The sequence below is a fragment of the Saccopteryx bilineata genome, chromosome 1 (assembly GCF_036850765.1).
Source record: "Saccopteryx bilineata isolate mSacBil1 chromosome 1, mSacBil1_pri_phased_curated, whole genome shotgun sequence".
In the NCBI taxonomy this organism is placed as follows: domain Eukaryota; kingdom Metazoa; phylum Chordata; class Mammalia; order Chiroptera; family Emballonuridae; genus Saccopteryx; species Saccopteryx bilineata.
In genome coordinates this window covers 108,278,262-108,408,324 of record NC_089490.1, presented here as the reverse complement: position 1 = coordinate 108,408,324, position 130,063 = coordinate 108,278,262, and the positions used below count along the sequence as shown (strand labels likewise).

At 40.1% G+C, this 130,063-nt stretch overlaps 2 protein-coding genes and 1 non-coding gene across 8 annotated transcripts; 2 read left to right on the top strand and 1 right to left on the bottom strand.

Moving 5' to 3' along the window:
• Nucleotides 1–13,278: 13,278 nt before the first annotated feature.
• On the bottom strand, nucleotides 13,279–25,264 carry LOC136327078 (microfibrillar-associated protein 5-like). The gene is made up of 10 exons (XM_066263876.1): nucleotides 25,053–25,264; nucleotides 24,457–24,516; nucleotides 23,465–23,500; nucleotides 20,334–20,378; nucleotides 19,569–19,601; nucleotides 19,092–19,127; nucleotides 16,779–16,808; nucleotides 15,600–15,687; nucleotides 14,979–15,052; nucleotides 13,279–13,731 (listed from the first exon to the last, which is right to left on the bottom strand). The coding sequence occupies exons 2-10, from the start codon at nucleotides 24,512–24,514 to the stop codon at nucleotides 13,619–13,621; spliced, it is 513 nt and encodes a 170-aa protein (XP_066119973.1). The 5' UTR covers nucleotides 24,515–24,516; nucleotides 25,053–25,264; the 3' UTR covers nucleotides 13,279–13,618.
• On the top strand, nucleotides 22,359–22,463 carry LOC136321699 (U6 spliceosomal RNA). Its single transcript, XR_010728828.1, has one exon. It is a non-coding gene; the product is annotated as a U6 spliceosomal RNA (small nuclear RNA).
• A 5,339-nt stretch (nucleotides 25,265–30,603) lies between the features above and the next one.
• Nucleotides 30,604–113,653, top strand: RIMKLB (ribosomal modification protein rimK like family member B). Of its 6 annotated transcripts, XM_066263864.1 has the most exons (10): nucleotides 59,473–59,865; nucleotides 76,511–76,742; nucleotides 92,657–92,887; nucleotides 95,483–95,569; nucleotides 97,652–97,855; nucleotides 100,794–100,939; nucleotides 105,119–105,330; nucleotides 106,823–107,557; nucleotides 108,000–108,151; nucleotides 113,496–113,653. In XM_066263864.1, exons 2-7 carry the CDS (start codon nucleotides 76,568–76,570, stop codon nucleotides 105,206–105,208), a joined length of 933 nt encoding a protein of 310 aa, XP_066119961.1. In that variant the 5' UTR covers nucleotides 59,473–59,865; nucleotides 76,511–76,567; the 3' UTR covers nucleotides 105,209–105,330; nucleotides 106,823–107,557; nucleotides 108,000–108,151; nucleotides 113,496–113,653. The 6 variants fall into 6 exon arrangements, with proteins under 6 accessions (XP_066119953.1, XP_066119961.1, XP_066119943.1 ...); XM_066263856.1 differs by lacking the exon at nucleotides 59,473–59,865 and adding exons at nucleotides 30,604–30,688; nucleotides 39,591–39,639 and having other exon boundaries at nucleotides 100,794–107,557; XM_066263846.1 differs by having other exon boundaries at nucleotides 100,794–105,330; nucleotides 107,479–107,557; nucleotides 108,003–108,151.
• The last annotated feature ends 16,410 nt before the right edge of the window (nucleotides 113,654–130,063 follow it).

The window sequence follows — 130,063 nt, the reverse complement described above, 5'->3', positions numbered from 1 at the left end:
ATAATAGCTAATCTAACAGTTGTGAGGTGGTATCTCATTGTAGTTTTGATTTGCATTCTCTAATAGCTAGTGATATCCTGGACATTTTAAACATGCCTAAAACTGAGTACCTGTTCTCTTTCCCAACAAGTAACCTGCTCCTCTTGCCATCTTCCCTACTGCAACAGCAGTGTCAGTCTTCCCATTGCTCAGGCCAACCTGGCAGTTTTCCTTGATTGCTTTCCTCCTTTTAAATCCCATACCCAATCCAAGTCCCAATTAGCATCTCATGCCCAATTAGCAAGTTCTGTTAACTCTGCTTACAAAGTGAATCCAGGAACTGGACCACTTTTCAGCATCTCTAGATTCAAGCAATCTGAATTACTGCATTTAGCCTACCATTTGGTCTTCCTACTTCCAATCTTCTTCAATTACAGACTACTCTTCTCACAGCAATCAGAGTAATCCTTTCAAAACATTGACTGCACATATCAGGCAAACTCAATAAATGGCTTATGCAATATAACTTTTCTCTGCCCTGGCCAGGTGGCTTATTGGATAAAACATCATCTTAGCCTACCAAGGTTGAAGGTTCAATCCAAGTAAGTAGAACAGGAAATTGATGCTTCTCTTTCTCTCCCTTCCCCTTCTCTCAAATCAATGGAAAAAAATTTAAAAAGATATAGCTTTTCTCCCGCATAAAATAATTTAGACAATTGATCTAGCAAGTAATTAAATCTAAATTTAATTGAAACATGGACTTTGAGCTCTTTATTTTGTCAAAAAAGTAGCTGTTGGCGATGTTTTTAACAGATGTTTTAACATCTCAGTTCAATGATGAGCCTCGTGAGCCTCAGCCAAAAAGAAATAAAATGCATATTGGGAAACATACAAGACCAAGCAGTGTGGGAAAGAATACAGAAAGGTGGTTATTGAGTAAATTCCTCCAAATTGGTTTCTGAAGCAGATCATCTGGATATTTGTTTATCCCATTTAATAAAGTAGATTTGATAGAGTTGGCGGGTTTTTTTTGTTTGTTTGTTTGTTTGTTTGTTTTAGTGAGAGTGAGAGAGACAGACAGACACAAGAAGCATCAACTCATAGTTGTAGCACTCTTAGTTATTCATTGATTAGTTCTCATATGTGCTTTGACCAGGGGGCTCCAGCTGTGCCAGTGACCCCTTGCTCAAGCCAGCGACCTAGGGCTTAAACAAGAGACCTTAGGCTTTAAGCCAGTGACCTTTGAGCTCAAGCCAGCAAGCATGAGGTCATGTCTATGATCCCATGCCCAAGCCAGTGACTTCAGGGTTTCTTTTTCTTTTTTAAGACTTTATTCATTTTAGAGAAAGGGGAAGGAGCTGGAAGCATCAACTCTCATATGTGCCTGGCTCACCAGCTTAAGTGCAGGGTTGCTATCTTGAGCATGGGATTATAGATATGACCGCATGGCCACTGGCTTGAACCCAAAGGTCACTAGCTTGAACCCCAAGGTTGCTGGCCTAAGAAAGGAGTCACTGGTTCGGCCAGAGCCCCCAGTCAAGGCACATATGAGAAAGCAATCAATGAACAACTAAGGTGCCACAACTATGAATTGATGCTTCTCATCTGTCTCTCTTCTTATCTGCCTGTCCCTGTCTGTTTCTCTCTCGCTCACTAAAAATAAATAAATAAAAAATAAGATAAATGACTTTTGAACACCTTCTTTGAAAACTGAAATTTATTCATTTACTATTTCTTAAAGGCCTATTGTGAGAAAGCATAATAAGACTAAACTTTGAAGGGGAACAATGATGTATATTAAAGTTCTTAAAAGAAGTAGTAACTTTGTTACATGCTTTAAAATAGACAATGCTTAAATGACAATATAAAAGAATTAAATGTTAATAAAAGGCAAATCTAAAAATTACAGAATCATAATATCCCAAAGTTGAAGGAACCTTAGTGTTCATCTAGCCCTATTCTCTAAATATGCATGTCTGGGGATAGGCAATATGGCAAGCAGTAAGTCAAAACCAGGATAAAAAATGCCATGCTATCTTAGAACATAAAACTTATCCAAAGATTAGCATAAACCAGTATTTTTAATTTAAAAATGAAAAGAGTAGAATAAAATATGCACATTAGTTTTCCTTACACTTACCAGTTTCCCCTTTAACCTCTCCCACCCTCATGTAAAAAATAAAAGACCTCATGACATGGAAGAGCTCAACAATTTCAATTCTCCCCTGTATGTAGAGTAATTCTACAGTGTGGTTGCTGGTGTAGCACACGTGAATATTGAAGATAAAACATGGATCCCAGGGCCATTCAGCCTAACATGGGTTGTTTAGGATTATATCCTCAGATATTTTACAGTTAACGGAGAAAAAGCTTGGGAAACGATGATTCAGTAATTCTCCATAGAAAGCATGAGTCCTTGGTAAAGCATCCTGAACAGCTGTTTCCTGCCCTCTGGTATAAAATCCCAGGAACAGGACATGTGTCACCACTTAGTGTCATGAGTTCAGGGGGAAAGAATTCTATCCTCATAGAGTCATTCCAAGGATCTGCCTAGCTCCTGCGTGTGAATGGGAAAGCACGGTATCTGAAATATGTGGAATCTGCTTGATAAGATGTCTCATCCTCTTTCCAGGTGACGCACAACAGAAGCAAGGGCAGGACTGCCTGCATGTGCATTTTATGTTTTAGTTTGGTTTGCGTGATGGCTCATCACAAAACAATGATGACATAAAATTGAGATGTTATTCATATTTCATACAAGCTTCTTACGGTAAACTTTCTAACAAAATTGAGAGTTCAATAACTTACATAAAGACCGTAAAAAAAATGTTATTAAAGAAGTACGGTTTGTCCAGCATAAGAAAACAACTCTATTTCTCCAAAAGCTGTATTTCCTGTTTACCTTTCTTCTTTTAACAGAAGGAAAAGTACATTATTTATCATCATCATAATATTTTTCATTCCTGGAGATTTGAAGTTAGTGAGATTAAAAAAAACACAATTTTGTGGGGTTATATTCAGCTATTTTTAAAAGTTATTTTTTTCACTAACTACATTTTCCCCTTACCAACTTCTCTTGAAAAACCCCAGGACAGCCTGGTTCATTTATTTTTAACAAAAACAACATGACTTGGAAATTGTGCCTCTGTTGGCTATATTGTATTGGACACCTGGACCTCACCACTGTTCATCTTCATGACAAGAAGCACCAGGTGAGGTTTCATTATGGCCGGTATGTGAGTCCAGAAGGCCCCCTGGGACTCCTCCATGGTACACATTCCTGCGGCTAAAAGCCAAGATACTCAGCCATGGACTCCCCCGGCCACTATTTTTGAATACCAGGTAGATTGTTCAATGTGATACTTTGTTGTTTTTGAAAGAGCCCAAAAATGGGGTCTGCGTGGGTGAAGTGTGGTCTTTGGAGTGCTTCAACTTCTGCTTTTCCTGATTTTTGTTTTTCTCAGTTACTGCCACCCATTTTACTTTATTTCTCTAGGGTATGAGGTTGAGGGAAAGGTCTTTAAACACATACAGGAATTACTCACTCAGCTTCTGCTGTGCAGCTGCCTAGCACTTACTGAGGTTGAGAGAGCACCTAAGCAAGCATTCATCAAAAGCCGAGGGCTGGGCAACGGGCTAAAGAAAGAGGGTTACTCTGAGTGGCAAAATGAACTAAAGAAGCTCCATCGACCATGCACGTACAAGATATAGTAGAGGGTGGTGGGAAAAGTTTGGTTTTGTAATCAAGCACATAAAGGCTTGAATTCTATCTCCACCAAAGGATCTTTGAGTATGTTGCCTCATACCTTATGATTTATTTTTCTCATGTGTGAAACGTGAACAAATAATTATAACAGCTAACCTTTTCTGTGCATTTATTTTATATCAGGTTCTGTGCTAAGCACGTTGCATATATTATCTCATTTTTAAGTCTAACAGGTAGGGATTATCATTCTAATTTTCAGGCACTGAGGCTTAGAGAGTTGAGACAACTATCATTTAGAATTTTTAAAATTACACAAGGTCTTCAGGTTATGACAGTCTTGACATACGATGTTTCAAGTTTATGGCGTCCACTCCGATAAAAATTTAAATTTAGAGGTGAGTGTTTCAGCTTACTCCATTAGTGTGGTACTTACAGACTACGTGGGTGAACTAGTTTGGCTCTGTGCGGAGGAAGAATACGCAGTAACACAGCATTCGAGCAAGGAAGTTGCACCCACACACACACACACTTACCTACGCCACTTTGGACTGATAAAAGCACAAGTGTTCCACCTGTGTTAGGCTAGCATGCGTTTCGACTTACATCAAAATTTGGGTTATGTTACTGTCGTTGGAATGGAACTGTGTCGTAACCCGAGGACCCTCTGTAATGCAAACAAGTTCCTGGCCAGATAGCTCAGTTGCTTAGAGCGTCATCCTGATACGCAAAGGTTGCAGCTTCAATCTCCAGTCAGGTCACATACAGATCAATATTTCTCTCTCCATCCCTTTATTTCTCTCTCTTTCCCTTCCTCTCCTCTAAAATCAATAAATAATTTTTTTGAAGTAAGGCAAACAAGTGACTCAACATGTTGTCTAGTGCATGAAAGATATTCTATAAAGAACAACTGTTTTTATAAGATCTTATCGTACAACAGCTGATATATATATATATTTAGAAGACCAGACATTTCAAAAACAAATTGTGATCACCAGTAAGTTTTCTGTTCCTATGGTTCAAAGTTTTGTGGTTAGTAACAAAATGTGAGTGAGTAGTTTTGAGGTTCTCACACTATATTTCTGTCTAAATAATCCCTAGCAGTCATTGGAATCAGATCTCCCACCTCCCAACCTCTGCTGTAGAAAGTCCTGGCATTATATTGACAAATTCTTCCTCCTTATTTCTCTGATAATGATTAATTACTGTTACTGGTTTATGTATTTGCTATACTACACTTCTTCTTGTTATTTTATTTCTTATCATTGTCTTATTTTTTCTAATTTTTTAAATTTATTGATTTTTAGAGAGAGTGGAAAGGAGGGAGAGAGAGAGAGAGGAAAAACACTGATTTGTTGTTCCACTTATTTATGCATTCATTGGTTGACTCTTCTATGTGCCCTGACCAGGGATCAAACGCACAACCTTGGCATATTGGGATGAGCTCTAACCAACTAACTACACACTACATGGCCAGGGCTATTCTTATTTTAGTGTACTTTTTCTACTTATAGAAAAAAGTTAACCTGACCTATGGTGGCACAGTGGATAAAGCATTGACCTGGAACACTGAGGTCACCAGTTCAAAATCCTGGGCTTGCCTGATCAAGGCACATATGGGAAATGATGCTCCCTGTTTCTCCCCCCTATTCTCTCTCACCCCAAAAGTGAATAAATAAAATTAAAAAAAAAAGCAAAATTTGGCCCTGGCCATGACTTAGTGGTAGAGCATCAGCCTGATGTGTGGAAGTCCCTGGTTTGATTCCTGGTCAGGGCACACAGGAGAAGTGACCATCTGCTTCTCCACCCCTCCTTCCCTCTTTCTTCCCCTCCCACAGCCATGGGTTGAATGGTTCAGGCAAAAGTTGGCCCCAGGTGCTGAGGATGGCTCCATGGCCTCACCTCAGGCACTAAAATAGCTTAGTTGCCAAGCAATGGAGCTGTGGCCCAGCTGGACAGAGCATCACCTGGTAGGGGCTTTCCAGGTGGATCCTGGTTGGGCATATGTGGGAGTCTGTCTCTGCCTCCCTGCCTCTCACTTAAAAAAAAAAAAGAAAAAGAAAAAAGTTTGCCATTAACAGTGTGCTCTGTTACGCAGCAGCAGCCTCACACCATCTCATGTTTACTATCTTGATTGCATCATTCTTTCTCTTGTATTATACTTCACTGAATCTCACATTGTTTTGTATAGTAACATGCTATACAGGCTCTGAAATCACCTACAACATATTTGTCTGAACGAATCTCCATCATTAAGAGGTCTCTGGCTGTATCAGCAGCTCCAAATTCTTTAGTACACAATTAGTCTGGGTTTGCTCCTCCTTCCCCTTGATACCCACATCCTTCTCTGGCCCCCTATCCATCCACACATTGGCTAACAGTACCAGTGAATATCTCTTCACTTTATTAGCAGAGGCAGACAGGAAGAGTGAATTAATTACCTCAGCACAATTAGACCCTAACCCATCCAGTACACTCAACACTTTGGTTAATTTATTCAGCATGACCCTGCCTCTCATGCATGGTGGTTACTTTAGACCTTCCACAGGTTCCTTAAAGGAAGTATGGCTATAGCATAAAAGAGGTAAAGTCAAAGTTCTCCCTATTGAGACAATTATCCTGGATATGCTCTGTAGTTAGTAATAAATTAGTAATTTAAGCTCCTACAGACAATCTTAAAATTTTTGTTATGGCAAACAAAAGGTCACAAAGTATATGATCCCATTTATATGAAATATCCAGAATAGATAAATTCAGAAAGGCAGAAAGCAGACTGCTGGTTTCTCAGGGACTGGTGAGAGAGGGGAATAGGGAGTGACTGTCTACAGCAGTGATAGTCAACCTGGTCCCTACCGCCCACTAGTGGGCGTTCCAGCTTTCATGGTGGGCAGTAGCGGAGCAACCAAAGTATAAATAAAAAGATAGATTTAACTATAGTAAGTTGTTTTATAAAGGTTTATTCTGCCAAACTTAGCAAAAATTCTATATAAAGTACTTGGTAAGTAATTATTATTATATGCTTTAACTTGCTGTAACTCTGCTTTATAAATTTTATAAAGTAAAGTTATTTCCCTACTTTATAAATCACCATTACTGTGGAACCAGTGGGCGGTTAGAAAATTTTACTACTAACAGAGATACAAAAGTGGGCAGTAGGTATAAAAAAGTTGACTACTCCTGGTTTACAGGATAAGGATTTTCTTTTGGAGTAATAAAGTTTTAGAAGTAAATAGAGGTGGTAGTTATACAACAATGTATGTTCTAAAGGTTACTGAATTGTACACTTTAAAATGGTTAGTTCATATTATGTGAATTTCATCTCAATTTTTTAAAAAATTTCCTGATTAATTCAGAGACTTCAAGAGACTGAACTCTGTTGGCCCTCCAAAGGCTGCAAGTTCAAGCACGCAAGGCCGCCATGCTAGCTGCACCTAAAAAACTAAACCCGGATCTTCCCCTGTTACTAAAAATATTTCAGATACTAAAAAACTATTCAATTTAAATGGGAAATCTCAAATTGTAGAGAAACTAGCAGTCATGATATTGTCCACACATTTTAGGTTGCCAAACCCGCCAATTCACTGATTAACCAGCAAGAGTCACTTTGCTTTGTTATGAGAGAAAGAATAGATGAGTCATCCTACTCCAGAACAGTTAAAGAGAAACCAATTACCTTAAGTGGGAAAAAAATGTTCTATAGTTTTATTAAATATTTAATATTGCAGATGTAAAACCTTTGAAAACATGATCTTGTTAATTCTCAGAACCACAGATGTAATGCTCAACTTAGAGTTGAGCAGTTGTTCAGTGAATGTCATATAATCAGTGAGTGTTTTGACAGGGATGAGGGAGAAATAAACAACAATTATTTTATATTAAGATAAACAGGATGATAAAAACATAGGTTTGATTATAACTAGAACTGTGTCAATTTGAGGTCTAGATGTTCTGTGCATAAACGATAATATTTTTTAGTTTCTATGTGGTAAGAGAGAAATTTTCCCTGCTCTATGTCATTAGAACATAGAGTGATTCTTATGAATTACACTTTAATTATGAATTAAATTTATAATTTAATTTATGAATTATTGTACTTTAATGATCAATTATTATACTATGTCAGATCTTTCTCAGCTTCTCTAAGATAATGGCAACATAAGAGAGCATATTTGTTTAACTTTATAAAGTTAGAGATTACTTTTTGAAACAAAGAAATTGGTTTCTCTCGCCTGACCAGGTGGTGGTGCAGTGGATAGAGCATTGGACTGGGACATAGAGGACCCAAGTTCAAAACCCCGAGGTCGCCAGCTTGAGCCTGGGCTCATCTGGTTTGAGCAAGGCTCACCAGCTTGAGCCCAAGGTTGCTGGCTTGAGCAAGGGGTCACTTGGTCTGCTGTAGCCCCCAGGTCAAGGCACATATGAGAAAGCAATCAATGAACAACTAAGGTGCCTCAATGAAAAACTAATGCTTCTCATCTCTCTCCTTTCCTGTCTGTCTCTATCTGTTCTTCTCTCTGTCTCTTTCTGTCTCTGTCACAAAAAAAATTGGTTTCTCTTAATCAATTAAGCAGCTGTCATTCATGATTTTATATAAATACTTTTATATATTTTTATTTTTAATACATATGGTTTTGATATTAATATTACATATTTCATAAGCTTATTTGTATTAATATTATTTTATCTCTCTTCTCCCAAAAATCTCATCCATTTTCAAGAATGGATGGATACACATATGGATGTAATTTTACAGAAATGAAAACAATGTTTTTTGTGGGGAGGGAGGTTATTGTTGTTGTTGTTTTAGCAGTGAGAGAGGAAGGCAAAGAGATGAGAAGCATCAACTTGTAATTGCAGCACTTTAGTTGTTCACTGATTGCTTCTCATATGTGCCTTGACTAGGGGCTTCAAGCCGAGCCAGTGACCTTAGGCTCAAACCATGGGATCCATGGGATCATGTCAATGATCCTGTGCTCAAGCTGGTGAGCCTGTGTTCAAGCCATATGAGCTCATGCTCAAGCCGGCAACCTCAGAGTTTCTAACCTGGGACCTCGGCATTCCCGGTCAATGTTCTATTCACTACGTCACCACTGGTAAGGCTGGAGACAATGTTTTTCTGTGCAGTTCTAATTTATCCTATTTGTAACTCCTGGGTTTGACCATTTGGGACAGAACAACATGTTAGGAAACAGTATATAATGACACAGTAAATGCCTCAATGACCATCAACCCTTTAAATACAATTCAGGTTGTTTTCCATGATAATATTTCCATATACTTGCTCAAAGCTAATCTGTTACCTTTTACTAGGGTTTTAGGAGAGGAGATGAACCCCACACAAATTTATGAGATCATTCTGAACTCAGTCTTTATGGATTGTTTTTTAAATTTAATAAAATACTCTATAAAGCTATATAGTATAGATGTATGGCTAAGTACACACAAAACAAAGAAAAAAGGAAAGGAAAGAGAAAAACACTAGAGATAGAGGGAAAAAAAACTGCAGGAAAATACTAGGTTAGAAAAATACTAGACTAGGTTAGAAAAATACTAGACTCTTATTGAAAGTGATTGGACACATTGAAAAAAAAAAGCCATTATCAACCTTTTTTTTTTTAATTTGAGGGTGTGAAGTGAAGTGAAGCTTGATTTGTCAACAGGAAGATATGGGCTTTGCACCTCTATTTATATAAACATTTGGTTTTTCAGCTTAGGTTCTGCCCAGAAGTTGTCATTTGACTGATGCTTCTGGCTTTGCTTGACTGGCTTTTAGAAAAGAAACAACTGCGGCCACCCATTTCTCCACCACCGAGAAACTAGACAAGTCACTTTCGCTGATGCTTGGTTGGTGAAAATGCTAAAAGCTATAAGGATTTTGGGTTTTATTAGAGTGTTGTGTTTTAAACCAAATCTTTGCCTCCTTGCGTTGACAGAACTGTGAGGACAGTCCTGCCTCTCTTCCATGGTGCTCCTGATAGCCTCCAATTCGACCCTGTGGGGTTCCAGATTGCTCAGACTCTCTCCACCACACTTTCCACGTTCTCTTCTCCCATACAGCTTTGTGAATTCCCATCACCTTGTCTCCTGGTTCTCCTGCCCTGATGTCAGCCTATCATCACCCTCCAAGCTGCTTATCCCTCTTGCCTGGTGCTCTTCTGGCTTCTTTTCTGTTTCTTTCCAGATTGCTTTCATCCCTGTGTGACAGTTGCTTCAGTACAGAGGAAGGGGGACACTTAGAGGTTGCAAGTTGCTTGCACCTTCTGACCAGGTATAAAGCATTTGGTTAAACATTCCACTTTTGCCACAGCAACCCAAAGCAGAGGCAGGTGGGGTTTGTGACTAGCAACAAGTAGTGCTTTATGTCATCAAAAGTAAGGCCCAGAGTGGGGAGACCAGTGGAGGTTTGCACCAGCAACCCATAAATTCAAAAGAATACTTGGAGAAAGTGTGCATGGAACTATAGTTAGAGAGTTCAGTACACACTTGAACTTCCAGAGCTTGTTCATTCAAGGAGAAAGGAGAATTTTCTTCAGTCATAAGTGTGAAATACAGGTATGGGAAAAGTTAGGCTCAAAAGATGATCAACTCAATTTTGGAAGAAAAAAAAGGGTGAACCTTATGGGTAGGCAGATGAGCCTGCTATCTAATATCAATACCTTAAAGAGCAAAAGGTTTTCAAATCTTTTCATGGGAGGAGCGAGGAAAGAAAATTGGAATATCAAGGTCAAGGGTGAAAAGAAAAACCCACAATGAAAAGGAGGTGAGTGGGATTCTGCCAATGGGGAAGAGAGCACAGTGGGAAAGAACTGGGGCCAAAAACAACCCAGAGAAAATTTCCCCTGGGACCATTCTTAGGGGAAAGCTATAAGGGGAAATGAGGCTTTAAAGAATAAGTAAAGAAAGGCTGGGAAGTGAGTTAGAAGTGTTGTTTTAAATATCAAGAAGAGCCTGACCAGGCAGTGGCTCAGTGGATAGAGTGTCGGACTGGGATGCGGAAAGACCCAGGTTCGAGACCCCAAGGTCACCAGTTTGAGCGTGGGCTCATCTGGTTTGAGCAAAAGCTTACCAGCGTAGACCCAAGATCGCTGGCTTGAGCAGGGGGTTACTCGGTCTGCTGAAGGCCCACGGTCAAGGCACATATGAGAAAGCAATCAATGAACAACTAAGGCGTTGCAATAAAAAACTGATGATTGATGCTTCTCATCTCCCTCCATTCCTGTCTATGTATCCCTTTCTCTGACTCTCTCTGTCTCTGAAAAAATAAATAAATAAATAAATAAATACCATTAAATATCAAGAAGAGTAAAAGAGGCAGAGAACCTAAGAACAGTGAGAAAATGGCAAAGCACAGGAATCTGATCCTGCAAAGGAGGAGTGAAAATAAAGCATGAACCTTTACTTTGCAAGACAGTTGGTCCTGAAGGGGCAGAAAAGAGAAAGAATTTCTGGTAAACTGAGGAGGGATCGTATCTGAAGGAGAATAAATAAATTTGGAATGTTGGAGAACCAACGGTAAAGTTACAGAGTGAAGAAAGATACAATAGAGAATAGCAGAATAAAGAAATTTGAGCAATATTGGTATATTCAAAGTGAGTATATTCAGGTCTTCTTTCTAAATAGAAAATAAAATAGAAATAACCAGACACAACACTTCTCTCTTCTGAGAAGGAAATTGGGAAAATAATTATTTTAAAATGTTTAATTTGTAATATATACAATACTGGGATTGAGGTGCTTTCTGGTGGGAATGCTACCTCTCGTTCAACATACAGTAGGAGGGTCAAGTTCATGAAGACATTCTGACATGATTCTTGGAAACTCTGTGCCTATGAGATTTCTCTACAGTGGCTACAATATGCATCTAATATGTCTGTCTATATATGAGTATATTTACTTCTAGAGACTGTGGAGCAGTCTCTAGACTGCTTTGATTATATGCTTTGGGGTTTTTTATAACATTTTTTTAATCTGTTGTGCAAATCCCATTAACTAAACTGCTTCCTCACAGCAAGAATCCAGTCCTCATTAGGTGGTTTTCTTAGCAATGTGAAATTCACTTCCTACCAAGTAGCATTCTGTCATATGTAACTGATTGTTTCAAAGACTCCTAGTTCCTACTTGAATTCCATTGGCTTTATAAAAAGCTTACTAAGTTATTCAGATGGAAGGCCCATAATACATAATGTGTCATTTATAGTGAGATTTTTTTTCTTTTTTTTTTTTTTATTGTGAACTGCTATCCATTAAATATAGGCTATTTCCCCCTTTATAAAAGCAGATGTGTTTGTTGTGAATTAGACTACATCTCTAAGCTTCAAGAAATATGAACAGTGCATTTAAATCTTGAGAATCATAGAATTAAAAGAAATGTTAGAGCTAATGTAAATTAGATCTCCTTATGTTAAAGATGGGGAAATTAAACCAGGGCCTAATGAGGAATCCTCACTTTTCTGAGGCTACCTGTTTACTGCTAGACCCAGGATAAGATGTGAATTGTCTAAATATTGTGCTTCTTTTACTGTTTTCTATAAGCCACTATTAGAGCTCAGGTCTAAATGCCCTTCTTAGGCCCCCAATCAGGCTATTCCAGAATCTATTTACTTAATCATCTCTACAGATCTTGGTAAGTGGTGAGAATGGAAGAAGTAGCACAGAAACTCAGACCAGTGATATGGTTTGACATTAGTTGTCTAGTTAACCTGTGGAGGTGAACTAACCCCGATACTATCATAAATGAGTAAGAAAGTGAAACTTACTTTCCAACCCTACTTGCCGATTGGACAACTGCATCAAAAATTGAATAGGGGCCCTGTCCGGGTGGCTCAATGGATAGACCGTCTCAGGCCAAAGATGCGGGTTCAATCCCTGGTGAGGGCATACATGAGAAGCAACCAATGAGTGTACAACTAAATGGAACAACTAAGGGGAATAATAGTTAATGCTTCTCTCTCTCTTTCTCTCCCTCCCTCCCTCTGACTCAAATCAATGGAAAAAAAATTTTTAATTGAATAAGGAATCATGAGTCCAAGTTCCATACCTGGCATGCTCCTCTCTCTTTACCTCAGCCTCTGAGCTTAGCAGAAGACAACACTGTAGGTCTTTATATATTCTTAGTAGGGTTCTATAACTCTTGGCTCTAGAGAATTTTCTAGGACTACAAAAATTATCACAATCTTTTTTATAAAGAGGACCTACTAGGCCAATGTTATGACAATCATCAAAATACTTAAAAGAAAAAGGACTATAATTTTGTAGATAAATGGAGAGTTATTCTAAGAAAATCTTGAACGGAAAGTAAATGAAGCTCTATGGCTAGCCAAAATAGTAATAGTTTCTTTCACCTTAAGATCTAGCTTGGACAGATTCGGTAGTAAATATTAACTTTTTTTTTAATTTATTTTTTAAAGATTTTATTTATTCATTATATAGAGGGGGGAAAGAGAAAGAGAGAGAGAGAGAGAGAGAGAGAAGGGGGGAGGAGCAGGAAGCATCAACTCCTGTATGTGCCTTGACCAGGCAAGCCCAGGGTTTTGAACCGGCGACCTCAGCATTTCCAGGTTGACGCTTTATCCACTGCGCCACCACAGGTCAGGCAGTAAATATTAACTTTTAGTTTATTTTCCTTTGAAGTTGTATATAGCATGTTTGTATATAAGCCACCTGGTCACCATTTATCTACTACGTGTACGATATTGGGAAGCCATAAAACCATGCAATAATATAGACTTTGTATTGTACGTACTGAAAATGAGATGAATGTTTCAGTCTGGGTGAAAAATCAGGGAGTAGGGGCAAAAGTTAAACATTGCAGAGTTTAGTTTAAAAAATACTTATGTGTATGGGTTAGCTGACAATGGTTACAAGGAGTTTCCCCTTCCTAGAACATTCTCTTCCTCCCACCCACACAGTTTTTTCTTTTTTCCTTTCCCTTGATGATCACAGACCACTCAGTCTCTGCAAATGTACATTTTCACAGGGAGGAAGTCGGAAGTAGTTGGACCGTCTGAGTCGCCTTGGGGGCAGACCGGCCATCTGCCGGCAAAGTTCATCTAGAGGAGAAGCAGAGCATGATGGGATGAGAATGCAGGAAAATAACCAGGGCTCATGTTTTAAGGGAAAGAGAAGACGACAGTGTGGTGGAGTGAAAAGGTTGTAGAAACAGATCTGAGTTAGAATCCCGGCACTGCCACTTACTAGTTATTTACCACTTACTAGGAACTTTCTTAATTTTTTGAACTTCACTATTCTTTTCTATAAAATAAGCATTAAAATACCTCCCTCAACAGTTTAGTCGTGAGTACTAAAATGAAACAATGTATGCACAGTACCTAGCACAGTTGTCAGTAAGTGTTAGTTTCCTTTATACACCTAGCTCCCACTTTCCTAATAGCCAAAAAATGAGTTTCAGTCGCTCAAGATATATTTAAGTGTTTACTATGTGCAAAGAGCTAAGTTGGCTAGGTCCCCAGAGACCCTTGAAAGTGCCTAGAGTTCCAAATACTCATCCTCAATCTCAAGGTGCTTCCCTTGCAGGTGGCTTGTGCAGAGCAAGCGGCAGGTTTCCTCCTGCGAAGTCAAGTACGGCTCTGACTCAGGAGCCCCCGCCAGGCGGCCGCTGAGTCAGAAGCCGCTGGTCTGTGGTGCCCGCTCCAACCACAGCCACCGCTGGGGGCTGGTGATGGGGAAGGTGAGAAATATCTTTGTTCCCACCACACATGGTTCCACACTTTTGACACTTTTAATTGTTTTCATAGTCTTTCTACCTTTCTCTACCTCTGAAACTTCACAATAAGCGATATAAAGGGTGCTTGGAAGTGGTGGACTCTTTATAACGTAGCCAGTTTCAAAATGTCCAGTCTATTTCTAATTTGATTAACAGCCCTATCCAAACATTATTGTCTCCAAATTAATGTGCTTTTTCAGAGTTGCAAACATGGCTGCCGACTAGCAGAGTCTATTATTTGTGATGGCTGAAAGCCTTTTTCCCTGAACCCCAGCAATGATCTTCAAAGCAGCCAGAGCTTCTGATAGCTCTACATTCAAGAGAGCATGGGAGTTACAGTCTAGTTGGAGAGAGATCTAGGGGCACTTTGGTAGGGTTATGATTACATATTAAATATGCTGCTTTACTTAGGCTACTGATTTGGATGAACTTGGTGGAACAGGGACTGATGGGAGTGAAGGGGTGGCCTAAAGCCCTCCTCCAAAGCCAGACCGTGGGTCCATTAGCATTGTGCCCTATCTACCTCTCTCATACCTGTCCCTTCCCCCACTAAAAACACAGACATTATCTTACCTTTCATAGCTTCGTGCTCTTTACAGACAAGGCGGGAGCAGATCTCATTGTTGATGATGTACATGCGTCGTAAGCTGCCAGAGTCCCAAAGTCATGGTTAAGGAGGGAGACAGAAAAAAAGCATTGAGAGAGAGAGAAGTAGCTAGGCCTAAGATGCCTATTCAATTCCTGTATTCCTTATTCTTTCTTATCTAAATTTCCTTGAGTATTTCAGAAAATGGTATTAATTACTCTTCTTAGTGACACTTTGCACACTCTACCTAGAATCAAGCTTAATACTTACCCCTCCCCACCATTTTCTACCTTAGGCTTGGGTCTTTTATTCTAGCCATTTGCTATGAGGTACTAAATTCAACGTACCCGTGTTTCCCCCATGACTATCCTTCCTCCAGCCCATGCCTTTATTTGCCCTCCAGCATCAGAACTTGTTAGCTTGTTCTCAGTATATCTCCATCCAGACTCCAGGTTCTGTCTGGCCCCTTCAGGAATAGCTAGAAGGGTTATGCTGAAATCTTCTGCCCCTCCAAAGACTGAAATGCCATAGTGGGTACTCAGTAAATAGTTGTTGGCATGAAAACACTATCATGGGAGATGTTCTCTGGGTAGTCCGGGCTCCCTTACCTGGTAAAGCATAACTGATGAATGCATTGCTTGACTGGCCGATGCACAGAGTAGAGTCTTGTGCAAGCAAATTTCTCATCCCGGCACTCTAAAGAAGCCCAACACAATAATATAGGGAAAGCCATAGCAAAGGAAAAGATATAAACAAAAGTTTAGCAGTGGTAGTCAACCTTGTCCCTACCACCCACTAGTGGGCATTCCAGCTTTCATGGTGGGCGGTAGCGGAGCAACCAAAGTATAAATAAAAAGATAGATTTAACTATAGTAAGTTGTTTTATAAAGATTTATTCTGCCAAACTTAGCAAAAATCTGACATAAAGTACTTGGTAAGTAATTATTATTATATGCTTTAACTTGCTGTAACTCTGCTTTATAAATTTTATAAAGTAAAGTTACTTCCCTACTTTATAAATCACCATTACTGTGGAACTGGTGGGCGGTTAGGAAATTTTACTACTAACAGAGATACAAAAGTGGGCAGTAGGTATAAAAAGGTTGACTACCTCTGGTTTAAAGGGATGGAAGAGGAAAGATAAAATGGGGAAAACACACGAAGTAGTTAGTCTCAACAGAGAATCACTGTAAACTGGGGCACCTCCTTCCTGCTCACCAAAACCAAATAGTATTAAGAATTTGAGTAAACTGAAATTTAGGTGCTTCCCTACCTGGAAATTGAAGTGGCTATAATAATCTCTGAGGGCTCTTCTAAGAAAAAGTCTTTCTAGTGTTATCCAGGTGAAATAGTAAACTGAAATGCTGATACCCCATTCTGAAGAATGAGAGTTCTAAAATGGGTAACTATTTTTCTGTTGAAATAGTTTTCAACCTTTGCTGCATATCTGAATTTTCAATACATTAGAGAAAGCAATTTTAGCCTTGACATTATTAATAATATGTAGTCCTTGCAGTCAGTTCCTAACACCTGAACCAGATGAAATCCAAAGGATTGTTTTGGAATCATGCAACAGTGGTCTAATCTTTAGACCATAACTTTTAGGACAGAAGCTCATATAACAAGGTAGCGGTGGTGGTAGGAGAGGGAGAATAAAAAATACTAAAAATATTCTTTGAGAAAGAATTGGAAGTAAACTAGAAGGACTCTCCAAAGAACAAGGAGGTAAGGAATCCTAGGGAGGAAAAAAAAAGCTTAAGAGAAAGACATACAAAAGACAATCATACCTGTGGAGGTATTTTTATCACTGGGCAAGGCTGGAAGGCAGAAATTTTATTCAATTATTGTTAGTTCTAGAAAGCACTACCTCTGAAACTGTCATGTTACCTCACTCGAGACCCATCTGGTTACCTATATATAACAGGCAGCAAATGAGTTTATAACTCTTTAGCAGCTTCTAAAAGAAAAGCCATAATGGTTTGTTTGGATTCCCACAATTGAAGAGATTTAGAAGTTAAGATAAAAATACAATTTTGCCTTTCTCTCCTAGAAAGTTGAAAAATGTATTATATTGAGAGCATCTTTATGCTGTTGATAACAAGCAAATTTAGCAGGAGCACAAACAAAGGGCCATATGCTTCAAAGAGCTTCATCTTAGAGTTAAAAAGAGAAAAGATTTTTGTCCTGTGGAAGCTCTTCTTCAAAAGAAGTTTTCTCCTGTATATGAGATACACCATCATGTGTTCTTTGATAAAATTTATTCATAAAGAATAGCAGGGGTCATAGCCATAGCCAAACCTAACCTAAGTGCAGGTTGTATATGTGCCTAGTTTGTAGAATGGAGCAAACCAAAGAGCACAATGAATCTTAAGGATATAGACTAACCATGGGAGCTACCTATAAAAATGTGATTGGGAGAGTTGCTAATAGAATACTACAGTAAGTGTGCTAGGTGATCTCATCCATCCCATGGTTTCAGCTGCAAGTTTACATGCTGAGAATTCTCAAATTTATACTTCTAATCCAGATCCCACTTCTAAGCTCTATACCTATAAAACTAGCTGCCATGTTATGAAAGAGTTTATGGATTTTTCAAAGATCCTTCAAATCCAACAATATCTCAAACTGTCTTACAACTTTTTCCCCTTTACCAATAAGGGATGATGATGTTAAAGGAGGCAAGAAAGATTGAGGTGAAAGACTGGATGGTGATCGATACTATCATTCACCCAGTAGCCAGCATCTACCTGATAAAAAGTTGAAGTCTCCTCTTTCTTAACAGCTCACATTCAATTCTCACTATGTCTACCTTACTTCAAGCTACCATCTTTATTGGGATGACTGCAAAAATCATTCTCCTTGGTTTTCCAATTCACAAATCTGATTTGAACCTCCTTTGCATAAACTATACTCTGGTTTTTATTTCCATCTTGAGCCTCTGCCAACATTTTTTTTTTACCTAAAAGCTCCTCCCCCTTCTCTCCACTTGGTTCACTTCTACTTGATTTTCAAGAAGCAACTTAGTCAATGTGCCCTCCAGAAAAGCTTTTCCTAATCTCCAACATTGAATAATGTCAAGGACTCTATTCACTTGTCTATCTTATCTATCAGACAAAAAGAAAAAACACCAAAAATAACCTAGTAAAAAATTAGTTTTGTTTACTTTTACATCTTTATATCCCTGACACATAAGTAACAGGTTTTTGGTAAACATTTGTTTAAAAATATTCTAGTTTCTATCTCCTTTTCTCATGTCCTACCACTTGTTCCTTGCGGTTTTGACTCTAATCATTCAAAAAACTCAGTTCCTCCATACACCAAGCTCTGCTTTCACATGTTTGAAAGCTATTCTCCTTGGTTGGAATGCACATCTTTTTCCTGATTGCCTGGCTTGCTCCAATTCTTCTTTCAAGATTCAGTTTGCCTGACCAGGCAGTGGCGCAGTGGATAGAGCGTCAGACTGGGACGCAAAAGACCCAGGTTCAAGACCCCGAGGTCACCAGCTTGAGCGTGGGCTCATCTGCTTTGAACAAAGCTCACCAGCTTGGACCCAAGGTCACTGGCTTAAACAATGGGTTACTCAGTCTGCTGAAGGCCTGCAGTCAAGGCACATATGAGAAAGCAATCAATGAACAACTAAGGTGTCGCAATGAAAAACTGATGATTGATGCTTCTCATCTCTCTTCGTTCCTGTCTGTCTGTTCCTATCTATCCCTCTCTCTGACTCTCTCTCTGTCTGTAAAAAAAAAAAAAAAAAAAAAAAAAAAAGATTCAGTTCAACCATTACTTCTTCTAGAAAATTTTCCTTTATCTCCTCATACATTTCTTTGTTTATATGTCTTGTCTTTACCCATTTACTCTTAGGACCTTAGAAAGATCATGCATTGGTATTTTGTATATCAAATACATAGCACAATTTCTGCTTGTTAGGGGATCAAAAATGTCATTAATTTAAATTGATTCTGTTGGAAAAAAAAGTGTTGACTAAACTGTAACCCTGTCTACTTAGGATCTTTCACCAGCTCTACTGCCTTCCATAATGGGGTCTAGGGAAACCCAAAATGGCCCCAGTGGCTCTGGGATCCAAGATCTGAACTCACCCAGCTCATCTGTGGAAGGCACGATATCAGCCAGAACTGAAAGGCACAAAACAGCAGGTGTGAGGAGGGCTTTGAATGGTCAATGGAGAAGGTAAAATAAAAAAAGGGAGAATGGCGTTATTAGGGCAGGGTCAAGGCTACGGCTGGGTTTGTGTAATATGTCCAATGAAATAGAGTTAATTGAAGTAATTGTGAATATTTTTTGAAGAATATTTGTCCTATTGACATTATACTAATTTTTGGGAGCCTTTATCATTCGTGCCTTATTTTAGCTATTAACCTACTTTGTCTCCTCTTTATAGAGGACTAAAGGAGCTCTTTTTCTTTTTATCCCACTGTCACTGAGAATGACATGCCCACAATCCTGCTATGCCTTTCCCAGAGATAAAAACATAAGATTAAATAAAGTGCTAGAATAAATATTGTGAATAGTAATGAGAATAATGCCATTTTTTAAAGAACTGTAGTAAAACATACCTGTTTCATCTGTAGAGGGTTCATTTACCAGATCTGCAAAGATACAGTACAGAGAATAAAAATGCAAGTGGGAAAAGTAGAAAGGGAAGCAGAATAAGGAGAGATGATGATGTCAAAAGAGGCAAGAAAGATTGAGATGAAAGATTGTGGATGGTGGGGCAAAAGTCAAGGACTATGGCCCTGGCCGGTTGGCTCAGTGGTAGAGCATCGGCCCAGCATGTCGAAGTCCTGGGTTTGATTCCCGACCAGGGCACACAGGAGAGGTGCCCATCTGCTTCTCCACCCTTCCCCCCTCTCCTTTCTCTCTGTCTCTCTCTTCTCCTCCAGCAGCCAATGCTCCATGGGAGCAAAGTTGGCCCGGGCACTGAGGATGGCTCTGTGGCCTCCAACTCAGGCACTAGAATGTCTCCAGTTGCCACAGAGCAATGCCCCAGATGGGCCAAGTATCGCCCCCTGGTGGGCATGCCAGATGGATCCCAACCGGGCGCTTGCGAGAGTCTGTCTGCTGCCTGCCTCTCACTTCAGAAAAATACAAAAAAAAAAAGTCAGTGACTCCCACAGAAGTAAATGGAGGAGAGGAAATGATGAGCATGCTTATAGCATCAGTGGCAACTGAGATAGACAGTAGAGCTCTGCATGAGTTTAGAGGGTCCACCAACCTCTTTTCTAGTCTTCATTTATCTTTGTACAGATATCATCATCATCCTCAATCCCTCTATCCCCAGTATGAAAGCAAAAAAATAAACAAACAAAAGGGTAGCTTACTAGGATCTTCCGTATATGTTTCTGGAGGCACTGGAGTCACATCAGCTAAATAAAAAAATCAGAAAATATTTTCTGAGGATTCTCTTTACCCAACCTACCCTTGCACTCCCAGTAAGTGAAATTGTCTAGCACAGTAGCCAACACAGAATAACTATCCCACAACTGTTTTTGCTTTGTTTGCTTCCCAGCCTAAGTCTTTTCTCCTTATAACCCAAACAAATGTCACACTTTCCTACTTCCACGAATATACCCATGCAGTCCTTGGCCTAGAATATCCTTTTTCCTTTGTATTATTGAGAGGAATGAATAAACTAAACTGCATGCCCATCAGATAATCCTCCACAGGCACCCCTTTCTCAATTAGGCTTTAAGCATTAGATTTTATTGTCCTAACAGGTGATAACACATTTAGCTAATCTCTGTTAACTATGTGCCAGCCACTATTAAATTTCTGTTTTTTAAAGATGATAAAACTGAGCACCAGAAAAATAAATAATTTACCCAAGGTCATAGACCTTGTTAAATAAGTATAATGGATTGATGGCCTTTTTTCAATGCTTACTCAAAATGGAAGTTATCTTTATCAAAGACACTGATTTTGATCATTTATCACTTTGATGTCATTGGCTTTCTGTCTGCTGATATGCTTATTACATACACAAGTGTTCACAAATATTGGTAATTTTATGACTCTGTGAGAAGTGAGGTGAAGAGAGGGGAGGGGAAATGCCTGTGTTAGTAGACAATGCCTTGTAGTTGATCATCGGAAAGTAAAGGCAGGAGATGAAGGAATAAAAATTGTCCAATTCTTAAGGTGTAATCTATTGGGACAAACTAAGAAAACTATTTAAAACTTTAAAACCACAAATAATAGCACTTTCTCGAACAACTTGGGTTTTTTAAAATAATTATTTATTTATTTTAGTGAGGAAAGAGAGAAAGAGAGAGAAGGAGGGGAAGAGCAGGAAACATCCTCTCCCATATGTCCCATATGTGCCTTGACCAGGCAAGCGTGGGGTTTGGAATGGTGAGTGTTCTAGGTCAGAGCTTTACCCACTGCGCCACCACAGGTCAGGCTGGAACAACTTGTTTTGACTTTAAAAAACAAAATAACAAAGCATTGTTGACATCTAAATAGTAAACATCCCACCTATAATGATCATTCATTGTAGAAAGCTTATAGTCATACTCTATTTTACTCACTAGAGGTCAGCAAATTCATATAGTTTGGTTTGACTTTTTTTTTTTTTTTTTTTTACTTTAGAATCTATGTCAGATTCAAATTTGATGAGAACAGCATTTTAATAAAGCATGTCAGAGTTACTGACCATTGTAGTAGAGGCAAACCACAAACAGAACATTATGAAGACTTTCCCCATTTACTGCTTACTTCACCCTTTAAAAAGAAAAAAAATTCCAGACAGAAAAATCATCAGATCTGACAACAGAGTATTTTTTATCTTTAATGCTCAGTATCAACTTTCTTCTTTCAGAACAAATTTTGATGAAAGGAATCCAGGTCTGTTTCAATCCAACAGGATATTTATAAAACCACGGACCTGAATCCGTCCTGAGACTGACAGGGGAGTGAAGCCTCCCGGGGTGTAGCCCGACCTGGCCCCGTTTCCCTCGCTCTCCAGCCGCCACATTCCTGGCCAGCCTCTCCCAGCAGCAGAGGAGAAGCAGAGAGGAGCCAAGAGGGCGAGGGTGCATCCCAGCCGCCCCGGATCCCAGCCACCTCAGGATTCCAGGGCAGAGTACTGCATGGCCACATAGTCCTCAGTTTACCCACACTTTCAACAAGCTCCCACCATACAAACACTTCACAAGAATTTCTGTTCTCCGAAAAGAAATCTTAAGGAGACATTTTCATTTTATCTTATAACATTTCTGATGTTTTTTTTAAAAAGGCATCACAAAGTCTCATAAAACAGGACTGGACCTTAACCAGCCCAGAGAAATGAATTCAGATTTTTAGTTCTGTTCGTGCAGAAATCTGATTTGGTTCAGAAGTTTTGGGATTGCGTCCTCACCTTGGCAGCACATACACTGAAATTGGAACAGTACGAGAAGATTAATGTGGCCCCTGCGTAAGGATGATAACAAATTTGTGAAGCATTCTATTTTTTTTTAAAAAAAAAAAAAGGAAAAAAATATATATTTAGGGATTCATACTTCTTTGCTCACAACAGAGAAAAAAGATAATTCTCTGTTTTTACCTTCTGTTCCAGAACTCATATGATATAAGAAATTATACCATGCCCCAATGTACACATAAAACTGAAACAATTCTTGACTCTTGCAATGGACTTGCGCGTCTCTGTTTCAGTTTTAGTTTATCTTAATTCTTTGAAAAAAATGCCAGTTGTGCCCTGGCCAGTTAGCTCAGTTGGCTAGAGTGTCATCCCAATATGCGAAGGTTGTAGGGTCAATCCCTGGTAAGGGCACAGACAGAAACAGATTGATATTTCTGTCTGCCTCTCTGTCTTTCTCCCTTCCCCTCTCTCTGAAATCAATAAATAAATTGAAATAAATAAAATTAAATTAAAATTTTAAAAAAACCAGTTGTGACCCACTAATTTGATTTTATGGCCTGTTTATGGGTTCCATATTGCTGCGCTCACCAGGGTTGGGAAAAGTCAGAGATAGATTATAATTATGTTGAATGTCTGGAGGCAGAGTGGAGATGTTGACTGGAGTTTCCTTCGTTAAGCTGAAGGAAGTAGTCCTTTGGAAGCCCAAACTTGCAAGTTCCGCCCAGTGGTACCACAGTTTCATTGTTGTACTGAGATGACTTCCTGTCCTGTCTTTGCATTTTAGTTTCTCCACTGTTACATGGATGCAAAATGCTTTGTTTAGATTAATGGGCATTTTCTGACCAGGATAAGAGTTGTAATAGAAGAGAATGGAAGCAAAAAGATGGGCATAGAGGAAGTTTTGATGAAAAGTATTTTAATATATAGAGAAAAACACACATAAGGTTTTATGAATGGGATAATAGGATTGTGGGAACTGGTGAATTAGACGCTATTTCCCACATCTTGTTGTATTACCATTCTTTAACTCTGACCATTCATTTACATCACACTGATAAGAACTGCAACAGAGCCCAGATCCGAGGGTTCACCTACCTTCTCCTTGACCACTGACCCCTAGAGGTGTCCAATCTGTACCAAAGGAGGAAAAAAAGGAATGTGAGTGACTCCAGCCCTGTATTCAAAAAAGCTGTTATGAGATGAACCAGAAAATGATGGAGAAATTGTTCTACTTTGTCTTTCTGTGCTTTATTTTTATGTGGTTCCATACAAAATGACTCAGATCACGCAAATGTGGAAACACTCAAGAAGGACAATGAATTCCTGAGAACAATCTCTGTTATGCCCTGACTCAGCACGCCTCTGTCCTCCTTCCCAACCAGAAGGAATGGGGGCCTGTTGCACAGAGACGGCCAGCAGCCTTTCTCAGGTGCCCTGTCCTTCCATGCCCACAGCTGAGCCTTTAGCTACACTACTGAACAAGGCAAAAAGCATTTTCTCACAGTCTGTATCTGGCAGAATAAGAACAAATAAAATAGGTTTTCTTTCTTTCTTTTATTCTTTCTTTTTGTTTTAAATCCAAAGTTCATCTTCTGCAGCTAACTTTCTAGCTAGTTTCTCTGAAATCTGTGAGGATTTGCTGGTACTAGTGTTTGGTACCTATTCTTCTTTTTCTACAGAATTTACATTTGATCTGGTGTCTTATGAGTTGATCTCTAATGTGTTTGTGTATGCATTTGTGTGTCAGCTCCATTTCCCTTTGGTATTTGTCTACTTGGGCATTTAATTGTGCGACCCTCTCTTTTGGTTAATATCATTTGTGTGTCTCTTCATTTCACCTCAATTTCATAACTCTCAGGATACCCTTTCCCAAGGCTGGAGGTCATCTCTTTCCATGTCTCTGCCCTTTTTTCTTTAACACAAATCTGTTTCTTCTCTTTCATAGCAATTCTAGAACTCAAGAGCAAGCAGCTCTCTCCCAATTCCCCTTCAACCTGCTTCTATTCCACCCTAACACACACCTCCAGACACATGTATAGCCAAGGAGCTGGCATTGCAGGGAGAAAAGAATAAAGGTAGGGACTCACCCGAGGGAATGATGAGTGCAGTGAGAAACAGCAGCACCTTGGGTCCCAAAAGCAGCATACCTAACAGGGATGGTGGGGAGAGTACAGATGGTAATGCTCAGGACACATCAGCATTCCAGTTCCAGGGAAGGATGTCTGTGGCCTCTGTCTCTTTGTCTTCTCAAGAGCTTTCCTGGTCCTCCATAAGACTCTCACCCTTTCTCTCTTATCTGTCACCCAACATTTATTTCTCAGTTCAAATTCTATTCTTTGACCACTTATCATTATTCTCACTCTCATTACTCTTCTCTACCAAGTCAGAGGAAATTTCATATTCTAAATAATCCAGGTTTGCCCCTATCATGTAGTCTCTTTCAATCCTATGGTCTGATCTTCTTCTCTTTTGATATCTCTGACTGGTTTATATGACCTGCTCATCACGGTGTCTTTTTTCATTCGAATTTCATGGATAACTGGGATGTCTGCTCAATTTTAAGTTCAGTGACATTTCCCATTGCCCCCCTCCAGCCCTTCAATGCATCCATCCATACACACACATATGCATACACACACACTCCCTCTGTTTGTTTAGGGTTTTGTACAATCAAACAACTCACTGTCTATGGTCTTCTGCTCTTTCCACCGAGTCCTTTGGATGCTGACTGTGTCTCTCTCCTTCTCACGCTATTCTACTTTGGCTGGAGAATAAGATGAACAGGACCACTCCCTGGGAAGGACTTCAAATTTGGCCTCCTGAAACAATGAGATGAGGGAGAGCAAGAGAGAGAGAGAGAAGGAGAGAGAGCCAGGCTAAAGGAGTACAATGAGGCTGAAATGAGAAGGGGGGTGAGAATCTGCATCACTCACACCCTCATTCCAAAGGTTATGACCACATCAGTGAGAGATACTGCTGCTAACGAGAAGGGCTGGCCCAAGCTCATGTATGCCTTCTTCCATGAACCTGCTTTCCCCTCTCGCAATCTGACCCCAGCACTCCCCTTTCCCTGGGGTTCCTTCTCACCTAATTGGTTCTGTCTCACCCTTAGAATGCTTTACTGCTCATCACCAGGTTCTGTTTCTTTTTTTCTATTTTAGGTTTTATTAATAGATAAGGATTTTTATGATCTTTAACAAGGATGAGCTTCATTCCAGGTATCTGTTCTGAGACTCAGACAAAAGAGGGCCAGGGCGAATCCATTTACTTTGTTTTTACAAGACCGCTGGTGGACACATGACTGTATTTCTTGCATAACATCATGTAGGAGATTCTGTTTCTATCTCTGACTATCTTCCATGTCTAAAGCATTTTGCACCTTCCTTTCTCACTTTTGTCCTTTTTGGACATTCATCTCTTCAATACCAACAAATTCTTTTGTATCCTTGTTATTTCTCTTCTTTCTTTGCCTCTTTCTTGACCCACACATGCAGACTCTCGTTGTTGTTCTTTCCTTCCTCTGAGTATCCCCTTTGTTCCCACATCCAAGGAAAAACAGATACCACATGCTTTTTGTCCAAGAGGAGGGCCGGCTGTCTGAGAGTTTGAAAACGTTGAGGAACACAGTACCCTCTAAGTCCCTGTGAAGTGTGGAGGAGCTCTGTGAGAGCAGATGCCAGCTGCACTCTGTCTTTTGGCTTTAAGTTTGTGCTAAGAATCTTGGTTTCTGGAATTTTAAGGACAAAATGCCATCAGAAGCCCAAAGAATTTGAAAGCTGAGTTTGTGTTTGTTCTGCCTGGCTTATTTTTCACCAATGTTTCGCCTCAAATCACATAATATCACCTTCTCAGATCCAGGAATTTTAAAGATTTTGTATTTGTTGTTTTCATTCAAGGAAATGTTAGTCGTTAGATCATTAAAATAGTTCTACTTTGGAGAGAATCAACTGCCATTTTATTTTATTTTATTTCATTTCATTTTATTTTTTATTCAGTGAGAGGAGAGGAGGCAGATAGACAGACTTCTGTATGTGCCCCAACCAGTATTTACCCAGCAAGCCCATGAGGGGTTGATGCTCTGCCCATCTGAGCATTGCTTCATTGCTCAGCAACCAAGCTCTTCTTAGCACCAGAGGCAGAGTCCATAGAGCCAGGCTGAATGCCCTGGGCCAACTCACTCCACTGATCCATGGATGCAGGAGGAGAAGAGAGAGACAGAAGTGAGAGAGGAAGGGGTGGAGAAGCAGATGGGTGCTTTTCCTATGTGCCCTGACCGGGAATCAAATCCAGGACGTCCACATGCCGGGCCAATGCTCTACCATTGAGCCAACTGGCCAAGGCCATCAACTGACATTTTAGAAACTCAGATATGAGAAGTGGTTGACTTTCTGTGTCCTAGAAGTGTGTGTAAAAGTGTCTGTTAACTCCTATAGTCTACATTGTGTACATCCCTGGTGAGCTAACTTAGAGAGGAATACAGGTGGACACAGAGGGTAGATAGAGTTAATAAGTTACAAACTAGAGAAAAGGAGGGTGAATGATGAAGAAAGGATGAAAGAAAGGGAGGAGGATGAGAGGAAAGAAGAAAGCTAACCAGCTGTGAAGCTAGAAAGAAGGGAAAGAAATGGACATAATGAGACATAAGCAAATAGCACCTCTGATTCCTCTGAGGGAGCACCCAGTGTTCCATTTCTGACATATGTGGCAATTCTGGTGAGTTCCTAGAACAAGTCTGAGTACAGACCCAGCTCTTTCCTGGTCTGCTTGGCCCAGAACTTGCTCTTCTCCCATCTGCTCTACAGTGAGAGTACAGAGACTGGAAAACAGATGTGACTCTAGTCTGGGGAGAGTTAGAGAAAGAAAAGGCAGGGGGTAGAGGTGCGGGTGGGGGAAAAACCAAAATGCAGATGCAAAGCAGACCTAAGGCAGGACATATAATAAAGAGCCTAGAGCAACAATCATGTTTTCCATGAAGCTCAGACAGATGGAGAAACTGAACTAAGGCCAGTCATTTGGCAGGGAGAGCAATGACCTCAATGTGCTGGCCTCGCTAGAGACTGCAGTCAGGAAAGCCTCCCTAGGCAGTAGGAGGGGCTGCTCTCCTGGGGTCCTGAGAGGGAGTCTGCAGTTAGGGCAGTGAGAATGGAACAGAATGTTTAGGGCAAGGCAGAGGCAGAAGGCAGGCAGGGAGCAAAGGAAAGGGAAGAAGCAAGGCAAGAACTGGCAGAAGAGCAGAAACCACCATCTATTCTCGGGTTTAATCAATATGCAGGAATGCAGTTTGTTTTAAAGTAGTTTGATTAATTTTTTTCCCTTCATGACAGCTATGGCAACTCCCTGTTTGTTTTATTATTTCTATAAAATATTTTATTATTTTTAAAATTATTTATTGACTTTAGAGAAAGAAAGAGACAGAAACATTGATCTGTTCTTGCATGTGCCCTGACCAGGGAACGAACCCACAACTTTTGTGTATCAGGACAATGCTCTAACCAACTGAACTACCTGGCCAGAGCAGCTCCCCATTTGTTTTAGAGCCCAGACTTGGATCCCCAGGTTTAGAAAACCTCAGATATATTTTGCCTAAGATGATATGGTCAGATCTGTTAATTACTTTATCAGTTTATCATTAAATCACATGAAGTCAAAATCAGCCTCAGTGGTAAAAAATGAGCAACTGTCATCCACAGATGTGAGCCTATAATTTCTGAGGTTCTCACTGACACAGGGAAGAGCTCCCTGGGCAGCAGAACTCCCAGTAGACACAGGAGGGATCTCTTAGGCATAGAGAACACATTTTCCGGCAACATTCTCCTCCATGGAAATGGCTGGCAGGTGCAGAAGTGACTTACTGAAGGCAACCTAATGTTTGAGTTACCTAGGAAATTTTTAGTTTTCAAAAAAGGTCTCCAAGCAATGGAAGATAGGCAAAGTACAAAGGAAGAGAAGGGAAGCAGAGAAACAAGACAGCACACTGGATTTATTCATCTGTTTACTGGCCTGTAAAGAATACACCCATTAGCTGAAGGCCTCTGGGCAAATGTACAGAAACATTATTACTGCAGCCCAATCCAACTAAATTAAACCCAGGGCCTAAACACACACACACACAAATTTCCATAAAAGGAAGGAAAGGAAGGGAGGAGGGTTATATGAAGTGGGGGAGGGTGAGGGAGGGAAGAGAGAGCAGTGTGTGTAGAGGAATGAAGCAATAACGTAGAGGCAGCCAAACATAAAAGACAGACTCAGTGCGCAATTTAGGAGGCTGCCAACATATGTGCTCAGAAAGAGCTAGGGAGAACTTCCCACGTCTTAGTACCCCGTCCCTGCTGTAACACTCTGTTCTCCATGCCTCTGCACATTGCACTTTTTGTTCCTTTCTCTCTGTGATAACCTCTTCCCAACTCCAGTAACTTATCTGTGCATGGAAACCTAGTTTAGATGCTGCCTCTTCCCAGAAACCTTTCCTGGTCCCCTTTGAAAGTGTCTGAAGAATTCACCATCCCCTCTCCTGAGCAGCCTCTTTGTTTTTATAACTATGTCATCCACTTTATTATAGTCCTTCTTTTACATATTCACATTTCAGATTAGACAGAGTTCTTCGATAGCAGACAGTAAATTTTAGCAGACGGTAAATTTTACTCATCACTAGCTGACATAATTAGCACATAACTCAAAATTTTGTCGTTTGAATTGAGATGAAGACTTGAAATAGTAACTTTCTGTTTTGAAATAGAAACATTCAAAAACTGAGTCAAATGCAAAGAAGTAGGGGATAAATGTTCTAAAGAGGAAAGTAGTTTGAGAGGACAGCAAGTGGAACAGCCAGCCAGTGCACTGAGGTGGATAGGAGGGGACAGAACTAAAGGGCAAAGGCAGAGGAAGTGAGCAACAGTCACTCCAGAAACAGAAATCTTAGCACAAAGGCTGTCATTAAAATCAGTGCATGTAGTCCTTCAATAAAACTCTTCAAAATTAAAAAAAAAAAAAATCAGTGCATGTAAAACATGTGTGCCTTATGTCTACCACAGTTAGTGCTTTTGTCTCATTCTGCTTCATGTGAATTTTCTGATGGCCTAGTGGTCTTGCATTGTTACTCCCACAATCCCTTGACCGTGCAAATGTAAAATGCTTGTTCCAAGTTCAGGATTCTGTTAAGGATTCTGAAATAAAACCCACAACAAAAATTTTGAATAAATGGCCTGACCAGGTGATGGCACAGTGGATAGAGCGTCAGACTGGGATGCAGAGGACCCAGGTTCAAGACCCCGAGGCCGCCAGCTTGAGCACGGGCTCATCTGGTTTGAGCAAAAAAGCCCACCAACTTGAACCCAAGGTCGCTGGCTCCAGCAAGGGGTTACTCGGTCTACTGAAGGCCCGCGGTAAAGGCACATATGAGAAAGCAATCAATGAACAACTAAGGTGTTGCAACGCGCAATGAAAAACTAATGATTGATGCTTCTCATCTCTCTTCGTTCCTGTCTGTCTGTCCCTGTCTATCCCTCTCTCTGACTTACTCTCTGTTTCTGTAAAAAATAAATAAAATTAAACAATTCAACCTTTAAAAAAATTTGAATAAATGAACACTGGCTACACACAAAATAGAACAGATACTGGAAATTCATTAACAGGTAGGAAATCTCCATCTTATCAAGCAACCAAAATCAAAGAAAGCCTGAAATTTGCAAACATGAAAAGAACCCGGGAAGGTTTGTGTTTACATGATTATTAACAAATGTGTATAATTATTAATATAATAATAGCTAATATAATTATTTGATTTAGTGCATTTATATGATTAATATATATTTATACTTTTTATAGATAATATGTGCTGGGAAGCCTGCAAGATTGCAAAGCCCCCAATGATTCTTACTTCCTTTTACCCCCTTGTATTATCCTTACTCTTTGGGTACAGGATGAATTTGGGGACCACTGGCAAATAGAATGTAGCAAAGACAATGGGATGTATCTTTTCAGATTAAGTAACGAAGAGACTCTGACTTCTAATTCTGGGCTTCTCTCCTGATCTCTTGCTTGCTTGTTTGCTCTGAACAAAGTCAGCTGCCACAATGTGAGCTACACTATAGAAATGCCCATGTGGCAGGAATGATTGTCTCTAGCCAACTGCCAGCAACCTAAGGCCTGCCAAAGCCATGTGAATAAACTTGGAAGTGAATCCTCTCTGTTGGGCCTTGAGAAGAAGACTGGGGGGACTGGATGAAAAGGTGAAGGAATTAAGCAAAAAATACAAAAACAAAAATAAAAACACCTTCAGAGACACAAACAACAGTATGGTGATTACCAGAGAGAAAGGAGGTAAGAGAAGAAGAGGGTAAGAGGGGTTAAACGGTGATGGAAGGAACCTTGACTTGGGTGGTGAACATACAATACAATATAGCAATGATGTATTATAGAATTGTACACTGGAAACCTATATTATTTTATTAACCAATGTCACCCCAATAAATTCAATAGAAAAAAGAACACCACAGCCCCAGCCAACACCTTGACTATATAGTCTTAAGAGATACCCAGAGTCAGAGGTATGCAGCTGAACTGTGCTTAGATTTTTTTTTTTTTTTTCATTTTTCTGAAGCTGGAAACAGGGAGAGACAGTCAGACAGACTCCCGCATGCGCCCGACTGGGATCCACCCGGCACGCCCACCAGGGGCGAAGCTCTGCCCACCAGGGGGCGATGCTCTGCCCATCCTGGGCGTCGCCATGTTGCGACCAGAGCCACTCTAGCGCCTGAGGCAGAGGCCACAGAGCCATCCCCAGCGCCCGGGCCATCTTTGCTCCAGTGGAGCCTTGGCTGCGGGAGGGGAAGAGAGAGACAGAGAGGAAAGTGCGGCGGAGGGGTGGAGAAGCAAATGGGCGCTTCTCATGTGTGCCCTGGCCGGGAATGTGCTTAGATTCTTAATCAACAGACACTTTGGGAAAATAAATGTTTTCCTAAAACTCCTAGGCCCTGTACGAAAAAGTATGATTATACTTCTTTTCAGCATATTCAGAGGAAAGGAGAGAGAAAAAGAGAGATTAAAAGATAGAAGAGATAGAGGAGAAGGAACAAGGAGAAGGGAGAGACATGGACACTAAGAAGGGGAAAAGGAGGGAGGGGAAACAGGAGATGGTAGAGTTTGAGAACTCCTGTGGAAACCACAAAATTATCATTTAATATTCACTGTGAATCAAATTTTGAAATAATTTTGTACTGCAACCTACTTGAAATGTAGAAAATCTGATGAGGGGCAATAGAATTGAACAGTTAGAAAATCTAGTTTGTAAGAAAGAGCTAAAGGAATTTATTTTGCCTGGAGAAGAAAATCTGAAGGAGAAATTTAATAATTTTTAAATGTATACTATTTTGAAGATTTTGGTAACTTTATATTTACTGCTTCCACAAAAATTAAGATAAAAAACAAATTTAGTACAGTGCAGCACAAGAAATATAGTCAATAGTATTCTAATACCTATGTATAGTGTCAGATGGGTATGAGATTTATTGGGATAATCAGTAAGTTATGCAATGTCTAATCACTGGGGTGCACACCTGAAACTAATGTAATTTTGTACATTAACTGTAATTTAAAGATAAAAGTGATTAAAAAGTAAATTTATTTTAGAGCTTAGTTTAAATTATATTCTTGTGACTTTCTGAATAATCATTAGTTATCTATTTATTCAAAAAACGTGAAAAAATTTTCTATGCTCCAGCCTTTCTGTTATAAGCATTTCTGTTGTAGCAGAAATGAAACAGACAGTATTTTGCTTTTATATTGCTCTCATTTGCTAAGGAAAGTTACAGAAATTAGTTCTTTGGAGATAGATATTTTTCTCCAGTGACTTGGCATTGATATATTTCTAGAAACAGAATGATGGATTGGATAATTAATAAAGATTAAAACTAAATGTCATCACAGGGAAATTAGAATTTGCTTGTTGTTCAGTGGGGTCACCCACACCTTAAAAATTTTTTGGTCTAAGAATGAAGGAGGCTATGAGAGCTGTCCCTAGACAGTGATGGGCAGAAGTACAGGCTACTTCTTCACGCACTATATACCATCTGGTTGTTATGAACCTTTGATACCTTTCCCCTTGAAGAGCCTTCTCCCCGGTTCCCTTAATAGTGTTAACAAACCACACCAAAACTCAGTGATTTACAAAAAGAATGTATTCTTTTCCATGATTCTGTATGCTGATCAAGCAATAATTCTACTTTTCATGGTGTTCGCTGAAAGATCCAAAATGGCCCTCATTCAGATGACCAGTTGGTGCTCCTTGCCATCAGCTCTCTGATGGGAGTGCTGGCGAGAGTTGGTGTCCAGGCAGTATCTAGACCTGACTCACCTAGGCTGCTGACCGCATGGTGGTGGGTTGAGAGAGGGAGCATTCCAAGAAACAAGGGAAGAAGCGCAGATATCTTAAAATTCAGCCTCAGAAGTTATCCAGCATTACTCCCACTTCTTTTGTTCAAAAATAAGTCAACACAGTCAGTTCCAATTTAAGGTCAGGATGCCTCCTCTTGATGGGAGGGATGGAAAAAAATATGTAGTCATCTTCAGTCTACCACGCTGCCTCTGACGTTAAACCGAATCTTCAGTGGACTAGATAAGTGCCAAACAAGGAACATTTGTAGCTTGTCCTTTCTCTGAAACCTAATTCACTTCTCTGGACAATTCTAAAAGGAGCTGACACACCAAGGACTTCTTTGAGACTCGATATTATAGATCAATTTCAGTATTATTTCCTTGGTTTTTTACAGTATTAATAAGCAATATTGACCAATCCCTCCTTTGTGAAATGTTCTCTTCCCTTGATATCTATGGCATCACATTCTTTGTTTTTTTTTCCTCTTAGCTCCACTCAGTGTTCTTTTACATTCTTTTTTTTTCTGTTTACACTTGAATGTGGATAGTGTTCAAGGTTCATGCCCTGATCACCTCTCTCTTGACCAGATTTTTCTTATTAATCACACCCACTCCCATCTATTGGTTTACGCCCCAGATCTATACCAGTCTAATCTACTACTATCTCCTGAGTTCTCTGTCAGAATGTGCAAGAGCACATCTCTACTTGGATGTCTCATAGGCACCTTGGCTCAGTCAGGCCTTAATTACAGAAAGCAGGATCATTAAACCAGGAAAAAGCTAATGAACAGACTCTAGGCTGAGCTTTCAAGAGTGACTCCCAAGAGACTCTATTGCCCCTCTGAGCACCTAAAGGCCACCTTCCAGAGTGAGATGTCACTACTCACAATCTAGATCCAACCTGGCTCTGCTACAATTCACACCAGCAACATAGATCCTCACTCCCCACTTAACTTAGTTTTGAATTAAGTCTTCTGCTGGTGCTTGTGACATTAAAACTCCAGCTGTAGTAGAGTCTAGAGCAGCGGTATAGAGCTTTAGTTTTCTACTCTCTGTAAGGCAGGAAGATTGACAAGAAGGAAGTCTGAATAAATGTTGAACAAACTAAATTACAATATCTTAGCACGTCTAAAAGTGAGTCATCCTTTTCCCACACAGCCCACTCTCCCTAAGACTGGGTACCACTGTCTACCCAGTTACCCAATTGAAATATCTGAGTCATCTTCAGTTTCCTCAATTTCTCTTTTTCCTCACCTTAGGTCCCAACACACACACATGCACACACATCTTTGTCATCAAAATTCTGTTGATCTTAACTCCTTAAGATCTTTTAAATTCATCCATCTCTTCATTATTTCCATCACCACTTTAGTTCAGTCTAATCATTACTGAAACAAGAGTCATTTCTAGTGTCCCAGCTCCCGTGTTTCCTCACCCTTACTTATAATACAAAGCATCAAGAGTAAGATTTCTAGCACTAATATGATTAAGTCACTCTCTGGCTTAAAAACCTTAAAGACTAATTTTTAGTATATGGGTAGAACTTCTTCATATTGCACACGTGACTATTTTTAATATTTTTATCTCTCGTCATCAGTGCTCCACCCTACCCCACACATTTGCACCTTAATTTCCAGCCATACTGAATTACTTACAGTTCTGCAAAAGCTCCAAGTTCTTTATTGCTTCTAAGCCATTGGACATGCTGCATTTTATTCATAACACCTCGCATAATTCTTATTTTCCCATAATCCTTACTTTTCAGCTGCCTAATTTCTACTCATCCATTATAACCCAGGTTGGGTAATATCCCCTTTGGATTACTTTCCAAAGGGTCCCTACTCCAATGAGTGGTTTACTGTGGAAAGATGCTTTGTTTACTGTTGTATGCCCAAAAGCAAGCACAGGGTCTTATTCTCCGAATGGGAAGATGTGTTGAGTGTGAAGGGGAGTGGCTGTATTTCCCAAAAGTGGACACAAGAGGGCAACAAATAGCTTCTCTAGACCAGTTTTGCAGTTACGGTTGCCTTTTTCTACATTTCATTTTCTTTATTCATTTTAGAGAGGAGGGGGAGAGACAGAGTCAGAGAGAGACAGAGAGAGACAGAGAGAGAGAGGAGAGACAGAGAGAGAGAAGGCGGGGAGGAGCTGGAAGCATCAACTCCCACATGTGCCTTGACCAGGCAAGCCCAGGGTTTCGAGCCGGCAACCTCAGCATTTCCAGGTCAATGCTTTATCTACTGCGCCACCACAGGTCAGTCTACATTTCATTTTCTATTCCACTGACTGTTGATGTAGTTCCTGCAGCATGACTCTTGAGCTACATCTAACAGGCTAGAAGATTCCTAGCGACTCAGATCTGTATTTCATTTGTATTGTAGTTGCCTTCTCTATGCAAGGGACTTCAATAAGTATTAGTAATTTTTTTTAAAAAAGATGAAATAATTTGTACATTCAAGAAATCAAGAATTTAATGGAAGCCTGACCTGTGGTGGTGCAGTGGGTAAAGCATCGACCTGGAATGCTGAGATCACCAGTTCAAAACCCCGGGCTTGCCTGGTCAAGGCACATATGGGAGTTGATGCTTCCTGTTCCTCCCCCTTTCTCTCTCTCTCTCTCTCTCTCTCTCTCTCTCTCTCATCTCTCTAAAATTAATAAATAGAAAATTAAAAATAAAGAAAAAGAATTTAATGGGAAAGGGAAGTGGTTCTGAATTTTTTTTATCCCCTGACATACAAGGAAACAAGTGATTTAACTCATTTCATCAGTAACAATGGCTGCTTAAGAAGATGGAAATGTTGGCTTACTGGGTACAAGTAAAATGAAATTTAGGGTCTCCTAAATGGTTGACATGTTTGAAAAGCACAATCACCACCAACACAGCAAATTCTATCCCCAGTAATTCTGTGGTGGTAGAGAAGCATGCTCCTTCATAAACCCATGGCTGTTTTTTTCCTTTCATTTTAAATAGGCTTTATTTTATAGCAGTTATACTTTCACAGCAAAAGTGGAGTGGAAAGTACAGAGAATGCCCATATGCCCCGTGCTGCACATCCCCACATTCCTTTCCCTCAAAGCCGTGACAATGACTGAGCTTCCCCCTCCCCCATTTGGTTCAGTGTAGTAAATGCATTTTTTGCTTACACGGTTTTCAACTTACAATAGATTTATAGGACTAGGACCCCCTCACAAGTTGAGGAGCATCTGTACTCAGTAAGTTTCTAAAATCTGGACGGATTAGGTAGGCAGAAAAAGTAAATGTTTCAATTCTGTTTACAAAGATATACATTCACAACATTGGTGGAAGTCATATCTTAAGAGAAAAAAAAGATTTCCTTAAATTTGGTAAACAAAATATTAAAGAATCATCAATATTTCTAAGAATGTATTGAAAAAATAATAGTCATCCCCATTAGCTCATTCAATCTTATGTTATTAATTCAGTTTTTTCTTGAATCCAGTTTTTCCATTTGTTCTGCAAATTCTTACCCAACTTAGTGATATGCTTAAAGTTATCAGAAATTTGTATTCTAGAAGACTTGTCAGAGTCCTTTCCATGAATCTCTCTGAATACAAAGCTTTTTGCAAAAGCATCACAGTGAAACAATAACTGTCTGCAAGTGACAAAAAGACTGAAACAACAACCAACAAAAAAGGCCATAGTTAAAGATCTGTTGAGAGCTCATTTGATAATGAAATGTAATTATTTCTGTGACATACAACAATTTAAGATCATAATTAGACAATGAGAGCTCTAACAAATTCCTATGATCTTCAAATAATTTCTGGAATACCTATATTGGTGATGTATACCCACACACATACAAACTAAGAAAGTTCACCATCACATATTGGACAATGCTTCACATTTAATTTATAAACCAATTAGACCTAATTAGTTTAACATCTCTCCTGTACAACATGAGAGACAAACCCCCTGAGATATCCTGGGGGGGCTTGGATATTTCCATGTTAATTTTAGGGCAAAATTACTTCATTCAGAATTTAATTCTGGGAATTTATCTAAAATATCAAAAGGTTTGCACATTTGGTTAACTAAAATCACAAATCATTATAAGATAAAACTTTTAACTAGATCTCTGTAACCAAAGCAGTAGTATAAGCTTTTAAAGACAAATAAAGACGTTCAAATGGTTGTGACCAAAACTTCGCTCTTCTAATATTAAGAAGATTCAGTTCTCCCAAGTAATCAGACCTCTAAAAAAGACATAAAGCCTTTGCTTTCTAGCCAAATTACTAAAAGGTAAGGTTTCTTTCAAAATCTCTTATCAAGAGCACACCAACAGTCAAAAAATATTTTTTCTTCTTAACAGAGAGAAAATCACACTCTAATTTTTTATTAGTGTACTTTTGATATGAAGAATTACTCCTTAAAAACATAGATTTATTCCAATTTTAGCCAGCTTGATCACATATAAAATTTCTTTCTTATTCTAATGAACAAACAAAATAGAAACAGAGACTCATCGGACTCATAGATAAGAACAGACTGACAATTGTCAGAAGGGAGGGGCGGGGGAGGCTGGATAAAAAAGGTGAAAGGATTAAGCAAAAAAAAGAAAAAAAGAAAAAAAACTAATAGACTCAGACAACGGTATGGCGATTACCAGAGGGAAAGGTGCGTGGAGGTAGGCAGAAAAGGGTAAAGGAAGATTAACGGTGGCAGAAAGAGACTTTGGGTGGTGAACACACAATACAGTATACAGATGATGTATTGTAGAATTGTGCACTTGAAACCCATATAATTTTATTCACCAGTGTCACCCAATAAATTCAATAAATATATATTTTTTTATTTAGTTTGACAAATCTTATACAACTTTTTTATATCCATTCAGTTTTTGTCCTATACTCTTCCTCTTTCCCATTCTGGAACAATCAGTCATTCAAATTATAGACAAGGGAATTACGGTACTCTTTTTCTTAACAAAAAGATGTTCTTTATACTTTTCTTTATTTAAAAAAGAAGAAGAAAATGGCCACATTTTACTTTTCTTACCTGTTTTTGTTTTTCTTTTAGTCGTATTAGTTGTAGTGGTTTTAATTACATATATTGATTATAATTCTTAACCTTTAGAAATTAAGGTATTTCTAATAAAAACTAAGAAGTAAGCAATTGTAGGATGTTTGTTAACACTAACGTTCTGTGGATCAGATACATTTCATAATTTCTACAGGTATATTTTTCCTTCTAGGGAATTTTTCAATGTGGCGCAAGACTGTTTACTGATAGACCCAAATATCTTTAGTTCCTTTGTAATAAGAAGCCAAAAGTAGATAAACTTGTATTCAATAATTGTTTTAGTATTTTATCTTATTTGAAATGACCTAGATATTCAATGAATATCTATAATTTAACTTAACTTAGTATAATTTTAAGTTTTCAAGTTACCAAAAATACTTCGGAAGCTATTTTTTAAGTACACATGCCATAAAACGTTTAGTGTTGATAACTATGAAGGCATTGTTATTGGACTAAAGGGGTCTGTTTGCCTGCGTGCATCAAAGTGATTGCTCAGCTGAGACCCTTTTTCTTCAGGGCACCTCAAAAATGGATCCAGGTTAAAAGCTTCCCACTGTAGCACTGTAATGCAAGACTATCTTTTGTAAGGTTAACCTACTTGTTCAGCATTAAAACAATATTTTATTCACCTGATGCCTCACACTGGACTCAATCCAGTTTGAGTCAGACCCAGTCTGACCTCCAACCTAGCTGAGTTTCTAAGTTGGATGCTCTCCAACTCTGCCTGGGTTTCTGGACCCAGTCTGCAAAAAGAAATGCTCAAATAAAGTCAGCCAGCTCGTAACACAAAAGCTAGGGAGCTCAGATCTGAGAGGGATGTAGCCATGACCCTGGACAGCTCAATGGGCTCAGTGGGACCTACCCCTGGGTGATCGTTGCTTTTAGGGGTGTTTGGGGGTCTTCTTTGGTTCCTTCTTCTGATACCAGAACTGTACAAGGATAAGCTGAGGCATGTTAAAATTTTTAAGAGTTTATTTGAACAAAAATTGATTTGAATTGGCAGCAACAAACTGGAAGTTGTTAAGAGCCCTCCACCCACAGGAGCTCTGAGAGACTTTTATAGAGAAAAGATGAAAGCAAGGACATTATTGACTGGCTAGGGCTTAAGCCTAGTTGGCCATTTGTGACTGGTTGTCTGTAGCTTTTGATGTCCTCACCCTGAGGCACTTACAGGCTTAGATTTTTGGCTTGCTTACATAAGCTACCATGGCATTATAGCCATCTCAGTCTAATGGCACTCCATGTATAATTAACATTTCTTTATGCAGATGTAGGGAGGGTTCCATGGAAAAATTGTGAGGAAGACAGTGGTCATCAAAACGATCCACTGTACATCAAATGCAGATTTTTGACCTCCTTCTTTGGGGATTTCAATTTGGTATGTCTGCAGTGGAGGGAGACCTCCCCTTCACAACCACCTCCAGGTGGTCTTACTAAATGTGGACTTTCTAACTTTATCGCAGTATTTCTAAAACTTAAGCATGTGTCAGAATCTCCTGAGGACATGATTACCAGATAAAATACAGAACGTCCAAATAAATAAGAATTTCAGAGAAAGAACAGATAAATTTTTAGTACATTTCAAATATTTGGGCCAAATCATCTGTGGTTCTAACTGAAAGTCAAATGTGTTTTCTCTCCAAGCATCACAAGATACAAATCAGTAGTTGAAATCTTCCTTGTGGCAGACATTTGATATAGTTGTCAATTTTGTCTTTTTTTAAAATTTTCAAAATATACAACTATCAATCTACTCTATCACTGATTCTCCCATTAACCTCTAAGAATATTTTGTCCTACTTCTAGGGTCACCTCAGAAACTTACTGGATAACATCAAGTTCAAGAAATGGCTATGTAAGTAACTTTTTATACTTTTGTTTCTTGTTTTACTTTGACACCTATTGCTCTGTTTCCTCTCTCCTCCTCTGCTTTCTACTGTTTCCTTCTGAGGTCTGCTACTCTGCTTTAGTCCAAACTGTCTCCATTGACATTTTTACCAGAGTTTTCTGTCTTCCCCTTTCTTCTCTCTTTTTAAAAATGTTTTTCTTTTTTCTTTTTCCTGTCTCCCTGCCTTCTTCCCAAACCTCCATGTCAAAATTATAATCTGCAGAATCAAGTTAGGGCACTAGGGAACTGCCTCCAGCATTGTGTTCCAGAAGGAGATTTTGTTCTGACAGTCCTTTGGCAAGTTCTCAGCCAGGGGAAAAGAGAGCTTCAAGAAACAATTGCTTTGCCTGAGGATCTGTTGGGAGGGTGATGGATGGCATTGCAGTTACTTCAAGAGCTGCAGGAAAAGGAGGGGAGTCATTGCCAGGCAGCGTGAGGGGAGGAGGTCGCTAGGAGAAAGAACCAGTCAAGAAGAGTTTATAAAAAGGGTGGAGAATGCAGTCTGTGTATGCTGCCTGCAAGACCTTTCTGCAGATAGTGTGTCTTTGTGGGCTGACTGCAGAGGCCCTGTGCATGCAGAATGTATGTGAATGTGTGTGTTGCTGATTTCAGGTCATGGGACTGGGTGAACTGCTGACTGCAAGAAATGGGAATGTATTGTGGAAAGGATTTTGAAGTCAGAGTGCTTGTTTGTGGTTGTGTGGAATGTGTGACTGACTTTTTGCCGATTCCAGCCCTGAAAGTTTAGTGGGAGTCTGGCTTGGCTAACTAAGCCAAGATACAACAAAGTCAGAAGAAAATAAAGAGGGAAGCCATTGCAACAAGAGAAAAGAAAAGGGAAATTTGGAGAAAGGGGGAGTGAGAAAACAGAAAATAAACAGTAGAAATCCCTTCCTTAGAAAAGGAACACATTTGCGAGGAGGAAAGGAAAAGCAATCTTCTTCCAGGAATAACCACTCTGTATCCTAGTTCTTCTGATGCCTTGAGATAAGATAGACCCTAGTTTTTCTCCCTTATTTCCTTCTGGACATGGTTTATCCTGACCTGTGTGTTACAGGTACATTTTGGTTACACAAGGGATATTTAAAAGCTTAACAATTATTCAGAAAGGAGCAATAACAGTTCTTATATGAGGAAAAAAGAGGGTTTTTTGTTGTTGCTGTTGTTAGGCAAGACAGCTATTAGACGTAATAGATAGATACTGAGATTTAATCAGAGATTAAACAGAATTTGAATTTTTTGTGTGTGTGTGATTAAAATAATATGTAAGGCTTGGCCTATGGTGGTCCAGTGTATAAAGCATCGACCTGGAATGCTGAGGTCGCCGGTTCAAAACCCTGGGCTTGCCTGGTCAAGGCACATGTGGAAGTTGATGCTTCCTGCTCCTCCCCCTTTCTCTCTCTCTCTCTCCTCTCTAAAATGAATAAAGTCTTTAAAAAAATAACATATGAAATGCACATTTCATTTTGAAAGCAAAGGTGTGGAAATATACTCTATCTCCACATTCCAAGGCTGGTTGGTTATTGTTATTACTATAATTATAAACAAAATATAACATGGCCTGTCTATACCTGGAATGAAGATTTAACTTAGTGGATTTCTGGTCAAGATGGTGGCATATGTAAACATGGTAATTGCCTCCTCCTACAATCACATTGAAATTACAACTACAGCACAACCATCATTCAGAACCACATGAAATCTGGCTGAATATTAATTAGTCTTAGAACTAAGGAATTGAAGAAGAAGCCACACTGAGACTGGTAGGAGTGGCAGAGATGTGGATTGAGCTGGCCCCACACTCACGTGTTCCAATAAGAATTGGGAGGGATAGCTCAGCTGCAGAGGTTTCCTTTGAGGAGTGAGGGGTACTAGCCCCAGATCAAAGAGAAGTCCCCATAACTTCTGGCTTATAAAAACCAGTAGGGATTGTAGTTGAATGAGATAGGGCTGCTGGAGTTCCAGGCAGTTCTTGGACTTACTCTTTCTGAGCTCCAGCCCTGGGACAGCAGCTTGAAAATTACCAGAAACACATGGCGAGGAACTGAATTCCCATGTGGAAGGCACACTTTGAATGCCCAGCTTGAGTGATAAGGGATGCTGCATAATGGATCCTATAGAACCTGTAACTCATACATTAGGCCAGTGGTCGGCAAACCATGGCTTGCGAGCCACATGCAGCTCTTTGGCCCCTTGAGTGTGGTTCTTCCACAAAATACCACATGCGGGCACTACCTTGATAAGGAATGTACCTACCTATATAGTTTAAGTTTAAAAAATTTGGCTCTCAAAAGAAATTTCAATCATTGTACTGCTGCTATTTGGCTCTGTTGACTAATGAGTTTGCAACCACTGCATTAGGCCATTCTACCAAGCCTGGGAGATGTAGCAGCTCTACTTAATACCTAGAAACAAGCACAGGGGAGTTGCCAAAATGAGGAGACAAACAAACATGTCCCTAGTGAAAGAACAGAATAATCCAAAAAAAAAAAAAAAAAAGAGAGAGAGACTAAACAAAATGGAGACAAGTAATCTACTAGATGCAGAGTTCAGAACCCTGGTTATAAGAATGCTCAGTAAATTTAATGAGAACTTCAACAGCACAAAAAAGGGCCAGTCAGAAATGAAGGGCACACTAACTGAAATGAAGAACAATTTATAGTGAATCAACAATAGAGTAATGAAGCCAAGAATCAAATCAGTGATTTAGAATATACAAAAGTGAAAAACACTCAATTAGAACAGCAAAAAGAATCCAAAAAATGATGACAGTGTAAGGCTTCTCTGGGACAACTTCAAACATACGAACATTCTCATCATGTGGGATGCTAGAAGGAGAAGAGAGAGAACAGGAAGTTGAAAACTTATTTGAAAAAATAATGACAGCCTGACCAGGCGGCGGCGCAGTGAATAGAGCATCGAACTGGGATGCGGAAGACCCAGGTTCAAGACCCCGAGGTCGCCAGCTTGAGCGCAGGCTCATCTGTTTTGAGCAAAAGCCCACCAGCTTGAGCCCAAGGTCGCTGGCTCAAGCAAGGGGTTACTCGGTCTGCTGAAGGCCCGCGGTAAAGGCACATATGAGAAAGCAATCAATGAACAACTCAGGGGTTACAATGCGCAACGAAAAACTAATGATTGATGCTTCTCATCTCTTCGTTCCTGTCTGTCTGTCCCTGTCTATCCCTCTCTCTGACTCTCTCTGTCTCTGTAAAAAAATTAAAAAAATAAAAATTTGGCAAGTTTATTAAAAAAATAATAATAATGACAGAAAAGTTTCTTAATGTGATTAAGGAAATAGAAATACAGGTTTAGGAAGCACAGAGTCCCAAACAAGATGAACACAAGAAGGCCCACATCAAGACACATCATAATTGCCTGACCAGTCATGGCTCAGTGGACAGAACTTCGACCTGAGATGCTGAAGTCCCAGGTTTGAAACCCCAAGGTCACTGGCATGAGCACAGGTTTACCAGCTTGAGGGCAAGGTCATGAGCTTAAGCATGGGATCATTGACATGACCCAATGGTCGCTAGCTTGAGCTCCTACCTCAACTTGGTCAAGGCATATATAAGAAGCAATCAATGAACAACTAAAGTGCCACAACTACAAATTGATGCTTTTCATCTATCTCCCTTCCTGTCCCTATCTTTCCACATAAAAAAAGACACATAATTAAAATGCAAAAATTTAAAAACAGAGACTCCTAAAAGTAGTAAGAAAAAAGCAGTTAGTTACCTACAAGGGAACTCCCATAAGACTGTCAGTTGATTTGTTAACACCAATCTTGCAGGCCAGAAGTGACTGGCCAGAAATACTCTAAGTGATGAAAAGCAAGGACCTACAGCCTCACCAGACAGTGTCACAGTGGATAGAGTGTCAGACTGGGATGTAGAAGACCCAGGTTTAAAACCCCGAGGTCGCTGGCTTGAGCGCAGGCTCATCGGCTTGAGCATGGGCTCACCAGCTTGAGCACAAATCATAGACACAACCCCATGGTCACTAGCTTGAGCCCAAAGGTCGCTGGCTTGAAACCCAAGGTTACTGGCTTGAGCAAGGAGTTACTTGCTCTGCTGGAGCCCCCCAATCAAGGCACATATGAGAAAGCAATCAATGAACGAGTAAGGAACCACAACAAAGAATTGGTGCTTCTCATCTCTCCCTTCCTGTCAGTTTGTCCCTAGCTGTCCCTCTCTCTCTCTCTCTCTCTCTCTCTCTCTCTCTCTCTCTGTCAAAAAGAAAAAAAGAAAAGCAAGAACCTACAACCAAGATTGCTCTACCTATCAAAGCTATCATTTAGAATCGAAGGACAGATAAAAAGCTTCCCAGACAAGAAGTTGTTAAAGGAGTTCATTACCACCAAACCAGTATTACATGAAATGTTAAAGGGTCTTCTTTAAGAAGAAGAAAAAATAAATAAAAATATGAGTAAAATGGCAGTAAATGCATATCTATCAACAATTAAATCTAAGAAGCAAAATAAATGAACAAACAGAACAGAAACAGACTCATAGATACAGAGAACGTTTTGACGGTTGCCAGAGGGGAGAGGGACTGGGAAGATGGGTGGGAAGGGTGAAGGGATTAGGAAGCAAAAATTGGTTGGTACAGCATAGTCATGAGGCTGTAAGGTACAGCATAGGGAAGATAGTCAATCATATTCTACTAAGTATGTGTGTTTTCAGGTGGGTGTGAGATTTAGCAGATGATCATTTAGTAAATTATGTAATGTCTAATCACTGGGGTGTACAACTGAAAATAATATAATAATGTATGTCAACTGTAATTGAAAAACAAAAAGTGATTTAAAAGAAAAAGAAAAATAGAAGAGCAATAAGCTAGAAAGAGGAACAGTATTTCTACTTCAAACTCTACTACCTGCAGGCTTCCCCTTTGAAGGCCATACAGCCCTGTAGAACCTCACCCCACCCAGCTCTAGAATTCCAGTTATCTTCTGGTACTACTCTGGTTACTTGACATCTTTGTTAGGAAGAGCCCCTCAGGCCACTAGCTGCTATGGACAGTTCAAACACAGTTTGTTGTAGATCTTGGAACACACTTCATATTTAATACAAAAATCCACATGAAGGCTGTGTTCATATCGACATACGTTTTCTGGCACCTTTTGATTTATTTAGCACTTTAGTCTCATTTTGATCCTCATTTAAGGTACCACAAGGCATAGGGCAAGGCAGTATTTTTAAGCACTTTTTTTTTATTAAATTTAATGCAGTGACATTGATAAATCAGGGTACATATGTTGAGAGAAAACATCTCCAGGTTATTTTGACATTTGATTATGCTGTATACCCCTCACCCAAAGTCAAATTGTCTTCCATCACCTTCTATCTGGTTTTCTTTGTGCCCCTCCCCTCTTTAAGTATTTTTTTTAAGCAGAGGAAAGGGAGACCCAGAGGGACAGAAGTCCCACAATAAAGGGAATTCTTTCCTGGAATACAGATCTTCTGATTATAGGGCTCTGTAAGGCCAGGAGCCGTCATCGTGACCATTCACATGCAGGTTCGCATTGGATTCGGACAGTCGGCAAAGAAACAGCGGAGCCAAAAACTGGTGGGCCATAGTCTTTAATTCTAGCTTTGCACCCGGCGGGCAAGTAAAAATACACACTGGGCTCCAAAACCCAGTCACATTCAGTGCTCACAAAGCTACTGACTTATCCGAGTTTCCTAGAATCAAAGGTTTCTAGCTCACCAGACTTATTCACTTCTGTTCCCCATCTCCTTTCCTTATCCCAGATACAAACTCTACACAAACTGGCATCTCACTCAGCACTCCGCCATCTTGGCTGCTTCTCCTGGCCTCCTCCACGTGGCCTTACTCTGCTCTCCTCTGCTCTCTCTTCTAATCTCAGGAACCAAGAGCCAAACTCCCGCTCCGTTCCCATTTTATAGTGTAGAAATCCAAACTCTTAATCCAATATACAAAACAGGGAAGTCTCTAATACAAAGTCACTTCTCTGAGGCATGATTGGATTGTACCGCCCTACATCAAAAAGGGTAGGAAAGGCTTAATCCCAAAACCAAGCCCCAGGCTACAAGGATTCTCCCTGCCTTTAGCCCACCCCAACACACATTAATATCACCTGGGCAATGGCCTCTTTAACAAAGTGAGCATAATACATTTTATCTGCCCAACAGGCTCCATTCTTTGCCCTATATGGACTTCATAGAGCTAGAGCAGGGGTCTCCAAACAACATCCCGCGGGCTGCATGCAGCACCCTGAGGCATTTATCCGGCCCCCACCACACTTCCCGAAGGGGCACCTCTTTCATTGGTGATCAGTGAGAGGAGCATAGTTTCCATTGAAATACTGGTCAGTTTGTTGATTTAAATTCACTTCTTTATTTTAAATATTGTATCTGTTCCCATTTTGTTTTTTTACTTTAAAATAAGATATGTGCAGTTTGCATAGTGTTGGGCAGATAAAATGTATTATGCTCACTTTGTTAAAGAGGCCGTTGCCCAGGTGATATTAATGTATGTTGAGAATTGTAGCATGAGGCTTGGTTTTGGGATTAAGCCTTTCCCACCCTTTTTGATGAGGGGTGGTACAATCCAATCATGCCTCAGAGAAGTGACTTTGTATTAGAGACTTCCCTATTTTGTATATTGGATTAGAGGTTGTGAAGCTACACTATAAAATAGGGGTAGAACGGGAATTTGCCGCTTGGTTCCTGAGGTTAGCATGAGAGAGCAGAGAGAATAGAGCCAGCAGCGGGAGGAGGCCACGTGGAGGAGGCCAGGAAAAGCAGCCAAGATGGCGGAGTGCTGAGTGAGATGCCAGTTTGTACAGAGTTTGTATCTGGGATAAGGAAGGAGATGGGGAACTGAGGAGAATAAGTCTGGTGAGCTAGAAACCTTTGATTCTAGGAAACTCGGATAAATCAGTAGCTTTGTGAGCACTGAATGTGACTGGGTTTTGGAGCCCAGTGTGTATTTTTACTTGCCCGCCGGGTGCAAGGTAGGATTAAAGGCTATGGCCCACCAGTTTTTGGCTCCATGGTTTCTTTACCGACTGTCCGAATCCAATGCGAACCTGCAAGGGCCGGGCTGCTCTGATGGTGGCCCTGGCCCTGGCTCCTGGCTTTACACATAGGGATTTGTTCATAGTTTTTTTTTGTAGTTCAGCCCTCCAACGGTCTGAGGGACAGTGAACTGGCCCCCTGTGTAAAAAGTTTGGGGACCCCTGAGCTAGAGGCACATTTTTGTAAACCCCTTGGAAAAAGTTGTCCCTGAAATTATCCCCCTGAGCTCTTGCCTCATTCTCCAGAAAAGATAGGATAGAACACAGAGAGAACTCCCACCAACAAACTACTCAACATTTCAAGATAATGCAAAATGCTGCAGGCAGTGGTGGGATTCAGCTGGATCACACCGGTTTGGCAGAACTGATACCTAGTTTTTGGTTGAGTTTGGGGAACCAGTTATTAAAATGGCACTAGTAATCAGGATTCTCTCTAAAGTGGTGCCTGGGGTGCCCCCAATGTGGAAATCACAGATTTACATTCCTCACCCTTTTTTTTTTTTTTTTTTCATTTTTCTGAAGCTGGAAACAGGGAGAGACAGTCAGACAGACTCCCGCATGCGCCCGACCGGGATCCACCCGGCACGCCCACCATGGGCGACGCTCTGCCCACCAGGGGGCGATGCTCTGCCCATCCTGGGCGTCGCCATGTTGTGACCAGAGCCACTCTAGCGCCTGGGGCAGAGGCCACAGAGCCATCCCCAGCGCCCGGGCCATCTTTGCTCCAATGGAGCCTTGGCTGCGGGAGGGGACGAGAGAGACAGAGAGGAAAGCGCGGCGGAGGGGTGGAGAAGCAAATGGGCGCTTCTCCTGTGTGCCCTGGCCGGGAATCGAACCCGGGTCCTCCGCACGCTAGGCAGATGCTCTACCGCTGAGCCAACGGGCCAGGGCCTCCTCACCCTTTTTAACATTCATCTGCACAACAGTGTATTTTCTAAGCACCCGTAGTAATGTTCATTCCGTCCATAGGTGAGAAACATTTGACAGAACTATGTTTGTAATATTTATTTATTCATTTCATAAAACTCATTATGCCTTTGATGAAATACTACATTTTAATTCTCTCGCTTTTGTAACTTCAGTAAACAAGTGTTGGGCAGATAAAATGTATTACGCTCACTTTGTAAAAGATGACGCTGCCCACGTAGAGGCCGTTGCCCAGGTGATATTAATGTGTGTTGGGGGCAGGCAGGATCGTTGTAGCCTTGGGCTTGGTTTTGGGATTAAGCCTTTCCCACCCTTTTTGATGTGGGGCAGTACAATCCAATCATGCCTCAGAGAAGTGACTTTGTATTAGAGACTTCCCTATTTTGTATATTGGATTAAAGGTTTGGATTTCTACACTATAAAATGGGGGCAGAACAGGAGCTTGCGCTCTTGGTTCCTGGGATGATTAGCATGAGAGAGCAGAGGGAGCAGAGCAGAAAGCAGAAAGAGGCCATGTGGCCAGGAGAAGCAGCCAAGATGGCGGAGTGCTGAGTGAGATGCCAGTTTGTGCAGAGTTTGTATCTGGGATAAGGAAGGAGATGGGGAACTGAGGAGAATAAGGCTGGTGAGCTAGAAACCTTTGATTCTAGGAAACTCGGATAAGTCAGTGGCTTTGTGAGCACTGAATGTGAGTGGGTTTTAGAGCCCAGTGTGTGTTTTTACTTGCCCGCTGGGTGCAAGCTAGAATTAAAGAAAATGGCCCACCAGTTTTTGGCTCCATTGTTTCTTTACCAACTGTCCGAATCCAATGCGAACCTGCATGAGCCGGGCTGCTGTGATAGTGGCCCCGGCTTCTGGCTTTACAACAAGCATATAACCTAAAGAGAAAAAGTGCCAAACAACCAGGGGGTGATAAACTGTTATTGGAAATATCTTAAATGACAGTTTTATTGTTTTTTGTCAGGTATTATTAATATTTTTTATTAATATTTAAAAACCCTTTCTTATAACATAATCTAGTTTTATGTACCTCTTTTGTTGTTCTTATTTGAGTATTAAATACAATAAATAATAAACTACCTTTGGTATATCTTTTCTTTATACTTAAAACAGTCATTAGGGCAGGGAACCAGTTGTTAAATTATTTGAATCCCACCACTGGCTGCAGGAAAACTGAACTTTCTGCTTCCTTCTAGCAGTAAACTGAAAAGGGTACTGAAAGTGTGAGAGGGGCTGACACCAACTGTTAGTGCCATGGACTTACCCTCATTGCCTGAATGTTAAAACATAAAGGGATTTGGACTTTGAAGTCTGATAAATATGATATTGTCAACAACTCTCTTGTGGAAGATATCAAACACTGTTTTCTTAAAGTAAGTCCAGAAGGACACACATGGAACTAAAATCTCTGACCCTGTGTGATTAAAACAGAATTGTAAAGTCAAAAAAAGAAGAGAGAGAGAGAGATTTAACTTAGTCACAGGACTTCTAGCTAGATGGATAAACACCAAGGCAAAATAACTTTGACCTTGGGTGTGGGCTGAGGTGGGAAGTTGTAGTTGGGAGCGTCCCAGTTTTGCTTCATTGCCACAACTTTACATAGTTTTGATTATTTCAAACTGCAACCATTATGATGTCTTTCTCAGCTCTGCTCACTTCATTTTTTAAATTTAAGTAATTAGGAATGATTAGAATTAAATATTTTTAATACTACTTTTGCTCCATTCATGCATGTCTTTTGTTTCATTTAGCTATCTTCTCCTTTTCTTTCTACTGTTTTTAAAAGTTTATTGAGTTAGTAAAATTATATAGTTTTCAGGTGTACAATTCTATAATGTATCATCTGTTTATTTTGTGTTCTCCGCTTTTAAGTTCTTTCTACTGGTTTTTTTTTTTTAATCTACCTTCCTCCTTTGTTATTTCTTCCTCTCCATCATGCTTTCCTGGATTTTATTAAAATTCTTTTTCATTTCTTTCCTCACCACTTTTCAAAATAATTATTTTCCAGGCTTGTTTTTCTCCTCATTCCTTTCTAGGGTGTCTTAGTCTCCAGCAGAGGGGGTCTGATGGTGATACCAAGGTAGGGAAGGAACCCTGGGAGAACCGGGAGGGGTAGGAGAAAATGGTGCTTCAGCTGTTTCCGCAATCAGCCTATAAAAGGCTGAATTAAACCTGCCTCTGTAAATTCCTTCTCTGGGTGTCTCTTACCTCACCTTAAATTCCACTTCCCCTGCCCCCGACCCCATTTCTCAGTAACATCACTCTCTACCAGCTGTTACTGCCAGGGGACACTGGCCTTCTTTTGCCCAATTAGGCACCCAGCCTTGTTCTTTCTGCTAAACCCTCTTTGTCCTGCATGTCAGTGGATCCCTTTTTAAACCTGAAAACATTTAATAGTCTCCCACAAGGCTATTGGTTGTATTGTTAGAATCTGAAGTGTGAATAAAAAGCATAATGTTTAATTATAGTTTCCATGACTCTAGCCAATGCACTTATGATTTAACCAGATTTGTACTTTGTTAATCAAAAAAATATTGTCTGTATTTGCGGAATATAAATATTAGTGATATTTTTTTTTGTTGACTTATTATAAGTATATTTGGTTAATGAGCTCTTAGATCCTTTGTGACAAATTCTAATATATATGTACCATTTTTTTTTAATGGTTGTAATATGATACTGGAGACATAAGCAAAAACAAGCAGGCATTGATCTCTAAACAAAACTTTACATACTAAGAAGTGGGGGGGGAACTACAGACAAAATCAATTTTATAGTCTTTAGAGGGATTGTAAGATATGGTGAAGAGCATGTACTTTTTTAATTAAAAATTTTTTTATTGTTGTTCCACTTATTTTTATGCATTGATTAGTTGATTTTTATTTTTTTTGTGACAGAGACTGAGAGAGTCAGAGAGAGGGACAAATAGGAACAGACAGACAGGAAGGGAGAGAGATGAGAAGCATTAATTCTTCATTGCAGCACCTTAGTTGTTCATTGATTGCTTTCTCATATGTGCCTTGACTGGGGGCTACAGCACACCGAGTGACCCCTTGCTCAAACCAGATGAGCCTGCGCTCAAGCTGGTGACCTTAGGGTCTCGAAATGGGTCCTCTGCATCCCAGTGCTACGCTCTATCCACTGCGCCACCGCCTGGTCAGGCTAGTTAATTTTTATATATGCCCACAACCTTGGTGTATTGGGACGAAACTAACCAACTAAGCTACCTAGCCAGGGCCAGGCATGTAATTTCATGCTTAGATTCAAATCATGGTTTTGCCACTTGCTTGCTGTGAGGTTGAACAAGTTACTCAATGTCTCTGTGCTTCAGTTTGCTCCTTTGTAAATAGAAGATACTCAAACCCAATGGGATCATTAGGAGTATTAAATTGTTTAATATATGATCTAAAATCTCTGAGAATATTTTATATTCTAAGACATATTAGCTTTATTGTAAGACTGAAGACAGATGTATAACTATACACCCTTCAGATATTTCTGTGGCAATTTTCTCATTCGCTATTTATTTACTAAACAAGCCATTATTACAGATCCTCTATCTTGGTCTAAATTGTCTGGCCTAAGTTGTCTGGAAAAATTCTTGGAAACAACAAGGAAGGACTGAAAGAAATATATTAGAGATTTGAATAGTAATTCCATTGTGTCATTCAACATAGATCTTCATTTTTTTTCTTTCTTTTTCTTTACTGTCTCCTTTGATTTTATATCATGCTGTTAGGATGAAACCCAAACTGAGAGGCACTGAAGGAGGGAAGAAAAAAACAAGGAAAGAGTCTGGGGATTCAGGTGGAATTGCTAGAAGAAAGGTTAAATAGGAAAAGCAAGGAGATTTTTAAAAATTTCTAGCTTAGTGACCAATATGGATTTGAAAAACAACAGAGCAAAAATAATTTGAAAACAAAGTGAAAAAATAAGGAATATAAGAATTGAGCAGAATAGCCTGACCTATGGTGGTGCATTGAATAAAGCATCGACCTGGAACACTGAGGTCGCCAGTTCGAAACCCTGGGCTGGCCTGGTCAAGTCACATACAGGAAGCCACTATGAGTTGATGCTTCCTGCTTCTCCTCTCCTTTCTTTCTCTCTCTCCTCTCTCTAAAAATCAATAAATAAAATCTAAAAAAAAATTGAAAAGAATAGATATAAATTGCACTGTTTCTTTGCACTGAAGATAACTAAATGAACTTGGACTAATGAACAATGCTCCCTAGTCTAACTTATCAACATGCAAAAGATGTCAAAGGGAACTAGGAAAATCATAGGGGTCATTAGGATGCTCCCAGAATTCTTTCATTCATTCAGTCAATCTGTAAATGTTGTTAATCATTCAGGGTGCTGCTGGTGACATAGATGTGCGACAGGTCTTCACAGCCCTGTGTGATTTAAATATTATCATTTCTGTCATTGAAATGTCTAATTCAGTCACGTTTCCCTGAACCAAGTGGGGGTTCTTGTTTTCCTTATTACTTGATGGTTCCTCTGATCTTTAGGGAGAACACACTACCTTTCCACATTTACTATTCCATTCTCTTCTTCCAGACTTCCTGTTGATATAGATGAGAAATCAGGAGCTAGGAAATTACCACCAATAATTTTCTCTTATAGCCTCAATTTTCTCTTCTGTCAGAGGGAACTAACAATATTTGCTCAACTTTACAAGGTTGCTTGAAGCTAAAATGAGTTTGTAAATTATGAGTGCTTTAGATCAAGAACATTTTACAAAAGGTTATTTGTCTGTTTAAGACATTAATCTCTACAGTATATAGGGAATATAGTCAATAATATTGTAATAACTATATGTGGTGCCAGGTAGGTACTAGACTTATTGCAGGATTACTTCATTAGTTATATAAATGTCTAACCTCTATACTGTACACTTGAAACTAACATAATGTTAAATACCAACTGTAATTGAAAAATTAAAAATTTTAAAAGACACTACTGTTAAATTTTTATGTATGTAAAAATCACTTGGTATCCTTATTAAAAATGCAGAGTTATGGCTGATTCCATAAGCTTTCACTTAGGCTAAAAAATTCAAATATACAAGTTGATTCAGAAGGTCATGGGTAAGGGCCAACAAATCTAAATTTTAAACTAGCATCCCAGGCTATTCCCATGTAAGTAGAGAAAAAGAAATATTACTAACAACCAAGTACAACTAAAGAAGGAGGACAAAAACCTACATCACTCCTCTTTCTTTTTTTTCTTTACATCCTTTCCTTCTTTGAGTCAGTCAATATACAGCCTTTCCTCCCTTTCCTCCCCCTATCCTCCTTTGTGGCTGACATTGGCATTTTCTTAGCGTATTTAGAGAGGCGCTCAGTTTAATGTACAGACATGGAGTGGAGGAAAAGGAGGAGGGACGTGGGTGGAGAAAGGCTAGATCAGTGTTTAGCTATTCTATGAATACTGTTGTCCGGCTGGTTCTAGCCGGCTGGCTCTGGGAGAGGAAGCAGTGGGGTGAGCTAGATCTATTGCAGCTGCCCATTCTGTCCCTTATTTGCTAGTATAGGATCTGATATAAGACACCCACTACCATTTCTCCAGCCACATAAATTTTACAGTAATCACATTAGATACCCCATAAACAATACTATTTTAAGTACTGATAACAATCCTGGATTCATTCTTGTTTATAATTCTTCTCTTTACTACTTTTAGTTTTGAACAATTCCCGGCTTGTTTTCTTGTCTTTAAATCCAGGAGAAAAAGATTTGCACCAGATGGTGTCTAGGGGGTACTTAGAGATTTTTGCTTGACATGCAATCTAGACAATAGGTGAATGCTTTTCTGGCTGATGTAGTATATACATCAATGCAGCACAAACAAAATCAGACACATGGGGTTGGTTGGACCTGGGCAACTTTGTTAGGGGTGATTTTGTTTTCATCAGATCTTTGCTTTTCCCCAAGTATATTCATATTGTTTACTAATAAATTTTAAAAATGCTTCTTGCCACAAACCTAGCTATCATATTCTAATGAGGTGATCTGATTGCTTAACTGAAATGTCTAGAATCACCTGTATATTTCAATATAGTCATATACAGTTCATTCTAATATCTGTGTCTAAACCTTGATCTTCAGTTTGACTGCACATTAGAATTCTCTAGAGATCTTTAGTTGTTTTTTTTTTTATTTATTATATTTATTGATTGATTTTAGAGAAAAGAAGGGGACCCTGGACGGTTGACTCAGTGGTAGAGTGTCGGCACGGCATGTGAACGTCCTAGGTTCGATTCCCGGTTGGGGCACACAGGAGAAGCGACCATCTGCTTCTCTACACTTCCCCCTTCTCTCTCTATCTCTCACCTCTCCTTCAGCCATGGCTTGATTGGTTTGAGCAGGTTGGCCTCAGGCACTGAGTATGGCTCCATGGCCTCCACCTCAGATATTAAAAAAAAATTGCTTGGTTGCTGAGCAAAGGAGCAATGGCCCAGAGTATTGCCCCCTAGTGGGCTTGCCGGGTGGACCCCAGTTCGGGGGTATGCGGAGTCTGTCTCTCTGACTCCCCTCCTCTAAAACAAAAATTAAAATTAAAAAAAGAGAAGTAGAGAGAAAAAGGAGAGAGAGAGAGATACTAGCTTATTCCACTTATTTATGCTCCCACTGGTTGACTCTTGTATGTGCCCTGACTGGGGATTGAACCTGCAACCTTGGCATATCGGGAGGACACTATAACCAACGCAGCTACCAGCCCGGGGCTCTGGAGTGTTTTTAAAACTATTGGTGTCTGGCCTGACGGGTGGTGGTGCAGTGGATAGTGTGTTGACCTATGATGCTGAGGTCCACGGTTCAAAATCCGAGGTCGTTGACTTGAGTGCAGGCTTGCCAGCTTGAGCATTGGATCATGGGCATGATCCCAAGGTTGCTGGCTTGAGCAAGGGGTCACTGACTCTGCTAGAGTCCCCACACCCCTCAAGGCATGTATGAGAAGCAATCAGTGAACAACTAAAGTGATGTAACTACGAGATGATGCTTCTCATCTCTCTCCTCTCTCCCTTCCTCTCTCTCTTGCTCTCCCCAAAATACAAAAATATATATATTATTGCCTGGATCCCAATTCCAGATATTCTGATCTAATCAGGTTGAAAAGCTCTCCCTTGATTCTAATGTGTCTAGGGATAAGAGAAAAACTTTATAGGTGTTTTGAATTAGGCAATGAATGCACTTCAATCTTAGCTCAAAGATATTAAATTTTAGCCTGACCTGTGGTGGTGCAGTGGATAAAGCATCGACCTGGAAATGCTGAGGTTGCTGGTTCGAAATCCTGGGCTTGCCTGGCCAAGGCACATATGGGAGTTGATGCTTCCGGCTCCTCCCCCCTTCTCTCTCTCTGTCTTTCTCTCCTCTCTCTCGGTCTCTCTCTCTCCTCTCTAAAAATGAAAAAATTAAAAAATAAATAAATAAAAATTTAAAGATATTAAATTTTAGCTCACCCTTGGGTTGGTCTCACACTCATAGGGACATGCAGTAAATATTTATGACTGTGCTATTGCCACACATATTTAAACATTGATATTTGACTATTTTGCATTATAATAGCCAATATTTATTGGGCCCTTACTATGTAGTGCATTGTATGGGAGCTACCTCATTAATCCTTGCTATTTAAGGAAGTACTTAATGTCCATTTTATTGACAAGAACACTGAGGCCTAGAGAGGTTAAGCATTAATCCTATGCCACTAGAAAATAAAGCTGTTATTTTAAATCAGATTCATCTGACTCCAGAGATCTAGGTTACTCGTGTCTTCTCAAGGGATTCAACTAACCCCAAAGCCTCCTACGGAATTTTAATTTATTGGTTAAAATCAAGTGATGCAGGGAGGCAGGTGAAGGAGGTTATAAAGGAGATAAATGTTGATGGTTGAAGACTTGGCGAGGGGGGGGTGAACATACAAAACGGTGTACAGAGATGCATTGTAAAATTGGGCACCTGAAGCCTGTGTAATTATGTTAACCAGGGTCACCCCAATAAATTCAATTTTAAAAATGAGTGGTGCATGATTAGACCAAGATACACTACTTAAAATATTTATTTTTTATTTTTTTGTATTTTTCTGAAGCTGGAAACGGGGAGAGACAGTCAGACAGACTCCCGCATGCGCCCTACCGGGATCTACCCTGCACGCCCACCAGGGGCGACGCTCTACCCACCAGGGGGCGATGCTCTGCCCCTCTGGGGGCGTCGCTCTGTTGCGACCAGAGCCACTCCAGTGCCTGGGGCAGAGGCCAAGGAGCCATCCCCAGCGCCCGGGCCATCTTTGCTCCAATGGAGCCTTGGCTGCGGGAGGGGAAGAGAGAGACAGAGAGGAAGGAGAGGGGGAGGGGTGGAGAAGCAGGTGGGTGCTTCTCCTGTGTGCCCTGGCCGGGAATCAAACCCAGGACTTCTGCACGCCAGGCCAACGCTCTACCACTGAGCCAACCGGCCAGGGCCTCTTAAAATATTTTTGAGTACACATTGCGATACAAAGGAGATGTGCATCCATTCTTATCTAAACTTATCAACCTTGAAAGCACAAAGATTATGACTGGCTCTAAGAAACTTACTCTTTGGAACTTGCTTTCCCATTATGGAGGTGCTAAAAATAATTTCTGCTTCCTCATACAAAAATATGAAGTACAAATTTGATCATTATTCATGTAATTATCTTACATAATAATCTGTTCAAACCATATTATTGGCTTTGTTCTTTATTTATTTATTTATTTATTTTTATTAAGTAAGAGGCAGGATGGCAGAAAGACAGACTCTTATATGCTTCCCGACAGGGATCCATTGGTCAAGCCCCCTACCAGGTGATGTTCTGCCCATCTATCACCATTGCTCTGTTGCTCAGCAATAGCACCATTTTTAGTGCTTGAGGCGAGGCCATGGAGCCATCCTCAGTGCCGAGTCATCCTTGGGCCTAACTTGCTCAAAGCAATTGAGCCATGGCTGTGAGAGAGGAAGAGAGAGAGAAAGAGAGAGAGAAGGGGGAGGGTGGAGAAGCAGATGGTCGCATCTCCTGTGTGCCCTGACCAAGAATTGACTGGGGACTTCCACATGCCGGCTGACATTCTACCACTGAGCCAACTGGCAAGGACCTGGCTTTGTTTTTTAAAATATAGTTTTTACTCTGGCTGGGTAGTTCAGTTGGTTAAGAGTATCATCCTGAAATGCCAAGGTTGTGGGTTCAATCCCCAGTCAGGGCACATGCAGAAAACAACCAGTAAGCATAGATGAAACAGCACATTGGTGTTTTTCTCTTATTCTCTCTCTCTAAAATCAATTTTAAAAAATAGGTTTTTTTTTTATCTCAAATGCAATGTTGTTTATACATAATTTATTTTTTAGGATATTAGATGGCACACAGTGACAGTATATTGAGTTGAATATTAGCATTTTATTTGATTTTTCTTAATTGAATTTATTGGGGTGAACACTGATTAACAAAATTATACAGGTTTCAGGTGCACAATTCTATAACACATCATCTATACATTGTATTGTGTATTCACGACCCCACATCAAGCTTTGTCCATCATCATTTTTAAAAGGCAAGTGGCCAATGAGTTAATGGTCTAACACTCTCTATCCACAGTTTTACCAAAACAACATGCTTTTTCTGATGCATGGTTATCATGAATTGGGGTCCTTAACAGTGAGTTGGGATTAAAGGATAGATTAGATCAGGGGTCCTCAAACTTTTTACACAGGGGGCCAATTCACTATCCCTCAGACTGTTGGAGGGCCGGACTTAACTATGAACAAATCCCTATGCACACTGCACATATCTTACTTTAAAGTAAAAAACCAAAACGAGAACAAATACAATATTTAAAATAAAGAACAAGTAAATTTAAATCAACAAACTGACCAGTATTTCAATGGGAACTATGGGCCTGCTTTTGGCTAATGAGAGGGTCAATGTCCGGTTCCATATTTGTCACTGCTAGCCATAACAAGTGATATGATGCGCTTCTGGAGCTGTGACGCATGCGTCACTGGAAATACCTCTCACTGACCACCAATGAAAGAGGTGCCCCTTCTGGAAGTGCCGGATAAATGGCCTCAGGGGGCCGTATGTGGCCAGCCGACCATAGTTTGGGGTCCCCTGGATTAGATATTACTAGTCCTCTGCTGGGCAAGTCATATAACGTTTTTCCTGTGTCAATTTCCCTATAACTTTTTTTGCCAGATTTTCAAAGTGTTAATATCTCTGTAAGCAAGCTTCCCTTGATCAAAAAATGCTTATTTTTTGTCTTCAGTTTGGATATATTGTACTTTATGTTCCAGGAGACTGAATATCAGAGTGGAAGTAAATAGCAACATTTTAGTTTTGTACACTTTCCCCCCTTTCTTCTGAAGATGGTATATTGGCACATTTGTTCCTCTAAACATGTCCTTTATGAAAATAATTCACTCTCCTGTTACTTTCAGTGCCGTAACAGCAGTGAACACATAATAGTACCAAGCATGAAGTCTTACATGATATATTATATGTCGCTCACCCCTTATAACAACTCAGTGAAGCAGGTAACTATTTTTAGTTTTTATAAAATGTTTTTATAGTTAACTTTTATAGTTGAGCAGGTTAAGATATGGAAAAGTCACTTCAGGAGATCCAGATAGGTTATGTAGAACTTGACATCCATCCAGTCCAGAAGTTTCATCTTAGGTTTCGTGAAGGAAATCAGCAGAAAAAGTAGACCCAAATGACTTGGAAAGGAGCGCTGAGAATTTATTGGCTATGGTGACTGAGAAGGGAGATGTGACCTGCAAGAAGGCAAACTGGTTAGGGCATTATTAATCTCATATCTCGGATCTCTGGCGGTAATAAAGGGCAGGTTATTTGGAATGAATCTTCCCTGTGAAGTAGCACAGGTCTCTGTTGCCTTTGGTTTTAGTCATGAAAATTTTGTTAACGTAGTAATAGAGTTGAACACATATTCTTAACATTTTATTTTTATATAGTTTGAGCATTTACACAATGCTGTTAAATATATAGTCTCATTTCATTCTCACAGCAACCTGGAAATATACTCTTCTCTTCGAGGCTCGGAAGAAGTTGAGTAACTAATTAGCCCAAGCCTTCTGCTGGTTTCCAAGCTGGCTGTACCACACTACCCTGCCTATATATCTTTAAAACCCTCTGTCTGGAAAGGTCTGAGAATATATGCGGTAGTTTAAATTTTTGCCTCACAATATACAGAGGCATCGTATTTACTCCATAGAAGGAAAAGGATATTAGAGATATTAACGATCTTTGTCCCCAAATCTTTGCCTCCGGAATTGCAGGCGGAGGCCGTCAGAAATGCTGCGCGGGAGGGGGCCGGGCTGGGCGGGAGGCAGGGGCGTGGACACTGCGTCCAGGAGACTTGGTGGGCTCGCGTCAGCGTTCAGTGTGGATGAACGTGGCCGGGAAGGGAATGCGAAGGCGGGGAGAGTGTACAACGGAACGGATTAATCTCGCGGTTTCGAGTCGGGAACAAACCTTGCTACCCCACCCGTTTCCCTTCCTAAGTGAGGACGGTTTGGGGGCGGGTGGGGAAAGCGCGTCCTCGAAACGCTCTCGCGCTCCCGTTGCCCTCGCAGCGCGCGCGCGCTCCATCGCCTCTCCGCAACCCGGGAGGCTGGCGATGGCCGCCTGCGGGGTCCCGAGGCCTGGAGGGCGGGTCCTGGCGCAGGTGTTAGACCCGCTGGGGCGGGTCCGGCTCACCGCCCCGGCCCGTCGCCCCGCCGGCCGCCGCCACTCGCGCCACCGGCCGCGCAGCCGCGCCTGGAGGGCGGGGCCGGGGCGCGCGCAGGGGCGCTGCACGCGGCTGGGGCTGGGGCAGCGCGGGGCAGCCTCCGCCGGCGTCGCGCGCGCGCGCGCGCATGCCAAGCGAGTGAGGGAGCGCGGAGCGGCTGGGTGTGAGTGTGTGTCTGTGTGTGGGGGTGTGGATGTGGGGACGCGTGTGTGTGGGAACGAGTGTGTGCGAGTGTGGGTGAGGGCGAGCCGGAGCGTCCGCGAGGCTGTGAGAAAGTAGGCGAGTGTGCGAGGGCGCCCGGCCTGGCTGCGGGAGCCGCGGTGGCGAAGGAGAAAAGAGGCGGCTCCCGGCATCCCGACCCCCTCCCCCTTCTCGGACCTTCTGCCCGCCCGGCAGCCCGCGCTTCTCTCGGAGGCCCCAGCCCGGCTCTGCTGGCCGAGGTCGAAGGAGGAGCCACCCGAGCCAGGTGAGTGGTCCCAGCGTTCCCGTCCCCGGGTGTGGGGGGCGAGGCGGGGGCGCCTTCGCCCCGAGTCCCTCTGCCTCAGTGGGCGAGTTCGGCCGAATGGACTCGGCGACGAGCGGGGGTGGGGGGCTCGGCCCGCGTGGGGAGCGGGGCTGTGCGTGCTCGCCCTGCGCGGGTCGCTTCAGAGCCCGGGGCGGTGGGGAGCGGGGCCGAGCCTGGGCTCGGGTGTGCCGGGAGGGGGCCGCGCAGCTGTGTGCGTGTGCTGGGACGGCCGCGCTGGGGAGGCTGCGACCTCGGGCGTGGAGGACGGCTTCCCTGCTGCGAGGGGGTGTGGTGGCCCTGGGAATGCGCTTGCGAACCTGTCCCCCCGTGTGCTCATCTCTGCTGCCTCGGCTGCCATCAGACAGGTTTCTGTGGTGTGACCCAAGGACGAGGATGTGGTGTTCCTCCTGCAGTCCTGATGTTTTTAATTCCTTGATTTCTTTCTTATGTGTAAATTTTACAGAGTGCGCCAGTCATTCCTCTTTCCATTGATGGCTCTCTGAATGAGAATGGAGTGACAAAGTAATTACTTGTTTTGGTTGATTTTTCTTAAGCATTTGACTACGTTGTAATTCTTACCTCCCCCTGCTCCCCTTTAAAAATAGCCAAAACAATAATAACAGTAATAGCCAAAATAGGGGATAATTTCTAATTTACTTTCCTAAGTCTGTACTTTACTCTCAGTATTTTATCCAGTTTGCGTTTCTGAAGAGAGATGGGATGTTAATATATTCTACGAATGGGGTTATCATATTAACCGTGTTGAATGTAACTTCCATGTAAATTCTTTAAGTGTGCTGTTATTTTCCCATTATGAAATTGTTCCCACATCTTTGTGGAGTTGGGTTAATCTCCAAATCTATATGGAATGTATATGGACATATTAGTATGGAAGATATACTTTTTTGTGGCCCTGACATGTTTATTGTATTTACTGATGTTTTTAATAACTGTAACCATTAAAATTTAAATATTATTAAATCTCACTTTAATTCTTTCACAACATTGAGTAGTTTAAAGGTCATTTTTTTAAAAAACAGTTTATTGTCAAAATAAAGATATGCCAAGATACTAATTTGGAATAAAAACACTGAAATTCCAGTCATGAAGATCTAACATTTATTTTATAACTTTTAGATAGAAAACCTCTGATTTAAAAAAAAAATAAGTCATAAAAGTTTTTATTTTTCCTAATAGTTGCTATGTATTTGGTTAGTGTGTCAAAGGGCCGGAGACCTATTTTGTTTTGAGGTAATCTTTTTATTGCTTTTCTATCTTGGTTATTGTTATTAATTTCCTTCTTTCATGTCGTAGATTTGTTAGTTTGGCAGCATGGCTGTTGATGTTTTTATCGTTTTTTCTGTCTCCCTTTTCTTTCTCTTTTGTCTTCTCTTACCCTCACTAGGTGCTGGAGTCTGCTTTGTCAGGGAGGGGGGCTTCTCTGTTCTCAGAGAGCCAAGAAGGAGAACAGCAAATTTAGTTACATACAATCCTCCACTCAGTCAAAAGCACTTTTTCTTCCCGCCTCTCTCCTTGCAGGGGGGAAAGAGTTGCATATCTAACCTTTAGACTTCTGGCTACCAGCTAAAATTTCACTTATCTTAGTTTCTGTGGGATAGCTTTTACATTTTTTCTCATGTTTCCTTAGAGTCCCAATTGATAGCGTCTGGGGGTGTGAACTCAACTATCCTTTATTTTTTCTTTCCCCTTCTCATTCAGTTTCTTTTTCCTCTCCAGAGAGAAATTACCATCAGCATCTTATAAATGCACTACCCTTTCTCGAAAAGCCATACTGTGAAGAAACACACTAAAAGAACATTTTTTTTCCTCTTACCAATGCACATCAACCAAGCTTCAGGGATTAGTTTGTTGGGGCACAGGATAGACCAAATGTCTTAAAATTATCTCCTAATTCTTCCTTTCCCTAATTTATATCCACTTGGGGTTTGCTACGGGGTAAGTCACTAGACTGATTTTTCAAAACTTCTCCTGTCGCTGTGAGCTGAAAGACTGAACACCATGAACCCTGGAAGGGGTTGGGGCAAAGGAGACAGAGCAGTGAGTTCCACACTTTAGAAGAAGTAGCTTCTATCATCTTCCCTTGGGGAACAGGCGTAGCGACCTAAACTGAGTGAAAATCGGTAGAGGAAGAACTTCTATACCCTCGAACAACATGTGAAGAGGGAGAGAAAATAAAGTAAGGAGAGTGAGCTTTCTTGTCTGTTGCTTACTGACAACTGCTATGGGGCACTTGAGTGATGTGGATCTGTGGAGAATTTGTGGCAGGTTAGTTTAAAAAGAGTATTCTCTGCAAGTGGGATTATGAGGAATGGGCCTTTAGAAATTGTAATTATGTGATTTTAAAATCTGCCGTAGTAGATTGTGATAGGAACAATGAAAAAAGTATTATCTTTAAATGTTAGCTGTTCTGGCATGTGCAGTTGTTTCAAGAGAGGTTGAATTGGGGAGATTAGGTACAGATGTTGGGGAAATTGTCTTTCATTACTTGGGAATTTTCCTGCTTGTCATATTAAGGGTTGTTAAGAAATAATAGAGTACTTCCAAAAATATCTGTACGTAATATATTTTAGATTTATGTGCCATATGTATCTGTGTACATGTTAGGTTTGCAGAAAAGAAGGATTGACTTTCTGGCTTCAAAATAACGAATACTGTGGTGGTGTTTTCATTTCCAGTGTTTTTTCTCTTTTTCCTTTTAAAATTGGCTTAGAGGACAAAAGCCATAGAGCTCTCTAGCTCTACTCCCTTAGAACCTGGGACTGTATAGAACCCATCTATCTGCTTATATCTTTTTTCCTTCTCTTACTAAAATTGCTCCCCCCCCAACTTTAATTGGTAACAAAGCTAATTATTTAATTATCAGTTGTATAATGATGATGGAAAGTAGAATTAGGCTTGAGTTGTTTTATTTTGAAAAATAACAATTTTCGACAGCTATGTTTAGAACGTATACGGTATACATTTGCCTGGTACTCAATATTGAAAATACCTATATGGTTTTTTGATACCCCTTTATGTTTCACTATAGTAGACTCCTTTAAAATAACTCCTAACCTTTAGCTTTTGCCTGTCAGATGAGGGTCTGTGTTGCCCCCTGGGGATAACAGCAGAAAATAAAACAGGGATTCTGTCTTTATGGAGTTTACAGTCCAATCCCATTGATCCCTGTACTTTTCATCTGCCCCTCAGTTCCCTAGCAATGTCTGGAGGAGTCTCTACATTCTTATATAAAATATGTACCAATTTGTGAATTGATGGATTAGCAAAATAAATTGGCATAAACTTTGATATGCCCAATTCATTTTTCTACCTTTCTTTTCAAAGTGGCAACACATTACCAAGTTGTGACCAAAAAAGAAAAGAAAAAACAAATCCAAACTGACCCTGTACTTAAATGTTTTTAATAATATTTAGTCCCTTATGTATTTTATTCTTCTCCCCCTTTCCCTTCCCTCTTCCTCTTTTGGATACTAGTTCTTGGCTTCATGATCTTAGTAATAATGTCTTTAAAAAAGAATATGGATTTGCTGTATAAGATGAGACCAGTTCTGTGTACTGTTCTGCTGTTCCCTGTCTGATAACATTGTAGACTTTTTGATACATCTTGAAAACTACATCTTTAAAATACAAGCAGGTTTGCCCCAATAGTTTTAGAAATCCCTGATGCTTTGGAGTTATCAGTCAGCCATATCTATAAAGCCTTCAGCTTAAGTATATTAATAGCTTTCCAACTCCTTTTTCCAAGTAATGTTCAAATGTTCAAAGAAAATTTGGCTCAACATCTGATATGTCAAATGTAATGAATTTGAAGCTGTACTGTGCATTGTGTCTCGAGGACATTTTTCAAATCTTGTGCCATGTTCCAGAGATATTTTACTATAACATTCCTCTGTTAAATAAAATCATGAGGAATTTTTTTAAAAAGAATTTTATTTGCATTCCAGAAAAAAAATTTTTTTTTAAATATACCACAGACTGTATTAAGAGTTTTAGTAACTAAGCTACAGGTAATTTAAGTAATATTTTTCTCACCCTTTAGTAGGAAATATGTATACATTTGCTTGTTAATTTGCTCATGACATTTTATAAAATTTTCTTTCTCAGTTTTCCTTTTATTAGGTAAAATACACATAAGATAACATTTACCATCTTAACGCTTTTTAAGTACACAGGTTAGTGGTTAAGTACATTTGTATTGTTGTACAGCCATCACCACATGCATCTCTGGAACTCATTTGTTTTGAAAAACTAAAATTCTATACCTCTAAAACATTAACACCCCACTCTCCAAACACCCAGACCCTGGCAACTACCATTCTATTTTTTGTGTCTTATGAGTTTGACTCCTTTAGATACCAGACCATAATGTCTTTAGGGTTCATCATGTTGTAGCGTGTATCAGAATTTAATTTCTTTTTAAGGCATAGAGTATGTATACTGCATTTTGCTTATTTATTCATCTGTTGATGGGCATATGGGTTGTTTCTACCTTTTAGCTGTTGTGAATAAATGTTGCTATGAACATGTGTACAAATACCTCTTTGAGACTCTGTCTTCAGTTCTTTTGGGTATATACTTAAACGTCAACTTGCCACATCATTTAGTAATTTTATTTTTAAGTTTTTGAGAAACTTCCATACTGTTTTCTATAGCAGCTGCACCATTTTATTACATTCCCACCACAGTTTGCAAGGCTTCCAGTTTCTCCTCATCATTCCCAACACTTATTTTTTTAATTTATTTATTTTTGATGGTCGCCATCCTGGTATTGGAGTATTATAGTTTCATGATTTTGATTTGCATTTTTCTAATGTTTAGTGACATTGAACATCTTTTCTTGCTCATGACTTGTTTATTAAAGATTTTATTCATTTTAGAGAGAAGCGAGGAGAGGTGAGGAGAGGAATAGGGAACATTAACTCCCACAGTGCCTTGACCAGATAAGCCTGGGATTTTGAACTGGCAGCCTCAGTATTCCAGGTTGATACTTTATCCACTGCACCACCACAGATCAGGCACTCGTGATCTTGTAGGAATCAAAGGAAGACAAAAACGCCCAGACAACTTGATGAAATAGGATTTTAATTGCCGGCGGAGCAGTGTGACCTCCTAAAGAAGCAAGTCAAACACACGCTCCCCAAAGTAAGATTTTTTACATTTTATATTCCCTTTACAGAACACAGGTTTACATGCAAAGGGCTCGTGATCCCTTTGTCTAGAGCAGTGGGTTCTCAAAGTGTGCGCCAGGGCACACTGGTGCACCCTAGAAGATTTCCAGAGAAATATGTGCCTGTTGGGGACCAAAAAACCAACAGGATTTTTGGAGTTTAGATGTTTGGGGGACAGAGGTGTGGGGAATTGGCTGTAAGCTGACAGTCTGCCCAACCCTCCACTTCACTGGCCTGATTAGGTTACAAAAGGCTGTTAAGCTGTGGTGCTGGATTGTTTACACTACCCCCCATGTTCCCCAGAAAGACTGGAGGCAAGTTTCTTCTATCCTTTGTTTGGTGTCAAGTTAAGATATGTATGGTGGGAGTTTTCTGCACTCAACACAAGAGTAAAAAGAGAGGAATTCTTCAATGTATTGATGAGGAAATGAGAGTTTGCCTTTCAAATATATGCCCAAACATTGAAGAAATCGCTAGGACACTTCAGGCTCATGTTTCTCATAAACACAGAATGAAAAACTTAACACATTCGTGCAGGGACCTGCCAAATTTACTAAATCTTACTAAGAATGTATCTATCTATATATATATAAAAAGATAATTTCTTGTCGTTTTTTTCAACCCCTCTTTTTTATGAATTCTAAAAAGCATAACAAAAAATGTAACATAAAAATTTTTTTTAATGTCAGAATTTAATTTTGTCATATTTATTTCATTTGATTACCATAAAAACACTCTAGGACTTTATACAGTGTGTCTGTAAAGTCATGGTGCACTTTTGACCGGTCACAGGAAAGCAACAAAAGACGATAGAAATGTGAAATCTGCACCAAATAAAAGGAAAACCCTCCCAGTTTCTGTAGGATGATGTGGCAGCATGTGCGCATGCACAGATGATGATGTAACACCGTGTATACAGAGGAGCAGCCCACGGCCATGCCAGTTGAGATTGTGGACGGTAGAGGAAAGTTCAGTGTGTTCTGTGGCTTGCTAAATTCGAATCTGTGACCAAAGTGCAACGTGAATATCAGCACGTTTATAACGAAGCACCACCACATAGGAATAACATTACTCGGTGGGATAAGCAGTTGAAGGAAACCGGCAGTTTGGTGGAGAAACCCCATTCTGGTAGGCCATCAGTCAGTGACGAGTCTGTAGAGGCTATATGGGATAGGTACCTAAGGAACCCTAAGAAATCTGCATGAGCCCACATCAAACAGCACTGAATAGGATGAAACTGGGAGGGTTTTCCTTTTATTTGGTGCAGATTTCACATTTCTATCGTCTTTTGTTGCTTTCCTGTGACTGGTCAAAAGTACACCATAACTTAACGGACACACTGTATTTTTTTCTTAATATTTGACCTAATTATTATAATATATTTCTCAGAAATTTGTATATAGTGTGCCTACAATTATTTTTAGGATTTTATTTTTGTTTTTTTTTGTTTTTTTGTTTTTGTTTTACAGAGGCAGAGATAGACAGAGACAGACAGACAGGAACAGAGAGAGATGAGAAGCATCAATCATCAGTTTCTCGTTGCGCGTTGCGACTTCTTAGTTGTTCATTGATTGCTTTCTCACATGTGCCTTGACCGTGGGCCTTCAGCAGACCGAGTAACCCCTTGCTGGAGCCAGCGACCTTGGGTCCAAGCTGGCGAGCTCTTTGCTCAAGCCAGATGAGCCCGCGCGCGACCTCGGAGTCTCGAACCTGGGTACTTCTGCATCCCAGTCCGACGCTCTATCCACTGCGCCACTGCCTGGTCAGGCATTTTTAGGATTTTAAATGCACCCCAACTTCAAAAATTTTGAGAACCACTGGTCTAGAGGTACACACTTCAATCTCACAACTTCAGGATGGGAGGAGGTTTAGGTGAGGTCAGAGAATAAGCATTGGAAATGGCCCATTAAGGTCTTAAAAACTTTTAAGAAAAGGAGAGAGGAAGGGGTTATTCAGATAATCTTCTGTGGGCTCCCTTCCCCACTGTGTTCCTTATTGCTTCTCTTCCTCCTCAGTGAATGAGGAGGAGGATCTGATTTTTCCTCCCTTCTTTCTTTCAAACTTTCTAGTACGGAAAACCTCTCCATTAGCAAAATAATAGCCCTTTCCAAGCAGGAAGGCAGTCTGTAACTTCACTGACCATTTTTAGCTGGTGTTGCCTAGCCCTCATTATAAATCACACACAAGTATAAAAATCATATTTTACAAATTTATTTGGCCACCATTCTACCCCTTTTGCTTGCTTTGCTATCTACACCACAAGCATTCCAATGTAGGAAATGAAGTACATTACAGTAACAGTACAATTTCAACAATTACAAAGGTATCCTTTACAAAAATCTCTCTGAACACTTGACCTAAAACATAAGATGTCCTTGAAGCTTCTTTGTTCAGGGGGGCTTCCTTCCTTAATGACATTATAACATCAGATTATTTTTAGCTCTGTTAGGGTTGGAATTATGTCTATTTTGTTTACCATGGTAATTTCAGGTAGAGTGCATTGTAGGCACTCAAAAGATTTAAACAATGGATAACTTAATTGAATGTTTAGATTTATGTGATTATCCCTGGCTAGGTAGTTCAATTGGTTAGAGCATTGTCCAGATATGCCACGGTTGTGGGTTCTTTCCAGTCAGGGCACATACAAAAACCAATCAATGAATTCATAAATAAGTGGAAAACCTGTTTGCGGTTTCTATCCCTCTCCCTATCTCTACCTCCCACCTTCTTTCACTCCTTTACTTCTCTCCTTCCTGTCTCAAATCAGTTAATAAAAATAAAAAAGATTATTGCCTGTCTGGTGGTTGCACAGAGCGTCGACCTGGTATGCTGAGGTCCCAGGTTTCAAACCCAGAGGTCTTGGCCTGAGTGTGGGATCATCAACATGGTCCCATGGTTGTTAGCTTGAAGCCCAAGGTCACTGGCTCGGCTAGAGCACACCCCCACCCCGCCCTCATCAAGGCACATATGAGAAGCAATCAATGAACAACTAAAGTGCCACAACTACGAGTTGATTTTTCTCATTTCTCTCCCTTCCTATCTTTCTCTTGCTAAAAAAAATTAAAAAAATTTTTTTAATGTAAAATGATCTTGTATAAAAAGAAAGGCCCAGTGTTTACATTGCTTACTGACTGACACACAAACCTTGATGGCAAAGGAATAATTTTCTTTAGCTTTTGAGCAAGGTATGATAGAGTATATTTGTTAAGGTAAGATTCAGTGGCGTATAATAAAGAATTCCCAGATATCATTGACATAAACAGGATGATAGCGTTTATTTCTTTCTCATGCAAAAGAGGAAGTAGGCCCATCCAAGACCATGACACTACAAAATTTTTAGGGATTTAGATTCTTCTAACATACAGCTGTGCTTTTCCGAGGGTTGCCTCCTGCCCTCATAGTCCAGATGGTGGTTAGAGCTGTAGCCGTACCATCCACATGCTAGGTAGCAGGATGGTGAAAGGGCGAAGGAAGAGCAGCCCTCGTAAGTAGGCTTTCTGGAAGTCGCAGTGCAGTGCTTTCACTCAGCTGTCCTTGCCAAAACTTAGTTAGTGTGACCACATCTAGTTGCAGGAAAGCCTAGGGAATAGGCTTTAGTTACATGGCATTGCACTCAGCTTAATATCAGATATCTTATTACTAAGGGAAGTAGAAAATGGATATTGTGAGGCAAGTGGGAATCTCTGCCATAGGGTGTATGGGATTTGAAGCGCTCTGGGCTTTACCACTTTTTATTGTGTGAATTTAGACATGTTAACTAACCTCTCTGCTAGAACAGGTTCACCTACTAAATAACAATAATGGATCAAGGGGATGGTTGTGAGGATTAAATGAGAAGATACTGCCTGACCTGTGGTGGTGCAGTGGATAGAGCGTCGACCTGGAAATGCTGAGGTCACCGTTTAGAAGCCCTGGGCTTGCCTGGTCAAGGCACATATGGGATTTGATGCTTCCTGCTCCTCCCTCCCCTTTTCTTTTTCCTCTCTCTAAAACTGAATAAATAAAAAATTTTAAAGAAAAAGATACAAATCAACTGCCTAACAGTATGAATAGTGAGTATGAACATATACTCACTCAAGATATCAATTTATTTTCTTTATCCAAATTCCATTTGATGTCTTTAGATATAGTAGAAAAGTGTACAAAAAGATTATGACAACCAAAACCTGACTCCCCGTTCTGCCTCTATCTTACTATTGTGCTGTCTTGGGCAGTTCATTTCCTTAAAACGGGATGATATATGTCTGTGTTCCTCACAGAGTTATATGAGATTAAATGAGAAAATATACGTGGAAAGTATTTTGTGAACCATTAATGGAGAATGTATCTAACCTTACCTTTATGCATTGTTTTGCCTTTGCCTGCACGTAGTTTTTTGTATGAAGAAAGGGAATTTATAGGCACTTGTCTATATATATAATCCAGTGTTGCCTCTCTTTACCTTCATTACTTTTCCTATTTCTGTGTAAACATTCAAGTTTTACCATTATTTTTCTTAATTTTTTTGATAAGGGGCCATATTGAGTTTGGTTAGGAAAATGATTATTATCTCATTTTTTATCTGTAATAATGTATACAGCTTTTTAAAAAGGGTATCCTGGGTGATAGAGCTATAAGAAAGAAAGAAAATAGAAGTGAATATGTCATGTAACTTTTGGGAAATTAGATGTTTGCTCCGTTTTTCAGATAATGCTCTTACGAGTATAAGGAGGATAGCATGGGGACTGTCATACGTTTCTTTTCTGTCACTGATACAGTCCATTTTGTTTAATATCTAGCCTCCTGCTCCTACTTTCACAGCATTCTAGTCTACCTTCAAGTTAATGTAGTAAAGAAAGTAACATTTTATGAACTCAGAACACCTGAACAGTGATATTATAATAAGTGGCATCTTAGCTAAAGGATATGATTACATAGGAAATACCTAAGTTTCAAAGGGACATTCTTTTGTGATCATTTATTGATGAACATTTTTTGTGGGTAATAGGGATAACTGGACTAACACTATTGGTTGGGTGTTGCTGAGACTTCTGAGCTTTTTTTTTCTGTCTTATTTATTTATTTATTTATTTATTTATTAGTAAGGTGGGGAGGGGAGAGAGACAGAGAGACAGAGATGAGAAGCATCAACTCCTTTGTTGCAGCGCCTTAGTTGTTCATTGATTGCTTTCTCATATGTGCCTTGACAGGTGGGAGAGGGGCTCTAGCTGAGTGAGTGACCCCTTGCTCAAGCCAGTGGTCATGGGATCATGTATGTGATCCCATGCTCAAGCCAGTGGCCCCTTGCTCAAGCTGGATGAAGCAGGCGACCTTGGGGTTTCAAACCTGGGACTTTAGCCTTGGAGTTTCAAACCTGGGTCCTCAGCATCCCAGGCTGATGCTCTATGCACTGCACCACCACCCAGGGAGGCCATTTATTTCTTTTCTGTACCTTTAGTATCTATAAAAATCATCCCCTTCCCCACACGGAGTGGTTCCCTTTTCCCCATCTTTCTTCTTAATGCTTTTGTCTTTATTACTTATTCCCATTCTTTCTCATTTCTAAGATTATTTCAGATTTATTTCTGACGAACTGTTGGCTATAGTAAAGGAAAAGAAAGAGTGTAAATTATATATATAAATCTCCCAAATTGTGTTTTGTTTTTCAGGTCAGGGAATGGTTTGTAAAGAATTGGAGACATTAGAAGTCACTGAGAGAAAAAGCCTTGATTGATAAAAAGATCCTGGTTAAAACCTGAGGCATCATAAATTTGGCATTAAAATATAGATACTGCACACAAAAATTAGAGGATATTTCAAAATGAATATGCAGCAATAAAAAGAAGCATTTGATTTTTTAAAATTAAACAAGAACATCAGAAAAACAAGCAACAAGTCAAAGAAAGTTGTTTGATTATGCAAATGAGATGCAAAACCAACTTTCATTTCATTGGTGAAAATGCACTGTACAAAAGACTGGAAGGACTGGAGTATCTACACGTTCCCTGATCCCCTGATTTTTGTGAGCAGTGTACTTTTAGGACCGGCTGGGTATCCCAGTTAAGCATTGTCCTGATACACCAAGATTTATGGGTTCAATCCCTGGTCAGGTCACGTATAAGAATCAACCACTGAATGAGTGCTTGGATGAGTGGAACAACAAATTAACCCCCCCATCAATAAATTTAAGTACTGTTTTAAGTTTTATGACAGAAAAAGAGAGAGAGAGATTAATATTAAGGAATTGGCTTGTGTGATTGTGGGGCTGGCAAATCACAATGTGTAGAGCTGGCCAGTCGGCTGGAAACTCAGGCCGGATTTTGATGTTACAGTCTTGATTCAGAATGTCTCTGGGACACTCTTTTGCTTTTTAGTTCTTAAACTGATTGGATTAGGTCTACTCACATTACAGAGGGTAATGTCCTTTACTCAAAGTCAACTGACTGTAGATCAGTTACAAAGTACTTGGATGGCAACATGTAGTCTACTCTTTGACCAGACAGTTGGGCACTATTGCCTGGTTGGAGAGAGAGATTTAGTAAGTAAGAGATCAATGATGTATTCAGATTTTAATGCTAATAGTTGAAACCTGGCTGAGGATGACATTTCTAGAGAAAGGAGAGAAAGATTTAAGAATGAAGCGCTGAGAGTTATATACAGAAGAAGAGCTGTCAGGAAAAACTAGTCACAGAAAAGGAGACTGTGAAAAAGTGCCTACAATTCAAGATACACGTATTTTTCTCTGCAAACCTGACTCAATTTCACATTCACGATAGAGTGATGTCATTGAAAGCACATCTGTAGTAATAGCCAAATGGAGTAAATTTTAGTTTGTGTATTAGTATTTATTTTTTTCTTCTCTGACTTTATTCTTTTCCAGTCTTCTGATTCTGGATTCATATGCTTTCTAATCTAGAATAAAGAATTTTCCTAATAATAGTAAGAGGTACCCTAATGTCTTCAAATGGTAAATTGTAATTTTGCTTTTTTTCCCTACCAGAATGACTACCATTGGGTAGGGGCCTCACAAGAAAAATGAATGAATCCCTTTATGATTCCCATTTAATTAGCTTTGTGTAGACTATTTGAAGATGATAGTGACTTTTTAAAAATGGTGTGTCTATCCAAAAGTTTGCATGAGAAAACTAATATAAAAGTAAATTCTCTTTTGATTTCAAAACTATTTTAACAGTTTATCAGCATTTATTTGAGATCTGATATTTCTATGTACATTGTTTTTCTTGATACTGGGGCAAATCAATAAATAGAGGATGGAGGCCCTGGCCGGTTGGCTCAGTGGTAGAGCATCGGCCTGGCGTGCAGGAGTCCCGGGTTCGATTCCCAGCCAGGGCACACAGGAGAAGCGCCCATCTGCTTCTCCACCCCTCCCCCTCTCCTTCCTCTCTGTCTCTCTCTTCCCCTCACGCAGCCAAGGCTCCATTGGAGCAAAGTTGGCCCGGGCGCTGAGGATGGCTCTGTGGCCTCTGCCTCAGGTACTAGAATGGCTCTGGTCACAACAGAGCAACGCCCCGGATGGGCAGAGCATTGCCCCCTGGTGGGCATGCCTGGTGAATCCCAGTCAGGCGCATGCGGGAGTCTGTCTGACTGCCTCCCTGTTTATAACTTCAGAAAAATACAAAAAAATCAAAATAAAAATAGAGGATGGAAATTAGTTGATCTGGTTTATATTCTAAGAAAGATATGTGTATATGTGAACATGTGCAAAGGCTGTATTTATCATGTATTGTTCGAGGGTACTCTTCTTATTGGATAACCAAACATTTCTTCAGATGTCAGAGGAAAAAATAAAACCCATTTTACTGTATAGGCTACTTTCTGTACTTTAAAGTAGTGAATATAATTTGGACTTTTTTTTTTAAAGACTCAGGAATATTTTTTTTTTTTTTTTTTACAGAGACAGAGAGAGAGGGATAGATAGGGACAGACAGACAGGAATGGAGAGAGATGAGAAGCATCAATCATTAGTTTTTCGTTGAGACACCTTAGTTGTTCATTGTTTGCTTTCTCATATGTGCCTTGACCATGGGCCTTCAGCAGACCAAATAACCCCTTGCTCAAGCCAGCGACCTTGGGTCCAAGCTGGTGAGCCTTGCTCAAACCAGATGAGCCTGCGCTCAAGCTGGCAACCTCAGGGTCTTGAACCTAGGTCCTCCGCATCCCAGTCCGACGCTCTATCCACTGTCCCACTGCCTGGTCAGACAGGTATATCATTTTTTGGCTCCAGGACTGTGTAAATCTACTTTTATGATTTTGACATCTTACAAACTTTTTAATTCTTTTTTTTGACGTTAATGGATGGGAAAAATAGAAAAGTAGATGCTTTAAAATAATAGGAAGAGGAAGAGACCATTGGAGGAGGTGCCAATTCTCTCGTCCCTTCCTGGCCCACAGGAAGGCATTGGCCATAGCACAGGGGTTGGGGGTGAAGATGGTTATGGGGGTGATGTGCCTCTGCCTTTGGGGTTGGAAAGTCTTCACCTGATCATTTCTTGGGTATGGTTAGATGTGAACCCCAGTGGAGCAGCCTTAAAAAGGCGAGCAGTAGCCCTGGGCCCAAGGATGGCCAGCTGTTCATCCTGTGGAAACAAGAGGGGGCCATTGGGCAGAGGAGGTATTGTGCCCTTTCATTCCCCGGCAATAAAGTGGCCTCTGGAAATCACTAAAATTATAGTGTATAACAAGTCTGGACAGATGTCAGTTGATACCAGCACCAGTGGAACTGTACTTATTAAGCTAAAAGTTGTTAAGTAGATCTGACCTTCATAAACTGGGATGTCAACTACTTGGTGTACAGGAATGATGAGTTGGAACACAACATGGTATACCTCTACATATCTTGACATGAAAAGCAAAGCATAACACAGGAAACTTTTGAAGCTGATAAAATTATTCCACATGACCAAAGATAACCTCCAGGGGCATATGTGGAAGTGTGTCTCTCTGCCTCCCCTCCTCTCACTAAACTAAAAACAGACAAACAAATAAATAAGTAAATAAAACCACAGAGTTCAGGCGTCCTTTCTGAAAGGATGTGGTACAGTTGTGGCAGATGATATCTTTAGTTTTGGCCCTGGCCGGTGGGCTCAGCGGTAGAGCGTCGGCCTGGCGTGCAGGAGTCCCGGGTTTGATTCCCGGTCAGGGCACACAGGAGAAGTGCCCATTTGCTTCTCTACCCCTCCCCCTCTCCTTCCTCTCTGTCTCTCTCTTCCCCTCCAGCAGCCAAGGCTCCATTGGAGCAGAGATGGCCCGGGCACTGGGGATGGCTCTGTGGCCTCTGCCTCAGTTGCTAGAATGGCTCTGGACGCAACAAAGCGACACCCCAGAGGGGCAGGGCATCGCCCCCTGGTGAGCATGCCAGGTGGATCCCGGTCGGGCGCATGCGGGAGTCTGTCTGACTGCCTCCCTGTTTCCAGCTTCGGAAAAATGAAAAAAATAAAATTAAAAAAAAAATAAATAAATAGATATCTTTAGTTTTGCTTCAACTCTCCTAGACAGCGAGGGAATATCATTTTCTGTTAGAATCCCAGGATCAAGAGAATTTGAGCCCATTAAGAAAAAAGTGAAGGGAAATGGGAGCCTAATCCAAACCTACAGTTTGTTGCATACCAGTAGAAAAACACCCAAGCTTTATGTGGCTGTGCAGCCAGGCGAGATGGGATGCTCATGTACATCATCTGTCAGGAGTTGCTGCATGACTGTATAAGATTGCAGCCATGGAGAGTTTATTGTCTGAATGCAGAATCACCACATTGTATTACCATTGCATTTTGTGCCATTTCTGAGAGCTGACTTACCAGTATCGGCAGAATGTTCCTGCTTTCCAGTTGCCCATGGCTTTAACATCCCATCCTGATTTCTCTTGGGCTCACAAGTGCTCTGCAGTTTTATACAATAAAATTCAGTCATATTGGTGAACAGATGATGTTCAAGAACTAAATGCCAGTGGAGGCACAGAGATATAGCATTGTAGTTTTGGGGGTCAAGGACAGGATGTTTCAAAAATTACCCAATAAAAACATCTTAAGGGCATTTTTATAATTTGCCTTTCAAGGGAAATGAGGATCTCTATATTAGGTACTCTGGTGTGACTTCTGTGGAGCTTTTCCTTCTGAGTGAGACCCTTCTAGTGGCCTGAGAGGCTCTGGGTATGAGGCATCTCCTTTGCTGGTTACTTGGGTCTTGGCCTGATGCATCACCACAGCTGAGAGTTCCTCCCTCCCTTTTCCACAGCTACAAGCCCCTTTCTCTTGCGTATCTCTCATATTTTATTCCTTTCCTGCTTTCCAGTGACTGATGTCTTTGAGGCCATGGGTCTTGGGGCAGGCATGACAGCCCAAGGTTGGTGTGTGTGTGTGTGTGTGTGTGTGTGTGTGAGAGAGAGAGAGAGAGAGAGAGAGAGAGAGAGAGAGAGAGAGAGAGAGAGAGAGAGAGAGAGAGAGATGTCCTATGATGTTCTGATCTTAACCACATGTGCATCTGTGGAGCAGGCTCTTCTGACTGGGACTCTGGAGAGCTCATAAATGGTGCTTAAGGGACCAGTTCCAGCTTCTGGGATGCTGGAAGCCATCTGTCTGTATGGCCAATTGCTTCCTTTAGTTCTTACTAGAACTTTATTTTTAAAAAGTTTTTTTTTATTGAAATCAACCAGTTATGTTTGTTAGTGAAACTTAGAACTTTTTGTTTCTCAGGAAACCAATTTTTAACTGTTGTCTTGTTCATGATATTAACTCTGAGAAGCAAAATTTTATTTGTAAAAGAAAGTCTTTTCTTACATTCTAGTTGACAAGCTGTTTATTTTTAAAAAGTGTATTTAAAGAATAAAAACACAGTAATAGCATGCTGTCCTGATTGAGATAAACAACCTTTAGTGAATGGACTTTGGCATTTATTTTGGCTTTAAAATATTTTTTTCTCATTCTCAAATTATTTGATTAAGGGTGCTGTGTAAATGACTTCAGTGTTGATGCTCATCCAATAATGTTGCTGTCTCATTTTTTACATGCCTATAAATAAATGTATAATAAAATATGTACATAACAACATAAGGAAAGAAAAATAACAACTACACCTACCTGAAAATACATGATGACAGTAGTGATCAGATTCAAGTATATCCTAGAGACAGTATATAACATAGGGAATGGCACTGAAAATTTCTAATAAGTGACCTGCTGTAATTATAAAACCGCAGGGCTGGTTTCCTCGGTGGAAAATGGGAAATTTTATCTTAGGGGAGGTTGTCAGTTTCCTATTTCTAGTGGCATAAAATTTTTTTATTTGAATGAAAGGGGAAAAGTCATAATATTACCCTGTTATCCCATTTCTTCAGTTAATACGTAATCACAGCATTTACTTGTGTGAAAGCCAGAAATTAAGTAGATTTCTTGATTTGTATGTGTATTTTCTCTTCCATCTAGAAAGAGTTTATACTCAGAAGGAAATAATCCAGGAAAAAGAGGAATAAGGAGATCAAGATGTGTAGCTCTGCAGCTGCCAAGTTGTGGTTTTTGACAGATCGTCGAATCAGGGAAGACTATCCCCAAAAAGAGATCTTACGAGCATTAAAGGCCAAGTGTTGTGAGGAGGAAGTGGACTTCAGGGCTGTGGTGATGGATGAAGTAGTGCTGACAATAGAGCAAGGAAACCTGGGTAAGTCTGTATTAAGTGATTTTTTTGTATTTTTACTTAGAATATGGTGACTCTGCATGATTCAGGAATAATTAGGACAAAGACATTGTTAATAGCTTAGCACATTAAGTATTATTGGATCTTAAAATGTATATTTTCTGGAAGAGATGGAAAAACTGGTATTTATTACACTTACGTATTATTTAAGAAATAGGTGGGAGGGAAATTAAAGATAACTTGTTTTGTTCTATTATTACTATCATTTATTTATTTTTAGAGAGACAGAGATAGTGAGTCACATAGGAAGAGAGAAATATAAGAAGCATCAACTCAATGGTTGCGGCACTTTAGTTCATTGATTACTTTCTCATACATTCATTGACCAGTGGGCTCCAACTGAACCAGTGACCCCTTGCTCAAGCCAGCAACCTTGAGCTTCAAGCTGGCAACCTTGGACTCAAGCCAGCAACCATGGCATAATGTCTATGACCCCATGCTCAAACTGGCAATCTAGTGCTCAAACCGGTGACCTTGGGGTTTTGAACCTTAGTCCTCAGCATCCCAGGTCAATGTTCTATCTACTGCGCCACCATCTGGTCAGGCTGTTATTACTATCTTTTAGTTTTTTGTTTGTTTGTTTGTTTTTTTGTATTTTTCTAAAGCTGGAAACAGGGAGAGACAGTCAGACAGACTCCCACATGCGCCCGACCGGGATCCACCCGGCACGCCCACCAGGGGCGATGCTCTGCCCACCAGGGGGCGATGCTCTGCCCCTCCGGGGCGTCACTCTGCCGCGACCAGAGCCACTCTAGTGCCTGGGGCAGAGGCCAAGGAGCCATCCCCAGCGCCCGGGCCATCTTTGCTCCAATGGAGCCTTGGCTGCGGGAGGGGAAGAGAGAGACAGAGAGGAAGGAGGGGGTGGGGGTGGAGAAGCAAATGGGCGCTTCTCCTATGTGCCCTGGCTGGGAATCAAACCAGGTCCCCCGCACGCCAGGCCGACGCTCTACCGCTGAGCCAACCGGCCAGGGCACCTTTTAGTTTTAAAATACCGTGTAATCCATTGGAGGGGACTTTTAGTATATGAATCAAAAGCCATGTGTGATTGTTTTGTTTTTTACAAATTACTTGATACATATGGGTATAAAATACTAATACAGTTCTTTTAATGTACAAGGGTCCTAGTGATTTGACTCAAACTATGTCTAGTATTTCTAATATTTCATATTTGTTTTAGGATTACAGGGGAAGATATCTTGTAAATGTGTAGAAATTCTTTAAGACTTTCAGGAATTTTAACCTCTTTGACTTGGAAAGTTATGACTTGGTATATAGTTCAGTTGGTCATTTCTGTTAGGGAATATATTATATGGTAGCATATAAAGGGTATTTTTATTAGCTTTCAAAAATACTTTATGATTTTGTTGTAGTATTGGGTAAGGATATAAGACTTAAGTACATTTAAGATCATTTTCTTGTTTTGTTACTGGAATGATAATGAGGCTGTGTATTTTAATTTCCTCCTCAGTGAAATGGAGAGAGATGATTATTGTAAGAATTAATAATATGCAAAATACAAATCTGCTATTGTGGGTTAATTTCATTCAGAGGTTAGTTAATAGATCCAGATTCTTGTCTGATTAATAATGTGATTCCATATATTTAAATAAGTAAAATCTCTTAGGAAATAGTCACTCTTTGTTTTCTGCCCTCTTAACATTGACTTCATTCTCAGTACCTTTAGATTTATTTTTTATTTATTTTTTTTATTTATTTTTTTTTTTTTTAGAGAGAGACAGAGACAAGACAGACAGGAAGGGAGAGAGATAAGAAGCATCTACTTGTAGTTGTGGCACTTTAGTTCATTGATTGCTTCTCATACATGCCTTGACTGGCAGGCACCCGCTGAGCCAGCAACCTTGGGCTTCAAGCCAGCAACCATAGGATCATATGATCCCATGCTCAAGCTGGTGACCTCTTGCAGGATGAGCCCACGCTCAAGCCTGATGAGTGTGCATTCAAGCTAGTGACTTCGGGGTTTTGAACCCGGGACCTTAGCGTCCCAGGTCAGTGCTATACCCACTGGGCCATCATGGTCAGGGTAGAAACTATTTTAGAAATGTTTCTGAGTAGTTTCACTTGAGGGCACTATTTATTTTCAATCCAGTTTTTCTTTTTAACATGTGCCTACAACCAACATATATATCAGCACATACATCCTAGGATATTTTTTCTATTTCTACAAAAACTCATTGTGAATTTGCTAGGGATTGCATTGAACTTGTAGATCAATTTGGATCCAATTCATGAACATGAACATTATTTATTTTTAATTTCATTCAGCAATATTTTGTAGTTTTCATTGTATAAATCTTTCATATCCTTGACTAGGTAATTCCTAAGTATTTATTCTTTTTGTTGCTATTGAAAATAGAATTGTTTTTGTAAATTCATTTTTAGGTTGTTTATTGTTTGTGTACGGAATCAAATTGTTTTTGTGTGTTTACTTTTTTTTTTTTTTTTTTGTATTTTTCCGAAGCTGGAAACGGGGAGAGACAGTCAGACAGACTCCGCATGCGCCCACCCGGCACGCCCACCAGGGGGCGACGCTCTGCCCCTCCGGGGCATCGCTCTGTTGCGACCAGAGCCACTCTAGCGCCTGGGCAGAGGCCAAGGAGCTATCCCAGCGCTGGGGTTATCTTTGCTCCAATGGAGCCTCGGCTGCGGGAGGGGAAGAGAGTGACAGAGAGGAAGGAGAGGGGGAGGGGTGGAGAAGCAGGTGGGCGCTTCTCCTGTGTGCCCTGGCCGGGAATTGAACCCGGGACCCCTGCAAGCCAGGCCAACGCTCTACCACTGAGCCAACCGGCCAGGGCTGTGTGTTTACTTTTTATCTGCTACCTAGCTGAATTTTTTAGTTTTGAGTTTTTTTTGTGGAATCTAGTGTCTTCTTCATATATGAGCATATTATCTGCAAAAAGAGATAAGATTAGTTCTTTCTTCCTTTCCAGCTTGGGTGCCTTTCATTTCTCTTTCTTACCTAATTGCTCCGGCAAGACCTCCAATAGTATGTTAAATAGAAGTGGTGAAAGTGGGCATCCTTGACTTGTTCCTGATGTAGAGAAAAAACTTCCCGTCTTTTCACCATAGAGTATGATCTTTGCTATGGGATTTTTATATATGGCTTTTATTATGTGAAGGTAGTTTTCCTAGTTTGTTAAGAGTTGTTATTACTAAAGGGTATTGATTTTTTTTTTTTTTTTTACAGAGACAGAGAGAGAGTCAGAGAGAGGGACAGATAGGGACAGACAGACAGGAACGGAGAGAGATGAGAAGCATCAATCATCAGTTTTTTTCGTTGCGACACCTTAGTTGTTCATTGATTGCTTTCTCATATGTGCCTTGACTGTGGGCCTTCAGCAGACCGAGGAACCCCTTGCTGGAGCCAGCGACCTTGGGTCCAAGCTGGTGAGCTAGATGAGCCTGCACTCAAGCTGGCGACCTCAGGGTCTCGATCCTGGGTCCTTCCGCATCCCAGTCCAACACTCTATCCACTGCGCCACCACCTGGTCAGGCGGGTGTTGAATTTTATTAGATGCTTTCTCTGCATCATTTAAGATGTTGTAACAGTTCATTCTGTTGATGTGGATTACATTGACTTACATATGTTGAATTATCCTTGCATTCTAGGAATAAATTTCACTTGATTATGGTGTATAATCCTTTTAATCTGCTGCTGAATTCTGTTTATTAGCATTTTGTTGAGGATTTTTGCATTAATGTTCATATGAGACTATTTGTGTTCAGTTTTCTTATACTGCTTTTGGTATTAGGGTTATGCTGGCCTCACAGAATGAGTTAGGAACTGTGTTCCCTCTTCAGTTAAGCAGTGAAACCATCAAATCTGCTGGTCCTAATTCATTGGGCTGATTCTCGCTCTTTGGCACTTTTTCATTGTTGCATTAGTAGATATACTTATCCCCAAATAACAGTTATTTCATATAATTAAAACATTTAAATTTATTCTAGATATTTTTTCTTAAGTATTCCCCTGGAAGTGTTCATTGCAAAGGCAAGAGAAGAGAACAGTTTGAGAGTACCTATTATATGCAAAGGATAGTGCTAGGCACCCTAGGCTTATATCTTTGTTTTTCTCTTTTTTAAAGCAACTAGTAGCTTTATTTATATTTCTTTATTATACAAATAACACAGACAGTACCAAAATATAAAGTTTAGAGTATATATCATCAGAAAGTTTGCCACCCATAGATTGATCACACATAGACATATAGATTGGTAACATACACACTCTTCTCAGAGGCGGATTTAATAGCGGGTGCCCTAGGCGCTGACTTCTGAAGGGCCCTGCAAAACCCCAACTTTATATTTTTTTCTAGTGACAAGTTTGGTTTTGTTTGTGCAATTTTAACATTAATAGTAATATTTTATTTATTTAAAAATATAGTTAACATATTTTTATTTTCCCTGTCTCTCTCTTTTTTTTTAAGGAGCCCAATATTTTCTTCTGCCCCAGGGCCTCAACTGACCTTAATCTGCCTCTGGCTATTCTTTAAATCAGTGGTTTTCAAACGCTGGCCTGCCCAATATTTTGAGTCCGTTGGTCTGCAAAAGAGTTAACTGTCCTAATGTTGTCTTCATATAACATCAGGGTGGTTAACTTTTTGCTTATCAGCACAGAAGTCTGTGGGCTGGTGGTTGAAAACCATTGCTTTAAATGTTTTTCACTTGTCAGGTGAGTGTCGTCTATGTGCCAAGATACTGTACTAGGCATTGGAAATGTGGAGTTTAGCAAAATATAATAGTCCATTGGTTTGTATCTTATTTAAGCAAAATGGGAGGCATAGACATTTTGCAAAAGTCAAAGAAATAGTTACACACTAAGTGTTATAAAAGGAAAGTGCAGTGTGATATGAGAGAGTATACCAATGGATCTCTTGTTAGATTGCGAGGTCGGAGAAGGCCTCTTTAGAGAAGTGACACTAAAAGCTGAAGGATGAGTAGCTGTTATACAAGGGTAGAGTGAAAGGAAAAGTATACCTCTTGCCCTTAGGTAGGATTCCTTTGCCATAAATCTCTAGAATTCACTGTTCATTGCCAAATTATGTTCCAGAAAGGTACTAATTTCCCCTTTTCCAATGGTCTTTCCTGTGTGATTTCATTTTAATATTAATTAGACAAAGAATGGCCCAGGTTGAGCCATTTTCTTCTTAATCTTTTGGTAACTTGGAACTGTCATTCCCAACCCAGCTGGACAGTGGGACATACAGTTGGGTATTTCCTTAAGTCAGAAGATAAGCTGTTGAGTATTCAAAGGAAAGACATTTGTAGTCTTTAATCATCAGGGAGAAATTTCTTTTAGGAACTTATCTTTTTCCCCCTACTCCTATTAAAGTAGTAGGTAGCTTTGATTATATTTAGTCTGCTTGCTAAATGTGTCTACCTTTTCATTATTGATTCTTCAGTGAGATACTTGAGTGAAATTTTACCTTCTGTGCCAGCAACAAGTGATTATATCTGTTTTATCAGAGTGGTTGCCTGTCCCTGTCCAAAGTAGTTCAGAAAAGTATATAGAATCGAATTAGTTATACCTCTAATGCTTTAAACTCACATTTAGGGAACAAATTGCTCTTGGAAATGGCTATAGTTTTATATGTGATGTTGAATAGTATTAATTAGAATATAGCTATATAAATAAAAATTACTATGATAAATTATGGACAGTTGAAGTGAAGTAAACTAGGAGATGTGACATTCTTGCAAATACAGTATGGGGCAAAAGTAGGTGTACAGTTCATATGGAAAATAATACAATAATAATAATACAAGAATAAACTCTGTTTCGTGTACTCACAACTACACCAACTTTTGCCCCACTCAGTAAATGAGCAGACCTTTATTTATAAATGCCATGTCAAAATAATTCCCTTGGTTATGGTGTGGGATGCGATAATAGTGAAGTGTATAAAGTATCCTGGTCCCTGCCCCCAACTGCTGTTATTAAAGTTAACCAAAATTGTCCTACAAAATGTTATTAAATTGTAAGGACTATAATGAAAAGTTGCCAGTTCAGTTTCTTGCCTGTGGTACATTCTTCCTTCAGAATTTATTCCTTACTCCCCTAATTTTTTTTTCCTGTATTTTTCTGAAGCCGGAAACAGGGAGAGACAGACAGACTCCCGCATGCACCCGACCGGGATCCACCCGGCACACCCACTCTGTCAAGACCAGAGCCACTCCCCAGTGCCGGAGCCATCTTTGCGTCCAGTGGAGCCTCGGCTGCGGGAGGGGAAGAGAGAGACAGAGAGGAAGGAGAGGGGGAGGGGTGGAGAAGCAGATGGGCGCTTCTCCTGTGTGCCCTGGCCGGGAATCGAACCCCGGGCCTTCTGCATGCCAGGCCGACGCTCTACCACTGAGCCAACCGGCCAGGGCCCTTACTCCCCTAATTTTTGTTTGTTTTCTGCTAACAGCACATGAATTTATTTTGAGAAATTCATTCTCTCATATTGGGCAGACTTGGTGGGTCTGTTGAGGATGGTGTTCAGTCTCATTATGGTCAAGCTAGGTCTTGAATCTGAGTAGTTTAACTTAAGAATAGAAGGAGACAGTTTGGAATTGGATCATTTTGGTGTGGCACCTTGGTGAGACTGCCAGTTGTTTTTTGCTTCCTAAACTTCCAGAATTGCCCTGGTGTTTTTTTTTTCTGAACCTGGTTTTGTCAGCATTCTTTTTATTTAGTTCTGTGCACAATCTTATATCTATATATTAATTTTTTTTCTTGTTCAAGTTAGCTAGAGATATTTTAGTTGCCTACACATCAAATAACCTTAAACAATACGGAAATTAATTCCAGGAATCAGATTGCTGATAGTAGACCTTCATGGATTTGGTTATTTGGCAGAGAGAGGGCAGAAATCAATTAGGACTACTTTTCTTATTACAGAAAGTGAGTCTAATAACCCATAGTACACAGTGGTGAAACTGGTAATTAAATAATTACCTTTATTCACTTGGAAGCATAGTCTTGTTGGGGATAAAGCTTGGAAGAATCTGGTATGTATTGCTACAGAACACTTTAAAAGCGTATGAGGGATTTGGAAGCAGGAGATGAGGCTGGTCTCCAGAGGTGCTAGGGAACTTAAAGCAAAGAAATGAATCGGTAGCTCAAACCTCCAAATTCTTTCTTCAAGGCAAATAATGGAATTCTGGGGTTTTGGGGACTATAGCTCCAACCTAACCATTGGAATATATTCCTGCTGAAAGGAGTCTTCCAGCTATCATGCTGCTTAGGAAATTAGCACAGCTAGGAATTTGGAGGAAAGTCCTTTGACATAATGAAAGAACGTGGGCTTTAGAACTAGTTTGATCAAGTTGTCCTGGCTGACCCAGTTATTAAATCAAACCTTTTGCAGTTGGTCAGACTGGTTGTCTTGTTTTATTTAATTACTACTAAATTAAATCTCTTGGTAAATTCTGTTAAAAGTGGGAATAAAAATAAAAAGCCGTCTTTATAATGTGATCAGGATTACTCAAGATGTATGTGCTTGCCATGGTTTGGTAGCTGACACATAGTAAATATTCATTAAATGATGCTATTATTAATTGGAATGTTAATATTATTCTGTTTATGCACAGTACGTTTGACAGTTGTGAAATTGAATGATTTGATTCTTTAAAAAAATTTTATTTAAAAATTGAACTTAATGGGGTGACATTGATCAATAAGAGTACATAGGTTTCAGGTAAACATTTCTGTAGCATTTGAAGTGTTGTGTGCCCATCACCCAAAGTCAAATTATTTTTTGTCATCATCTATTTGTCCCTCTTGACTCCCTGCCACTCCATAACCACTTCACTTTTATCTATATTTGTGAGTCTAAGTTTTATATTTCACCAATCATATAGTTCTTAACTTTTTCGAATTTATTTACTTCACTTAGTATAATGTTCTCAAGGTCCATTTATATTGTCATGAAGGCCAACATGTCTTTACCATTTCTTGTGGCTAAGTAGTATTCCATGGTATACATGTACCATGTCTTCTTTATCCAATCCTCTATTGAGAGACACTTTAGTTGTTTCCATGTCTTGGCCACTGTGAACAATGCTGTGATGAATATGGGGGTGCATGTGTATTTGTGTACTGGTGTTTATGAGTTTTTTTGGTAGATACCTAGTAGAGGGATTGCTGGGTCATATGGTAGTTCTATTCTCAATTTTTTGAGGCACTGCCATGCTGGCTATACCAGTTACATTCCCACTAGCAGTGAATGAGGGTACCTTTTTCTCCACAGCCTCTCCAACACTAGTTATTACCTGTCTTGTTGATAACAACTAGTCTAACAGGTGTGAGGTGGTATCTCATTGTAGTTTGGATTTGCATTTCTCTAATAGCTAGTAAAGATGAGCATCTTTTCATATATCTGTTGGCCATTTGTGTGTCTTCTTGGGAGAAGGATCTGATTCTGTAAGACTGGTCTCTGAGAGATACACAAGTGAGAAGCCATGAAAGAACCTAGAGTTAGTGTAGTTACTAAGATGAGTTAGGAAAAGCTCAGGAAAATTTGTCTCAGTTTTTAGAATTCAGGTTTTAAAATTACATTTCTTTTGCAAACAATAGCAATATGCAAAGCTTTTTTACAAATAACTCATTTAATTCTGGTAATAATCCTCTTTCCCCTCTTCTATAGCAGTTTGTTGCTAGAAGACCATAAATTTTTATGTCTGGCTTTAACAGTGACTATATAATTATATAATTATATATTTGCCCGCTTATCTTTTATATAGCTTTTCTTTACTGTTTCAGTAAATATTACTATTTTATGGATGAAGAAAACATAATAATTAGGTTGGATATAGTATTTCAACTTTCAATTTTCAAGTCACATTAGGATAATAGTAAGGAAAGGAACTTCTTAAAAAACAGTTTTTATATAAATTAGCAAAACAGAAGTGGGGCCAGGATTTTATCCCAAGTTTCAGAGTAGGTACTCAGCAAATTTTTGAATGAATTGATTAATGGATAAGTCCCTTAAGGGTATCTTGTCATCTTGTTTGTCAATTTCATGAGGTATTTCTCTTGCACCAATTTTTTTTTTTTTTTTTACTATCTGTAGAAAAGCTAGAGAGAATATACCCAAATATGGAGAGCTTGAATGTCAGCATTTGTAAAATATAAGGAGGTGAACCCTGGCCAGTTGGCTCAGTGGTAGTGCGTCAGCCTGGCGTACAGGAGTCCCAGGTTCGATTCCCAGCCAGGGCACACAGGAGAGGCACCCATCTACTTCTCCACCCCTCCCCCTCTCCTTCCTCTCTGTCTCTCTCTTCCCCTCATGCAGCCAAGGCTTCATTGGAGCAAAGTTGGCCAAGCGCTGGGGATGGCTCTGTGGCATCTGCCTCAGGTGCTAGAGTGGCTCTGGTTGCAATAGAGTGATGCCCTAGATAGGCAGAGCATCACCCCCTGGTGGGCATGCCGGGTGGATCCCGGTCGGGCGCATGTGGGAGTCTGCCTGACTGCCTCCCTGTTTCCAACTTCAGAAAAATACAAAAAAATAAAATAAATAATAAATAAAATATAAGGAGGTAAATTACCATAGTTAGTGACATCATGGGTCTCTAAATTTGATATCTTATCTCCTTTTGCCAATGTTTGTGATAGAGTTGGCTGTCTTGACCTCAGATTTTAGATTTTTTGAAGATACTTAGAGAAAAAGCCAGATAGTCATTACCTTCAATAAAAAATGCTTTAAAAAAAAAAAAGGCCTGACCTGTGGTGGCACAGTGGATAAAGCGTCGACCTGAAAATGCTGAGGTCGCCGGTTCGAAACCCTGGTCAAGGCACATATGGGAGTTGATACTTCCAGCTCCTCTCTCTCTCTCTCTCTCTCTCTCTCCTCTCTAAAATGAATAAATAAAATTTAAAAATGAAGAGCTATGATTGCTTGTTTGCTTGCTTTCTATTTTTTCTTTTAAAAAAATTATATCCATTTTATTTGAACTAAAAAAAGAAAGCAGTTCACCCATTTTCTCTTTTTTAAAACACATGACCATCAGCAACAATGAGGAAATAAATCCTCAGTGATAATGAGGCACAGTGTTATAGTAGTCTTGCATTTGTTTCTTTATGTACCGCTGATGAGAAAGGAATTTTTATTGATTCTTCATCATTCCCAAAAAACTTACTTTTTAAGAAGAAAAATTTCTCTCTCCTTGGGATTAATAGCTAGATAAGACTTGGAAACAAATCGGAGGAGAACAGGATAACTGAGGAAGTTGAAGAGGGTTAGAAACACAACCCTTGTCTATCATGGGAGTTAGGCCCCAGAACCCCCCACGATAGGGGAAAATCCACAAAGTAGCGACCTTATATTTATTTTATTATTTTTATATATATATATTTTAAAACTTTATAAACCCTCCCCACACTCTTACAAACCTTTCCCACACTTTCTATGCTTATTTTACCACAAAAATAATTAAAGTAATAAATATATAAAATACCTATATACTGCAAAATCCCATGATATACCGCAAAATCTGCAATACAAAATAGATATATACAATTTAAAAATTCGTAATACAGTGAGACCATGAAAAGTGAACCGCATATATCTTCTTAGGAAGTTTCAAAGCAGCTAGAAAAGGCCATATACATTATATTCTTATAAGAATGGATTCTTCATTTGCTCAGAGTGCCCAAAGATCAATAGCAGTCGTAAGAGATGTCACTTTGCCTATTTTGGCTCTATCTGTACTTGCCCTCCTTTCCAGCCCTGGATCACCTTTTGCTTACCTAGAATAACAAAGTGTGTGTTTCCGTTACTGGAGGCATTGGATTTCTTTCCATCCTCAATAATACCCACATAGTGTACTATGCAGATCTAACTGTGCCTCATTCCCATACTCCCATTTTCTGATGCAACAGATAGGTGGTCCCTGCTGGTGGTGTGGCCTGAGTGTGGAATAGTTTCATTGCTTTCTTTATCCCATTTCTTAAAAAGAGCAAAAACTGTCTCCAGTTTAGGGAAATGAGAAAGTAATGTAGTAAATTTTTTCTTGACATTTGACAGTATCTCTTTCTAATCACTCAAACCTTTCTCAGTACTGTCTTTTTGTTACCTGTGTTTTACTTAATGAATTTGATTATTTACCCCTGATAGTGCTGACTTATCTTTCACAATGATACTTGACACACTAGATTTCCCTAGTTTTTTTACTGCTTTCTTTCCTCAGGTTTTATTGCTTTCTTAATGAGATCCACCGAATCTTGGTTCCTAGTTTTCTCTGTTTTTTTATTTTGTCTTTCAGCCTTTATATCCTGATTTTGTTAGATATTACAGCTTGGGCTGGTTCCCACAAATAAGTAAACACAGTCCATACTACCATTATGAATTATATTTATAATAGTTCTAGTTTGATATTATCACTAAAATATTTTATATCTAGATCCTCCAAATTCAGCATCTTCTGTCCTAAACTGGCTTTCATTTTCAACTTTTCCATTTTTTTTTACCTAGTCTCAAACTTTTTACACTTCTAATCTGGTCACTAGGGTGTTTTTTTTTCCTATTAAAAAACTCTTTAGCCTGACCAGGTGGTGGCGCAGTGGATAGAGCATCGGACTGGGATGTGGAAGGACCCAGGTTCGAGACCCCGAGGTCGCCAGCTTGAGCGCGGGCTCATCTGGCTTGAGCAAAGAGCTCACCAGCTTGGACCCAAGGTCGCTGGCTCCAGCAGGGGGTTACTCGGTCTGCTGAAGGCCCACGGTCAAGGCACATGTGAGAAAGCAATCAATGAACAACTAAGAAGTCGCAATGCGCACAACGAGAAACTGATGATTGATGCTTCTCATCTCTCTCCGTTCCTGTCTGTCTGTCCCTGTCTATCTCTGCCTCTGTAAAAAAAAAAAAAAAAAAAACTCTTTAGAGTGATTGTTGAGGCAGTTCACTGCAAAAGTCTTAAGAAATGAGAAGTACAGGATAACAAATCTGCTGCGGCTGATCTCAAGATGCTTATAGCAGCACAGTAAATGATGGTGAGGAGAATAACTAAAACATTGGCAAAACCTCACATATGTTCATGACCACATCCCTCCCCATAACTGCTTCTGGAGCAGAATGACTTCTGCTTCGCTTTCACCTTTAAATTTTTATGTAATTATCTCTCATTGATGGCTTCTCATCAATGAGAATGGAATCCTGTTGGCAGGGGAGCATGGGAAATGTTTCTAGCCCCTGGCACAGGGAGGGATTAAAAAATGGGGTGGAGGGATTTGTGTGAAGTATTAGTAGGCAGTATTCCATACACACCCTCAGTTCCCTTAATCACAACAGATATATAAACTCTTTAGCTCAGAATTTGTGGATCCAGCAACTCCACTTTTGAGTATTTACCTGAAGGAAATGAAATCACTGTCTTGAAGATATATCTGCACCTTCATATTTATTGCACCATTATTTATAATAGCAAAGACATGGAAATAATCAATGTGTCAATGGATGAATGGGTAAAGAAAATGTATGTGTGTGTGTTTGTATAATGGAATATTATGTAGCTCAGTTGGTTAGTGCCATCTCAATAAGCCAACGTTGTGGGTTCAATCCCCAATCAGGGTAAATACAGGAGTTAACCAGTGAATGCATAAATAAGTGGAGCAACAAATTGATGTTTTCTTTCTTTCTCCCTTCTCCTCTCTCTAGAAATCATTAAATAAAAAAATGAAAAAATTGTTAATTATACGAATTGATAGATGTCAACTAAACTTACTGTGGTGATAATTTGGCAATATATACAAATATTGAATCATTATGTTACACACCTAAAACCAATGCATTTATTGTATGTCAGTTATATCTCAGTGAACATTTGTGACTTTGCATATTTGACACCTTCACCTTAACCTGAATAACCTTATTTTTTACACATTGCATGAATACAAGTTACAGTTGAGGCAGGCATTGTTCTTATTGCTATTTTTGCCCTATGATTTCTGCTATTCCCTGATTTGTGAAGTGTCATTTCTCTTTGCTTTACACAGCTCAAGCTTACATTCTTAACTCAGCTGTTACTTCTCACCAGTTTCTCCTGTATTAGAATTTCTACTATATTTAAAAGCTAATATGTACGTACTTGCCTGACCTGTGGTAAATAAAGTGTTGACCTGGAATACTGAGATTGCCAGTTCGAAACCCTGGACTTGCCTGGTCAAGGCACATATGAGAAGCAACTACTACGAGCTGATGCTTCCCACTCCTCCCCACCTTTCTCTCTCTCCCCTCTCTCAAACAAAGGCTAATATCATAAAAATTAATATGTAGGGCCTTCTCCACTAGACTGAAAGCTTCATGAGTGTAATTAGCTGTTAGATAAAATTTCCCAGGGCCTAGCTACTAGAGAAAGAAGCTGACAACTCTAGTATTATACTGAGTTTATAAGGGAACTCATATATGAGATGTGTCATGGCAGACACTACCGGGTTATATAGGACAGGGCAGGATGGATAGAAGTGTTGAGGAATGACCTGCCTCAGAAAAGGGGAAATGCCTTACATACCTGACCTGGGAGGTCAAAACCTCTTGCAGGAACCAGCACATGTGGGGCACAAGGGTGAGGTTGGACAGTCTTTGAGGGGCTTTACGGGAAGCAATCTCTGTTCTGGGCTAGATTTGGCATAGCACAGGGGTCCCACAGGCAGCTATAATGTCATGGAACACTCTCTCCTTCACAGGACAGTACCTTACTGCCTTCCGTAGCAATCTATTCCCAACTTTTAGAAAAGCATCTGATGCATAGTAACTGCTTAATATGTATTGAATCAATGTCCACGATTAAAGGATTGATCATATGGCGTATTTATAAAATATAATTCTATTCAGCCCTCCCCTCAAAAAGGAGGAAATAAAGCTGTCCATGCACTGACATGGGATGATGTGGTGTAATTTTTAAGTTATGAAAGAAAGTAACATAAATAATTTAAAATACTTCATTTTTCTAAAAATTATGTATTATTCTATGCTAAGATTAACAGTGGAGCCTACTGGGTCTCCAGCTTGACTGTGGGATCATGGACATGACCCCATGGTTGCTGGTTTGAGCAAGGATCACTGCTTCAAGCAGACCCCCCCCCCCCCCCGTCAAGGTGCACATATGAGAAAACAATCAGTGAACAACTAAAGTGCCACAACTATGAGATGATTCTTCTCATCTCCCTTCCTGTCTATTCCTGTCTGTTCCTCTCTCCCTCTCACTTGCTTGTTCACTCATTCAAAAAAGAAAAGATTAACAGTGGAGAAAAGACATACTATTAACACTAAGTAATGACGATGTTGGATGGAAAGTGAATATATTATATGATATATTATATACAGAGGTGGGCAAAAGTAGGGTAACAGTTGTGAGTACACAACGAAAGTTTATTTTTGTATTATTATATTATTTTTCATACAAACAACTCTAAACTTTTGCTCACCCTGTATTTTTGTATTTAAACATTTGAAACAAGTGTATATACTGTTTTTTTGTTTTGTTTTTTAATGAAAATAGGCTGTAAGAAGAAACTCATGAGTTTTATTATTATAGGATCTCTTTAAATAGAATGGTATTAGATAAAATTAAAGAAACGTCTCTTTTTAAAATATTTTTTATTATAAAAGCATGCATCCTCACTTAAAAGAGAACATAAAGAATTACGTGGAGCAAATGTTGAAGTTTCTTAATCTACCTCCTTCCTGCCTGCCATCCACTCACACTCAGAGAAAACTGTTTATATCATTTATCCTTTCATACATTTTCTGTGTATATGCAGACAGATAAAAGTTATTCTCAGATTTACTTTTTTTAAAAAAGTTCAACATCTAGATCTTTTTCCATTTTGAAAATGGCTATGACTTTTTTTTTCCCCCCCAAAGTGAGAAGTGGGGAGGCAGACAGACAGACCCGACCGGGATCCACCCAGCATTCCCACTAAGGGGCCATGCTCTGCTGCAACCAGAGCCATTCTAGCACCTGAGGCAGAGGCCATGGAGCCATCCTCAGCACCAACTTTGTTCCAATGGAGCCTTAGCTGCGGGAGGGGAAGAGAGAGACAGAGAGGAAGGAGAGGGGGAGGAGTGGAGAAGCAGATGGGCGCTTCTCCTGTGTGCCCTGGCCGGGAATCGAACCTGGGACTTCCATATGCCAGGCTGACGCTCTACCACTGAACCAACCGGCCAGGGCTGGCTATGACATTTTTGTTTGTTTGTTTGTTTGTTTGTTTTTTTATTTTATTTTATTTTTTTCATTTTTCTGAAGCTGGAAACGGGGAGAGACAGTCAGACAGACTCCTGCATGCGCCCGACCGGGATCCACCCAGCACTCCCACCATGGGGCGACGCTCTGCCCACCAGGGGGCAATGCTCTGCCCCTCTGGGGCGTCGCCATGTTGCGACCAGAGCTACTCTAGCGCCTGAGGCAGAGGCCACAGAGCCATCCCCAGCGCCCGGGCCATCTTTGCTCCAATGGAGCCTTAGCTGCGGGAGGGGAAGAGAGAGACAGAGAGGAAAGCGCGGCGGAGGGGTGGAGAAGCAAATGGGCGCTTCTCCTGTGTGCCCTGGCCGGGAATCGAACCCGGGTCCTCCGCACGCTAGGCCGACGCTCTACCACTGAACCAACCGGCCAGGGCTGGCTATGACATTTTTTTTTAATGGCTATTTTGTATTTCTTTGTATTGACTCACTTATACAAGTATTTACTTAACTAGTGCAGAAGTTTTTCTCATTTTTCTTTTTTTTACAAAGAAATGTACTATAATTTAAGGAGAGATGTCCCAGTGAAGTGTTAACAACAGTACACTTAGTTTTGTAACTCAAACTTTGGTGTATTTCTGCTTCTTTATTTTATTGTATATTTCATTTAACGGTTTTGGCTTTCGCTCCTTTATATTTCAGGTTTGCGGATCAATGGAGAACTAATTACTGCCTACCCCCAGGTGGTGGTAGTGAGAGTACCAACCCCTTGGGTACAAAGTGATAGTGACATCACTGTTTTGCGCCATCTAGAGAAGATGGGATGCCGGTTGATGAATCGACCTCAGGCCATCCTGAACTGTGTTAATAAATTTTGGACGTTTCAAGAGTTGGCTGGCCATGGTGTTCCTCTGCCAGATACTTTCTCTTATGGTGAGTCCACTAATAAGAATTTATAGCTTAAGTTTTAGAGAACTTATAGTTTTGAAAACCATACTAAACAAATAGGATTATGTTATATAAGGAAATTTGTGAACATGAAAGAACTTCTTAATAAAAGTAATTTTCAGTTTTAACAAACTGGGCAGGAGAATTATGAATCATGTCTTAAGATTTAGTTCCATGGTGCCTGACCAGGCAGTGGCACAGTGGATAGAGTGTCAGCCTGGGATGCAAAGGACCCAGATTCAAAACCCTAAGGTCGCCAGCTTGAATGCAGGCTCAAGCGCAGGTTCACCGATTTGAGCATGGGATCATAGACATGACTCCATGGTCACTAGCTTGAGCCCAAAAGTTGCTGGCTTGAATCCCAAAGTTGCTGGCTTGAGCAAGGGGTCACTGGCTCAGTGAGAACTCACCTGTCAAGGCACATGAGAAAGCAATCAATAAACAACTAAGGTGCCACAGCAAAGAATTGATGCTTCTCATATCTCTCCCTGTCTGTCCTTGCCTGCCCCCCCCCCTTGCTTAAAAAAAAAAAATTTTTAGTTCCATGGTATGGGTTGAACAGACTTAGCCAATTTTTCCTATAAAGGGCCAAATAGTTAAGTATTTTGGGCTTTCCAGGCTATACGTTCTTTTTTGTGACCATCACTAATGCTGTTGTAGTGTGAAAGGAGCACTGCTACAGAAAATGCTTAAACAAATCAGTGTAGCTATGTTCCAATAAAACTTTATCACAGAAAAAGTCAGTGGGCCAAGTCTGTTCTACAGGCCTTACTTAGTTTGCCAGTCTCTGTGGTAAAAGATAATAGAATTTAATGACATCTCTGTGTATCTTTATTACCATTTTCATGATAATTCTTCATAAGTTTTTTTTTTTTTTTTTTTAGCGAGAGAGAGAGAGAGAGAGGAACAGACATGGACATATAAGGCAGAAAGGGAGAGAGATGAGAAGCATCAGTTGTTCATTGCAGCACCTTAGTTGTTCATTGATTGCTTTCTCATATGTGCCATGCCGGGGGCGGGGGGGAGGGGGGTTACAACAGAGAACAGAGCGAGTGACACTTGCTCAAGCCAGCGACCATGGGGTCATGTCTATGATCCCACACTCAAGCCAGCGACCCCCATGCTCAAACTGGTGAGCCCCCACTCAAGCAGGAGACCTCGAGGTTTCTAACTTGGTTCCTCTGCATCTCAGGCCAATGCTCTATCCACTGCACCACCGCCTGGTCACGCGGTATTTTATTTCATAAGGAAATGACACTATACTAGTTATATTTTAAACCAGAGCTTCTAAAACTATCTGTGGTAAAGGTTTAAAGACCAATTTGCTATCTATCAATACTTTTATAAAATACAACAAAAATATCACAGCAATGCCAAATTGCTATAAAAGTGCTTACTCTTTTTACACTTACTTACCTGGTCACCTATCAATAGCAAAGAAGTCGGAAATGAACATAAGTTACTAGACCACACTGTAAGGAGCACTGCTATAAATAATAATGTTAATATATTTTCTGTCTTTTCAGTTCTTCTAGTTTGGAAAGGATAAAACTTAATGTAAATCAGTATAATTTTTCATTTCTCTAAATAAATGTCAGTGCAATCCTTGGACATTCTACAACAAGGCTTTAAGAGGAAATCCCTGTCATATTTTTTAAAACAATATTTTAAAGAAGGGAACTCTTCAAGTCTAGATATGTGATACAGTTGCTGTTTTTAACAGTTGCTCAAGAAGAGACAATATGAATAGTTCGAGAATTCTTCCTTCCTGATACTTATATCAGGGCTTTATATTCTGATTTTAAGAGAATGAAAAGGAGGAGAAAGTTAACCAAATTAAATGTTACCTGTGCTCTGATGTTGAAGGTTTCAAATTTGGGGACTGATCATCTAAATTTCTCTAAGCTGCAACTTTATGATATTGTATTTAATGAACTTTTTCCTGGTTTAGTTTTTGTGTATCATCATATTATTTTTTTATAACTACGATCCACTTTTTGCTGTGATTTTGCTGCTGTATCATTTTTTCCTGGGAAATAAAAACACTAAAAAGCAAGATTTAGCACATTGGTACTGAGTAGCTCAGAGTAGAATGAACTCTGATTAATAATAGAGATAAAAATTGTGTGTTTGAGAGAGAGTGTGTGTGTACAAATGCATGCAGCATCTCAACCTTGGATTAGTTCTCAACTGACTCATTCTTCTGTTTCTTACTCTAAACAGGGAATTGAATATGCTAAAGTAGATCTTCAGGCTTCTATTATTTGTGTAGTGGAAAAATAAGGGATAAAAATATGAACATGATATAGAATTAGGAAACATTATTTTAGCTTGAAGTATACTTAATTTCTTTAGGTTGGAATATTTATAGTTTAAGGTAGTTTTTATCCATTTTAAAAAGTGTGGTTGTTTTAAACTGATAGTTAACTTTACTTTCAACTTTTATTTATTTTCTCCAAGAAAAGCAAAATTCAGTTATCAGTTCTTACCTTCTACCTCCCTTGTGTTGCTGACATTAATGTAGATAAAATTTATCACAAACCACCTCTCTTACTGTTGTTGTTTTTTGGCTCAAACCAGGAGGTCATGAAAATTTTTCTAAAATGATTGATGAAGCAGAAGTGCTGGAGTTCCCAATGGTAGTGAAGAATACACGGGGTCACAGAGGTTTGTGTGCATTGTTGCTATGGTACATAATTTTGAAATATACTTTTGAAAATTAGTAAGGGTGATTATAGTATAGATTTTTTTCTTAATCAGATCAAAGCAATTTTTATTTTCTTTGTATTTGCTCATGGTTAGTGAATAGACAGTAGTCTGGTCAGTTGAAATTTATAGCTTTTGATGCAAAGCTACTGAAGAAAAATTAGAGGGAAATTGTTAGGTCCATAGTGCCTCAAACTTGTAGAAGGCTACTTTGAGTTGTTTGGTTTGTCTAGAATCTGTTTCTGTCCACTTAGTGATTATCCTAAAAGATTTTAAGACACATACTTAATTTAGACTGAGTCCCAAGTGAGTACGTTAATCTTCCTCTTCAGCAATTCCGGCATCTAACATCAATGACTCCAATCATTTTTTCTCCCAGTTTATATAGTTTGGAGATTTAAATATATAAGGCAAAAATATACATCTTTAGAAGACAGTGTATAAAAGTATCCTAATAATTTCAGATTAAGGAAAGATTTCTTAAGGCATAAAATGATTCATAAATTCAAGTACTTCAAAAATGTAGTGCCTTGACAGGGAAGCTGGATCAGGGGTCAACTGGGACTGTTGACTTCATTGTTTATATTTGGCTTTTCTATCATGGCAGCCAAGAAGTTTCAGGGCACCTGCAGTGAATGCTCCAGTGGCCAAAGAAGCAGCATGAACCTTTATGACCAAGCCTCAGCAGTCATACGGAATTGCTTTTGTATTCTGTTGGTTGAAGCAATCACAAGCCCTCCTAGATTCAAAGGGATGAGACATAGATTCCCCTCTTCTAGATAGGAAAAATGTCAGAGGATTTATAAATATGTTTTAAAAACAGCCACTTTTGTTGGCATAAAAATTTACTTAATAGAGCAATGAAACAAACCAGAGAATTCAGAATAAAACTTAGGTATGTGGTGACATACTGCTATTTTACTATACAGGGTTGGAAAGGAGGTTCATGGTTGTATGGGAAACACAGAGTTAATACAGCTATTATAATAATCATAACCTACTTGTCTTTTTCCGTACATACTATAAGCCTACTTGCACATCCCTGTATACAAATGAAGTTTATTAATACATTGTGCAAAGTAGTGACATGTTTTTTTTTGTTTTTTTGTGTGTGTTTTTTTTTTCATTTTTGTGAAGCTGGAAACGGGGAGAGACAGTCAGACAGACTCCCGCATGCGCCCGACCGGGATCCACCCGGCACGCCCACCAGGGGCAACGCTCTGCCCACCAGGGGGCGATGCTCTGCCCATCCTGGGCGTCGCCATGTTGTGACCAGAGCCACTCTAGCGCATGGGGCAGAGGCCACAGAGCCATCCCCAGCGCCCGGGCCATCTTTGCTCCAATGGAGCCTTAGCTGCGGGAGGGGAAGAGAGAGACAGAGAGGAAAGCGCGGCGGAGGGGTGGAGAAGCAAATGGGCGCTTCTCCTGTGTGCCCTGGCCGGGAATCGAACCCGGGTCCTCCGCACGCTAGGCCGACGCTCTACCGCTGAGCCAACTGGCCAGGGCCAGTAGTGACATGTTTTAACTTAGAGGGAAATGTTTTGCCAATCAGTGAGTCTGGCATTATTGGCTAACCTGGAAGAATATAAATTTTATGTTCCTACCTCACAACATAAAATGAAATAAATTCTAGATTACTGAAAGAGTTTGGAGATTGAGCAATCATAGGCGATATTAACGTTTTAATGTGCAATTTTTGCATTGTCTTACTAATTATCACAATGTTATTTTGGTTTTAAAGTAATTGAACTATCCTGGCCTGTGGTGGCGCAGTGGATAACACTGAGGTGACTAATTAAAAACCCTGGGCTTGCCTGGTCAAGGCACATTCAAGCAATCAATGAACAACTAAAGTGAAGCAACAATGAGCTGATACTTCTTGCTCCTCCCCTCTTATCTTTTTGTAAAATCAGTAATTTTTTTTTTTAATAAGTGTAATTGGTTCTGAAAGAACAGATTTGGGGCCAGTAGAAGGTTGAGGCAATTGATATCAATCTACCTACAGATTGATGACTTCCACATATTTTTTATTCTTAATCATAGGCAAAGCTGTTTTTTTGGCTCGAGATAAGCACCATTTGGCTGATCTAAGCCATCTTATTCGCCATGAAGCTCCATACCTGTTCCAGAAGTATGTTAAAGAGTCTCATGGACGGGATGTACGTGTCATTGTTGTGGGAGGCCGTGTGGTTGGCACCATGTTACGTTGTTCAACAGATGGGAGGATGCAGAGCAACTGCTCACTAGGTAAAAATGATGCTGGTGTCTTTCTAAATACAGTAATATTATAACTCTCCCAATGAGTACCTTTATAAAACTACAGATATTTACTTAAGTTGAAAAGCACATTATCTTTCACATGTAAGTATGATTAATAGACTTATGACTTTAATAACTATACTTTTGAGGGATTTATTTTTTTCAATAATGAATTTCTCTGAAACATGAATTTACTTTTACCCAGGCTGAATTTGTAACTCAGTTCACACAAGTATGTCTGACTAGAGTTAAAGATTCCCCTTTTGTTGATATACTTATTTTGTGTATAATTGGAGTTCATATAAGGTAGATGTATCCTAACTCATTTTATCCATTGTTCCAAACAAAATTGCTGATTTTGATTTATCTAAATGTTTATTTTCTGAGATGTTTTATTGTTGCAGTGCCTCAGAGCTTAGTTTGGGTTTTTTCTTCTCTCTTTATTTCACTTTCTTAGTAATCTTATCTGTTCATGGATTTACATACCATCTGTGTATTATTAATTTCAAATTTATATCTCCAGTTTAGGCTTTCTCCTTGCACTTAGGCACATATAAATGTTGACTCAGTATCTCCATGTAGATGTCTAATAGACATTTTAATTTTAACACATCCAAAACTGAACTGCTGATCTGACTCCCCTCTCAATGTGTTCCACACCCACCGTTTTCTCCATATCATTTAGTGGCAATTCTACCTGTCCTGTATAGATCAGTACCTTTAGAATCATCCTTGATCCCTCTCTACTCCCTTTTCTCCCTTTTTCTCTTTTCCAAATGAGGAACTGGTTGACCCAGCACCCTTTATTAAATAATCTGTTTATTACTGATTTGTAATGCCATCTCCTTTTTTAAATGACATTTCTAATTTTATTGTGAAGCCATCTTTTTTATGTATTAAATTTCCATATATATGTTGGTTTGCTTAAGGGTCCTCTCATCTGTTGTACTGTTCTTTCCCTATATGAATATCAGTCTTAATTCTTCTAGCATTTATGCCTAAATAGCTGATGGAACAAGATCCACCTTATCTTATTCTTCAGAATTGAGTGCCTTCATTGCTCTATCTGCAGTGACCTTTTTATGATGACTGTCCCCCCATATTCAATATTAACTCTTTTAGCAATATTTTGTATATAGCAGTGAACAAAACAGTCCAAAATTCCTACTTTCATGGGCTCTAGTGTTTTGCTGAAATCATTTCGAGAATCCTTATATAGCATTTACACCATCTATTCCTAGGCAGTCTTTTTTATTTTTTTTAATTTAGAGTCAGTTATACCTATATTGCAAGAATCATTACTCACTACTGTTCACTCACCATCTTCATCTTCCCATATCTTGAGGTCTCCTCTCTTTCTAGTCTTTGCTGTTATATCAGTATCTTTTCTTGATTCTTTTCCCTGGATGGGGGTGTGTGAGTGATAGATATCCTCATATATCTTTCTGAAAGGTGAGTCATTTATCGGCTGTAACTGGATTCTTACATTGTAAGAGTCAAGCTTCATTTCTACTGTCTTATAGGTAGGTTACTTTGTTGCAGTCGAATGTCCAAATCTACTTTTATTTTTCTGGTAGATAATTTTTTTCTTTTATTTACTTTTTTTTTAGCTCAGATATTTTTAGGATATTTTTAGATGCATCTTTTCTCAGTTAGCTCAACCCAGAATTTAGTAAGCTGTTTCTATCAATAGACTCAGTTTTTCTAGTTTCAGGAAAACTTCTTTTTTGTTATTACCTCTCCTCTGACTTGATGTTTCTCTCCTTCTGGAACAGTTTTTTTTTTCAAGTCAATCTCTACATTTCTTTTCTTTTGTGATTTTACCTCAAGTTTTTTGTACATGCTTCAAAATATTTTTTATACCTGATTTTCCAGTGACTATACTTTCCTTCGGTTTTTCTACTGAAGTTTTCAGTTGGGTAATCATGTTTTTGTTTGAGCTTTAGAAAATCTTTTGGTGCTGAACTAAACTTGAATCTCCATAAAGTGCTCTTATTTCTTTCATTCAAGAAGTAGATGGCTTGTTATTCTTGTTGTAGGCAGTCATAGCTCAGTTTATTTGAAGATTGTCAGACAGCCTCAGTCCTACGGATGCTGAGAGACAGAGTCATATAATTCATGGGCTGGTGTGCCAGACTCCTACCAAGGAACCTCAGTAAGCCTTCTTGTTTCCTGGACTCTCCTCCTGACTCTTCCAGTTTCAGTGTTGTAAGGACTCAGCTTATCTATGCAGTGAGTTACCTTTTGGCCTTTTTGGGGTCAAAGACATTAGGTGTATTCATATAATGCTCTTGCCAACATTCTTCTTGTGGATACACAGAGCTCTTCCAGCCAAACTCTTCTGAAAATTCTTTGCTCTCTAGTCCTTAATGACAGAGCTTCCTAAAGCTAGTCTCCAAATGAGAAAGTCTAATTGTTACTCCTTTCTCTCAGATACCTGCAAACCTGAAGACTTCACCTGCATTTAGTCACCTCCCTGAAGCCCCAGAATACTTCTGGTTGAGGAGTGACAGATAGATAGGATGGGGACTGTAGAGCAAGGGAGACATGTTCCGGTCTCCTTGTTCCCAGATTTCATTCTACTATATATCCATGTTATGCATTTTTTATTACTTTTGTCATAATTTTATTCATGCAAAAGCTTCTTCTGTTTGGCCTATATTATTGCAAGTAAGGTAGGCTTCAGTGAAAGTTGAATGTCTTCAGAATAAATAGCATATTGAAAATCATGAATTCTGTGAGATACTGGGTTGGAAGGTGATTCCCTAATGAAGGAAACTTGGAAGAGTCCAAATTTTACACTAGACTAGCACCTTCGGTTTCACTATTGATTTTATAAGAAAAGATTAGCCTTAGAGGTGAGCTTTAGTGTTGCTCCAGAAATGTATCATTTTGGTAACTTCTCATACTGTTTCTCTTTTGCCAGGTGGTGTGGGGATGATGTGCTCATTGAGTGAACAAGGAAAGCAGCTAGCTATCCAGGTGTCTAATATCCTGGGGATGGATGTGTGTGGCATTGACCTGTTGATGAAAGATGACGGCTCCTTCTGTGTCTGCGAGGCCAATGCAAATGTAGGTTTCATCGCCTTTGATAAGGCTTGTAATCTAGATGTAGCTGGTATCATAGCGGACTATGCCGCCTCCCTTCTGCCCTCTGGCCGGCTCACCCGGCGTATGTCCCTGCTCTCCGTGGTGTCCACGGCCAGTGAGACTAGTGAGCCGGAGCTGGGTCCCCCAGCCAGCACTGCTGTTGACAACATGAGCGCAAGTTCCAGCTCTGTTGACAGCGACCCTGAAAGCACGGAGCGAGAACTGCTCACCAAGCTCCCAGGGGGCCTGTTCAACATGAACCAGCTGCTAGCCAATGAAATTGAACTCCTGGTGGAGTGACTCCACTGGTAAATAATTAACCAACAAAACCCTTGTAAAACTTTCTTTTTCTTTTTTTTTCTTTATTATTTTTTTTAGCCAACTTGCAATGCTGTTCATGGAATAATATCTCAGGAAGATGAGAGAAAATTGAGTAGGATTAGTTAGAAGAGAAGAAGAGGGAAATAGACAAGACCTCTGCTATTAAGATGTTACTGACTTCCATTTACAAATTATACAGATGGGCTAGGCAGAAGAGGTGAGATACAGAAGATGTCTGATTCTCGTAGTTACCCTTTTAATTACTCAAGTATGTGTGTGCCTCTTGGACCATAAAGAATATAGAAAATTTTTTTACAGTTCCTTTTGTTTTTGTACAGTTGGTATAAATTTCAGAGTAGCATAACTTTACATTGTGTGGCAAAGATTTATGAGTGAAGAAAACATCTATCTAAATTATAGTAATTTTTTTATACAAATCTGAAAATTCTGCCTTTACCATATTAACTAGCAGCTTTATATTCATAGTTTATGAAGTCTTGAGGGGCTCTTACTGGGATTTATTTCTGTTTTTAGTTTTTTCCTTACTTTGGGTGGGATGGCAATGTGAATATAACCCAATAAAGGTTTTTTAATGACAAAATTGGCATGTTTGCATGATAAAAGGCAAATGAACAGTATTGCAATGTCTGGTACACAAAATAACCTTTACTCCAATGTAGATAAAATTACACTAGTTTAAAGTTTGTGCTCACTGACTTGTATTTGTTAGTGTTTTAGTCTTTTTTGAAAGATATATGCTCTGTTGATGTTGGATTTTTTTTAAAAAACTAACAAAAAACATGCTAGTCTAACATTCCCTGATCTATGCCTGCATCTTTTAACAACGGCCAAAGTGAAGAAAATAATACCATTTTTTGTTAACAAGACACTGACTTGAAACGTGCGTTTAAAGCCTTTATTCCCCCTTTTTTCCTTTGGTGGTTGGGCATTTAAAGAATATGGACAAGGAAAAATATTTGGGGGAGTAAATCAAGGACCTATAAGCTCTTAAGCATCAGCTGAAGTGATTTCTAATCCCAGCATTCTATATTTGCATTTTTCACATTTTAAGAGGGAGTGTGTGTGTGTGTGTGTGTGTGCACGCATGCATGTATATGTGTTTTGCTTTATGTTTATACCAACCATTAGAAAAGGATAGATTCTAGAAAAGGGAGCATGATGGGAAACACATTTTTTTACTTTAAAAAACAGATTGTTTTCATTACTACTGAGGTAGAGGTACTCACCTAAAAACGTAATGAACATAGATACTTCTTAGGCCTTTTTGTGTATGTGTTGTTTGGGTTTTTTCCTTTGTTTCTAGACTGTTCAATGTATGATTTTTTTTTTCAAGGCCACATGCTTTTCAATGCTTCTGGCTGTGTGTTTTCTCCTATTATACATAGGTTTTGGGGTGGGTAAACTAGGCGTTTTTGTTTGGGGACTTAGCAGTATTGAGTCTCTTATAGCCCTACTCTGAAGCCTTCGGTACTCTCCACCATTTATATTCCATTACTTTTCTGGATTTATAAAAGCCCAAAAACTGCATATGATACGAGCCTTTACAACCTGGGTAAAACTCAGTGATGGTTTTGAAGGTGTATTAAGAAATGGAGATGCTCCAGAGCTCAACGTAATTTTTTTTAACAGCAAGTTCCATCTCCCTACAATCCTCTGAAGCTTTTACCCAAGTCCTTTCTTGCCTCTCCAGTGCTTTTTTTCCTTCAGATGGACCTTAAACTTAATTTCTTGGACACTACTAGAGAGACTTCGAGGCAATAATGAAAGATCAGTATTAACCAGCTCTAACAGAGGTTTGATCATGTTTGCTTGTACAGTTTTCCCCCGTTTTAAAAGGAATGTAATAAAATTTGTTTTTCCCCATAGAGTTAAGTAATATTAAAATGGAGTGAAAGGCTTATTGTTGACAAATAGAATAGTATTTCTAATCTGTGCAGTGTTTCATTTCACCTGAGAAAAAGATATATAAGAAGAGTTACTGATTTTTTTTTTTTTTAGGATACTCTAATCTCATCTAAAAGAATTTGACTTACACAGGGTTATTGTGGGACTTAAATACATAAGTACCTCTGACTCATCAATAGAAAGAAACATTTGGCACTTCTTTCACTGAATGACCATACTTTGGAGGATGTATTTGGGATAGAAAAATAAATGAGGGAGAAAGAAATGCTTAATTAAGTCTTATTCATATGTTGTGTAGAGACCATCTGGTTGCCACCTAAATTATGTCACATATACTTTCAAATAGTTACATATCACATGTATGTAGATTAATGAACTTTAGAACACAAACAGAATACCCTTTTTATTTGATGAAGAACTCAAGATTTGTGTTGGGGGGTAAGGCATCAGGAAAAATGTAGGTAGTGTTTTAAAATTTTTTACCAAATTAACCAATTATAAGAAATATTAGATTATTTCACCTTTAGTTTTATTCACTATCCATCTTTTCTGCATTCACATTATATTAAAACATAGCTTTACCAACCTATTTCTAGATCACACACGAGTTAGAATGAAAAGGGAAGAAATGGTCATCTTAGACTTTAAGAACATGAATATCTTCTTGAATTCTTTCAAAAATTAAGGTAAAGAATATGAACAAATCATTCTGGAAGAACTCAAAACCACAAATATTTTAGTGAAAGTTATATTTTCATATTGTTTAATGACTTGTTTTAATCTTTATTGATATTATGAGAGGTAAAAGTGTATTTATTAAATATGTATAATCATACCAAAATCTGAATTACTGTAAAATTACTATGCATTGTTAAAATTGTAATTCTGAATTGTATTTTTTTAAAAAATAATTCTGATACTGTTTTTATGTCCCGCATGATGAAAACTGAACTATGTATATATATACATACACACATGCATATATAAATATGAACTAGTATTCTATTTTAAATTTTTAATAGTTTTTTTTTTGGTGCCTATAATTGATCAGTTATTTCTGCTGGTTTTTACTTCACTGAACTTTAAAATCTTTCTGTATATGCTATCAATAAGAAAATATCATGGAACACAAAAACCCATCAAGAGACTTGCTTTCATCAAGCACTTTTATCAGACTTTTGAGAAGTTATCAAAGGCATTGAAAGAAGTAATTGACTTGTAAAATCATCTCTTCTTTTTCTCAAGAAGAAAATGGAAAAACCAATTCTCTTCATTCAGTGAATCCTCAGTTTGGGGTCTGGGGAGCCTAGAGACATTGTGAAATCAAATCTTGTGTTATTTTCTCCTGGCTCACTCTTTTTGAGAAGGTTAATGGGCTATATGGCTGGTGAGACACGATCCCCTTCTAAGAAAATGTAGGTGCTCAGACAGGTAACCTCTGCTGCTACTGTTTTTATTTGTTTGTTTGTTTGTTTGTTTGATTTCATTTAAAATTTGTTTTTGTTGTACTAGGATATTTTTTAATGTAATATATTGCAGGATTTATAACCAGGTTTATTGCTTTCTTTCTTATTAAAAAAAAACAAAACAAAGTTTCATTTAAGATACATTTAGGCGCCTTTGAAGCTTGGATTTTGGAATGTTTCAGTAGTGGACAGAAATCTGCTGTTGGAATCTTCTAGTCTTCCAGGTTTAATTTGAAGTTTTGTTTTGTTTTGGATTTTCGTGTGATATTTTGTTTCCTTTATACCAGTGCCCTTTTGCCATGATGTTTTGGGGTGGCTGCTTAACTCTAGTGAAAATTCTTTCTATATTAACGAAAGTTTGGTGTTTAAAATTCCATGTTTTGCATTTTTTAAGATTTTTTTAAAAAGAAATATTCTAACTGCTTTTACTGTTACTGTTCTTTGCCAGCCTTTTCAGGAGCCAAAAAACAAAAACAAACAAACAAAAAAATACCCAGAGAAAAAACTTTCCTTCTTCCCCCTTCCTGATGATGAGTGAGAAGTATTGAGAACTTTCGGGGTCAGTGCCCTTCTAAACTCCCCTTCCCCCAATAATGCAGCTGTATAATGACTGGTAAATGCAGCGGTTTGGATTCAGGCACAGCCCCAGCCTGCTTGCAGGTAATTTGACTCTTTATCCTTTCTTTCCATTACAAGGTTAACTTTATTTTCCTTTTTAAAAAATTTCTTTATGTACTTTAAAGGTGACCCTGGGTTTGTAATAGCTCTCCTTTAAAAATAATGAATAATGCATAACTAGTAATATGATTAAAGAAGAACATTTGGGGATCGAGTTTGAATTGGTTGGGATAAACTCAGGTCTTTCATTGGGGATGCCCTTAAATCATATAGCTAATTCCATTCCTTGCATATATGTCTGTAATTATTTCAGAGTATGACTTTTTGGCTTTGTTTTTGTTTTGGGTTTGTTTGTTCCTTCCATTGTGCTACTCTGGCTTAAGCTTTTTCAGGGGTTGGTGTTCCGAATACACAGTGAGCTCACAGTATAAAGACATCAATTAGGAGTTGACAGGTATGGAAAACTAGAGTTTTGAAAAGGTAAACTTAGGTTCTAGGTTATATATATGGTAAAAACTCACGATAGCCTTCAGTTGACTTGAGTGCTTCTCTTTCTGTGACATAAAAGTGAAAGGGAATGTGATGAGGCAGAAATGGCAGAGAGCATTTTGGTTATTGAAAAAGTCGCATGATTTCAGAACTAATTATCTTAGCATTTGAAACACTAGCTAACAGAAATAGATGTGAATAGTTTGAGATTATCATAAAATAATGGTACAAACATTAAAAAATTACAGGTTTGAACAGAAGCATAAGATTGTAAAGCAGATTAACGAAGTCCGTAAAGTTAGTGGCAGGAATAGGAACACAACTTGTCCACTTACATAGCCTTCCTGTTTGTTAATATAGTATGCCCTCCTCGGTGTACCCCAATCCAGTTAGTTACCCTTTCTTCCTTTTTCCTGTTCTTTCTCAAGGTTTATCTCTGATAGGGGTTCTCATTTTGGGAGTTAATCCTCTTGTAATAGGTACAATTTTAGTGACCATAGTCAGGACCTTTTTATAATGTACTCTGCATAACTTTATCCTGTGGCTTTAGATGTTCTACCCAGAGACTGTAAGTCCAATAAATCACTAGTTAGTGCGTAGGGAATCCTGGCTTGTAATGCTATTTCTATAGCTGAAGGCATAAAATTAATCATTAACCTGTTTAGTGCTTTATTTCACTTATATAAGATAGGAACAGAAATTTTCCTAAGCATTGTAAGATAAATATTTTTATCTGTTCAACAGAAATTTACAAACAAAGGAATCACAGCTATACTCTATACTGAAAAAAGGCTTGTACTGGAGAACTTTGTTCTCTTGTTAAAAATGTCCAGCTTTAGAATGAATGGGCTGTGTGACTGCATGGAATATGGAGAATTTAGCCAGCTCCATTCTGCTGCCCCCATGAAGATCACTGACTTGATAAGAATGATCTTGCTTTTAGATTTTACCATAATCACTAGGTGGGCCTTATATAGCATATATATCTGGCTGCTGTTGTGGGGTTTGGGAACATGAGAGGTGGGGTGAATTGTTGTTGTTTTAGGTTTCAGTCAGACAGACATCCCTGTGCCCCAGTTCCCAGAAGCACAGCAGGCCTCTAGGATCATCCGTGGGAACGGCGCAGTCCTGACTTCACCAACTCTCCTGCTCAGGCTCATCCCATATACAGAGGTCAAAGGGTGGGGTCTGACATGGGGGAAGGAATAAGAAAGTAGAAACAATGTCACAGCAGTGCCACTGTTGACTAGCCTTTGGTGCTTATAACAGTGTTTGTTTTATTTTAAGTTGGCAAACTGTACATATTTTTATTTTGGGGTAAAGATAGTGGGAGGGTGGAACAAAAACAAGCCTTTACCATTATTACTAGTTCACTATAATACTGTTCTTTAGTAGCTAATACAGAATAAATTTGAAACCTACGCCCCAATGACAAAGAGAATGGGAATAGAAATGAGTTTTAGGATTTTAATGAACAGAAAGCATTAATGTGGTCTTAATTTCCAGTTCTGCAACTGCTATTGCATTTGTCATGCTGTCACGCTTTTTTGCCCTAATTCATTTATGTATGTATACAGTTTGAGGAAATGTGTGTTTATGTGTGGTCAGTTCTTTTAAAAGGACTTAATGAATAATTACTGTCGCAAAAAATATACCCAATGCTTATATGGGCATACAAATGCTACCCTATTTTAAATGTAGGTGGCGTATGTGTTCGTGTTTTAATGTATTCAGAGCCATTGGGCAATAAGCAGTCCAGAACATTGAAAACTCAAAGCAGGTAAAGCACCTAACACCCTTAGTTTTTAGAATTATTTTAAAATTTTTCCTTTATTGCCACATCTTCCACAATTCTTTTGGTGGTCTATAACTTATAATTTTCAGGAGTTGTAGACTAGTTAAAATTTTAACTTATGCATTTATTCATAAGATTACAGGGATAGGTGAAGAAGGAAAATATAACGGCTCCTTAAGATAGCAACTGTTGAGTCTCTAAGCCTTTGTACCTTTTTAAAATATTTCTAGCTTAGTATGAACATTGATTGATTATACATTGTTTGATTTTCAGACATTGGGATTTTTGTTGTCTTGGATTTTGGTGGGGAGGTCTTGGGAAACAATAAGGAAGTTTGTGTACATGTGAAAATATGAAATGTTAAATGAATTTTTCTCTTTAATCTCAATAATAAGCAAGAACTTTTTCTGTATACCCTTCGCTGCAGCAGAGAAATACACTGGTAGGTGGCAGCAGAAGAAGGAATTCAAATTGATGGCTGCTGACAATATCTGCATAAAAGAAAGTATGTCATACCAGGTGAAGTAAAGGTGCAAAAAGTAGAAACAGGACTGAGATTTCTAGATTTGACTCTAGATGGTAAGTTATTTTCAAGTAAGAATATGTTTTTACTACTGTTATTATATAAGTCATTGTGATGTATAATTATAAATGCTGATAGGTCTTCCCTTAGGATGAATTTCTTCTAACTGAAAAAAAATTAGCTATATGTAGAATCAGGAATTTATTTCCAGTAAATTGATATATGTGAACCTTTTTTTTTCAGCTTTATTGAGTATAATTGACAGATAAATTTTTAAGATATTTAAAGAGTACATGATTTTTTTATATTTGTATACATTGTGAAAGGATTCCCCATTGAGTTAACACATTCAATGTATGAATCTTAATGTTGACAAAAATTACACTATCTGAAATTCAGTAAATCTGAATTTTAAAAATTTGCAAGGTAAATGAAATATGCATTGTTAAACATTTTGTAAAAATAAAAGTCTGTCCACCTTTTTAGTGGGAACATTGGTAGGGGCAGTGATGATAACAAAAGTATGTAGTTTGAAAAAATTATGAGGTAAAAGTGATCTTTTCTTCAACTGACTTACTCTTTTCTATCCTTGTCCCTGGGTCTGCCCATCAGTTCCACTCTGCCTGTTCACCTTTCTCTCTTGCCTGTTTCCCCTCCTCTTTCTTTGGCTGTGCTTCTGCCTCCATGTCTTTGTATCTCTCACCTGATTCTCTCTGTGCTTCCCTCTCTGATACAGTCTGCTCTGAATTTTACTTTTCTAGTGTTGCCATTTTTCATATTTGCATGCCCGTTTTGCTTTGTGTGTGGTATGTGTCTGCTTTTCATTTGCGTTCTCTATGTCTGTGTCTGCCCAGGTGATCAGCTTTATTTCCTTTGCATGGACAATAGCCCTCTAACATGTGAATCAGAGTAGCAACATTGTGATTCTCTACATTTTAGAATTTGGTGAGGCTGAGTAGAAGAAATTAAATAACATTTGAAGTTCCTAGAGTTAAAGCATATAAATTTTAATAAGATAAAGACCGGTATACCACTTACTCAACTACTTGTTTAACTCTAATATCTTTATTGTTTCTGGCAACCAAACTGTATAAAATCATTTAAACAGAACAAAAAACATACAGTTTTAATCTTATCTAGACTTTTTGTTTTTTCTTTTATCTTTTTTTTGTGTGTGTGATAAGGGGAGAGGGAGACAGACCAGAAGGGAGAGAGATGAGAAGAATCAACTCATAGTTGCAGCACCTTAGTTGTTCATTTGCTTCTCACACATGCCTTGACCAGCGGGCACCAGCTGGGTTATTGACCCCTTGCTCAAGCCAGTGACTTCAGGTTTCAAACCAGTGACCTTTGAGCTCAAGCCAGCGAGTATGGGTCATGTGTATGATCCGACGCTCAAGTCAGCGACCCCGTGCTCATGCTGGTGAGCCCGTGCTCAAGCCAGCGAACTTGGGGTTTTGAACCTGGGTCCTCAGCGTCCCAGGTCAACGCTCGATCCACTGCACCTCCACCTGATCAGGCTTATCTGGACTTTCAATTTTAAATTAACTGATATTTTTTATTGAATAATTGATGTGTGCTGCATAGTGATTTGATATTTCTATACATTGCAAAATGATGTACACAATATGTCTAACATTTGTCATTATTAAAATAAAACTGTCTTTGCAGTTTTCAAATTTTCTTATAACTGGAGAGAAAAATCAATTTTTAGTCTTTCAGATGAAAGTTAAAAGTAACTGACCTAAATCTTTTTTCTAGGATACATCAGTGAAAATTTTAGAAATATTTTCAGATTTTTTTATTTTTAGTTTTTATTTACTGATTTTTTGGGAGGTGAGGGGAGAGAAAGAGAAAGAGAGGGAGAGTAAGAAAGAGAAGGAAGAAGCAGGAAGCACCTACTCATAGTAGTTGCTTCCTCCATGTGCCTTGACTGAGCAAGCCCAGGGATTTGAACTGGTAACCTCAGCATTCCAAATCAGTGCTCTATCCACTGCACCACCACAGGTCAGGCTCTTTTCAAATTTCTAGAGTGAGCTCGACCTGTGCTGGCACAGTGGATCAAGCGTTGACCTGGAACGCTGAGGTCGCTGGTTCAAAACCCTGGGCTTACCTGGTCAAGGCACATATGGGAGTTGATGCTTCCTGCTCTTCCTCCTTCTCTCTCTCTCTCTCTCTCTCTCTCTCTTTCTCTTCTCTAAAATGAATAAATAAATAAAAATACTTTAAAAAGAAATTATTTTGGTAAAATAAAAAATTTTATAGTATGTAAACAGGATAGCCAGGGAGAAATTATTTAAATAGGAGAGGAATCCTGACTTCTACTTTAATCTGTAGTAACAGATTGAACTGACCTGCAAAAGCCTGCCAGGAAAATTTAGGATTTCTAAGCTGAAAAGCTTAGCGTTTATACACTATAGTCTTGAATTTGCTGTTACAGAAACTAAAATTCAGAGCAGTTAGTAACTTGTGGAGATTACAGAGCCAGGGCTAGGACCTGAGTCTCCTAACTGCCAGCACAGTGTTCTCTTTGTATTCTATACCATGCAGCCTTCAAAACATGGTCACTGAACAAGTGCTCTGCAGTTAGAGCTGTGATGTCACAGAGAAAGTTGTCATTATTTGTGCTTGTAGTTATCTAATATAGGGTGAGGAATCTATTCAAATAAAGAATATTAAGGAAAATTTTGGGTAGCCATTTTAGAACTGGTTTAAAGATTTTGCTTACCTTGGTTCAGTCATTAACTTAAAGCCAAGAAATCAAGGGAAGGCTGAAATTTGGAAGGGTAGCAGTGGAAGAATTAGGAAAGATCACCAACAGCAAAGATGTATTATTAGAGACCAAGGTTAAGATCATGCATGTCCTCCTATTTCCAGTTACCATATATGGATGTGAATTGGACAGTGAAAAAGGCTGATAGGAAAAAAAAAGATTTATTTGAAATATATTGTTGAAGTAGAGCTTTACAGATACCCTGGACTGCCAGAGAGAAGAACAGGTGGGTCCTAGAGCAAATTAAGTCTGAAACACCGTTGGAGGCAAAAATGAGAAAACTGAAGCTGTCCTACTTCAGGCACATCCCGAGAAGGCAGGGTTCTTTGTAAAAGAAAATAGTAATGCTGGGGAAAATAGAAGATAGCAGGAAAAGAGGAAGATGAAATATGAAATGGATAAACTTCATTTAAATAGCTACCGGTAGTTACCGGGTGGGGTGTGGGTTGGGGAATAAAGAGGGACAAATATACAGTGACGGAAAATGATTTGACTTGGAGTGATGGGCACACAATACCATCCACAGTTCAAATGCTATAGAGATGTTCACCTGAAACCTATGTACTCTTATTGATCAATGTCATCCCATTAAATTTAATTTCTAAAAAAATGTAAAAATAAAAAAACCACAGGCATGCCTGACCTGTGGTGGTGCAGTGGATAGAGTGTTGCCCTGGAATGCTGAGGTCACTGGTTCAAAACCTGGGCTTGCCCGGTCAAGGCACATATAAGAAGCTATCAGTGAACAACTAAAGTGAAACAACCATGAGTTGATGCTTCTTACCCGCCCCCTTCAATCAGTAAATAAAATCTTTTTTATAAAAGCCACAGGCATGAGCCTGCAGGAGCTGAGCAGGGCTGTTGAGGCTAGGATATTGTGGACATCGCTCATAGGATCACCAAGAGTCAGATGTGATTCAGTAGCACATGAGACGCATGATGAGTTAATGAGTACACCATTTACAAGGTTTGATAATAAAAAATATCCCTTGTTAAGACCAAGATGCAAAGAAGCCTTCAGGTTCTTTTGCAATTTCTGTCAAGGGGAAGAGGAATGGGTTTCTTAGATCTAGAACACTATTAATCCTCTACCTCTCCTCTTGCCTACCTTTTAATTTTCCTGTTTTGGAAAATGAATCAGTCTACAATAAGATAAAACTATATCCCGGGGGAAAAAAATTTTTTTCTTGCAGATTTTTAGTCTAGCGATAAGGGAAGTAGATTGCTAAATGGGATGATTGTGTGTACTTGAAATAATAGAATGAATAGGAAGATGAATCTAGAATAATATTATTATCTAAATATATGATGAATTTGGATTTTTAAAAACCATGTAAAAAGAAGCCACATTTTATTCAGAAAATTGTTTAGCCTCATGCCAAGTATCATTACCTATTAGTTGAAACCAGAATTCACAGAAAACCTCAGTTAATACAGTTAGAATTCCTAAATTTTTAAAAATAGTTTGTCTTAATCACAAATTTTGATTAGTATATTGAGATGTCAGTGCTTTAGATCTAAAAGAAGAAGACCAATTTGAATCTTAATTTGAACGAAAATGTATTGCTTAATGTATCATTTATTGAAAATGTAGCCTAGAGCATTTAACTTATAATTTTGTTTAGGCATTTTGGTACTATTATTTTGTTTTATTTTGTGTGGTATACAAGAAATGTTCTTGCCTCAATTTTTTCTTTTAGGTACAGTTTTTCTGACTAAAAACACAGTTGTCTAAAGTACAGAATTGTTAAGGAATAATAGTATTGACATCTTTATACGATTGTATTTTTAATTAATGTGAAATTCTGTCTAAAATTGGGTTGATTTTTATAAAATATAAACTGTCTCTATACATTGCAGTTTAATCACTAAGAAAAAAGTGTTGGCTATTGTGCTGGCAACATTTTAATGAAGTAGACAATGTAACGGACCTATAAAAACTATTGATTTTTACCCACTAAAGAAAACAAATTTTAGGAAATTAGAATAGTTTCTGCTGAAGAAGAGTCAAGTAAATTTGGAAACTAAAGTTGCTAGTGTTTCTTATAAACCACCCATAGTTTTAAGCTTTTCATTTTTAATAATAAGAACATTAAATGTCTTCCAACTCAGAATCAGAGTATACTCTAGTATACTTTTTCAATTTCTTTTTTGACAAGAGAGAGAGACAAGAAGGGAGAGAGATGAGAAGCATCAACTCATAGTTGTAGCACCTTAGTTGTTCATAGATTGCTTTCTCATATGTGCCTTGACCAGGGGGCTCCAGCTGAGCCAATGACTCCTTGCTCATCCAGGGACGATGTGGTCAAGTCTGTGATCCTGCACTCAAGCTGTAAGAGCCGTGCTCAAGCTGGCAAGCTTGGGGTTTCAAATCTGTGTCCTTAGTGTTCCAGGCAGATACTCTATCCACTGTGTCACTGCCTTGTCAGGCTAGTATACTTTTTCTGAGATTACCAAGGTAAAGAAAGTATGGTAACAAAAAATCGGTGATTTTTTTTTTTTTTAGGCAATCTAGACAGTATATAATATTGTCACAGTAATTTTTTGTCTTTATTTTTTTGCTAATTCTAACTATAAAGACTGTTTAAATCTGATTTAAGTGACCTGTATGTGTTTTTCCTCCCTAGGTTCTTTTGAAGTAACCAGTGCCTTGTTGCTTCTTACCTCTTTTACGGAGTGGACCAAGATAGATTTGACTGTTTTTTCAAATGAAGGATATACATTCACAGAACACAGAAGCAATAACTCTAACCTGTTGATTTCATTGTGTTTTCTAAAATAAAAACAACAGTCCTGGAAATAGCATGGAGTATGATTTGTGTTTTTGGCAGCTACTTAACCCATTTTGTCTCGTATGAATTCACCTCAGTCTGTACGCCTACAGTGGAAGTCTAGCTCCACATGTATCACGTTCTTTATTCTTCACTTTTACAAGGTGATGCTCCTTTGGTTCTTTGATAGACTGATCTCTCTATAATATATTTTTAAATAATTACTCCTTCTTTGGCACATAAGTATATATTACATGGATTTTGTCTTGCCTTTTTCATCACGTTAATTTTTTTTTAATCTCTGAAGAAATGCTGGCTTTTTTGCATTCTGTTGTGACCAGGGTCTGGCACACAGTTGTCACAGCGCCACACATAGTATTTTGTAACTAGAGACCATGTCTGACCTAGTATGTTTGAAATGTAAGGGGTCAGATACATAACTGTGTGTATACAGAGGCAGCTCTAGTACTTTGAACAAAGAATGGGCTTTATAATCAAATATTAATGCAATCCTAATCTCTTCATGTACTTATTATATGGCCTTTGGACAAGTCAGCCTCTTCAAGCCATTTGTAACAGGGAAATAATTGTATCCACATTTCTAGATTGATGAATAAGGATTAGCTATGCTATGATACTTGTGTAGTGCTTAGTACTAATTGACAAATACTAACTGTCCTCTAATTCTGTAAATTTTGGTTACTAATATCCTTTCTATTTAAGAGCTACTGAATCTTTTCATCTCAGTTGAAGTCTTTAAGTCTTTCTTGATTTTCTTTTGGTTTTCTGATTGAAGCTTCTTTCACAAGATCTCATGGTTGGAACAGTCTGTGTTTGGAGGCCATTTCTCCTAACCTACACTGGTTATTCCTTATGTGGACACTCCACTGGCTAACTAAGACATTTTGTGTAAGAACAAAACCTGTACCTCATTTTTTTCTCCAGATTATTTTCCCTGTTAGCTCATAACAAAAATAATTTTCCTTAATCTTAAACCAGGAGAATTAAGTAAGGAATATGCATATTATGTACCATAAGGAATAATTTAATACAGTTTGACTTGGTTTTCAAAAAAAATGACTTGAGGTGACTTAAAAGAGATATATTAAAGCAAATGGAGAAGATTGGGATGAAGTCAAAATAGAGGGGGGAAAAGGTGAAACTTTTTAAGTCATGCAAATGCATACTACCAGGTCCTATATATACACTTGCTTAGGGGTGGAGCAAAATTGGCAAAAAGCAGAATAAGATTAATTAGAAGATTCATGGTTACCTTAAGATAGAAGAAAGTTTATTGTACAGGCAAAACAGTATTTCTTAGTTCTGAGATGCTCTGCAATGCAAATCAGCATCATGACACTAAGACACAGTCCAGTAAAGGCAATCCAATTAAGAAGTACTCTTGACCTGAGCTGATCCAGTGATAAAATTTAACATTTTTTCAAAGTGTCCGGAAACAACTACATCATAATCACTTGTATTGTTTATTTAAATAATAGATTCTAGGGACCTAGGCATGATCTTTCAGTTTGTCAGGAATGTGCAACTAACTCCTCAAGTGACTTACTCATACTAATGGTTGAAAGCCTACCCTAAGTCAGCACTGGTCCCTATGAGAAATACTGCACTGGAACAGGGATTAGCAAACTTACTTTGTGCAAGAACAAAGAGTAAATATTTTAGGCTTTGCTGCCTACCTGTGGTCTCTGTTGTTTTTTTATTATTTTAAACATTTTTTTTTTAAATAACCCGTTAAAAATGTAAAAATCATTCTTGGCTCATAGGTTGTACAAAGCAGGCTGCCCCACATTTTGGAGGAATGAGTGCCTTAGGCAATAATCCATGAATTAAACTTCTAAATATGAGGCTTTGTAAAGTAGAGTTTGAGGTGAATTGCTTTGGTAAGGCAATGAATATTGAAATTCTACATAATGAACTGAGAGTCATCCTTTGGTAGTCAAGGAAGGTGGAAGCGTTGATGTTCTTATGTCAGCCTAACTAGAAATAACTGAACAGGAAGGTGGAACTTGCAAGATGAGTGTGAAAGCACTGAATCCTTTAGTTTTTAAAACTTGTAAGTTAAAGCCCTGGCTGGGTAGCTCTGTTGGTTAGAGCATCGTGCCAATATGCCAAGGTGGGTAGTTTTGATTCCCCAGTCAGGGCCCGGAAAAAAAAAAGACCTGAAAGTTTAATAAATGATAACCAGGATTGCAAGCAGATAGCCTTGGTGGGGTTCTTTGTTTGTTTGTTACTTTAGGGAGAGGAAGGGTGAGAAGAGACAGGAGCATTAAGCGGCTCCTGCATGTGCACTGACCAGGGATTGAATCGGCAACCTCTGCGCCTCCAGACAACGCTCCGACCAGCCAAGCTATCCGGCCAGGGTGGTGGGGTAATTGTTTTGTTTGTTTTTCTGCACTCCAGAACTACACAGGAAGGATCCTGTAAGGGTCATGGCTTTGTGAAGCAGGCTTTATAGGGGCCACAACAGTGAACATCTGAAATTTAACATAGTAGTATGAAGTGGATAGCATAGATGTGTTCTTGAAAGCTATAGAATCAAGAGATGTGTATGGTTTGGGATAATTTTCCCTACTTGTTTATTGTAATTTTAAAACTTTATTTGGATCCTCCAATAGGCTGACACCAAGATGGAGTCAGGAGATGCCTGCAAAGGATACAACAGAAAGGGAGTTAGTAGTAAGTAGGGAAAGTCTTTAGACTGCAGTGGTGTCTGGCACCTGTGGGTAGAAAGCATCAGCTCCAGTCTGCTCTGAGGTCTGCCAGCTTGATGAAGAATCTCAGAGCAAATTACCCATTATAGTAGTCCAGCACTGGGCAGAAATGGTTTGACTGGTATGCTGGGAACAGCCTGGGGAGAAAGCATGGGCTCCATGTGAATGCTCCAACAGATCAGGAGTGGAACCTGCAGACTGCTTGCCTCAGAAGTTCTTTTTTTCCCCCCAGCTTTGAGATACAATTGACATATAACATTGTATTTAAGGTATATAACAATTTTGATACATGTACATATTGCACTTGATCTTAGCCAAGTTCAATCTTAGCTGGTATAATGTATATATTGCAAAAAATTGTTATTAATCTTAGAGAGAAAGGAAAAGAGAGAGAGAAACATTAATCTGTTCATATGTGCCCTGACTGGGGATCAACCCCACAACCTTTGTGTAATTGAAAAGACCAACAAGCTCTCCAGCCCGGGCACAACTATTTTTTCTTGTGATGAGAACTTTGAACTAGCAACTTTCAAATATTCAATAGAGTATTTGTTTATTTTTATTTAATGATTTTAGCAAGAGAGGGTGGGGAGAGAGAGACAGAAATAGATTTCCTGTGTGTGCCCTGACCAGGGACTGAACTGGCAACCTCTGCATTTAAAAACAAAGCTGTAAAGTTCCAGTGGTAGTCATCCTGGTCCCTACCGCCCACTAGTGGGCGTTCCAGCTTTCATAGTGGGCGGTAGCGGAGCAACCAAAGTATAAATAAAAAAGATAGATTTAATTATAGTAAGTTGTTTTATAAAGATTTATTCTGCCAAACTTAGTGAAAATCCAACATAAAGTACTTGGTAAGTAATTATTATATGCTTTAACTTGCTGTAACTCTGCTTTATAAACTTTATCAAGTCACTTCCCTACTTTATAAATCACCATTACTGTGGAACCGGTGGGTGGTTAGAAAATTTTACTAACAGATACATAAGTGAGCAGTAGGTATAAAAAGGTTGACTACTCCTGGTTTATACCATCCAGAGCTAGCACTAAATTCAACATCATAGCCAGGTTTACCCTTTTCAACATTGCAAACAGTCCTTTTGTTTTGATTGATTGTCGTGGTGCTGAAGAGAATACTTATCTGTGTTTGGTCTTCAATCTAGGTAATTAAAAGTTTTTGTATGTCTGATAGAGGCCCTTGTTGAGTTTTCGTTAGTCTTGTTACCTTGAAAGATCTGAAGCAGATCCTTGAACAGATTCCATCACTTTGTTCTTGTCTCAGGATCGTAGCTGTGGTGGAATGGGACATGCCTGACTGACAGCAGTGACTGTCACTGACTTTCCACCTCTGGAGTCCTTAATCACTTTCAATTTTGTTTCCAGGTCAGTCATTTGACATGGCTTCTTACTGGCAACATTAGCAGTGGATTTTCTATCCTACAATATTAAGACAGCTACAGTGTATCTAGGTGATAGGAATTTTTTATATGCAGCCCGTCATTGACTGAAAGGTTGTTATGTGGCACATGATGGTAATGCATTTATGTGATGTTTCATGGGATGTTGAGATTTCCTCATCAAAAGTGCAAAGGTTAACATATCCCTAACAAAAAACTAAATGAATATTGTTCATTCTTTGTGTGTGTAAACTATTTCTGATCTTCTATCCTGATTAAATAGGAAAAAAATATTTATATACCAAATCAACAACTATATATTATGTACCTGAGACCTAGTACCCCTGCCGTGTGCAGTCAGTCATTGGCTAGAAGTAAACCAGGAAGAGAGTGACGTTGGTGTGAATTGTGAAGTGGATCCAAAAGACTGGCAGCTGGAGACTGGCCAGCCAATTACAGTTTTCATATCTAATCTTAGGGGAGTTCTGATAGGCAAACCCTTATGGCTGCCACGTGCTCACGGCAAGCAGTTCTCAGAAGAGAGTAAGCTGGAAAGTAAAACCCATTGGCACTCCTACCCCCTTCCTCCTGCCCTTAACTCCTAGAAGGATTCACTTTTCAGATTTTCTTGTGTATCCTTTCAAAATTTCTAAATTCACTATAAGCATGTCTTTTTTCCTAACCCAATGCAATCATGATATTAAAGTTCCATAACTTCACAATGTATCTTCAATAGCTTGCCATACTATTAGATATACTGCTACCTCAATTTTTAAAACAGCTACATAACATTCTATTATTTGCCTCTACAATAATTTATTACCTTGGCTTAGTTGTGTGAAATATCCCAGTATTCTTCCCATAAGTTTTTCCTCTTTGTTTAAATGTGTTTCTGTTACATGCATCCAAAGAATTCTAATACAAGAAATAAGACTGAGAACAATAAAAAACTGACAGATTTTTTTTTTTAGGATAACAAATTCAAAGTTATTTGAACACAAATTGAGCATTGCTCGAGAGGTAACCATTTGAGGGAGAAATCTGTATATTGGTAAAAAAAAATAGTACCTTGAAAAACTGGAGAAGCTTTCTATAGTTATATTTAAAGTGAATCCCAAAATTTGGTCATGTGATACATTATCTAAGGGGGAAAAAAAGACATGAGTTGATTTTTTAAAAATGGTTTGCTTCCACGATCCAGAAATCTTGGGATTGACCTGACTGGCATTGTATCTTATGGAGGATAAGCTGCATTATAATAGGGATGTGGTATAATTAAAGAATTGCCAAATCTAATTCACATCTAGGGACCATAAAGTGCCAACAAGAATAGTAAAGTCATTTGTACCAGTTCAATAAGCTCAATTGAGTATTTAAACACACATTCAGGGAATAAATTAAAAACCCACAGTTGAAAGTAGGTATGGAATCATAATGAAAACAGAAAGGAAAGGCTGCCAACTAATCCAATATTTCCAGAACAATTTTTATAGTCTTCAATTTTATTTCAGTATACGCTCCATCTCTAAGTCTACAGGAAAATCCATTTGAGTGAAGACACAAGCCAGCCAATATTAGCCAGTCAGAAGCATTTAATATGCATTTGTTGGCACAAGTAATAAGCGTTTTATAAATTTATATGTAAACAGATGGATTAGCATAATTTTAGAGCATTTTATGTACAGTGTCTGCCAAAAAGCCTGATATATACTTGGCCTAGTCTAGGTTGATCAGAACTGACTTGATAAAAAATACGTTATCCCCAGAGCAGATTTATACAGATTTCCCATTTCAGGGAGCTTGCAATGAAGTAAACAAGTCCAGTCAAGCCTGTTGTTTGCCCAGTAGCCTGTAATAAACAGTCTAATCATTTGAGGAGTATCATATATGACGAACACAGTCAAGTTAGAACAGAGACTAGGCCCTGGCCGGTTGGCTCAGCGGTAGAGCGTTGGCCTAGCATGCGGAGGACCCGGGTTCGATTCCTGGCCAGGGCACACAGGAGAAGCGCCCATTTGCTTCTCCACCCCTCCGCCGCACCTTCCTCTCTGTCTCTCTCTTCCCCTCCCGCAGCCAAGGCTCCATTGGAGCAAAAATTGCCTGGGTGCTGGGAATGGCTCTGTGGCCTCTGCCTCAGGAGCATCACTCCCTGGTGGGCAGAGCGCCGCCCCATGGTGGGTGTGCCGGGTGGATCCCGGTCGGGCGCATTCGGGAGTCTGTCTGACTGTCTCTCCCTGTTTCCAGCTTCAGAAAAAAAAAAACAAAAAAGAACAGAGACTAAATTTTAGTTTTGTAGCATACTATGTCTGTAAACCTCTCTACCTTTTTCTTTTATCTGCAAAAGATAATAATAAATTTTTTAAACAAATTTTAAGTGTAATTCTAGTAGCATTTGGAACATAACTGATATTAAATAAATGGCTCTTTGAGAATTTCTCTTCTCCGCACTGAAGGATCATAAAAGAATTAACCATAAATGATATTCTTTGTCTTCCACTAGTATAAAGAATACTTGTGAACAATTAGAACAAAAATAAATTTGCATAACATCAACAGTCAAAAGGCAACCCTCAGAATAGGAGAACATATTTGCAAATCATATATCTGATAAGGGATTAATATCCAGAATATATAGAGAACTGCTAAAATTCAACAGTACAAAAACAACCTAATTAAAAAATGGGCAAAGAACTTGGATAGACATTTCTCTAGAGAAGATGTACAAGTGGCCAATAAACACATGAGAAGATGCTCAAAATAACTCATCATTAGAGAAATGTAGAACCTACAGTGAAATATCACCTCACACCCACTAAGAAGACTAGTGCTGGTGAGATAGGTTAGCTCCTCCTAGTATTCATAGATCGAATTTCCCACAAGAAGAAAGGGGAGTAAGCCAGTTTTTCCCCCCCTAAAAATGATATGGAAGAAATATTGAATGAAATGAAAATAACGGGAATACTAATATAAGACAGTTTCTTGTTTAACTGAAGATGAATATTTGAAAAACAAAGAGGAATTAAGTGTCCTTTCAATGGTCACATAGTAGCAAAGCCAAAATAAAAACTAGTCTTTTGTTAATTGTATTTCACTACTCTCAGAGCTGGTAAAGAGAAATCAATTGGAATAACTCTGGATACTCAAGAAATGAGAATGAAGTATCTTCCCTTAAGTACGGTAGCAGGCAGAATCTCTAAAACAGCCCCCCAAATTCCCACCTCCTGACATACATTCCTTGTATACTCCTCACCTTGAATGGAACCTATGAATATATTGGGATATCCGTTCTATAATTAAATTATGTTATATGACAAAGGTAAAGGCATTTTGCAGTTATAATAAGGCAACTAAATAGATGACTTTAAGTTAATCAAAAGGGAGATTATTCTTCACAGGCTCTACATAATTGGGTGAGCCCATTACAAGATCTGGATGCCTGACCAAGCAGTGGCACAGTGGATAGAGTGTCGGACTGGGATGCGGAGGACCCAGGTTTGAACCCCAAAGTCGCTGGCTTGAGCACAGGCTCATTCGGTTTGAGCCCAGGCTCACCAGCTTTAGTGCGGGGTCACTCACTTAAGCAAGGGATCACAGACATAATTCATGGTCGCTGACTTGAGCCTAGGGGTCGCTGGCTGGAGCACAAAGTCGCTAGCTTGAACAAGGGGTCACTTGCTCTACTGCAGCCCCCCAGTCAAGACAAATGTGAGAAAGCAATCAATGAACAACTAAGGTGCCACAACAAAAAATTGATACTTCTCATCTCTCTCCCTCCCATCTGTTCCTCTCTAGCTCTCTCTCTCTGTCACACACACACAAACAAAAAGATCTGGAGGACAAAGACAGGAGAATTCAGAGATTTGAAGCCACAGAGACATTCCTGTTGGCTTGAAGAAACACTGTCACAAGGAAGAGTGGAGAGGAGTTTGCCATTTTGCTCAGAACAGTAAGTGACTTATAAGATTCAGTGTTCCATCCTACAATCACAAGGAACTAAGTTGTGCCAACACCTACTGATCTTGGATGAGTTTAATGCCAGTGGCTAAGGTCAGGCATGTCCACACTGGATTCGGGCAAACAGTAGAAAAACGGTGAAGCTGGAAAGCATTGGGCCAGTCTTAAAGTCTCACAATGGCAGACAAGCACACAGACAGGGAGGGGAAACCATCTCAGGCAAACAAACAGCAAAATGGCCTCTCACAGTGGTGGGCAGGCAGGCAATCGACGCATCTACAATCCCCCTGAGCACAAGCACCCATAGCCTTATGTAGGCCATTCACAGGTGGCGCTGCCACATGCTCATGCACTAATCAGAGAAAGGGCTTGAAGCCAGTACACCAGTGAGCAAGCCTAACACAGTTGCCACACATTCCACCCCTTTTAGGGTAGCTCTCTTCACAATCTACATGACAGGAAACAGAGACTACAGCAACACCAAAAGTTACACAATACGCCTGACCTGTGGTGGCGCAGCAGATCAAGCGTCGACCTGAAATGCTGAGGTCGCCGGTTCAAAACCCTGGGCTTGCCTGGTCAAGGCACATATGGGAGTTGATGCTTCCTGCTCCTCCCCCTTCTCTCTCTCTCTCTCTCTCTCTCTTTCTCTCTCTCCTCTAAAATGAATAAATAAAAATAATTTTTAAAAAAGTTACACAATATTTAAGAAGGTGCCCTTCACAATGTCTCCCTGAGCACTTTGCCCAGGGTGTTACCTGAATTCCCTCCTCTAACTCCAAACCCCATGATAGGTAGCAAGGCCTGTATAGTCTGGGGCTGTGTCAATGGAAACTGTAAAGTGTCCTTGGTGCACCTCTGCAACTGGACGAGAACCAGAGCAGGAGGCCCTCCACAGGTGCTACGTCCTCCCCCCCACCCCATCAGGGTCTCTGATAGTACTGTCTACGAGTGACATGTCCATCCATCAAGGGAGCTGGTGCCCACTCTGGTCACAGTCCAAGAGTCAGTCCATGACAGCCCAGCTGTCTGTGCAAATCACCAAGGTAAAGGTCCATTACAGGCAACTAGCCATACAGCTCTTTATCAATAGACCTCAGCACCTTTCCATAGTGTGCTGTCTGTTGCCACAAGCCCCATCCAAAACCCTCAACAAGCTCACACGGCCTAGAGGGGTCGAACACATTCAAGGACTGTGTCACCTTAACAGTTCTCTTAGCTGCTGCTGTAAAAAAAAAAAAAAAAAAAAAGCACCTATTGTCTTCTTTTTTTTTTTTTTTTTCTGAAGCCGGAAACTGGGAGAGACAGTCAGACAGACTCCCGCATGCGCCCAACCAGGATCCACCCGGCACGCCCACCAGGGGCAATGCTCTGCCCCTCCAGGGCGTCGCTCTGCCGTGACCAGAGCCACTCTAGCACCTGGGGCAGAGGCCAAGGAGCCATCCCCAGCACCCAGGCCATCTTTGCTCCAATGGAGCCTTGGCTGCGGGAGGGGAAGAGAGAGACAGAAAGGAAGGAGGGTGGGCGGGGTGGAAAAGCAAATGGGCGCTTCTCCTATGTGCCCTGGCCGGGAATCGAACCCGGGTCCCCCGCACACCAGGCCGATGCTCTACCACTGAGAAAACCGGCCAGGGCCCTATTGCCTTCTAATGCCAACACCTGCTGCACATTAGAAGGGGACCAGTGGATTGCCAATTTCACATGGGATCTTCCGGTCCAGCCAGTCCCTGTCAAACAGGTCCCTTGTGCTTCCCCCTATTCAAACTGGGACAAAGGCTCTCAAAAATCCTGTAACGTGAATGCCAGCCAGTTTCCTGGCAGATGCCAGGGCCACCTGCTTTCCCAGCTTTTTCTGCTGCTGGAACCTCTGTTCTGACTCAAGCTGCCATCAAAGCTCCAACAAGACTTTATTAGACTTGCCACCTAATTTCTCTCTATCTGCCCTGCCACAATCAAATCTACCCACATCTGTGTTCGGGTAACTTTAACAGGCCCGTTTCTCTTGTTAGTCACGAGGACAGCAAAGGCAGCAGCCCCTGCAGCCTTATGGTCGATCTCTGTACTGGAGAGCATGATGCCATCCACACCCATGTCCCACAGCCACACCAAGCCGGCTGCCAGGGGCTCGGTGCGCTTCTGCCTGAATTTCACCCCCAACTCCATCAGCTCTGCCCAGTTGTACTGCCAGACCACAGAGTGCTCCACTACCTGGATAGGTGGCTGTGGCTGCCCCTGAGGGACTCTTGGCTGCTGGGTCTTTACCCTCTTGGCAACCACCAGCTGGGATCCAAGTGTGAGGATGGCAGTTGCAGCCCAAGCCTCCCCCTCAGAAGAGCAGGAGTCAGAAATGCCTGCTCTCTCTGACTCAGAGCCACTCCACTGGCAGGAATGCAGCTCCATCTTCCACGCATGCTTTGGCTCCTGCGGCTGTTGGCTCTCAGCCGAAATCTGAATCTTGAGCTCCTGAACCCACAGTTGTTTCTCCAACAGCTGTTACTGCCAATGATCAGCTTCCACAGCAAACTGCAACTTGCAAACCCATGACTCTTTGTCCAGACACCGCTTCAGTTCCAGGCCCCGTTGGCGCTCAGCCTGCACCTCACACTGCAACTCTGGAATCCGGTCGGCCTCTCTCTGCAGCACTCGCTCCAGTTCACACCATCGTTGGTGCTCAGTGTGCGGCTCATCCTGGAGCTTTCAACCTCACTCAGCTTCTCGCACAGAGCTCTTGGTTTCTTCTCACAGGATTGTAAAAAACACCCAGCCCACGGTCCCCACCAGGAGAACCACCGGGAACAACCACTCCTCTATTCCACTCCTCAAGAGTGTCGGCTGCCCCATACCAATCTGATCCAAACCCTGCTCGTTGAGCCAGATGTAACACCAGTGGCCAAGGCCGGGCAGGCCCACACTGGATTTGGGCAGATGGTAGAGAAACTGGGGCACTGGAAAGGTTGGGCCATTCCATTTAATAAAGTTTCACAACAGCGGACAAGCACATAGACAGGAGAAAGCCTCTTCTCAGGCATACAAAAAGCAAAAAAAAAGGCCCATAACAGTGGTGGGCAAGCAATCTGCAATCCCCAATCTCCCTGAGTACAAGCACCCATAGGCTTATATAGGCCACACACACTTGGCACAGCCACATGCTCACACAACTAATCAGGCAAAGGGCTTGCAGCTGGTAATCCAGGGAGCAAACCTAACACAGCTGCCCCACAAAGAGAAATGTGAGCCTCTGAACAGACCTGTGCCCAGACTTTGGACCCATGAAAACTATAAGATAATAAGTATCGGCTGTTTTAAACCACCAAACTTGTGGTTTTGTTATACAGCAATAGAAACCTAATACAAATATCTTTATAGCAAAAATATTTATTGTGGGGCAGCTGTGTTAGGCGTGATCACTAGTTTACCAGCTGCAAACTCTTTGCCTGATCAGTGTGTGAGTACATGGCAGCACCACATATGTATGGCCCATGTAAGGCTATGAGTGCTTTCACTCAGGGGGATTGTGGATGGTGATTGCCTGCCCATCACTGTGAGAGGCCATTTTGCTGTTTGTTTGCTGAGAGGCAGTTTCCCCTGACTGTGTGCTTGTCCACTGTTCTAAGACTTTATTAAACAAAATGACCCAACCCTTTCCAGCTCCCTAGTTTCTCCCATCTGCCCAAATCCAGTGTCGGCCTGCCCGGCCTTGGCCACTGGTGTTACATCTGGCTCAACGAGCAGGGTTTGGATCAGATTGGTATGGGGCAGCCGACACTCTTGAGGGGTGGAATAGAGGAGTGGTTGTTCCCGGTGGCTCTCCTGGTGGGGACCGTGGGCTGGGTGTTTTTTACAATCTTGTGAGAAGAAACCAAGAGCTCTGTGCAAGAAGCTGAGTGAGGTTGAAAGCTCCAGGATGAGCCGCACACTGAGCACCAACGATGGTGTGAACTGGAGCGAGTGCTGCAGAGAGAGGCCGACCGGATTCCAGAGTTGCAGTGTGAGGTGCAGGCTGAGCGCCAACGGGGCCTGGAACTGAAGCGGTGTCTGGACAAAGAGTCATGGGTTTGCAAGTTGCAGTTTGCTGTGGAAGCTGATCGTTGGCAGTAACAGCTGTTGGAGAAACAACTGTGGGTTCAGGAGCTCAAGATTCAGATTTCGGCTGAGAGCCAACAGCCGCAGGAGCCAAAGCATGCGTGGAAGATGGAGCTGCATTCCTGCCAGTGGAGTGGCTCTGAGTCAGAGAGAGCAGGCATTTCTGACTCCTGCTCTTCTGAGGGGGAGGCTTGGGCTGCAACTGCCATCCTCACACTTGGATCCCAGCTGGTGGTTGCCAAGAGGGTAAAGACCCAGCAGCCAAGAGTCCCTCAGGGGCAGCCACAGCCACCTATCCAGGTAGTGGAGCACTCTGTGGTCTGGCAGTACAACTGGGCAGAGCTGATGGAGTTGGGGGTGAAATTCAGGCAGAAGCGCACCGAGCCCCTGGCAGCCGGCTTGGTGTGGCTGTGGGACATGGGTGTGGATGGCATCATGCTCTCCAGTACAGAGATCGACCATAAGGCTGCAGGGGCTGCTGCCTTTGCTGTCCTCGTGACTAACAAGAGAAACGGGCCTGTTAAAGTTACCCAAACACAGATGTGGGTAGATTTGATTGTGGCAGGGCAGATAGAGAGAAATTAGGTGGCAAGTCTAATAAAGTCTTGTTGGAGCTTTGATGGCAGCTTGAGTCAGAACAGAGGTTCCAGCAGCTGAAAAAGCTGGGGAAGCAGGTGGCCCTGGCATCTGCCAGGAAAATATCTAGGATTCAGGTTAAAGAACCCCCAAGACCCACTGTTTCAGTTTGAATAGGGGAAAATCAAGGGACCCATCCTACAGAAACAAGCAGGAACCGGAGGCCATGTGTGGAACTGGCTATCCACTGGTCTCCTTCCAATATACAACGGGTATTGGCCTTGGTAGATATGGGTGCAGAATGTTTCCTTCTTTATGGGAACCCAGAATGGTGTGCTGGAATCCCTGTGGCCATTGATGGTTATGGGGGCCAAACTGGTCAAGTGAAGCCAATAACTATTCCACTGGGGGTAGGAGGACTGCCTCCTAAGCCATATAAGGTATATGTATCCCCTATTCCTGAATATATTATGGGGGTAGATGTCTTACAAAGATTGTGGTTGGAAACTACAGCCGGGAGTTCCACCTGCAAGTCTGGGTCGTGAAGGCATTGTTGTGGGGACACGCAGCACATGTCCCATTACCATTACCCCTTCTGCAGCGCAGCCTGTGACTAGCACGAAGCAGTACCACCTGCCAGGCAGCTATGAATAAATCACTGGGACAGTCCTTGACCTAGAAAAGTTGGGAATCATCTGGCCAGCACACAGCCCTTACAATTTCCCAGTGTGGCCTGTGCACAAACAGATGAAACCTGGCGAATGAGAGTGGGTTACAGAGAACTTAATAAAGTTGTTCCCGCTTTGCACATTGCTGTTCCCTCAACATCTAACTTGTTGGATGGGTTAAGCCATGAGTTGGGGACATATCATTTTGTGGCAGATTTGGCTAATAACTTTTTCTCTATTGATATAGCTGAAGAGGGTCAAGGCCAATTTACCGTCAGTCGGGAAGGGCAGCAATGGACCTACCTTTACAGTATTACCTCAGGGCTATTTGCATAGCCCCACCTCGTATTATGGGCTGGTGGCTGCTGCCCTGGCTAAATGGAAACATCCTGAGGCAGTTTGTATGTATTATTCTATCAATGACATTATGCTAACTAGTGACTCTCTTTGAGAATTGGAGCAAGCAGTCCTTATTCTGCTACCCCATATAAAAGTGTGTGGTTCGGCGGTCAACGAGGGCAACTTACAAGGACCTGGGTTATCTGTTAAGTTGTCTGGTTGGGTAAGATAAAGATCATCCCTGACACAGTTATAGATAAGATCCAAGCATACCCTGTGCCCACTCTGGTAAAGCAGTTACAGGAATTCCTAAGTCTGTTGGGGTATTGGCGAGCAGTCATACCCCATTTAGCTCAGTTACTGTGTCCCTTATATCACCTTATTCAGAAGGGGGTTCATTGGGGTTGGACTGAGCAGGCAAGGTGCATTTGCAGCAGCTAAGAGTACTGTCAAGGTGGCACAGGCCTTGAATGTGTTTGATCTTGCCAGGCCCTGTGAGCTTGATGTCCATGTAACTCCTGAGGGGTTTGGTTGGGGCTTGTGGCAACGGACAGCACACTAACTATGGAAAGGTGCTGAGGTCCGTAAATAAAGAGCTGTATGGCTAGTTTTGTGTGATGGACCTTTACCTTGGTGATTTGCACAGATAGCTGGGTTGTGTATCATGGACTGACTCGTGGATTGTGACCAGAGGAGGGCACTGGCTTCCTTAGTGGATGGACACCTCACTCGTGGACAGTACTATAAGAGGCCCTGATAGGGGTGGGGGACGCATGGCTCCTGTGGAGGCCCTCCTGCTCTGGTTCTCATCCAGTTGCAGAGGTGCACCAAGGACACTTTACAGTTTCCATGGACACAGCCCTGGACTACCATGACAGACAGCCCAGCTGTCAGTGCAAATTACCTCCTGCCTACCATGGGGTAGGGAGCTAGAGGTGGGCCTCCAGGTCACACCTTGGGTAAAGTCTCAGGGAGACATTGTGAAGGGCACCTTTGTAATTACTGTAATTATTATGTAACCTTTGCTGTTGCTGTAGTCTCTGTTTCCTGTCATGTAGATTGTGAAGAGAGCTTCCCTCAAGGGTGGAATGTGGGGCAGCTGTGCTAGGCTTGCTCGCAGGTTTACCTGCTGCAAGTCCTTGGCCTGAGCAGTGCGTGAGCATGTGGCAGCACCACGTATGTATGGCCTACAGAAGGCTATGGGTGCTTGTGCTCAGGGGTTGCAGATGTGTCAATTGCCTGCCTGCCATTGTGAGGGGCCATTCTTGTTGTTTGTTGCCTGAGAGGCAGTTTCCCCTGCCTGTGTGCTTGTTTGCCATTATGAGACTTTTATTAGATGAATGACACAACCCTTTCCAGCTCTGCAGTTTTTCTACCATTTGCCGAATCTGATGTGAACCTGCCTGGCCTTGGCCACCAGCATTACCTCATGTATTTTACATTTTTATATAACGTGTATTTTATATTATGAAAGTATAGGATATACACCCTATGTGTGGCAGAATTATGCTGCCTTGCCTGATGGTGGGATAACAATAATGGACATAGCTTATAGGTTCACAGGACAGGGATCTAGTATATTGAACTTAGGGCAGTGGCATTGTGTAGTAGAAAGAGCACTGGATTGAGAGACGGGAAATTGTATTCTGGTTGTCACAGCCAATATCTTATTGAGCAACTGTAATGCTGGTGGCTGAGGCCAGGCAGGTTCACACTGGATTTGGGCAGATGGTAGAGGAACTGCGGAGCCAGAAAGCATCAGTCCATACCCATTTATTGGAGGCTCGCAAAGACTGGCGAGCAAATAAACAATAAAAGGGAAAGAGCTGATAAACTAAGGAAGATCTGTTATTTCAGTAAGGGCAAGAGAGCAAGGAAAACTGTACCTCAAGGTGACAGGAGTGCAATCTGGGAGAATTGCTGCCCAGGAAAAGCACCCTTAGCCTTATATAGGCTATATGGTCCCTGTGCGAGGAGTGCGGTACATTACAAAAACCAAAATGGTACAGTCTACAGCAACAGAATTACAAACACAGCTGTGGGTGAAATGATAGTAGTCAGCGGCACCAAGAGAGGCAAATCCTTCCCTTCTGGCAGAATCCAGGCCAGAGTTCTATCTGCAGACAGCACAGTAGCTGGTACCAGAAGCCACCCCAGGTGAGCATACCAAACCTTATTGATCTGCTAGTTCAATGTGCAGCAAAATAGGAGAACTCATTATGGGCCATAAAGAAATTACAAGGTGCCTTTCATAATGCTGACCCCTGAGCAGTCAAGGGATAACACACTTCTGCCTTAGGTGGCCAGGTGCTGGTTGCCCAGGGAGTTAACTAGAAGTCCACCTCTAGCCCCCACCCCATGGTGCCAACAAGGCCACGCATCATAGGTGGGGGGCCTGTACAGTCCAGGGCCATGTCCATTGAAGCCGTTGGCCTTTAAGGAGGGCTGTTGGGGCAGGCAAGAGCACATTGCCCTGCTATATAAATGCCAGTTTGAGCAAAGTGTCCTTGGTGCGGATCTGCAACTGAATGGGAGCAGCTGCCCAGTGCAGGAGGGCCTCCACCAGCACTGGGGCCCCTAGTCGAGGTCTTTCATTCAAAATCTGGAGTACTGTCCACAAGCAGTGTGTCCATCCAGTAAGGAAGCCAATGCCCCCTCCTGTCATAGTCCCTGATTTA

Excerpts from the sequence above, each read along its gene's own strand:
- LOC136327078 (XM_066263876.1), bottom strand. The coding sequence starts at position 24,514 with ATGCTGCTTTTGGGACCCAAGGTGCTGCTGTTTCTCACTGCACTCATC. Across the intron at positions 20,379-23,464 it reads GGTCAGTGGTCAAGGAGAAG|CTGATGTGACTCCAGTGCCT; the intron begins GTAGGTGAACCC and ends TTTTTTATTTAG. Across the intron at positions 13,732-14,978 it reads AGAGCACGAAGCTATGAAAG|ATGAACTTTGCCGGCAGATG; the intron begins GTAAGATAATGT and ends CTTCTCCTCTAG.
- RIMKLB (XM_066263856.1), top strand. The coding sequence starts at position 76,568 with ATGTGTAGCTCTGCAGCTGCCAAGTTGTGGTTTTTGACAGATCGTCGA. Across the intron at positions 76,743-92,656 it reads AATAGAGCAAGGAAACCTGG|GTTTGCGGATCAATGGAGAA; the intron begins GTAAGTCTGTAT and ends TTTATATTTCAG. Across the intron at positions 95,570-97,651 it reads GAATACACGGGGTCACAGAG|GCAAAGCTGTTTTTTTGGCT; the intron begins GTTTGTGTGCAT and ends TCTTAATCATAG.